The following is a 144179-nucleotide window of genomic DNA, read 5'->3' as shown; positions in this document are numbered from 1 at the left end:
GTTACCTGGTGGCGGTTAAGCTGCAATCAACACGTTTTTTCATCGATTGTGTACGGTACCAACGGCTGCTTTGGTTTCGATTCATCCTAGATCGAAACTAAGCAAGGGAAGTTAACCTCGATTTAGTGAATGAAGACATTGCCACAACTGTTAGGCTTCAGTTTATCCTTAAATCTCCGAAGGCAGTGCCATTTAACCCTTAGAATCAAAGCTGACAACTGCGCGACGACATGGGGCGCGCTATTGAAAAAAGTTATGACGACAGGAAGTACCGTAAACTGGGGTGTAGTTGATCCTACCCCAATTTCAGAAAGCAGCTCTTCAGGTTTTAGGTACAGCAAGTAAATGAGCAGTTCAGTGTTCTACTGAAGTGTTGACCTTAACATTGGTTGTGAAATTTACTAAGAACTCTACACGGGACGGAAGATTCCTCTGGGTACCCGAGTAGAGGAAAAGAGCTCAATAATAGCATATTTTGATACGAAGATCAAAAAGTGATATGGGTTTGATTGACATAAGAGATAAAAGATCTAAAAATAAAATCAAAAATTTACTACTGGTACATCATCATCAAATCATATTTAGATTTTGTAAGATCTAACCAATAGCAGCGAGCTATTCGTATGATCTTGAAATATCAAATTTTGATATTGTTTAGATGTTCCAGGAACATTTTCCAGATATTATTTTCAGATCTTTTATCTCTTATATCAATCAAACCAATATCATGTTTTGATCGTCAGTATTTTACCTCTACCCGGGTAAACGTTTTCCGTGGGTGGCCGATACTCCACTTAGTTATGCGGTCGCTAGTCCCACCTCTACTTCTACTCTATCTAATCTACATGAGGTTCCAAACGCGAATCATAGTTGTCGCAGCATTTGTCGAGTGTGCACCATCCCGAGGATCAAAAACTCCTCTGAAAACGTCATACCATCGAGAAGGTGTACGAACTACAGATCGTCATATACGGCACCGCGAACGCACCGTATCTTGCAACGAAGACACTTCAGCAACTTGCCAATGATCAAGCACAATTGTATCCATCTGCCGTCGAACCAATCATGTCTTCGTCGACGTCTAGCGCACGGACGTCAAATATGTTACAGTTCTCCGACAACATGTCACTTCTATGCTTAGATTCGCTGGGTTCATCCTTACGAAATTGGCATCGAACTGCTAGGTCCAGCTAACCCGAAGGCAAAACTGTTCATGCAACAATGCTGCATCTATGAGCACTGAATCAGGACATCGTTCTCAGCGAGTAAGATTATCCGTTGCTAGGAAATCATCAGCACGAATGGAAACTTCCAAACTACGGTTTTCATTATTTATAAGTTCATGTTCCTAGTTAGCTCCATTTATACGCCAATGCATCCTTCATTGCGTACGGATCCTGTTGCTTTGTTCGCACGGTGTTGGTAAGAGTCAATCATATTGACATCAAAGTCAGAAGTTGCTCCGCAGTTCGCAATCAACACACTATTCCATTATCAAATTAGGACTCTCTATCTCTGGAAAAGTACTTCAAGAAGATAGAATAATCTTTGAAGATCACTTCTACCACCTATTTCTGATCAGATTCCAGTATCGAGAATCCTGCAGATGATATTTCACGCAGACTCAATTCAATATGCATCATCAATTCCTCTCTTTAGTGACAAAGGCTGTCCTTGTATGGTGTAGATTTAGTCAACCGTATCATCAAGCCGCATTACAGACGATACGCTTGATGGTCGTCTGCGTAACGCAGCAGTGTCCATTGCTAACGAACACCCGAACAATCTGTGTGCTGTCTGCTCTGCTGGTAGACAGTTACCATATAATTCGGTTACATGCGGAGTCACTGCTCCTGCTTGCCACTTTCCACTAAGAATTTTGGTTCTTTGGCGGTACCGTAAACCGGGGTCAAATTGATCAGCGGGGTGAAATTGATCATTGGGATACTACATTGTAATTCCATACTAAGAACTCTTAAGCATCATAATTAGCTTAGCTTAGCTTAGACTGACTGCACACATCTATGGTTGCTATTCCGTGATTGACCCGAACCAATGACAGTTGCACAATGAATCAACTGAATAATTGACTGGGAGTGGTCAACATTCTCACTGTGCACGCTTCAGAGACTCTCTTTAACGGTACAATAACGGCGCCGGCCACGTCCTTGCAGTCAGGTTGGAAGAGGGAAGGAATATTAGTAACAACCTTTGTTAAGTGAAGGACCGCGTTTACCGCTGCGACTCCACCAAAGGCTGCAGGAAGGAATGTTTGTTAGTAGGAAAGGTAACGTTGGGTCTGGATTCACTTTGATAAGTAATATGACCTTCGTGCCATGCTGGTTGCCGCGCTATTGTTTGCTTTACACGAAAGCAAACAATCGACCACCCGCATCAGGTGGTCGCTTAATATTTACAGCAAACCACGCGACGAAGTATGCTATCTAACACGCTATTATTCGCTTCACTCGGAAAGCAAACAATCGATCACCCACGTCAGGTGGTCACTTACTATATTTAGTACAATCGAACCGCGGAAGCTAGTCGCCAAATATTTAACTGCAAATGACACGACCGTACATGAAAGCTGACGCACTATTGTTCACTTCATATGAGAAGCAAACAACTGATCACCCACGTCAGGTGATCGTTCAGTGTTGCTACAAAAGACGCAACACAACATAAAAAACTGACTAACTCTTGATCGCTTCACACGGGAAGCAAACAATCGGTCACCCCCGTCGGGTGAATGCTCTCATCAAAAACAACAAAAAAAAACCTACGAGTGACGAACTATTCAAAACTGTTTCAAAAGTAAACAAACACCCATTAAACTAACTAGATGCAAGTTATCACCTGCGCTAAAATATTGAAGTTATACAATAATGAAAACAGAATGCACATAAATGAAAATAAAAAAAGAACGAACTCATCGGATAATCCTATTCAACTGGTTTTCTGTGTGTGCCACTGGCTCTCGAGCTGCTGAGCCACTGAAAATCACTAGATCTCTCGTCCCGCTGTCAAACTATGAATCCGAAGGCGAAAAAAAATCGAAGCACCGAAAGCGAAACGCGCGCGATTCTGGCTCTTGAGCTGCTGCGCCACCGCACAATAAAGAACGCTCGACCTCTCGCTGTCACACTATGTACAAATTCGAGGGCAGAAAAAAAAACCGACTTACCGAAAGCGAAACGCGCGCGATTCTCAAGGAATTTTTAGTAGGGAGGGATAGATAGTTGCATAGATCAGAATTCACTTTGGTAAGCAACATGATTTATGCAACTGTTTCATCACCTGGGCTGGTGTACCCACTTTGGGGCTGTCCATAAACCACGTGGTCATTAGGGGGGGGGGGGGGGGGGGTTCGGCCAATGACCATTTTGTATGGACAAATAAATTTTTTTGTATGGACTAATGACCACGCGGGGGGGGGGGGGGTTGAAAAGTCCCAAAAAAATGACCACGTGGTTTATGGACAGCCCCTTTGGGCACCTGCCGCTATAGCTAAGTCAATTTCATACCTAATAATCTACTTTTTGGCACATAATGAGATACGCACAGTATCTAACCCTTTAAAAAATGAAATCAATTGATATGAAATTGACTTAGTCACCGAGGCAAGCCCCTAAAATAGGCACACCCGCCCAAGTGGTACAAGACCCTATTATAAATTAAACATGAATATGGAACGAACTCACCCATTAGGATCCATCTTTGAGTCTACCGGATAGCATGCAATTACACCAGTCATCATGAAGACCATTCGATGCCACGGAAGTACAGTCGAGTCTCTTACTAAACGAATTCCTATTAAACGGACTCCTATTAAACGAACTAGACAGGGGTGAGCGTTATAGGAGACTAAGAGCTTATGGGATTTCGGCATTCTGGGGGTGTGGTCTATTATCTCGGTTGTGTTAAGAGTTAACGCAATACTTTTTTCGGCAAAGTTTTAGGGCTTGATAAGATCTACCATTTAGAACTTTGGTTCATATGATTAGTTGGCAATTTGGCCGCTAGAGGGACCAGCAACAATTTGATGCTAAATTGCACTACGGGAACCATATCAGGTTGTCAAACAAACGTTACGATATGCGACAGCTCAAGACCCTGATAATTTGGAAGGATAGTGTCTTCGGGAAAGTTGTTGGGTACGCCAATAACTTACTGACGATGAGTTGCGAAGTTCGAAATTCCTCCACTGGGCGGCGCTAGTGAGCAAGTAAAATTTCAAAACCTCATATCTCAGAATCCCGATAACTTAAGAAGATGGTGTCTTCGGCAAAGTTGATCAGTTTGACATGAACTTACATAAAAATAAACACTTGTTTCGCAATTCTGCCACTAGGCGGCGCTAGTGAACATGCAAGTTTTAGAAATCTCATAGCTCAGAATCCTGATAACTTAGAAAGTTGGTGTCTTCGGCAAAGTTGATCAGTATAACATAAACTTACATAAAAATAAACACTTGGTTCGCAATTCTGCCACTAGGCGGCGTTTACCGGATTTTTTCGTCTTTTTTCGATATTTTTGGCTGTTTTTCGGCTTGGCAAAACTAGTGTCGCTCCCCCCGATAACTTAGAAAGTTGATGTCTTCGGAAAAGTTGATCAGAATGACAAGAACTTACATAAAAATAAACACTTGGTTCAAAATTCTGCCACTAGGAGGCGCTAGTGAACTTTCAAATTTTAGAAATCTCATAGCTCAGAATCCTGATAATTTAGGAAGTTGGTGTTTTCGGCAAAGTTGGTCAGTATGACATAAACTTACATAAAAATAAACATTTGTTTCGCAATTCTGCCACTAGGCGGAGTTTACCGGGGTTTTTCGTCTTTTTTCGATTTTTTTGGTGGTTTTTCGGCTCAGCAAAACTAGTGTCGCTCCCCCCCCCGATAACTTAGAAAGATGGTGTCTTTGGCAAAGTTGATCAGGATGACATAAACTTACATAAAAATAAACAATTGTTTCGCAATTCTGCCACTAGGCGGCGCTAGTGAATATACAAATTTTAGAAATCTCATAGCTCAGAATCCTGATAACTTAGAAAGTTGGTGTCTTCGGCAAAGTTGATCAGAATGACATAAACTTACATAAAAATAAACACTAAATTCGCAATTCTGCCACTAGGCGGCGCTAGTGAACATGCAAAGCCGAAAAACCACCAAAAAAGTCGAAAAAAGACGAAAAAACCCGGTAAACGCCGCCTAGTGGCAGAATTGCGAAACAAATGTTTATTTTTATGTAAGTTTATGTCATACTGATCAACTTTGCCGAAAACACCAACTTCCTAAGTTATCGGGATTCTGAGATATGAGGTTTTGAAATTTTACTTGCTCACTAGCGCCGCCCAGTGGAGGAATTTCGAACTTCGCAACTCATCGTCAGTAAGTTATTGGCGTACCCAACAACTTTCCCGAAGACACTATCCTTCCAAATTATCAGGGTCTTGAGCTGTCGCATATCGTAACGTTTGCTTGACAACCTGATATGGCTCCCGTAGTGCAATTTAGCATTAAATTGTTGATGGTCCCCAAATTGCCAACTAATCATATGAACCAAAGTTCTAAATGGTAGATCTTATCAAGCCCTAAAACTTTGCCGAAGAAAGTATTGCGTTAACTCTTAACACACCCGAGATAATAGGCCACACCCCCAAAATGCCGAAATCCCATAAGCTCTTAGTCTCCTATTAAGCGGATTCCTATTGCGCCCCCCGACCAGTGATCTTATAAGAGTCTACACGACCGAGCATCACAAACGGAACTTGATACTTCCACTTAGCAGCACGCACACACAACGTCCGACGACTAAGAAAAAAAAAACATCACACCGGCGAACACGAGTGGAAATGCAACCCACTTGTCCGAGTCTTTCTTCGCACTCCTAAGAACTCTTAAGCATCATAATGATCTAAAACTTTTTACGTCACCTTGTTCATAGATGTCTAGAGTTGAGAGTAGCCTCTTAACTTTTTAAATAAGCGGTTGGGAAGTTATGTAGCTATTCTGAACATGAAATAGTTAAAACAAAGATAATTTTATGACGAAATAGCTATTTATTGTGATAGAAATCACTTATTTCAATTGAAATTGCCTACCTTTAGGCTTTTAGAAGGAAATTTCTAAATTTAATTTTGCATTTTATGTATCAAATTCACTAGTTGTAAGAGTTTAAATGCGTTATTCAGTTTTAGAAGAGCAAAATTAAGCGGAGAAGGAAGTTTACCTTTCTAACCGATGCTTAATTGTATGTTGATCAGTTTCGCCCCAAAGGGGCATTTCCATTTTTTTGACTTTTGAAGTTATTTAACTTAAAGTTTGAATTTGTTGAACAACGTTCTTTCACATGATTCCATGGAGATTCACTGGGTACTGATTTTACAGAAATTATTTTGGCAATATTTGAATTGCCACTAATGTTATCCGCAAAAGTTGTTTTAAAGTGATCAATTTGACCCCGGATTACGGTACATAATCACGTTAAGTCCATCTTCCATCAATGTCATTCTTGTTTCCAGGCTAAACATATTTTACTTTGTGAGGTTTTAGCCACCAGCCATCATCAGATCTTTAAACATTTATTGAGTCAAGTTAATACATTTTTTTCTTTTTGATCTACAATTCGCAATAGGATACGTTCAGTGTAGTACTGGAATAGTAGTAGTTCGCTGAATTTTTGTATGGTGAGTAGGTTAATTATTCTCCATTTCTGCAACGGAATGGTGGAAAAAGCGTATGTATTATGATTCCATGCCTGATTTGAGTAAATATGGGGTAACCGTGTTGTTGTTTTCAACATTTCTTGCAACTTAAACACAGCTAAACGAGCAACACCACATTGAAGAAGGACACAAACAATCTCAGAGGCCTTTTTTACGTGAATTGCTACTACTATTCATTAAAGAAATGTCATCACAGAGCAATTTGTTTTGTGTGCCAAAAGTCCATTTTTCGCCAACCTTGTTATGCTTTATACCAGTGCTATCATGGCATAATCACAGATGGTTACTTAGGGTTTTTAAATTCCAGTGCGCCATATACTAGCTTCTAAGGAAATAAATTTAATTAAGAATCATATGCACATAATTTGAATGATTTTTATTTAAGAAAAGGCCATTATTTATGTTAGAATAAACGTTCTCAACTTTCCGCCCAGAAGAACCAGACGGGCTGACTTTAATGAAGTGTCTGTAAATTTTGATTTTAATGTGACTAAGCATATGTTTAAAAGTAGTATAAGTTCTAGTTCATAGTATTAACTGTCTGTACGATGTATTCGAAGACTAGTAAATAAATAAATAAATAAAAATAAATAATGTAGTCTCTCTAACATATGTCATATTAATTTATGAAATGGCGTACTATCGGTCTAAATTTTTCTAATCATAAGAAAAATAAATCACTAAGGAAAAGTGTACAGGCCGCTTTTTCGGAATTCAGTGTGCGGTGGACGCGTCGTGGCTCGAGTCAGCTCCGAATTTTTCGCTTCCCGTCGGCGCTAGTTCCCAATACACTTTTAGTTGAAAATAAATATTTTCTTTCATTTTTTGCATTTACAAAAAAGAGTGAAAAGTGTTAGTTCGGGCTCGCCGGTGGAGAAAAAAATCCGGGCGCCGACAAGTGAGTCGCGTTCAGTGTATTTCTATGTGGAATAGACTAAAGGTTTCTGCTCCCTAGTGGAGTGGAGACGCGCGATAGAATTTTCTTTTTGGCTAGGTTTTGCGTCGAAAAGTGGTCGGTTGTTAACGGCGGTTTGTGTATATTGATCCATTGTCAAATCATATCACCAACCATAGGTGACTCCCGGACTGACAATGTACCTTACCCTACTAACAAAAAATCCTTCCTGAGACAAACGTGGATATGCAGCGATCCGCGGTCTTTATAACAACGTTTGTCTTACTTACATTCCCTCCCATCCTCGATGACCGTAAGGACGTGGCCGGCGCTGTTATTGACGTTATTGAAGTTGAGAGCTCTCGAATTGTGTACATTGAGAATAGTAAGCTAGTCCCAAGCCCTATTCATTGGTTCCTTGTGCAATTTCGATTGCTCTGGTCAATCACGGAGTAGCAACTACGAATTGTGCGGTCATCTATGCTCATGCTCATGCTCATGCTTATAAGAAAAACAAATCACTAAGTCTTATGAAATGTTAAGTGACAATTTTACCGCTCCTCAAAACAAAATATGATTTTGTAATTTTCATTTTACATTAACGAAAATATCTATCCAAGGCCTACAAAGTTTAAAGATCCAAGGACTTAGAGGTTGGTTCATGATTCCTTCTTAAATTTCTCCAATAATGAAAGTTGGGTATTCTGGGTGAAATATTTTTCACGATTCTTTACTGGAATTATTGCAGGAAAAATATTAAGAAAATCCTTCAGATTTCCTTTAAAAAAATCTTTTCCTAAAGAAATTGCTCAACAGATGAAAAGGAGTTCCTCTAGCGATTCCTTCACAAGTTGTATCGAAGATTCCTTCAGTTATTTTTAAAGTAATTTCTCAATAGATTTTTGTTGGAAATTCTTCACAGGTTCTTCCGGGTATTCATCTCGAAATTACTCTACCGTTTTCTTTAAAAAACGGATTTCTTTTTGCCGAAATCCTTTCTGAAACTTTTGTTAAAATGTCACTTCAGGAATTACTCTAAACATTCCTCCAGCGTTCTTTTTTGAAACTTCTCCGGGATTCTCTCAGGCATTACTTCAGAAATTAAAAAAAATAAAAGAAAAATACGCCAACTGTACATAATTGTAAAAAATCGCCACTTCTATTATTATTAGATCTACACAGGTGTTCTGTAAATGCGGTCGAGAAAAAAATCTTTGTCGTTTCCTCATTAAAGTGGAATATTTATTTCGGCAGCGCCTAAAAATATAAACAGCGGCGCACTGCGTTTGCTAGCAGTGCGGCGACGCACACGTCTACTACCAGGTTCCTTGCTGTAGCTATACTGTTACTATAGCCCTGCAGTCCTTTAGAGAGGCCTGATCGAGGCTCATCTGGCAACGCTGCCTTGAGATTGTGTACGTGTTCTGAAGTGACATCTGGTGATTTCAACTGCTCTAGACTGTACCCCCGAGCAGTTGGGAATATCAAAATAACAACAACGGAATCACAAAATCTGTTTTTATATCTTGATTTGTCTAGTCTAGTCTAGTCTAGTCTACACATACACAGCCATTCATTGATAGATTCCTGGAAAATGATAGAACCGACTAATTCTACCATTTTTCTTGTCATTATTAATGCGTGCAGTGCATCGGAAATGCATTACAAACATTAAAGTGGCCAGGCCTACTGTGCAGCGTTATTGGTTTTACAAGATAGCTATAGAGCGGGGTCATCTCGTACCAACCGTTCAGCCTTTTAGAAAGCAAAAAAACTTGAGAATTGGTGGAGGTGACGATGCTAAGAAGGTTAATGTCACCCCTTGGTACTTGGTTTCCAGGGATAGAACACAGGTATTTACTCTGTATCCTGGCCCTTATGCCTAGGCTTAAGCGCCATTACTCGCTCTCTGTTTTTATATCTTGGTTTGTTATTACTAACTTATTGAGACATAATCGTTCCATACCATGTTTTGTGGACAATCTTGTTTTGTGATGAACGAGCTATGTGTATATTTTATATAAATAACATTTCAATTACATGTATTGTTGTAACACAAATTCAGATATTATTGGGTTATTGAGACTGCACAAATATTTGATCATTAATAACAATAACAAGCTTTGCAATAAAAACTACACCATTCGGAATTTACTTTGTTTACAGAATTCCATGAGGAACTGATGAGAAAATATTATTTTCTCATGAGTTTTTCATCCACTTCTTTCTGACATTACTTTCCAACTGTGACACTGCCAACTTATCAGCCTTTTGTTTTGGTCGTGGTTACTGAATTATGGTTAATTCCTCATACATTCAATCTGGTATGGCCAGGGCGTTACAACTGAAGACCCTAAGGGCCAATTTCTTCACCTCGGCTTAACCGGTAAGCCAGGCTTACCCATATAATTAAGCCTGGCTTGACGCTTAAGCCAAGGTGAAGAAATCGCCCCTAAGTACTCTAAATTAACGTTTTATTTGATGTTGCCTCCTAAGGGGGCGGTCGTGATTTTCGAATGCGTAAGCCATGATTATCTGCTTAGTGAAATGCTTCATTAAATTGGGAATGAAAATTTAAGATCACTTTGGCGATCGCGATGTTTACGCAGGATAATATTAAATCAGCTGTTTAATGAATCACCCTACTGTATGACTTATTATTCACACTTGTTCTGTAACTACTGTAATAGCAGAACCATGCGCGTAACTACTGCCTATTTGGCCCCTTAGCTTCAATTCCGTGCGCGCTTCTTGTGCACTACAACCAGTGTGCACGACTTCGGAACTGGGGTCCATGATGATTATAACTTTTTTTTTTTTGGGAGAGATCTGGCTATTCTACATGAAGTTAGAAATATTGTAGGAAAAGGCATAACTATCTGATGTTCTTTTGGTTGCTTCTGGTAGATGACATGATTACCTTTGAACGTTCACACCGTGGATCCTGTCCAACAATGCATCGAGAATGGACCGAGAAGTATGCGGTTTAGGCTTGTTCACTTTTTCAACAATGTTCTCTGATTCTAGAGTCCACCCCCATATTTTTAATGGCGACTGGTAAAAAATTCAGTCAAATGCATTGAAATTTAAAAGGCCATCAAATCAAATTTGCGTTTTTGACTATTTTCGAACCTCAAAAAATCATAACTACACTAAAACTTGTCGTAAACTAATTCTTAAAGCACAAATTGAAAGATATGTTTGTTTGCTACAGGTTTTCTGAACAACGTATGCCGATAAAACTAAAGGAAACATATGTGATTACCACATTTGTAGTTCAAAAAACCATAAAAAAGTGGATTTTTATAATGGAATTTGTTCTGGAACACACTAATATAGGGCAACTTACGTATTTTCGGCAGTTTTGTTCTCTTCGTCATAGTGGGTTTTGTGAAACCTGTTGAACTCAGAGTTGGCCTCAAACCCTTCTCAATCAGGCTGAGTTATAAGTTCAAATTCCAGGCAATTCGGCCCGCAAAAAGTCGAAGAGAACAAATCATTCTAGAATACATGAACGATTGGAAGACTGTATAGAGCGAATGTGGGAAGTGCTTCAGGTTGCGAACCAAGTATCAATACAGTAAAAGGTTGATTCAGTTTTCTAAAAATTTGCCATTCATAAATAGCAAAAACTGCGACATCTGCTTTCTAATAAAGTACAGTGCATCCGAAAGCAAAACAATTACAATAAAAAGAAGACAGCTTGAAAAAATTCCAGCCTGCAACAGACACTAACCCGGTGAGTAACTGAAAGCCTCTTAGTCGGTACTATTTTTCATACAACAAGCTCGTCCGCACAGTTGGCACATCTTCCCGTCCGGTGCAAAGTGCACTTACTGCGACGCAATCCATCCAAGTTATTGATTACTTTTTTTTACCTCGTTTCTCGTCCTGGTCTCCCGCTATCCCGATCCAAGTGGTTGCAAAGTCAAGTAATCACCTCCTCTGTCTCCCTCCCTTCCGGAAAGCCGAGAAAAATCATTGTACCGCGAGAAAGGCAGAACCTTGAACGTAAATTTTCGATTATATTACGCGAACCGTTCGTTCGTTCCTTCGCTTCCGACGTCGGCGACTGTCTCCGCTCTCTGTGCATTATTGGCACAAGAGTCGCGCTGTCATTTCCGCGTGGTACGGCGTGAAAGCCCCTGTTCGGTCGCACTCTGTGTCGTCGCATTGTAACAAAGTGCCTTATGCCGTTGGAAGATTTAAGATGATTTTCAGCCGTTAGTGGAAAAGAGTGTTCACGAAAAATATACGTTAAATCGAGGTATCGGAGATTAAGCTCTTGACGGCCCAGTTAACCGAAGTGGTAAACACACGAGTATTCAGCAAGACAATGCTGAGGAAGCAGCTGGAAGCTTTGTCCCAGCGCAGTCTGGTGCTGTGATTCATTAACGTTTGCAAAAAATCTCCGCATATCGTTTCGTTCCGTATACTAGTAGCATTCGACTCCTGCCGGTACTCGTTGGTCTATACAGCTTCAGCTAACAAGTGCTAGATATTCAGAAGTATAGTTCGGTTCTCAGTTCAAGAAACTCGTGACGCCAGATATAGCAAAAAAAATATAGTGATCTGAGTCAATATGTGGGCCTTCATAGGACCTCGCAACCACAGAAACAAAGTTTTATTATACCACGTAATTTTAAGCATTCATAGTATGTATCCCATATTGTCGTGAACACTCTTCGCCCAGAAAATGCATCAAAAAACTCCCGACCCGCAGTTTGACTACGTAGATAAAGTTGTGCATAATCTGAAATTTATCAAAGATAATAATGCACAGATTAGCATATTTTATCCCTCATCCCAGGAAAAGTGAAGTCAGCAGCAGCGGTAAAGTACTCTCGGGGTGCATCAGTGCTGTACACACATCGTGTGCACTTATTTCAGCCGATTTCCTGCCCGGAGAAAGTTTCCACTGACTGTGTATAGATGCGTCGAGCCAAGATCTTCCCCACGACGATGACGACAAGCCAGGCCGCCAGCAGAACAGAATGAGTCAGGGCTTTTCGCTGGCGAGAGCTAGCTTGAGAAACGTTCGGCGGCGTGATAAAACACTTGCACATGCAAGGCCCAAGCGCGAACGAGCGAAGGGTTGCACTTTCGAAGATGATCACCCCGTTCGTTCGTTCGTTCGTCCTTTCGAAGCGTGCAACCAGAGATAATCAGATGACGATGCTACAACTGAGCTGGCGACATAATGCATTTACGCTATTATTGCGTTGTAGACACTTCTGTAACCTACCGCCTTGCCTGCCTTTGCTGCTTCGCGTGTGTACGTTAGAGTGGCCTAAAGTTGAAGTCATGCCACGCTTGTGAAGACCAGATGTTATGTAATTCGTTTTGAAATAGCTTTATTACAGATTTCTGGAAAAACCTCATAAGCTGAGCTGACAGAAAACTATTTTTGATCTGTACGATATTTTGGAAAAAAAATCCTAGTTAATCCACCTTGCGCTGATGGTGTTTTCTCGTGCCTTCGAAACCCCATTTCAACAAGCTCAATTCACATGTTGATGAATATCGCACTCTCATCCGTTTTCAAAAATCTATTTCATGGCACAAAAAATCATATCGTTCATCTGGCCTTTGATTTTTGAGTCTTAATCTATATATATAAAAATGAGTTTGAAGTTCCTTTGAGGCAACAAAACTCAAGAACGGATGAACCGATCAGCACGACTCTTGAACGGTTCGGTTCGTATTCGTGGCGGCTGTGTTTATATGTACAAAAAGCTACGAAAATCAACTAGAAAAGTAAGAATATTGATAAAATACTGATTTTGCATGAGATGGGAAGGAAATCAACACGATCGAAATGAAACCAATCTAGAGTGCGGTGCAATTTTGAGCTCAACAGTTGTCAAACCACCACAAGACGGCAAGACAAAGTTTGCCGGGACAGCTAGTTTTCTATAAAACAGCTGCCATCTAAAATATTGAACCGCCATCTTGGATGTTCTGGTCACCATTTTGAACTCCAGATATCTTCCCTATATCAAGTACACTTTAGTGCACGAGAAAGGCAAAACGCTTTATCAGCAGTGCTGTCGTGGTAGAATCAGAGCTGGTTACTCAAGGTTTCCAAATTTCATTACCTCTTTGACTAGTACGCCTCCGTAGGAATGACTTCAATATGGTGCTTAACAAAAAAATATTCCGGAAAACCCCTCTTCTTCAAGGTTTATTCAAGAAATTTCTCAAAATATTCCTTCAAAAATTCTCTTCTGGTTTCCTTCAGTGATTCAAATACTTCTGAAGAAATTGCTCCAGAAGTTTTTCTTTGGAGTTTCTCTAGGAATTGTTCTGGAAATTTCTCAAGTAAATTTTTGATGGTGTATTTCAGAAATTTTCCTGGGGTTTTCTTTTAAAAATCAGACATTTTCTCAGAAGCTTGTTCAGAAATTATTGTTGAAATATCTCCAGAGGTTTCTTCAGGTTTTTCTCCATATAATCAAGGATTCTTTCAGGCGTTTATGAAGAAACGCCTCTAAAAAGCCTTTAAGGTATTCCTCTAGATATTTCGCCAGCGTTTTCTCTCAAAGTTCCTCCAGGGATTGCTTAGGATTTATTGAGACCTTTCATCAGGGTTTCATTCAGATTTTTTTTCGGTGATCCTTCAGGAACTTCTCTTAAGATTCTTTGAGTAATTCCTGCAAAAGTTACTCAATTCTTCCATAAATACCTGCAAATCGTTCTTCCAAGAATTATTTTAACCTTTCAGGACGCGCACCATCAAGCAGCTGAAACTGCACTGCGCTCGCGCTGTATACGACGTGCGAGATTTTTTGGTAGTGTTGTACTTTTTACAACGGCGCGCGCGCTGAAGGGTTAAAACTTCCTTCGAAAATGTTGATTTGTTTGGTTTGGTTCTATTTGAAATTCTGATATGAATTCCTGCAGTATTTCTTAAAAGAAATCCTTCAGAAATTACTCCAGGGATCCCTCAGAACTCCACTAGCATCTGTATCTGCAATTTTCGAAGAGATTTCTGTAGATTTTTTTCAGAAATTGCTTCAGAACACCAATATAGTTTTTTTTTCCAGGAAACTATTCAGAAATATCTCAAGCAATTTTTCCTTGGAACTACTTTTTTCTAGAACTGAAGGATGAAAGAGTTTTTCATGTGTTCTTCCAGGCATTCATCTAAGAATTCTCCAGAGAAAACTTCAGAAATTGTATCAGGAATCCCCACATACATGTTAAAGAATTTCTTCAGGGAATCTTAAAAGGTATAATCAGATGCTTTTTAAGGCATTTCTCCCGATGATCCTCCTGTGATTTTTTTTAGAAATTCCTTCAGATATTCTTTCGAGGATTCCTCCAACTATTTTCAAGAAATTTCTAGAAGATATTTTGAAAAAAATCTTGAGGAATTTCTGAAACAATTCCAGAAGGAATCTGTGAATGAATCCCAGAATATATTTCTGATGGAACCACAGAACCCAGGGAGAAATTTCTCAAGGAATTTTTGGAGATACCATTGGAAGAATAGTTTTTAAGAGAAGTTTCTAATAAACTCCATGAAAAAAACTTTTGAAGGCATTCCTCTGCTGAAATCCTTAGAACTCTGAAGAAGTCTCGATAGATAGTTTTGAAGGAATACCTGAAGGAGTTTCAGAAGGGCAGAAATTACTGAAAGAATCACTGAATGAAGTTCTGAAGAAACATTCGGTGGAATCCCTGTGGTATTTCATGAATTACTCTTTTATGAACCAGTAGAGGATGATCTGAAAAAATCTCAGGCAAATTCTTGAAGGTGTCTCAGAAAGAATTTCTGAAGAACTTCTGGGATAAAAACTGTTCGGGAAGCCGTTGTGGAATTCCTGGAAAAAAAAAACATTGAGGAATATTTAAGAAAATTTTGAAGAAAAACTTGAGTACAATTTTTGGATGATTTTCAAAAAGAAGATATTCCTGAAAGTTTCTTAAGATATGTCTGAAGAATTTTATAGGAAATATGTATTAATGAATCTCTTAAATATTTTTTGGAGAAATTCTAAGAGTTATTCTTGGAGAAAATAGCGGATAAAATTCTTGCGATATACATAGAGCAATATCTTGATAAAATCTTGTAGGAACTCCTGTAGATATCTCTGGAGGATTTATTTTCCAAATCATTAAAAGCAATTATGCAAAATCCTCTGGACGGATTCTTGGAGGAATTGCTGGATTAATCCCTGAAGAAATTCTGTACACATGCCTGTGTGAATTTTCAAAGGAATTCCGAGAACAATATCTGATGGGCTTCTTGAAGAAATACGTGCAAGAGTTTCCAGAGGGATCTCTCGAAGAATTCCTGAACCAGAATAATTTACGAAAAATCCTATGAAATAATTTCTGGAAGGATCTCTGTAGAAATTCCTAAAAAATGTTCTAAACGACTTCCTAGAAAAATTTCCAAAGTAATCCCTGGTAGAGTTTCAAAAAAAAAACACGGAAATTAACCGGAAAGGATTCTTGGACAAAAAATCTGTAGAAATTCTTGAGAAAATATCTGAAGCAAGCACTGAAGAAATTTCCTAAATAATTCCTGAGAATTTTTTGAAAAAAAAAAACACTGGCAGAGTTTCTGAAAGAAACCTTCGTGGATATTCAGACCGAGATCCTGGAGGAATTTCGGATGGAACGCATTGAGCAATTTTGGAAGGAATCCATCTAAGATTTCCTTTAGAAATTCTTGGACAAATTTATGCAGGTATCTTATACATAATTTCTGAAGGAATCTGCATAGAAATCTGTAAAAAAAAGTCCGTGAAGGATTATGTTGGTGGAACTTTTCTAAAAATATTAATTTCTGAAGGGGTCTGAAAGATTTTCTGAAGGTGAAACGTCGTAAGATCGCATTGCAATTTTTCATACAAACTTCAGAAGCACAAATGTGATGAACGAAGCATCAAACCAAGCCGCACTTGTTTAACCTGGCTTTGCTCACTTGTAAAAAGAGGCAGATTTTCCAAATCGAGCGCATTTATTTACGAACTTTAAATATTGGTGCTCTTGAAAGCGTGAGTAGGGGTCCAAGTCGGCCATTGTGGCAGCCATATTAGGATACAAATATGGCCTTTGTTTCACAGTAAATCTGTCCTTTTCCTCGCCAGATTACTGCGTTACTTTTAAGCATAACTGTCCATTACGCCAGCTAGCTAATAATCACTCCACTGTTTGATACTTACTAATTTGAGGGAGATTACGCTGCGCCAATTGTCGTGACCAGAGCTACTAACTCTGTCACTTGCCCACAGCTTTAAATAGCCGCAGTGAGGAAATTCCAAAAATCCTCACTGCCGCTAAACTGTGATATGGCTGCTGTTGCCGACTTTCCAACGCTCCGACTTGCAGAAAGCGGTTCCACCCGCTTGCTTTTTGTCGGAGCGAAGTTATTCCTGTCGAGCCTGTCCGTCGTCGTTTGCTTCAGTCTATCAACTGACTCGCACACTGCTCAGCGCACAGTTTGCATGAGGCTCGCTCACACGTTGCCACGTTTTTTTCTCGATTCTGACAAGCGCTCACATTATCAAGCAATGGGCGATCTCGCTAGTACGTTATAGGGGTGTTTATCTATTTTTATTTCGATGTATTTTTTTCTCTTCCGTATCAGTATTTAATTCTACAATTCTTATACTTTTCAATGCCATTAGTTTTATATTATTCAATACCCAATCTCTTATCCTACACTACCCAAGATGTTTTAGAAGAATTTTCCAAAAAAAAATCCGCCAAAAGCTTCCTTAGAGGAACTTTTGGGGGATTTTCTGAAGGAATATATGGCGCAATTTCAGAAGACATCCAAGGAAGGTTTTTATTGAATTTTCTGAAAAAATGCCTGAAAGAAGTTTTAAGATTATCCATGGATGATTTTCCAAAATAATCATCCGACAAATTTCTGCACGAATCTCGCCAGAATTTCTTAAGAAACTCATAGAGGACTTTTAAAAGTAATTCATGTTAGATTCTCTGAAATAATCCTTTAAGAAATATTAGAGGAGTAGGGTCTTGTACCATTTGGGCAGGTGTACCTATTTTGGGCACTTGCCGCTATAACTAAGTCAATTTCAAACCGATTGATTTGAATTTCTGTGTAGAGTTAGGTACGCATAGTATCTAACTCTGAACAAAATTTCAAATCAATCGGTTGGAAATTGACTTAGTTATAGAGGCAAGTGCCCAAAATAGGTACACCTGCTCAAATGGTACAAGACCCTATTTAGTGAAATGTCTGGATTTTTTTTTATATGAATAGTAGGACGGAAACAATTGCTAATTTCACTGAGACTAAAGTACATATTGTCTTACATATATAAAAGCGCAAAAATGCAAAAAGTGTATAGGTCTTAGGTTCCCAAACTATTTGGATGGCGACCCCTCTAGCTAGCTACCAGAAGAAATTTCACGACTAACCACCAGGCAAAAATCTAAACAGGAATTGAACTATCCGTTAACTCCACCAGAAGTGTAGTGCAAAAAAATTAATTGCTTCGTTAAGTGAAATTAAGAAAAAAAAAACCGCTACGTTTCACTTAATAACCAAATATCCAGTAGTTTTATAGTTCAGACACCGACAGTTAGATGTCACCTCAAACGAAGAGCCAGAATTATCCCCTGAAGAAGACTCTAACACGATTCGAAACGTTGGGAATTCTAAAACATTCGATTTAATTCCCCAAGACTGCATTGCCGAACTTAGTAGCACTATAGGAATTGAAGAACTGTAAGTGTTTACCGACGGAGTGACACACGAAATTGGGCAAAACGAACAACGAGAATAAAAACCGACGAGAAAACTACTGAAAACTAGAATATTCTGGAAATTGAGCAATTTTACAAAAATAGGGTTCTATTCGTTTCGCGTATCTCTTACTCATAATAATACATGACATTTTTCTTAGCGGAAGCCGTCGCCTCCGTCTCGACTCGGCTCACTTGACCATCATTCCCATACATTGTATTTTATTGCAAACGATCATCCATGTTTGGCCAAGTGATCAGCAACGGTAAGGTTGCTTTTTTCTGATTTTATTAGGTTGTACACGATCATAAATACGGACTTCTCTATTTCTCAGCGTTTAAGTCAAATAACACCAATTTCGAAAAAAATATGTACGAAATATTTATGGTTCTTGAAGCTTTGAACGATTTTAATATTAATTTTTCAGGACGCGCGCCATAAAGCAGCTGAAACTGCACCACGCTCGCGCTGTATACGACGAGCAAAGTTTTTTTTGTAGTGTTGTACTTTTTACAACTGTGCGCGTCCAGAAAAGCGACCATTTGCTTAATAATTTATTATTCTTATTCTCATTTCGGGGCCACCCTACTATACACTATCTCCCGAGATGCTGATGCTGATGGTGATGATGAAGTTGTGAAAGAGGTTGCGGTCGTTTTTTTTTTTCTTTTCTCCTCAGCTGCACCACCAAAGAAGGTGCGCGCTGTGCAACCACTCCAGCTCTAGCGAGTAGCTGTTATCTCTCACTTATCTCCTTCCTATCTTCCCCGATACACGGGATCTGCATTATCTGTGCTGCAGTTGCAACTTTCGGTCATGGTTGAGAAGATCGCTTGCTGCTGCTGAAGCACTACTTACTAGTGCGGTGCGCGTGGTGGTCTGGTTGCGCCCATTGTTGGATGCTAGAATGACGTAGAAAAATGACGCTGCTTGGGACTGATGGAACCGGGGAGAAGAGTCTGAGAATCATTAATTTTTCCTTGGTGGGATGTGATGAGCTTTTTTAGACCTTCAGAAAAAGTAAGCATTAGTATTACAAACTTTTCCAAACTCTACGTGTTGGAGATACCACCTTCGAATGGACGATCTACACGTTTTGAAAGCAGAATTTCTGTCATGCAGCTTCAAAAATGTAATAATTGTGTTATTATTTATAAAAACAAACAATATCAATACCATTTTGTAACATAAAGTGTACAATTCCGCAATTTACAAAGGCTAAACCTTCCAACCTTCATAACAGTGTATACGTTTTCTACTGCCTCTAATTCGTTCGTCAGTGTTACCAGTTTCACAAATTTCACCCCAACAGGAATCTTTCAGCAATCAACCAGAGATTTACGTTATTATTGAACTAAAAATTTATATGGGAACTTTGTCAGAAATTGTATCGCCATATTTGTCCACTAACGTTTATTGATGTTTTTTCAGAAGTTTGGAAAAAAAAAATGGATTTTTGAAAGAAATCTTGGAATTGTTCAGAAGCCCAGTCCAGAAATAATGTGATAACTTACGAAATGCTGATGGGTTTCTGAATTCTACTATTGATGCTCAGAGATTCTTTTTGATGAGCTATTGCATGGACTTCGGTCGGTAAAAAAATACCAGTAAATTCGTGTGCTGCAGAGCAGTATTCCGCCAGAAACTCCTTCTATTTTTTTTCCTATTTTCAAATTCTTCTGCCATTCAACCAAGAGTCCCTTCTGAGATCTTTTCATAAATTCCTTTTACTTTCCAGAAGTTTCTTCTGAGATTACTCATACTATTCTTTCTGAGAATCCAATTCTAGATTCCTGCAGGAGAAATTTATACTGGAGTTTCTTCCAGGATTCCTGCAAGAGTTCCTTCAAAGAACTCTCCAGGAGTTCTTTCTGCAATAACTACAGGAGTTTCTCTTGAGATTCTTCCAAGAGTGTGTTTTGGGACTCCTCAAGAAGTTCCATTTATGATTCCATTTTTTGAGAATTCGTGGTTCTGGAGTTCCTTCTGGGATTTCTTAAAAGTGTCCCTTTCGGGATTCTCCCAGGAATTCCATCTAAAACAACTACATGATTAATCCAGGAATTCCTTTAGAATTTCCTCCAAATATTATTTTTTTGGAATTTCTCCATGGATTTCTTCGTGAGTTCCTTCCATTATTTCTCAAGAGTTCCTTGTGGGATTCTTCGAGGCTTTCCTTCTTGGACTCCTCAAGGCGTTCCTTCTGGGTTTCCCTAAAAATTTCTTCCGGAATCCTTTCTGGGATTGATCAAGGAAATTTCTCCAGGAGCCTTTTTCGGAATTTCTTTAATAAATCATTTCGGTATTCCTCCAGGAACTTATCTCGGGTTTCATCAGCAGATCCTTCTGGAATTCCTGCAGAATCATCTGGAATGCTTTCGGAAGTTCAATCTGGAATTCACGCAGATGTTTCTAAGGGAAACCCTGCAGTAGGCTTTTACTAAGTTCCTCTAGGACTTTTTTTGTATATAATTCCATAAATCCAGAACACGTTATGTCCAAGAAGATTTGTTATGACAGATAAATTTGACTATTTTTTTCGCTAGAATCGTGTTTTTGGGCATATTTGTACTTTTCACAATAAATGCGGTTAGAAATATATCATCTTTGGATCTTCAGCACTATATATTTAGTAAGCATTCGCCCTACCATCATTTCAAATGTTTCATATGGTTTTGTTTTTTGCTAGTTGACACCTCTAAAAATTCTAAATCTCAAGCAGCTCCAGACATACGTGCATACTCTGTTATATTTCATAGTCGGGGATTTCTACAAGCGAGCTATTACTTAGGTCGTTTTCAGCGGATATGCACTTATTTGGTCCAAATTTGTAACAGTTTTAAAAATTTAGAACGCTAAAAATAGACCGAACTCCACTCAGTTGTAGGATTTCCTCCGGGAAATTTTCCAGAAGATCCCCTGGAATTTGCGGGATTATCCTTGGATAATGTTACTAGGAGTTCTTTCGAGAGCTCCTTCGGGAGTTCCTCCAGGAGTTCCTTCAAGAATTCATCTAATGGCTCTGCTGCGAATTACGGTGGTATTCTCTGAGCATTTCTCTAGGAGTTCTTCCGTGAATTCCTTTAGGAGTTTCTCTAGAAATTTCTTCAGGATTTCTTCCGATAATTCTTCTAGAAGTTCCTTTGGGAATTTCTTTAGGAGTTTTCTTCGGGAATTCCTCTAGGAGTTCCTCTGAGAATTCATCTACAAGTTCTTTTAGGAAAACTTGGAGTTTTCTCTAAAAGTTCTACCGAAAGTTCCATGAGGAGTTGCTTAGGGATTTTTTTTATCTGTATTAACGAGATTTTTAGCCCTAGGCTAGTTTATCTCGGGACCCACGCTTTACTTCCCTTCCGAAGGAAGAACTCACATTTTGCGAGATTGTCGGGAGTGGGATTCGATCCCAGGTCCTCTGCGTGATAGTCAAGTGTTCTAACCATCACACCAGGTCTGCTCCGCTTAGGGAATTCCTCTTGAAGTTCCTCCGAAAATTCCAGCAAGAGTTTCTCCGTAAATTCTTCATAGAGTTCCTCCAGGAATTTCTCTAGCAAACCCACTGTAAAATCTTCTAGGAGTTCCTCCGGATTTTTTCATGAAGTTCCACGGAAATTCCTCCATGAGCTCTTCCAAGAGTTCGTTCAAGAATGCCTCGAAAAGTTTTTCTGGGAATTCCACGATTGCTCGGGTCTCCAGTTAGCCTAGTGGTTAAGGCTATGGATTGCCAATCCGGAGACTGCGGGTTCGATTCCCGTTCCTGTCGGGAAAATTTTCTCGACTTCCTGGGCATAGTGTATCATTGTATTTGCCTCACAATATACAAATTCATGCAATGGAAGGCATAGAAAGCCCTTCAATTAATAACTGTGGAAGTGCTCAAAGAACAGTTGAAGTTGAAGAGAGGCAGGCCAAGTTCCAGTGAGAACGTCGAGCCATAAAAAAGAAGGATTTTGCTCTAGGAGTTCATTCGGAAATTCCTAAGAGAATTCCTCAAGGAGTTTCACTGGAAATTCCTCTATTGGACACATGAGTTCCTTTAAAAGTTTTTCTGGATTTTTCTTCAGGGAGCTCCTCTAGGAATTTTTCCAGTGGTTCCTCCAAGAATTTCTCGAAAAGATCTGCCGGAAATTCCAGAAGTTCCGGAAATTCCTTTATGATTGGGAATTTATTTGGCGTCACTAAGTGAAATGCCTAGACCCCCCGTATTAATACCAATGGAATTTCTATTAGAGTTTCACTGTGAGCTCCAGTTCAAGTTCCACTAATGTGCTGTGAAATATACTATTAGCAGTTCTGCTAGGAATTTCTGACATTTGGAGTGCAACACCTTCAGTTTCCCTCAGAACAGCCCCACACTGGTAAGCAATTGTTACATACGTCGCACAGGCCATTGCTAACAGGGCATTGCGCCTGTCGGGTGATAGCTTGTACAAGTCCAACAAGTGCAAAGGCATTCCTGTAGCATTTCCAGAAGCATCTACGGAATTTCTCCCACAAGTTTTTTTTTTCTAAAGTTTTCTTAAGAATTCTCCGGGAGATTCCTTCTAGGTTATTCCAGTTATTCCGGGATGATCTACCGTATGTTTTTCTCAGAACTTTCTTAAGAAATTTCAAGAGTTGCCCTTGGAATTTACCAGAAGTTCTTTCCAGAAGGTCCTGTAGGAATATCAAATAAGTTTCTCCAATCATCGCTACGTCAATTCCTCTGGAAAACTTTCAGGGATATCGACCGAAAGTTTCTTCACGAATTTTATATGGAAACTTCTCCCGATTTGTATTTCTTCCGGATATTTTCCCAGAATTTTTTCTTCCTAACTTTTTGTTACAGTTGCTTGGATAAATCTGTCAGAATCTCATTCAAAAACTAGTCCAAAAAATTGAAAAAAACTTGTGTTAAGTTCCTCTGGAAACACTCAAGCTTTGCTTCGCGAAAGTTTCCAAGAATTTCTTTGGGGCTTCTTATAGAAGCTCTAGCGCTACACGTAGTTGGAAATTAACTGAACAGTATTTAACTTGATTTTCTTTTAAGTTGCTGACAGAGTTCTCGGAGAAACTTTTGGTGAAATTCTCGGATAAGCTTTCGGATGAATCGTCAGAGGAACTTCTAGAAGACTTACGGAGCAACTTGTGGAAGTATTCTCAAAAGAGCTTCTGTGGCATTTTTTAGGCAACTCTTGGAATTCCTTAAGGAAGCGTCTGTGGATAACTGGAATAAATTTTAAGCAACATCTTTAAGGAACTTCTAGAAAAATTGCTTGAAGAACTCCTAAAGAAACTTCCTGTAGAAATTCCGAAGGTGCTTCTTGAAAGATAAGATAAGAATTTCTACATAAATTTCGAGAAAAACTTCATAAAGATTTTCTAGGGAAACACTTTAAGGAATTCCTAGTAGAACTCCCAAAGATATTCTGGATTGATCTTCAGTGAAACGCCAAGAGAAATTCGCAATGAAACTCCTATAGAAACAGACGAAACTCCTAGAATTCCTGGAAAATCTAGAATTTCTGGAAGAATTCTCGGAGGAGTTCCTAGGAGAATTTCCGAAAAAAAAAACTACTGGAGAAATTCTCGAAGGAAACTTCTGCAATTTTCAGCAGAATTTCTAGAAGAATTCCCTGATAAAATCCTACAGGAATATTATGAAGAACACTTTAAGGAAGTTCCCAGTGAAACTTCTGGAAGAATTCTTGGAGGGATTCCTATAGGAATTCCTGGAAGAAATATTATAGAAATTCCAGGAGAAATTCTTGGGGAAATTTGCCAAGGAACTTCTAGAAAAATTACCGGTCTAATAGGAATTCCTAGAAAAAGTCCAAAGGAATTTCCTAAGGGCCTGTCCTTAAACTTTGTAGAATCTTACACGGTAGGGAAGAGCTCTGGCCAGAGTCTACGCTCCATGCAAATTTCGAAAACTTGGTATAAACAAAAGTCAACCAAGGGAGGGGGAGGTATGTGGCCTGAGATGTCGGAAACTCCCATAATTTCCAGAGGAATTTCTAGAAAAAAAAAATCAAGAGCAACTTATGGGAGATTTTACGGAGAAACTGCTAGAAGAATTCCTGCAGGAATTTTTAGAACATTTCTTGAAGGAAGCTCCCGAGTTTCCCAGAGTTTTATGATCCATAGAGTCTCCTGAAGGAATTTCCGGAGAAATTCACGGAGGAATTCCGATAGAAGTTCCTGGAGAAACTCCTGGAGAAACTCTTGGAGAAACTCTCGGAGGAACTCCTGAAAGAACTACTAAAGGAATTTCCGCAGAAACTCCCACAGGGATTCGCAGAGGAACTCCTAAAGGAATTTCCGGAAAAAATACTGGAGCGGCTCCCAGAGATACTCCCGGTGGATCTTCTAGAGGAATTCGAAGAGGAACTCTGTGAAGCTTTCAGAAGAAAACTTCTGGAGTCCCTATAGAAAATTCCGAATAAATTTCTGGAGAAAATCCTTAAGGAATTTCCGGAGAAACTCCTACTGAAACTACAAGAGGAATTTACGGAGGAACTCCCACAGGAATTCACGTAGGAACTCCTTGATGAATTTCCGAAGGAACTCCTGGAGCGACTCCTAAAGATATTCTCGGAGAAACTCCTAGAGGAATTCCCGCAGAAACTGTTAGAAGAATTCTCGAAGAAACTCCCAGAAGAATTTCAGAAGGAACTCCCAGAGAAATTTGTAGAGGAATTCCTAGAGGAATTTCGGGAGAAATTCCAGGAGAATCTCCTAGGAAAACTCCTGGAGGACCTCCTGGTGGAACTCCTTAAGGAACTCCTGGAGGAACTTTTGGAGCAATTCTTGGAAGAACTTCTGAAGGAACTCCTGGAGGAACTGTAAGAGAAATTCTCGGAGGAACTGTTCCCGGAGGCACTACCGAAGAAATTTCCGAAGAAACTTCCACAGGGATTCGAGGATGAATTTCCAGAGGCATTTGTGAAGAATCTCCTAGAGGAATTTCAGAAGAAATTGTGGAGAATCTCCTAAAGGAAATTGAGGAGACATTTCCGGAGAAACTCGTGGAGGAACTCCTGGTGGAACTCCTGAAGAAACACCTGGAGGAACTCCTGGTGGAACTCCTGAAGAAACACCTGGAGGAACTCCTGGAAGAACTCCTGAAGGAACTCCTGGAGGAATTCTTGGAGCAACTTCTGAAGGAACTTCTGGAGGAAATACAAAAGAAACCCCCGGAGGAAGTGTTAGCGAAATTCTCGGAAAAACTACTAGAGGAATTTCCGGATAAATTCTCACAGGGGTCCGCGAAGGAACTCCCATAAGAATTGCCGGAGTAATTCCTGTTGTGACTCCACGAGGGATTCCCGGAGGAACTCCTGCAAGAATTTTCGGAAGAACTCCATTCCTCTAAGACGATACTTGATACTTGATACTTGATGGGCTACAACTCGTAGCGGTGAGTCTACGCCGAATGAAGTATCCGCCTCCACTGGCCTCGGTCCTGGGCCAATCGCTTCCAGTCGCCCTGAACGTCCTTAGGTCCTCCTCAACTGCAAAAAGCCAACGTGTGCGCGGCCTCCCACGAAGCCGATGACCCCTTCCTGGTTCTCTGCTGAATATAATTTTAGCTTGTCGTTTCTCTGGCATACGAGCTACGTGCCCAGTCCACCACAGCCTGCTGTGTTGTATTCGCTTCACTATATCCAATCCATCTCTTTATATACCTGGTGCAATTCATAGTTCATGCGACGCCGCCAGATGCCGTCCTCCAGTTTACCGCCGAGTATTGTTCGCAGCACTTTACGTTCGAAGACTCCAAAGGCTCTCCGATCAACTTCTTTTAGCGTCCACGTTTCATTACCGTATAGAGCGACCGGGAGAATCAGAGACTTGTACAACGCGAGTTTTGTCTTCGTTTGCAGCCTGCGGGACCTCAGCTGGTTTCGCAGACCGAAAAAGGCCCGATTTGCAGCCGCACTCCGTTTTTTCACCTCGCGGGTAACATCATTATCGCACGTCACTAGAGTACCAAGATAAACAAATTCATCCACAACTTCAAACTTTTCCCCACCTAGCACCACTTCGTCACCACTACCACGGCCGGACTGACGTTGAACACCAGCAATCATGTACTTAGTCTTTGTGGTGTTGATCGTAAGTCCAATCCTCGCAGTCTCCCTCTTAAACGGTACGAACGCCTCTTCCACGGCCCGACGGTCGATTCCGATGATGTCGACATCGTCCGCGAAGCCCAGGAGCATATGCGACTTCGTGACAATGGTTCCGCTCCTGTGAACACCAGCTCTCCTTATCGCTCCTTCCAGTTCTATGTTGAACAGTAAGTTCGAAAGAGCATCGCCCTGCTTCAGTCCGTCAAAGGTTACGAACGGTGACGAAATTTCATCCGCAACCCGTACACTTGATTTCGATCCGTCAAGCGTCGCACGAATCAGTCTAATCAGCTTCGCCGGAAAACCATGTTCGATCATAATCTGCCATTACTCGTTTCTCTTCACTGAATCGTACGCCGCCTTGAAATCAATAAACAAATGATGGGTCTGCAAGTTGTACTCCCGAAACTTATCGAGAATCTGCCGCAGGGTGAACATCTGGTCCGTCGTTTATCAGCCCTTACGAAATCCTGATATTCGCCGACGAAGGACTCCTCAATCGACCTGAGCCTGTGGAATAGAACTCCGGACAAAATTTTGTACGCTGAATTGAGGAGTGCTATTCTTCTGTAATTCGCGCACTCCGGTCTTGAAAAGAGGGCAAATGAGACCATCCAACCAACTAGCGGGCAGTTCTTCCTCCTCCCATATCTTCAATACAATACGGTGTAAGAGTTGGTACAGCTGCTCACTACCGTGCTTGAGAAGCTCGGCCGGGATTTCGTCCTTCCCAGCAGCCTTGTTGTTCTTCAGTCCCCTAATGGCTGTCTTGACCTCGTCTAGCGTTGGAGGTTTCACAGCTTGCCCGTCGTCGTCGATTCGAATTCTGTCCATCGCTCTTCCGCTCCCACCGTTCAACAATACCTCGAAGTGCTCTCTCCACCTGGCAGCCACCATTGTCTTGTCTGTCAGCAAGTTTCCATTACGGTCGTTGCACATGACGGGAGAAGGCGCCGTTTTTCTCCGCACGCCATTGACAGTTTCGTAATATATCCGCACATCATTCTGTTCCATACTCTCTTGCGCCTGAGCAATCACATTTTCCTCGTACTCTTTTATCTTTTTGCGGTGGATTCGTTTTTCGGCTAGTCTTGCTTCACTATATCGCTCCCTGCTCTGCCGGGTCCCCGACACCAACATCCGGCTTCTGGCAACATTCTTCTCGTCCGTTACCCTCTGGCACTACTCGTCGAACCACCTGTTTCTAGGTCGTCTTTGAGCAGTACCTATCACCTCCCGCGCTGCTGTACTCATCGCTCCGTGGATAGACTCCCACAGAGTGTTGAGATTATCGCTCTCGTTGATCTCACTTATCCGCTCGTCCAGCTTCTGGTGATAGTCAGCTACCGTACCGTCTGCTGAAAACCGCTGGATGTTGAAACGCATCGATCGCCGGTTTCTAGAGTCCGACACGGTTGATAACCGAGCTCGAATCTTACTAACTACGAGATAGTGATCTGAGTCGATGTTGGGACCTCGAAAAGTTCTAACATCAATTACGTCCGAGAAATGTCGGCCATCTACCAGCACATGGTCGATTTGGTTGCAAGTTTCGCCGTTTGGGTGTCTCCAGGTGTGCTTGCGGATGTACTTGCGAGCAAAGTAGGTGCTACTAATGGCCATCCCCCTGGCGGCAGCAAAGTTGACTAATCTCAGGCCGTTGTCATTAGTGACGGAGTGAAGGCTCTCCATACCGATGATTGGACGGAAAAAGTCCTCTCTTCCGACCTGTGCATTGGCGTCACCGATTACAATCTTAACGTCGTGTTTTGGGCATTCTCCATAGGTCTTGTCAAGACATTTATAAGGCGCATCCTTCACATCATCGGTTTTCTCGTTTGTCGGCGCATAGACATTGATCAGGCTGTAGTTAAAGAATTTGCCCTGGATCCTCAATACGCAGATCCGCTCGTTGATCGGCTTCCACCTCATAACTCGCTTCATCTGTTTCCCGATCACTGTGAATCCGACACCATGTTCTGCCTTATCGCTGCCGCTGTGGTACCTGGATGTTAAATTTGAACGATGTGTTGGCGACGGGATCCACCACCCTGAATTCACGTTCAGCAGTTTTGGGCCACCGCACTTCCTGTATAGCAGCCACGCACACACCAACTTTCTGTAATTCACGAGCCAAAAGGCTCACTCGTCCAGGTTCATTTAAGGTCCTGACGTTCCAGGTACCTGTGGAGTTTGGGATTTCTCTGGGAAGGAATCACCCCTCACGTGCAGCACACACAACTTACCAAGGCTGACGTTGGTTCGCAAGTGACAACAGTGAACGCGGTTGGGTGACGCCTGGAGTTGTTGCTACGCAAGCAGGGATGCTAACATTGTCTGCTTGACAGTTCGCATCACATCCAAATGCGCTAATCGCCTGCTGTGATCATTCTCTTTATCACAGCTTTATTCAGTACATCTTATATCTCACAGTACCGAGTTTCCAATCATAGTCCTTATTTCGATGCCGGGTCGGTTTCCGAGAGTATCGTTCGCATGTTTTATTTCTTACTTCATTTTTCGTGGTGTTGAAAGGCTTCGACAGGCTACCTTACCGGGGTCGCGCTGCCTACATCGCGTTGGTGGGGCTGCCACCTTAGGTATAGCTGACGCGATAGAGCGTTTCATATTCAGCCGCTGGATGCCAGAACCAGGGATGGCAAAAATACTTTTTTCTCTTTTCCGTTCATCGATACTGGCAGTAAAATAAAAACAAAACAACGACAGCACCAATACCATCAGACGCCGCGCCGACGGCAGTCAAGCAGACGCTTGATGGTTTTCGCCTCCCCACGAAAATATTTATATATATTGTGCAAACTTTTCCGCACGCATCAACCTACAACAAAGCATTCGATGACATTTCCTATGTTTTGTCAATGTTGAGACCGATGTTGGCCTGCTGGATTATGCGTGCGGAAATTTGCACACTTGACAAAGCGTGTACTGATAGCTTTATTTAGATACGCCACCAGATGCCATTTTCTTCTTTACGTCGAGTACCTACTGTTCGGAGCATTTCATGTTCAAAAACAATCGGGCAATCGTGGATGCCTTGTAAAAGAATAGAGCTCAATAATAGCATATTTTGATTCCGGAATGCTGGCTTTCTCAATCTTGAATAAATCAAAACGGCAAGTTTTGCTTTTCCCGACGTTTCGGCTTTTTATTAAGCCGATCTGATATTGAGATCAAAAAGTTATACCACGGTGTGTTGTGTAGAACAACTTTATAATAAAAAATAAGTAAGTCTGAAATTTTGCCCAATGGTACTTTGGGCCATTCCCTTCAATTTGCTAGGTCGGTGGAAAACATCCATCGGGGGGTCTAGAACAAAATTTTTTTTGAAGGTTTTTCATGCAAAAACTGTTAAAAGCGCATATTGTAAATTATTGCATCTCCTACAAATGGTCACAACTTTTTTGTCTTTGAAGATAGAACCATAAAATTTTCAAGCGTTCCAAAGTAGTATGCGTAGATGACTGTGTGAAAATTTCATTAAAATATGTTGAATGGTTTTCAAATAATAGCAAAACTATCAAACGCATTCTAAAATACTAAGCTTAGTAGCAATAATATAATAATACATGAAAAATATTTAATTCTAAGCACCTTGAGTCATTATGATGGCGGTACTGTGGAAACTTGTTTTTCAAATGATGAACAGATACTTAGTCAAATACATGAAAGGAAAACAAACGCACTCTCATTATGTAGCTTTTCACTAAATTATTAATTATTTATTTCAAGAACGTGGTTTTGCGTATACATGTTAATTTTTTCCATTTTTTTTAAATGATTAAGGTCTTGTCTAAGTATAAAATTGCAAGCGAAAGGCTTAAGCAGAGCGTGGCGCAATAATTTGGATTACAAAAAAAACTGTTTGTTATTTTTTCGAAAGATATAGATTTATGTTGAAAATATTCTAAAGCCTGTATCCGCAATAATCGGGACACAGAAATACACCTGTAACTCTGCAATAGATACATTAAAGTTGCTCAAATTTGGCCTAATAACATCTTGAGATGTGTTCATTTCACCTACAAAATTTCATGTAAATCGTTGCAGTACTTTTTGTTGTAGCAACGAAAGAGTAGAATGTGCGCCATTGAATTTTGTACAGACCCTAGTTTTGCTTGTCAGCGCTGTAACTTTTGAATTTGGCGAAGAAAATGGCTGAAATTTTGAACACAAACCTCTCAATTTACATTTGTAGCATAGACAAAATTTCAAAAAAATCGATGCACTATCAACAATTTTATAGTCGAAACATGTATTGGGACTGAACGAGATTTAAGCCCCTCAGACAGCAATTAGTCAGCACCCCTTATTGTTTCAATTGTACTATTGAAAGTACTATATCAATAACCATCAAATTTTGCAGGCATAATATACACATAATCAACTATCTTCAGTAAAAATTTCATGAAAATTGGCAGAGAAATTCAAAAGTTATGAATAGACAAACATCGCACATGAAAAACACGAAAAAAGTTTACTAACACTCACCCCTATCAACACCAGTAACTTTCAAATCAATTGATCAAAGTTGATGAAATTTTGCAAGAAAGTTTCTTTATAAGTATCAGAACTGCTAACGAAATTTCATTATTATCATCACAGAACTTTGAACTGTAGCGTAAAAGAGCCATCTATCAAGCGAATGAAAATTGGTCATGATTGTACAAAATTCTTAAAACCACGTCTGCTTGTTTTTTATCCACAGTTCAAAGTAATGCATCGATTTTTATGAAATTTGACACACATAACAAACATACACCGAAGAGTTCTCGGTCAATTATTTGGCCAATTTTACCGATTCATTACAGTGCTACAGCCGTACTTCTGTGTCCCGATTATTGCGGATACAGGCTTTACTATTAAACGACGCCCTAACAATGATCAATCACTCTTCCTCATGCTTGGAGGTTTTAAATTACACAGAAAATATTTTTTGAGACATCATATGCAAACCGATAAGACTGTTTAAATCATTGTTATCAAATTGTTTTTCCTAGGCTTTATGCTGAACAGCCTAATTTTCATGCTTAATGTAGAAATTTTTTCAATAAGTACTCCGTTCTTTCAACTATTCATTCAGTAGTTATTATCAGTTATTTGTTAATAAATGGTGGCATAAGCAATAAGCATCATATTGCTGTTAAATTCAAAGAGAAACTTAAGTTTAGGTCCAACTGCTATGTCAAATATCGTGGAATAATCCGGAAACTATGTTTTTAGTACCGTAAAGTTGCCTTTAATGGAATATTGCCCAGCTGAATTCTGTTTTGAATTCAGTTCTCGTTATTGTGTCCTTCAAGACGACTGTAGACTCATACCCACAACTTCAATGATATTATGAGGTCTTTAACAGAGTTAACTTGTTTTTATTCTTTGACTAAGGTGAAATACTATTTAATTTTGTACTTGTGAACATTAATTCCAAAATAATTTAGTTTCTGTACTTTTTCCTCGAAACAGAGATGTTTCCCAATCCTCGAGTGCTTTTCTTGGCTTACCAAAAACATTCAAATATTTGTTTTGGGGAAGACCGACATGCTGAGCAATCATGATAATTCTGTTTATTATAGGATTCGTAATAGAGGCATACTTGTACTTGTGAACATGTATACGCAAAACCATGTTCATGAAATAAATAATTAATACTTTAGTGAAAAGCTACATAATGGCAGTGTGTGTGTTTTCCTTTTATGTATTTGACTATGTATCGTTCATCATTTGAAAAACAAGTTTTCACAATACCGCCATCATAATGACTCAAGGTGCTTAGAATTAAATATTTTTCATGTACATATTATTATATTATTGCTACTAAGCTTAGTATTTTGGAATGCATTTGATAGTTTTGCTATTATTTGAACATATTTCAATGAAATTTTCACACAGTCATCTACGCATACTGCTTTGAAACGCCTGGAAATTTTATGGTTCTATCTTCAAACCAAAAAGTTGTGACCATTTGTAGGAGAAGCAATAATTTGCAATATGCGATTTTAACAGTTTTTGCATGAAAAACCTTCAAAAATTTTTTTGTTCTAGACCCCCCGATGGATGTTTTCCACCGACCCAGCAAATTGAAGAGAATGGCCCAAAGTATCACTGGGCAAAATTTCAGACTTACTTTTTTTTTCTGTAGGGTTTTAGTCACCGTCCAATGGTATATTTATTGGTTGTTGATATTTTTCGGTGATTCGCGAATGTGGAGGTATAGACTCGCGTACAACGGCCCAATGGGTAAGATACGATCGTGTACAACACATAGACGAACGAACAGAAACGAATGACGTAGCAAACCGAACCAACACGAAGATTGTACATGTAGTAAAAGGGGGTTAGTAATAGAGCCACACTAGTGGCGAGTGTATCGATTTAGACAAGTGGGTGATTGAAAATTAATTGGGAAAATTATGTAACATTGTAACTAATAGAAATATATTTTAGATCTGATGATGGCTGAAGAAGAGTAAGCCGAAACGTAATAAATCGAGGCGTTAGTGTGTAGCAATCACCGAAAAATATCAACAACCAATAAATATTACTTATTTTTTGTTTTAAAGTTGCTCTATAAACACACCGTGTATATTGGTTTGATTGATATAAGAAAATAATACCAAAAATAATAGCTAGCAAATATCTCCCGACACATGTTCACCGTACTCTCCACCGTGATTGATTTGCACATCCGGCCACTTGTTGTACACGTCGACCAGGATAAAGAAAAAATAATGGTGTGGGCTCGTGAAATTCACGTGGACCCGGAGGAACGGTATCGTCTTCCAGCAGTTCAGTCTAGTTTTCGCCGATTCCGGCCTAACCGATTGACACTCGGCGCAGTTGGAAACCATGTTCTCAATGCCGTGGTCCATTCCTACCCACTAGTTGTGTCTAATGTGGTAATGACTTCGTCCGGGTTGATCCGAAACCGGTAGAGTGCAGCTCGTCCAGCACTTTTCTACTCATTGCCGGCTATACGTAGACGCGTTTTCCTCGCAAAAGGCAACCTTCCTGGAGTGAAAACTCGGTTAGTTCGACCCCAAAGCGATCTTTGGAATCCATTGACTGGCCATGTTTAACTTCTTGGATGAGATTCCGCACCGACCGGTTGACTCCGCCGCAGTCACTGGCAACGCTTCGATCTGGTTCAGCTCGATGACGTCGGCCTCGTCAATCACGTTCGCCGTGTCTGCTTGAGAAAGAAGTATCCGGGACATTGCATTCGCGTTGGCGTGGTCTCCAGACTTCCTAAAACGGAGCTCGTAGTCAAACGCCTGTGTATAATCAGGTTGCGTAATATCACATTCGAAGAGCTAACATCACTGACAGTTCCTTGTGGTATACAGGAACTGGAAAATGTTCTTGACGCCAAAAATAATCGCGTATGCTTCCTTATCGTTCCTACGCCATAGAGTGGCGCGTCTGTAGCAAGGATAAACGGCAAATCAGGTGAGTAGCGAGCAAGGTATTTTTCCGACTGCATCTGATTTCTCACGCTTTTGAACGATTCCTCACACTGCCTAGTTCACTTAAACGTCACGTCGTTCTTGAGAAGGTTGTTCAAAGTAATTAACGAATAACCTTCCATAATAGTTTATCGGTCCAACAAACGACCGCACTTGATCCTTGTTTTAGGCTGAAGCATTTGCTGGATCTCAGCAACTTTCTTCCGTATCTTAAATATACCATCATTATCGATGGGATAGCCACAGTACCCAAGCTGACCCATAAAAACTCGCATTTGTCCTTATTTACCCGAATACAATGCTGGTCTAGCCGCCACAGAACGTCTTCCAAACGTCGGAGGTGTGTTGCATTATCAGGCCCGTGACTTTGATATCGTCCAGAAATACGCTGACTCCCTCGATCCCCTGAAGAATCACTTCCATCTGGCGTTGCCAGCCGAAACGACGCCGTACATCAATCGATTTGGATGATACAGGCCATGGTGAGTATTCAGTGGAGTAGAGTATCCTCTGGGGCGACTTCCAGTTGCAGATAGGCCTGAACGAAGTCGATTTTGGAAGCTAGAGGGTAGTTCTTCTTCGTCCCACATCTTCAACAGAGTCTAGTGAAGTATTTCGTGCAGCTACTCACTACCGTGTTTGAAAAATTCAGCCAGGTGACCTATTGCAAAGAGCCTTACGGTTTTTCAGTTCGTTGTGAATTTTTACCACACATGACCTAGAAGAGTCCCGGCAGCATAGATTTTGGACACGCAGAAGTCATTGTGATTTACTTCTTGCATTTATTTGTTAGAAGTAAATCACTGTTACTTCTGCGCAACTGAACCTTACGCTGCTGTCACTCTTCTGTGACATATGTGTTGCTTGGGGTCCAGGCACACTATGAAGCCTATCATCACTGATGCTAAATCTATTCGCCGACGCGCCAAAATATTGATGTGCTCTATTCAATTGGCTGGCAGCTACCATAGTATTGTCGATCAACAAGTTCCTTTAATGACCATTGCACATGACGTGGGAGGGCGCATTTTTTTTTTCGCTTGTCCTTAACAGATTCGTAAAGTTTCCGCATATCTTTTCGTTCCATACTGTTTTGCGCCTCAATAATGATACATACATTTATTTATTTAGCATCACATTTAATATTAGATATAATCTTTTATAGTACGCCACAATGCCACAATACTCGGTTTGTGGCTGACACTCTCCATCCTCGGTCACTCCCAGTGTTCGCCAAGTCACGCACCACCTGGCCCACCTATCGTGCTATCTGCGCTCCACGCCTTCTTGTGCCAACCGGATGGGACGCGAACACCAACTTTGCAGGGTTGTTGTTAGGCATTCTTGTAACATGCCCTGCCCACCGTTTCCTTCCGGCTTCCGGCCTCAGTAATGGTACTCTTTCTAGATTTCTTGTACTGATTTCTCTATACGCTATGCCCAAGAAAGTCAAGGAAATTTTCATAACGAAAAGCTCCTGAACCGACCGGGAATCAAATTCGTCCCGCCTCAGCATGGTCAATAGAGTGGGTCAACGTTGTATTGAGAAAACTAAAATTTGATCGCATCAACCCGGAACAAAGCTTTTTCAATCTGTATTAGCATCCAAAACAACTGTGCAAAATTTGGAAGCGATTGGTTGCGTCCCCGTATTTCGAATTGCGATTGAAATTTATATGGAAGTTACTATGGAAAAACGTTTTTTGCTTGTTAGGTTAGGCCAAAAATTGAGATTTTATTATTGATTTTATTCCTTTACATGTTAAATGTTAAGCACCACCGTGCAATCTGTACGTTACAACTTTTTTCACAAGTGTCGCATCACTTTGCGGTCAGTGGCAATATTTTTCGGCATATCCTAGGCCAGGCCCGTGCACAGAAGTGGCGTCAAGGGAGGGGTTTTTGCCAATTTCGGCAAGAGGCGGAGGGGCGCCTAGTGTATGAAGTGTCGGTAATGGGGGGGTTAACACCCAAACACCCCCTCCCCCTTGTTCACGGGCTTGTCCTAGGCTATACTTCAACTTCATTGGTTAAATAGTTTTAGACAAAAAAAAATCAATTTAGGAGAAAAACGCAAAAAAGCACGTTTTCCCATACTAAATTTCATTCGCAATGCGGAATACGGGGACGGAACCAATCGCTCCCAAATTTTGGACAGTTGTTTTGGACGCCAAAAGGAATCGAAAAAGCTTTGTTCCAAAAAATCTACTTTGTTGACCCATGGATCATGCTGAATACTCACGCCTTTACAACTGTAGCTATTTATATGAGCTCACATACATGCCAAATGTGTAAGCATGAAGGAGTAATGAGTTCAGCAAAAAAAAAAACAAATAAAGAAAAAAGTTCAAGAGATGATTGAAAAGCTTTTAAAATTGAAACATTGAATCAAAAACATTATAATCAAACATTACGACGTCTGCATTAAGCCGGTAGTGAGTAATTAAATAAAGGTTACACTAAGATTACAATTATTGATTAACTGAAAACTGAAAAAAAATCATGCTGCTCAACTCAGAAGCCTCCCTTTTTCTCTTATCTTCAACTAATCTTATTCTCTGATGCAGCTGACCTTTCGCAAACTCACAGAAAATCGATGTGGCAGCGGCACGTCCCGGCAGTACCAATTAAATCTAGATTAAAGCATCCCTGCAATCATCAGGTAGCCCAAACTCATTAAATAACCCATCCCGGGTCCGGGTGGTTGCCATGCGAGGACCAAAGGTATTGATTATTATTTGCTTTATGCTTTTTTTTCTCTCTCTTGGGCAGCGAGGGTTTCCACCAAAACTTCCTGACCAACCCCATTCAAGTGTTGAAGCAACGAAGTCGTCTTCAGTCAGAGGATACCTACTCTGGTGAACGGCAGTACATCCTGTGAGAAGATTCATTAATTTAAGTACCGGCTCGATAAAAAAGTCGGCTGTCAAGTACCTGACCATCATCATCCAGTGCAGGAGTTTATGTCTGCTGGGAAACTCTTGGATATTACGACGATACGTAGGTAAGGTCAGGTGACTGCACCAGACAGTGCAGGTCATGAAAGCCTACCGAACGCGATCCGTAATCGAAGATAATCAATGGTTTCGACTTACAGGCGGGTGATTGCGAAAAATGTCAAATATTTTCTACTGCCAATAACTCACTTGTTTTAATAAATAATTTAAATCAATTTGCACAAATAGCTAGAGCACACTCCTAGCTTTGTGATGCATGTAAAGAAGTTTGTCTAGAAGCGGTTTGAAACGCAGAAAAATGCGAAAACGGGAAAGACAGAAATTTTTGTCGTCGTTGTGCTCGAGTACTGGCGCTCTCGCGCTTGGAAACCGTTTCGAGGAAGAAGGCTGCACGAAAAAATAATGTTATGACATTTATTTTTCGAACAGTTTGAGTTTGGCTGGGCCTATGATGTTCGTGTGGAAAAATGTCAAATGTACAGCCGGTAACCGGTTTTTGCAGTACATTTCTCATCCCTGGCCAGAACAGACGCTGTTTGAGCCGCACCTCCTTGATGAACAGACGCTCGGCACGTACCTCCTCAATCTAGCTGAAGTCAGAAGGACAACACTGCCCATGCTGCACTACCAACTAAGCACACAACTCTTAGCTGGCGGTCTTTGTCATCGTTTGACCCGTGGAAGCATGAGGTAGGAACTTGTGAGGACCAGAGCTATGTTGGACGCTCTCCTTATCGACTCACCGTTTTGCAGCCCTCCTCTAAGACGAAACTCCCGCAATTCTCAGGGGAACTTCTAGAAGAGTTCGCGAGGGACTCTTAGAGTAATTCTCAGAGAAATTACCGGTGGATATGAGTTGAAATGAGTTCCTGGAGGAACTCTTAGAAGAACTCCGGGAAGAACTCCTAGAGAAGTTCTCGGATGAGCAGCGCATTGATAAAGAGGAGAAAAAATGAAGGAATGCTTGCAGAAACTCCGAAAACATCGCGGAGTAACCCATGAAGAAATTTGCGGAAGACCTTCTTGAACGAATTCCAGAAGCAACTCATGAAGAAATTACAGTATCAATTCCTGAACAATTTCCCAATGAATAATTTCCTGGTGAGTAAAGTATTGGCCTCAGTTAAGCTTCACGTAAATAAAGAGAAAATAATGAATTTCCAGGGAATTTTCTAATGAAATTCGTTAGAAATCTCCTGAAAAAAATCTCGGAGGAAGTTTCAAAGGAATTCCCGGACAAACTCTTGAAGGAATTCCCTGTTGGATTCCCTAAGGAATTTGCGGAATTTCTAGAGGACTTCTGAAAAAAAAAATCCCGGAGAAACTGAGCAAGGCATCAAGATGAATTTCTCGAAAAACTGAAAACGGAAGACTGAAAGAAATAGCCAAAGAAACCTTTGAAGGCATTGTTGGACAGCTTCCACAATTCTCGAACATACTTTTAAGCTAAATGCCTCTGTAGCCGGTTGAAACTCCTGCCCTGGTAGGAATTTCTTAAGAATTTTGTTTTCGAAAAAAACTCCTCAATTTGGAATCCCCAAAGAAACTTTTTAAACAGGAAAACTTTTAAAAACTTTTTAAAAAGAGCCTTCCTCTAGAAATCTCGGAGAAATCACTAGAACAATTGTAGAATTAGCTTTAGTTAAAATACACAGAAATAAAAACCAAAAAAAAAAAATAGAACAATTCCTGGAGGAATTTTTCAAAATTGTCACTTTTTCAGAACACTCTGAATGAACAAGCGTATAATATACTCCACACAGGATCGTCCAGCATGGAGTCCTGCTTGCTGCCGCTGGAGAGTTGCGCCAATTTTCTCGTAGATTTTCAATGTGACGATATCATTAATTCCCAGTCACATTTCTCGTGAAATCTAGTGTGGGTTTTCCTTTTGCACGCGGATTATTCTCAAAAGTAAGTACAGCTGTGCCAATAATTCAATTTGAATAAGCTTTCATTCTTGTCTTTCTCCAACCGCCAAATGCTGTTGCCAAACAAGATAATCACCGCAAAACTTGCCTGCTCAAACATGGACACCAGTTGTGCAGCGCAAGTTGAAAACCCTTATGATAATTTGCCCACAAGATGTAGTTCTCTAATTTGCAACTTGGTTCCACCAACTTTCGCGCCCAATGGAAGCTCAGCCTCCTTCATCTTGCGACAACGCCAAACAACGTGCTTTTATTTGAGTTTAAACTTTAGAGAACGCTGGTACGCTGCGTTGCCTCTCTGTCTTAATATTGAATTAAATAATATCAACAACCGCCGAGGAGGATAGTCACGAAAAGTGTTCCATCTTGTGAGAGAACATTGACTAACTTTTTGGTCGAATGAATAGGGTTTCTCTCCTTTTGTACGACTGCTTTCTGGAAATTTCTAATCTTACTTAATCATCAACAATTAATGTCCTATAGTTGGTCATTGCCACGTTAATCAAAAGAAGTTTTTAGTTTTTGGTTATACAGAAGACTTGATAAAGCTATGATACATCCTAATCAATCCTTCTTTTACGGTTCATTTTAGACGAAACTGTAAATTATGAAAATAATAGAGCGATGCAACTGATACAGCAAATCACTTCAGGGTCTGTGGATTAAAATTAAATTTTGAAAAATACCGTTTTCTCGGACTTCAAGAACTCAGGAATATATTTAATAAATTCTCATACAACTGTCTGTTACTGAGTAAGCATAACTCTATTTTACACACCGCCTAAAAAGATACATGCATCCAAGCCAATGAGCGCATCGGTTAGGTTTACTTTTTGTGTGGTTCTTTTTCCAGTATGTTAAATAGCAAGAACTACCAGCAGTCTAGTGACGCACCTTCGGGAAAATTGTGGAAAACCAACCATCGCATCCTTTTTGGCGCCCGACGACGACAACGACGACGACGATTTCCTCGAGTCCCTCGCTCTAGTTTGGCTTATTTACATATCTTCTACCTTAACGCTTTCGCGCAAATGAATGGGTTTTGGGTTTCTGTTGAAGCAACTGAAGAAGGTAGGTAACTTACGTCGCCGCCGTGGTTGGGCGCTGGGGAAAGTTTGCTCCGGTAAGAGGATCCTCCACATCGTCTGTGTGGTGCAATCCCTGAGCGCCACTTTTTCCCCCCAGAAGAAGCTTAGTTAGTCACTTGATTCAGATGTATTCAACGGTAGTGCTGCTGATGTGGAAGCTCACGAATAGGTGCCAGGTTCTGTGATTCCTTGTACGGAAGTACCTACCTACCTAGAGTCAACGAAATGCTCGTCCTTTTTTGTGTAAGCGAGGTTGCAAACAAACGGCGCGAATTGAAACCATATGCGGATTGTGGAGGGATGGAGCTATGAGAGAGTTTCCTTTTTTTTTGTCCTAGGATACCAAATGGCAAACAAGCATCATCAGCGCGCGCGCTCCGTGGCGGTTGTGATATATGCTCGCATGATGCACGTAAAATTATTATGCAAAATGGGAACCTGGGATGAAAAAGTACGTGTCAGATAGGTTTGTTTTCGGAATATTCATGTACGATTGCCATTTGTCAAGAGAAAGGAGAAGGATTGATGATGACGATATCGCATAACAAGCGGTATGTGTCCTGTTCGTAAAATTGATTGGAATAAATTTTAATATCTGAAAAAAAAATCCATCATAAATTTATAACTTGACTCAACAGTGAACAGTCGAGTCAGTACTAGACACTGAAAATGGGAAGTTCATTACCCCCCAATACCATGAAAAGTGAATGATGATTGAGATTTGGAAGACCCAAGGGCGTAGCCAGCTTTTCGGTCAGGGGGGGGCAAGCACCCTTAGTAAATATGTACCTGCTAGCTTTTATAACTAAACGCAAACCGATGAAATTGAATATAATAACACTATATTCTAAAAGCTTTGTTTAACCCTTAACCCTGTTGTATTTTGTAAAATACGTTCAAAAAAGCTCGCCTGATCTACACAAATCAACGTGATGCTGGTAGGGGTGACCAATTTCTGAAAGATTAAGGATTTTTATTTACTCGTGCATCATTTTGCTCTGATTTTTTTTTTGTCAATGTCTACAAAACATTCATCAGAAATTATAGCTGAACTCTTTTGGAAATTACGAACTCTTTTGAGGATAAGCCTAAAATGTTCTGGTTCCTGTATGCGTCCATTTAGCTTCCAATACTGTTTGCTGGAGAAATTCCTCCAGAAATTTTTGATTTCCAGTCAATTTCCAGTAGAAATTCCTGTAAGAATTTCAGAAAATAAACCTGTACGAATTCCTGGATAAATTATGGGAGGAATACCTAGTAAAATTTCTGAAGAGATCTCATGAGGAACTTCTAGAAGAAATCCTAGATAATTTTTTGGATGATTCCTTGGAGGAAACTCTGGAGAAATTCCTAGAGGAATTCTGGACGGAATCCCTAGTAAAATTTCATAAGAAATCTCTTTAAAAAATCCTAGAGAAAATCTTAGAAAAAATTGTTTAGGCATCCTTGGAGGAATGCCTGTAGAAACTTCCGAGCAAATTCCTGGCTTAATTCCTGGAGGAATTCTTGGATTAGACCCAGCAGGAATTCCTGGAGAATTTCCTTGAGCAATTTTTTGGGTGAATTCTTGGAAACCCTAGGAGAATTCCGGGAGAAATTCCTGAAGAAATCTCAAGAGGAATTCTGGGAGGAATTGCTGGAGAAATTTCTGAAAAAAAAAACCCTTGAGAAATTCCAGGAAGATTTCCTCAAAAAACCCTTGTAGGAATTTCTGGATGATTCCCTGGTGGAATCTCTGGGAATATCCTTCGAAAAATTCGTGGAGAAATCCCTGAAGTAATTTCTGGAGGAATCCTGGAGAAATTCCTGAAGAAATTTCCTGGGGAAATTCCTAGATAACATCCCGGAGGAATGTAGCTTTGTGGTCGTGTGGCTAGTGTCATCAAGCATTCAGTCGCATCGTGCTAGGAGCGCGGGTTCGATTCCCGCCGCAGCTATCAGGAAAAGTTTTCGGCTGTGCCACTGGGCGTTGCATGCTAGTCCGTTGTCTAGTGTCGCGCTTCCTTCAAAGAGCGAATAGCTCATTGGAAGTATTAAACGTGTCCGTGTCTTTAAATGGAGGAGTTCCTAGTGGAAATTTCTGGAGGAATCTCTAGAGGAATTCTTGAAAGTATTACTGGATGAATATCTAGAGGAATCTCCAGAAGAATTCTGAGAGATTTCCGTTATTATTTTTATTTCTGAAAGAATCCCTGGGGAAGGGATCCCTGGGGTTATCCTTGAATAAATTTGTGAAGAAATCCCTCGAGGAATACCTGGAGGAATCCCTGAAAAAATCCTGAAGGAATTCCTGGAGAATATTCTTGGAGAATTTCTGAAGAAACTACTAGAGGATTTCCTGGAAGAATCCTTGGACAAACTTCTGGAGGACTTCCTGGAGGAATTTTCAAAGAATTTCCTGAAGAAATTTTTCATGGAGAAATCTCTGGAGGAATCCCTTAAGCAATTCCTGATGAATCTCGGGAGAAATTCATGGAGAAATACCTAGAGGAATTGCTGACATAATTTCTGAGAGATGTCCAGGAGCAATTCCTAGAGAAATTCCTGGAGAAATTCCTGGGGGAATTCATGTAGAAAATCCTGGGGTAATTCCTAGAGGTATTCCTTTGGGAATTTCTGGAGGAATCTCTTGAAGAATTCTTGGAAGAATTACAGGATGAATTTCTAGAAGAATTCTGGGAAATTTCTATTTCTATTATATTATTTTTCTATTTCTGAAAAAATAAATCCTTGAGAAAATCCTGGAGGAATCTAGCGAAATTTCTGGATGAATTCTTGCATAAATCCTCGAAGGAATTCCTGAAGAAATCCTTGGAGGAATCCTAGAAGTCTGTTAAGAAGTCCCTGGGGGATCCCTGAAAAAATACTGATGGTATTCCGCCAGGAATTTCCTGGAAGAATTTATGAAGAAATCCCTAGAGGATTTCCAGGAAGAATCTTCAGAGGAACTTCTGTGGGATTTCCTGGAGGAATCTTCGAAGGATTTCCTGGAGGAATCCCTGAAAAATTCCTGAGGGTATTCCTGGAGAATTTCCTGGAAGAATTTCTGAAAAAATCTCCAGAAGAATTTCTTGAAAAATTCCTGGAGAAATTGTTGACATTACTTCTGAAGGATGTCCAGGAGAAATTCCTGGATCAATTCCAAGAGAAATTGCTGGAGCTTCTCCTTTGGGAATTGCTGGTGGAATCCTTGAAGGAATTCTAGGAGGAATCTCAGTAGGCATTTCTTCAACAATTTATGGATAAATTTCTGGGGGAATCTTTAGAGGGGCTCTGAAAAAAATTTCTGAAAAAATCGCCTGAGAAATTCCCGAAGGGATTTCAAGAGAAATCTGTGGAGGAATTCCTGGAAAAATCCTCGAACGAACTTCTGAAGAAATCCCTGGAAAAATTACTAAAAAAGTTTCTGAATGAGTTTTTAGTGCAAGTCCTGGAGGAATGCCTGTAGCATTTCCTGGAGGGGATACTGGAAGATTTCTTGGTGGAATTTCTGGAAAAATTCCAGAAGGTATTCCTAGAAAAAATCCTGGAAGAATTTCTGAAGGAATCCCTAAAAGATTTCCTGGAGTAATTCCTAGAGGAATTCCTGAAGAAATTCGTGGATGAATCTCTTAGGGAATTCGTACAGGAATACCAGAAATAATTCCTTAGGAAATCGCAGATGAAGTTCTTGAACAATTTCGGGAGGAATCCTTAGGAGAGTTTCTGAAGAAACTCCAGAAGGAATCCCGGAAGAAATTTCAAAAGGAATCACTAAGGGAATCCCTAAGCAGTTCCTGGAGGAAGTACTGAATCAATTCCTAGAAAAGTTCCTTAAAAATACAAAGAGGCATTGCTGAAGGAACCCTAAAAAGAGTTCGTGGGAGAATCTTTAGAGCAATGGTTCCCAAACTTGTCGGAGCAATCGCCCCCTTGAAGCTGTTGAAAAATATTTTCGCCCCCCTAAGCTTGCTTTTTTTTTAAATACGATTTGAAATTTTGGAATTGCATTAAAATCTACAAATTCTGTCTATTTTGTAAGCCACTAACAAAACCTGCTTTTTTCACTGTATTTTTTTTTAAATTTTCTTAATGTTTTGACGTGCGCAAAAAAATATTACATTTTCATTTAATTTTCAGCTTTAAATTGAGGGAGTTAGAAGCAAAGGGATGTAAGTGACAAAAACCCACTTTCAAGTAAATGAGGTTTAAAGTTTTTCACCAATTTTTCATAACATACAAAATGTATGGAGTTCCAAAATCAACCAAATTTTCTCCGATTTATTGTATTTTTTTTAATCACCATAAAAATAATCTTAAGACAGTTCATGGAAGAAAGCTTGAAATCGGAAGTAGAGGGCTCCTCAATTTATAATATAAAATCGTGAATAAATAGCATTCAGAATTATATTTTTTTTGCTAGAATTTCAAGGAAATGTAACTTTGAAATAAAATTATTCCCAAATATCGAAGAAGGAAGAATAGATGGTAGGGTTTTAGGATTCAGCTTTATAAGTCGTCTTGGTTTTCTCAAAGAAACTCAAAAAGTTCGACGAAGATTGAAATTTCACCGTAAATTAGATAATTCCGTAATTAATATGCCAAATAATAAAACAAAATACTTTCAAGTAGAGTGGAAAATTTCAGCAATTTTACTAAATATGATATTTGTAAAATCAAAGGAAGAAAATGGCATAAGAATCTTAAATAAAATCTTAAAATCCCAAATTTTGTTTAAAATTCTATCAGAAAATCTCAAAATACGATTCAAAAACTTTGGTAAAATCAAAATACTTTCAGAGCTTCTCTATATCTTGGAATACATGAATGCTTTAAAAAAAACGCGTTTTCAATTTACACCTGAGACAAATCGAGGACACACAAGTTTTGTATTTCTTTAAACATGAAGAATGTATCAAATCATATTGTTGTACACTTGCGATAATCAACGAGTATAATTTCTGTATTTACTTCATTTTTTAAAATACCAGGTAACAACAAATGTACTTCATAAACGTAAAATTTCAAGCATGTATTCGAGTATTAAGTGCATTAAGTAGATTTATTATATTAAATCAGATGTTATTTGATAGTTGGCATTTTAAATTATTCACAACTAAAAAATATAGGTTTTGCCGTGTTTTCAAAAAAAACGAAAACTGTTGTTTCAAAAGAGATCTGTTTTTACTTAATGGTTGATGGCTCAAGAAAAGCACATGATCAAATTCTCCGAAATAGTTGTACTTGAGTTCAGATTAGGTTTTCAAAATAAATCTTTCCGAAAATAATTACAACCCGTTTAAGGGGAACTTATTCTATTGTTTGGTAAGGTATAATAAGCCTGTTAAATCCCAAATTGACATAGAAACTTTTCCAATCGAGCTGATTTGTTCGACCAACTTTCAGACAATGACAAAAGCTCCTCTTGACAAAGAGACCGAAACTGTCAAAAATACCCAAAATCACTTCAAATAGTTTTCGGAAAATCGCCCCCTTGTTGGTTTTTTCGCCCCCCAAATTCCAATTTTAAAATTTTCGCCCCCTTCGATGTCGTTTTCGCCCCCAAGGGGGCGATTTCGCCCACTTTGGGAATCACTGCTTTAGAGGATGTTTGAAATAAGTTACTCCAGAAAGAATCACAGAAGGAAGCCCCGAGTTAGGCCCTGCAGAAATTCTTGGTGGAATCCCTGGAGGATACCCTAGAAGAATACCCGTAGAGATTAATGGAGGAATCCCTAGAAATACTCCTGGAGGAATCTCTAGAAGGAACTCCTGGAGGAATTTCTGGAGAAATCTCTATACGCATTTCTGAATTAATCCTTGGATGAATTTTTAGAGGAATCACTGCAATAATTCCCAGAGGATTCCTGGAATAAATCTTGGAGGAACCTCTGGAGAAATTCATGGAGAAATCCCAGTAAAAATTTCTGAAGAAATTGAAGATGGAATCCTTGGAGAAATCCTGAAGGAATTCAAAGAAGAGTTCGTGGAAGAACTTCTTGGGGAATCCCTGTAGCAGTTCCTGAAGAAACCCCAGGAGAAATCCTGGGGAATTCCTAAACAGTTCCTGGAAGAAACATTGTATTATTTTTTGCAATAGAAAAACTCCTGAAGGAATTCTAATAAGTTTTCCTCGGGAAACCCTTGGAGGTTTTTTTTAATAATTCCTGGAGTTGTTTCAGAAACAAACACAGATGATATTCCCGAGTGAATCCTTGGAGGAATGCTTGAAGGAAAACCTGGAGGAATCCCGGAAGCAATCCCATGAGGAATTCCTTAGGAAATCCCAGGAAAGTTTTCTTAACAAATTCCTGGAAGAATTTCTGTAGGAAAAAAATAAAGGCATCCATGTATGCAATAATTTTTGGACGAATTATTGTTGGTATCTTTGGATGGACTCCCAAAAGAATGTTTTGTACAATGATTTAAGGAACTCCTGGAAATTTCTGTAGTAATCATCGAAAAAAGCACTGGAACAATCACTGAAGGAACTTCTAAAGATATCCCAGGAGAAATTCCCGGACGAATGTCTGGTGAAACCCATACAGGAATTTTATAAAAACTCTCTGAAGCAATCCACTGAAGGAAGCTATGGAAAATTCCTGAAGGAATTCATCGATGTGTCCTTGCAGAAATATCTGTAAACTGAAGGAATTGTGGGAGGAATTCTTGAATCATTTCTTGGAACAAACCCTAAAAAACTATCTGAACCCTGCAAGATGTCCATGGAAGAATTCACGAAAAAGAAACTCCTGGACATGTCCCTTGAGGAATTTCTGAAAGAATCCTTGGAGAAGTTCCTGAATAAATGCCTGAAGGAATTTCTGGAGATGTCCTTGAAAGAATTTGTGAAGAAATCCCAGGTATTATTCTCTTAGCATGACGTTTGTTTGAATTGAATACTAGTGAAAATTCATGTAGCAGTAGAGCATAACTGCGTACTCTATAGCAGCATACAATTGTACAAAGTGCTTCTTTTTCCCTACCAGAAACTTGGCATGCTGTTTTTGTATTCTATAAATAAACATCACAAAATTTAACCAATCAACCAAGCTTGTTATTTGATAAAATTCCATGATAAGATTGAAATAGATCTCTTGGAGAAATACTTGGTGAAATTTCCTGTGATTCTCAAGAAAAAAAAAAGTTTGATAATTGTGGATAAAAACCTCAATTATTAGAAAAGTCTAGAGAATAGTTTTTTTAAGTATTTTTTTTCTGGAACTCTTGAATTATTGATGATCTTTGAGTCGCCTCGAATTAAAAAAAAATCTGTCGGCCAGGGGGGGAGGGGGGGGGGGGTCACGGCCAGAAATTTGTCCAGAAGTTCCTCCATGCATCCTGAGGTTTCTCCAGAAATTGATTCAAATATTCCTTCAGCAATTCCTCCAGGGATTTTTCCATGAATTCTCACAGGAATTCTTCCAAGAATTTCTTCAGAAATTTCTCTAAGCATTCCTCCAGGAATTGCTCAAGAGGTAGCTTCAGAAATTGTTCCAAAGATTCCTCCCGGATTTCCTCTAGGGAATCCTCCAGGAATTGATGCAGAGTTTCCTTCAGGATTTCTTTCAGGGTTTGCTTCAGCAATTCATTCAGGAATTCCTTCAGAGAGTAACTCAGGAATTTCTGCATGGATTCCTCAAGGGTTTCCTTCAGGTATTTTTTTCAGAAATTCCTCCATGATTTCTTTTAGGATTTTCTTAATGAATTAATCCAGAGATTCCTCCAGAGATTTCTCTAGGAATTCATGTAGAGATTGCTCCGGAATTCTACCAGAGGTGCCTCCCAGAATTTCTCTAGAGATTTCACTAGGAATTTATCTAGGAATTTATCCAGGGATTGCTCCAGGCATTCGTCCAGGATTTTCTCTAAGGATGCTTCCAGGAAGTCCTTAAAATATTCTTTCAGAAATTCCTCCAGGGATTCCTCCAAGAATTCCTCTAGCGATTTCTCCAGGAACTCCTCCAGGAATACTTTCAAAAATTCCTCCAGGAATTTCTCCAGGGGTTCCGTCAAGAATTTATCTAGAAAGTCCTCCAGGATTTCCTCCGGGGATTCTTCAAGGAGTTGCTCCAGGAGTTTCTCCAGAAATTCCGCCAGAGGTTTCTCCAATATTTCTTAGCTCTTGGAATTCATCTTCCAGTGATTCCTCCAGAAATTTAGAAACTCCTTTAGGGATTCCTCAAGCGATTTCTCCTGTGAATGTTCCCATAATTGCTCTAGAAATCCTCCTTTCAGAAATTCCTCCAGGGATTTCTTCAGGGTTTGCGCCAGGCATACCTGCAGGAATTTCTCCAGGAATTCCTTAAGAGATTGCTTTGAGATTTCTTTCAGAAATTGCTCCAAGAATTCCTGTAGTGATTCTTCAGAAATCCCTCACGGGATCTTTTCAAAAGTTTATCCAGGGGTTAGGTCAGAAATTCGTCCATTATCTTTTACAGGAATTCACCAATTTATTATTTAAGGATTACTTATTTTAATAACTTGAAGGATTTCTAGAGGATTTCTTCCAGCGATTTGTATTGGAATTCTTTAAGATAAATTTTTAGGGATACTGGAGCCAGGAAACTTTCCAAGAAGTCATTGAAAAATTATTTTATAAATACACTGCTCGACAAAATTTTACAAAATTTGGTGTTATGGGATGAGAAAAAAATAACAGGGTAGAGACGAACCAGCCAAGGGCTGGAAGTCTCTTTAATAAAGACAAATCAATCAATCAATAACAGGGGTTTGGGACCCTAGAAGTTTTCGGTATTTGGATTAGTTTCGTTATTGTCTAACGCCTAAGGGGCTGTCCATAAACCACGTGGTCATTTTTTTGGGACTTTTCAAAGCATACACCCACCCCCCCCCCCCGTTTTCATTAGTCCATACAAAAATTTTTATTTGTCCATACAAAATGGTCATTGGCCGAACAAACCCCCCCCCCCCCATGACCACGTGGTTTATGGACAGCCCCTAAATATATGCACAGCGAGTGCTAATGCACATATCAATTGAACACCCCAAGTTCTCCATACAAACTTCGGTTTTGAACTGTGAAGGCCCGGTCCAATATTTTTCAAAAACTCTATCACTATGACACTTCTAGGGTCCCAAACCCCTGTTATTTTTTTTCTCATCCCATAACAAAATATAGTGTTGAACGGTGTTATCACCGAGAAATTTTTAAGGAGTTCATCCACCGATTTATTCTGGAATCCATCCATGAATGCCTTTAAGAAGACCCTCTGCAGCTCCTGCAAAGTAGTTTCTTCAGAAATCCGTTCTGTGATTCTTTCAGGAATATAACCTGTGATTTTTTCATAGTAACTGTTACCTACTTCAAACAAATAAGTACTTGCATGCTAGAAGCGGTTTCAGACATTTCCCTAGGAAATCCTTCAGGGTTTCACCGAGAGAAGACTCTTTCGGAATTCTCCCAGGATACTTCCCGGAACTTCTCTAGAAAATGCACCACGGATTCGTCTATAGGAATTCCTTCTTAAATTCCTGCAGACATTTTTTTTTGAATACATTCCAGCTATCCGTTCAGGTATTCTTTGAGGCGAATTTCAGGGTTTTTCCCACAATTCCATTATTTGAGAGTTCTCCGGAAATACCTCCAAGAAATTTCAAGAGTTTAAAACTTCCAAAAGAGTTCAGCTATGATTTATATGGTTTTGTTAATAAGATCAATATTACAAGCTCCAGAAGAAAAAATGCGCGAGTAAAGAAAACTCCCTAAACTTCCAGAAATTGGCCAGAAGCACCACGTTGATGTGTGCAGAATAGGTAAGGTTTTTGTAACGAAATGAACAAAATATAACAGCGTGACTTCTCAGTGAATAATGCTTATAGAATATAGTTTTATATTTTCCATTTCATCGTGTTACATTCAGTTATAAAAGGTAGTTGGTAAAATCAGCTAAGGTTGCTCATTACACTCGCGTTTACGCTTCAACAATATGGGCCCTTTCTTGTTATGTGCCATCTATTTTCTCTAGGAGTTCAAAAACTTCTGCTGGAATTCCATTGCAAATTCTTCCAGATTTTTCCACATTATCCTTGAATTCTACAAGGAAGCACTTAACAATATTTTGCAGTATCAGAAGGCAGGCGAGCATTCTACCATTAATAATATCTCACCGGAATGCTGTAAGAAGCTGAAATTTTGACTGATCACTAATCAAAGCTGATAAGACAAGATGTCAAAATTTCAGCCTCATAAATCATATCGTTCCCCAGATATGTTTTTGAGAAGCATCAGAACCCGGCTCTGGATAATCGAGTCCGACCTGTAATGCTGCTAGAAAATTCAGAGAATCTTTGTGATACCCATCAAAGAACATCTTTGAGAACTATCATTTCGATATGAAAAAGAAGTTGTACAAAGTATTGTTACTTATATAATTCGGGTTATATCATATTTCCAAACAAAACTAACAGTCCATTTTGGACAATGATCTTGTAAAATGTGACAAGTTCAGAATAGTCTCCAATAACTAACAAATTTATCACATATTATGCCAAATAAATATCTACTATAGAACTAAGTCAAGAAAATGTTCTGGGGGTGGGTCTGGTGGATTCTGAGGGGGGCTGGCCCCTCATCAGGCCCTACCTGTAGCTACGCCAATGGTTGCTGACGGCGCTCTTCCAAGGATTTCTCCAAAAATCCTATTCGAAACCCTTCAGGAATTCGTGAGGAAACTCCTTCGGAAATCATTACTGAGGTTCCTTCAGGAATTGCTGCATGGGTTGTTCGCAAGGGTTGTTTTACAAAGAACTCCTCTCAGTTTGGATATTCTACGATTTGTTGAATTTTTTAAACATCGTGAAAAAAAAGTTATGTAATTTCCAGCTTTTCTGATTTTTTTTTATATACTCAACTCAAATCCGATCAAAATAGCATTTAAACCTTATGGTTCTGGGCCTTTTGCATTAGCGGGGATTCAAATTTGGCTCACGTGGATTTGTCGCGGTTTTTCTTAACGGTCTTTTCATAACAATCGTGCACGTCCTTTCGGTCATCTGGATTGCTACCCGGCGGGTCGGATGAACCTGCCCTAGCACAAGAGACTCATAGGGTCGGCGTGAGCTCATCAAAGGTTCAAGGAAACGCACTCTTCTTTCTTAAATTGATTTATTTGACTTACGAGGTGTGTGAGTGTGGGAGGTGTGGCGTGTAATTAGTCTCGATGAGGCCGGCCTGCGGAAGTGCAGCACGTGGAGGGGTTCTTGACGTTCTGGTGGGGCTTCGGGCTGTCCACGGGTCCAGGACGTCTTCGTAGGATTCCGGAGGTCTTCAGAGGGCTCCAAACGGTCGTCCGGGAGGCGGGTTGACGGACGAGGCCGATGTTTGCGGTGTACCAGGGTTCTTCAACGTGGCGGACTCTCAAACCGATCGAAGTGCGGGGCACTGAGGCGGACCTTCTAGGCTGCTTTCAGTGGTTCACCACGGAATTTGCGGCTCGTGGGAGACCTTTAGCAGGCCAACGCTAATGGGTCCTAGTAAAGAGGTTAGGAAATCATTTTACGTTCGAGGGGCTACTGGGTGTTGTTGGAACACCGTAAAACGGGTCTCTGCCGGTTAGCATACCTGATTCCAACTTCGGTAATCGCGCACTGTTTACTAAAAAATCTTAGTACTCAAAAAACGTACCACTAACGGTCAACTAAAACTTTGAATTTGGTAATTTTCCGTGTCTCGATCAGAATAGACCTTAGCTCTAGCGCTATTCGACCCAGTAGCCTGCTCCCCCTTTTCCTTCCTTTTCCCTCTTCAACCTTTATTTATTGTCTTTTTGACGTGGCATTCATCTGGCAACTCTCTTATCCCTTTTTTTCAACCCTCCGTGTTTTTAGATTGTTAGGCGTGTTCAAGGTGTTTTCGTGTTTTAACAATTTTTGTCCCTAACTCTATCGGAGTGATTATACAGTACTTACAATTTTTAACAATTATTAACAAACAAATAACAATTTTACTAGCAATTAACAAGAACAACTAACCAATAGTCATATACTTCATTATATTTTTAACTATCATTACTAACATTACTAACATCAAATCTAACTATATTCTAAATAATACAAATAAACAAACGCAGATCATCGCAACGGTAACAGGATAGGGTGGCGCACGAGATGCCCTCTATGCCTATCACGGAAAGATTCTGTTACTAAGAATTTGATTTAATCCTAGACAAAGCAGTGTTGATGACCACTGATCAGCTGAGAATGAAGATAATTGTATTAGCAGCAACTCCCTCATACCCAAATCTGAAAGAAGTATGATAGGGTAAGTCTATAGTTTACGGTAATGAGAAAGCACCCTAATTAGACTCTCAAATTCAAACTGCAGTTGAAGAAATTCTTCGAAACCTTATGGATGCAAGTGCTTGCACTGAGAAAGATTAGTGAGTAAAATTTAATTGCAATAAGTGTATACTAATTAAACATTAGCCTATTTTGTTAAGGCTGGTCAACACAATACAGATAGTCTACTGCATAAAAAACAAAATCGATTGTCTGATTGATTTGTTTTTTTTTTTACAGAGACTTTTAGCCCTTGGCTGGTTCGGCTCTATCCTAAACTCGAAATCGAACATTTTATATCAATGTCGCAAGAAATCGTTATTAATACTGGAACACTTGTTATAAAGATAGTATTAATGAAGATATAAAGCTACTCAATGTTGTTATTGTTTTAATCGCCGCGATTTGATGGGCTTGTAGTTCATCGATTGGTTTTCGGCGAGAAATAATTAAAAACTTATTTGCCAGACTGTCCGGACGTTTCGGTCGATTTTACTGGCCTTCGACCATCTTCTGCGGACTCTAAAACCAACTAATTAAATTCCTTACAATCTTCCAGCCGTCTCTTCACTATCAGACGGCCATAACTTTACAAACATTGAAATACATACAAATTACATACATTCTATCATTCCATACATATCAAGTGTCATTGGTAGTCGTTTTTAATTTCGTTATAATAGAGTCATACGCCGTCTTAAAGTTTGCAGAGTCTATCTGTTTGTTCACAACATTTTCGTCACCTCTTATTTTAATGTAAAAGGTTTCTGTTATTAGTCGTGTGTAGCTGTTTGTAACTTTGTCAAGTATTTTTGTCTTGTCAAAGTCGAAAACATGCCCCTCTTCTATGGCGTGTTGTGACAAACCAGTACCAGATATGTTTTTTGTTCTAACGTTATACTTATGTTGGTTAAGACGTTTGCACAAAAATTGACTTGTTTCACCAATGTACGACTTTTCACATGCACCACATGGAATTTCATATACTACATTTATGTTTTTGTCCTTTGCTATTTTGTCTTTGGTTTTTGTAAATAGAACATCTTTAATTTTGTCAATTGGTTTGTAAGCTACTTTAAAGTCATGTTGTCTCAAATATCTAGATAGTTTTTCTTCTAGTCCTCTAATGTATGGTATAGTTATAAATTTGTTTGTAGCTGTTTCATTGTCTTGCTGTAGTGTGTTGTACATTTTGTGTAGTCTTTCTCTAATCACCTTTTCTACCAGGAAACACGGATAATTGTTGTGTTTGAGAATTTGTTTTACAGTTTTTAGTGTGTTTTCTCGGTATTTAGCGTGTGTTAATTTCAAAGCTCTATCCACTAGAGCAATTATTGTGTTGTTTTTGTGAATGAATTGGCTGATAGAGTCAAAATCTAGATATCTACCGTTTACGTCTTTCGGGAACCACTCCGTTGTGATTGCGTTATTCTCACGTCGTAGGATCATATCCAGAAATTTGAGTTTTCCTTCAACTTCCATTTCGACCGTAAACTGCAACCGTTGGTGGAAACCATTGAAAACGTTCAAGATCGCTGCTACGTCCTGCTCTCTCGCACACAACAGGCAATCATCCACATATCGCCTGAAGAAACGGGGCACAATTCCCCGAGCACGTAGTTCCTCCAGCGCAGTCGTTTCTATTCTCTCCAAAACGATGTTTGCTACCACCGGTGATATTGGTGAGCCCATTGGAATACCAAATTTCTGCTTGTAAAATTTCCCCTGATGCTGGAAGAACGTGGAGTTCAGTACAATCTCCACCATTTCGGTGAAACTTTCTTCATCCAGCGTGGTGTGATCTTTAATTTCATCCCACCTCAGGCGTATCGATTCCAATGCGAAATCGACCGGTACATTAGTGAAGAGTGAAACCACATCCAGTGAGAACAACACATTATCCTCACTTATTTGCTGCTCACGCATCTCCTCTGCAAACTGGAAACTGTTTGCGATGTGGTGTTCCGTCCTACCCGTCACGTGGTGGAGTATTTTAGACAAATACTTTGCCATTTTATAGGTTGCTGTCCCAATTGCGGAGTTTATAATCCTCAATGGCCTACCGTTCTTGTGTGTCTTCGGCAGACCATACACACGGGGTGGGTTACAGTTAAACACCTTCAGTTTCATTCGGTCCGAGCTTTGGATGAAACCTTTCTCATGCCAAATATCAATTAGAGCATTGATTTTTCTCAGTGTCTTCTTGGTAGGATCGCTTGCGATCGGCTCATACGTGTCGCCGTCGTTGACCAACGTTTGCATTTTTTCATCATACTCGTCCCTCTTCATCACCACGATCGTTTTCCCCTTGTCGGCTTTGGTGACGACTAGGTCATCTCTTTCCCTGAGATACTTTTTCGTTTGTTGAACTTGTTTTTGTATACATTCGTGCTCATCGTGGAACGGTTGTTTGGTGTAGTTTACGTGGTTGATGATTGCGTTCGACACGTCGTGACGTATGACGTCAGCGGACGGATGACGGTGTATTGCAGATTCAATCTCTGACAGCACCTTCACATATGGAGCCGAATGTGGATCGGGATTGTTGAATCCACTACCAAGCTGCAGCGATCGTGTAACGAAATCGGGAATAACTTCGTCTGTGCAGTTCAGCACCCAATTGTCGGATGACGCATTGTGTTCGAGCTGGTGTGTTGTCAGTTTCTGCAGTTTCATCTGTTGGCGCGTTCGGTAGCGTTCAAAAGTGTGTTTGTGCTTGCTCGCGACGTAACGCACACACTGGTCGAAATCAGCTGGTTCGACAATTCTCTCCAGCTTATGTTGGTTCGCTTCTGCTGCTCGTTCGGTTCGGCTGATGCTGGTGATGGTGTCCGAAATCAATGTGCTGAGTAGTTGTTGTTTGAACCTGGTTATCAGCTTGTTTACTTTAACAGCTGATCGGTTGTTCTCCACGCAGATGTGAATGGCGAAATTCAGGAACGACGGTAATAGCTTCAGTCGCCTGCAGTTTAGAAGAAACACCTTGGTGTTTTTCAATTTCGCCTGTTTTACCTGCAGTTTTACTAGGGCCCGGTGGGACATCTCCGCTGCCCTGCCATATTTGTTTCGTAATGACCTCGGGAAGATCATTCTCTCAATACTTTATCGAACGTTGTTGATGTTGTTGTTGTTATTGTTTAAATGTCAGAGATTGAATCTGCAATACACCGTCATCCGTCCGCTGACGTCATACGTCACGACGTGTCGAACGCAATCATCAACCACGTAAACTACACCAAACAACCGTTCCACGATGAGCACGAATGTATACGAAAACAAGTTCAACAAACGAAAAAGTATCTCAGGGAAAGAGATGACCAAGTCGTCACCAAAGCCGACAAGGGGAAAACGATCGTGGTGATGAAGAGGGACGAGTATGATGAAAAAATGCAAACGTTGGTCAACGACGGCGACACGTATGAGCCGATCGCAAGCGATCCTACCAAGAAGACACTGAGAAAAATCAATGCTCTAATTGATATTTGGCATGAGAAAGGTTTCATCCAAAGCTCGGACCGAATGAAACTGAAGGTGTTTAACTGTAACCCACCCCGTGTGTATGGTCTGCCAAAGACACACAAGGACGGTAGGCCATTGAGGATTATAAACTCCGCAATTGGGACAGCAACCTATAAAATGGCAAAGTATTTGTCTAAAATACTCCGCCACGTGACGGGTAGGACGGAACACCACATCGCAAACAGTTTCCAGTTTGCAGAGGAGATGCGTGAGCAGCAAATAAGTGAGGATAATGTGTTGTTCTCACTGGATGTGGTTTCACTCTTCACCAATGTACCGGTCGATTTCGCATTGGAATCGATACGCCTGAGGTGGGATGAAATTAAAGATCACACCACGCTGGATGAAGAAAGTTTCACCGAAATGGTGGAGATTGTACTGAACTCCACGTTCTTCCAGCATCAGGGGAAATTTTACAAGCAGAATTTTGGCATTCCAATGGGCTCACCAATATCACCGGTGGTAGCAAACATCGTTTTGGAGAGAATAGAAACGGCTGCGCTGGAGGAACTAGGGTAAAAGCCCCCTTCTTCGGCCTAGTACCTATATTCATCTCATTTTGTCACAAAGACTAGAGATGTGCGCCGTCGAGATTTATTACTTCACGCCGCCGGATGTTTTGGTTTTCTAGCACGCCGCCAGCCTAAAACTCATCACGCCGCCGAACTTAGAATTTCCCCAATAATCTTCAGAAAATAATCGATTTAAGTTTAAACGCTCCCAAAATGAATGCATGTCATTCATTGCCGAATAAACTAAATATTTCGTTCAATGATCCTGTTGAGATTTTAGTTACTTTTTAGTAACTTATATATCATCATATAAAAATCCTAGCAAATATCATATTCTTCACACAAGGTGTATAAAGCATGCAATGACAGCATGCATGCTTTTCTCCGCGTGACGTCATAACGACGTTCGTTTATAATTGAGGGGGTTAGAAGCAAAGGGGTGTAAGTGACAAAAACCCACTTTCGAGCAAATGAGGTTTAAAGTTTTTCGTCAATTTTTCATTACGTACATATAAAATGTGAGGAATTTCAAAATCAACCCAATTTTCTCCGATTTATTATAAGTTTTTTTTAATCATCGTAAAAATAATCTTAAAAATGTTCCTGAAAGCTTGAAATCTGAAGAATTTAGGTCCTAATAATTCAATTCATGCCATAACTTAAGAATTATTTAGTCAGCATCCATTTATTACGTAACGCTAAAATTGATATTTTTGCGACGCTTTTTTGGATGGAAATCCAAAATTTTTTGTATGGGCCGTAACGCTTGGCCATACTACCCCCCTCCCCCGAGAGCGTTACGTAATTTGTGGACTGCGCCTTATGGATTTTTTTTATTTATTATGGAACGTTTAATTGTCTGCCGCGATGCTGGGTCATTAGGCCGAAGGTCATTAGGCCGAAGGCCATTAGGCCGAAGGTCATTAGGCCGAATGGTCATTAGGCCGAATGGTCACTAGGCCGAATGGTCATTAGGCCGAATGGTCATCAGGACGAATTGAAAATCAGCCGTTATGAGCCTGTAAAGAGATCTGTTGTTTTTACTTTTTCCAAAATTTTTTTGCCGAAAACTACTTTAAGAATGAAACTAGAAAGAATAGCCTATGTTTTAAAGAAGGAAAAATTTATGAATTGAATATCAGCAGTTTCTGCGCCAAAAACTATTTTAGCAATGATACTAGAAAGAACAGCCTATGTTTAAAAGAAGGAAAAATTCATGGGTAAAATATCAGTAGATTCAGCATCAATAAAGTATCTTCGTGCCTGTCACACGATATACACATGCAAAATGGTCATTTGCCGAGGAAGCTCTCAGTTAATAACTGTGGAAGTGTTCATAGAACACTAAGCTGAGAAGCAGGCTTTGTCTCAGTGGGGACGTAACGGCAAGAAGAAGACCCAATTCGGCCTGATGACCATTCGGCCTAATGACCATTCGGCCTAATGACCATTCGGCCTAATGACCATTCGGCCTAATGACCTTCGGCCTAATGACCTTCGGCCTAATGACCTTCGGCCTAATGACCTTCGGCCGAATGGCCTGACACCGTCTGCCGCACTATATACGAGTGCGCAATTACAAGTTACTACACTAAAACCTCAATTTATGCACATGGCTGGAGGTGCATAAATTAAAAAAGGCATAAAATGAGGGAAATTTGTGCATAAAAAAAAACTCCTCCATAACGCTTCCGTAACGCCTCTGAATCCCGCCGAAAATGCTCTGAAACTTCCTGAAATGGTTCCAAAATTCCCCTTAAACCGCCTTGGACCCCATGTAACGCACCTGCGACGCTCCAAAACCCCCGAAATCTCCTCCGTAACGCTTCCGTAACGCCTCTGAATCCCAAACCCCAAAATTCCTCTTAATAAGACGCTCCGAAACCCCCGAAAACGCCTCCGTAAGGTCTCTGGATCGCGCCAAAAATGCTCTGAAACTTCCTGAAATGCCTCCAAAATCCCTCTAAAATCCCCTCGGACCCAATGTCACGCATCTGAACCCCCAAAAACGCCTGCCTAACGCCTCCGAATCCATCTAAGACCCACTTGCACCCGTTTAACGCACGTGAGATCCTCGGAAACCCCCGAAAACGTACCAGTAACGCCTCCAAACCCCGTCAAAAATCCTCTGAAACTCTCTGCAATGCTTTCGAAAACCCCCTCAGACCCCTCGAAAACCCCCCGGAGATCTGGTACCTCGCGGAAACCTCCATTTGCTCATCCTTATGAACACCCTTTAGCCGCCGTTGCAATAGTTACCGTCATTATTAAATATTCTTATGCACAATATTGGTTCTGAGTAGCTTTCCCTTAATTTATTCAGGTCATAAAAAAAGTGCACAAATTAAATAAAAAGTGCATAAAAATAACATGCATAAATTGAGGTTTTAGTGTATTTACATTCTCATATGCAAAGTATAGTTTGTTAAAATGTTTCGCTATATGAGATGTAAAAGAGCGAAATATTGAAATCTCATTTTTAACGCCGCCGCCGCCGACGACCAAAAATGATGTTTTAACCGCGGCGCACATCTCTGCCGAAGCACCATAAAGCAAGCATCACAGCGGTGCCAGACATCGAGAAATAAGTAGTTAATTGAATGAGATTTGGTCACTACAAAACGACGATTTTTCAATCAGAATATGGTCGTTTCTTGGTTTAACATCTTGGTAATCGAACTTCTACGCAAATCGATCAATAATTTCATTTTCCAACGCCATTTCTTTCAAAATATTTGGTTTGGTTTTCATCTAAACATGCTGCTACCGCTCAAGCTTTACGAACTATCATCCAGTTCGGCAGCACTGATTTGCCAATCAGCTGTGAATGTATGCGAGTGCAAAACGTGGGGAGCGAGCATAGACGATTCGTCGCGCCGCACATTGTTGTGACTTCTCCTTTGCGAGAGAGAAAAACAATCACAATGAAACTGTCACTTGCTAGGGAAAGGGAGTGCGTTAGTGGGTGAGTGCAGAATGCTCTACGATGAGAAAATGTGAGAGTGGTTGTGGATTTGCTGTAAAAACTGTTGAGATGAATAAGGGGCCACCCGGTGGACCGCGATGAGATGAAAATTTTACGGTGTGCTGAAGATAGGTGCGAGTGGCTCGCGATTTGTGATCGCAATTAAATCAAAAATTGAAGATAAATCCCACTCTAGTGCATCGTAGGACCAACAGTGGAAGTGAGCACGTGTGTTAAAGGTTTGTATAATTAAGTTTGAAGCGTATACATTGCGCTGTGAGTGATTTTTCATGTTGCACATCCTTAATGAGACTAAGATAGGCACAAATACCCTACGTGCTCGGGGAATTGTGCCCCGTTTCTTCAGGCGATATGTGGATGATTGCCTGTTGTGTGCGAGAGAGCAGGACGTAGCAGCGATCTTGAACGTTTTCAATGGTTTCCACCAACGGTTGCAGTTTACGGTCGAAATGGAAGTTGAAGGAAAACTCAAATTTCTGGATATGATCCTACGACGTGAGAATAACGCAATCACAACGGAGTGGTTCCCGAAAGACGTAAACGGTAGATATCTAGATTTTGACTCTATCAGCCCATTCATTCACAAAAACAACACAATAATTGCTCTAGTGGATAGAGCTTTGAAATTAACACACGCTAAATACCGAGAAAACACACTAAAAACTGTAAAACAAATTCTCAAACACAACAATTATCCGTGTTTCCTGGTAGAAAAGTTGATTAGAGAAAGACTACACAAAATGTACAACACACTACAGCAACACAGAAAGAAATCATGAAAATTAAGCAGCACGTAAGTTAAGCACCGAATGAAAATTATAGCAGAAGCTACAAAATTACAGCCATTTATCGAGAGATGATACTGTCCGCTCAGTAATCAGCCAATCATGCGTACTGTTTACATTTTTTGAGACATATTCGCTTGAAATTTACATGCAGTAACGTAAACGAGGACAACTACGCTCAGTCGTCTGCCTCGCTGCGGAGACTGCTCTCTCGCTCTCTGTGGCCAAAGCGGTACAACAGTTTGTTCCTTTATGGTGGAACATGTTTATCTTTGATTGCCTTCTCTTCAGCTTGGTGAGATAGCCTAGATGGGTTAGGCGTAAACTCTCATTCGGAAGATCTGAGTTCGATTCTCATATAAAGATTTTTTTAAGTTTCTCTGAAAAGTCGGTTTTTAATTAACACTTTTCTCTCAGCAATCAGCAGTGTAATTTTAAGATCACACATAAATTTCTATCGAACACGATGGAGGTCAATTTGTTACATTCAGTTCGTCATAAATTTACAGATTTTGTTCGTACTGTGAAGACAATGAAACAGCTATAAACAAATTTATAACTATACCATACATTAGAGGACTAGGAGAAAAACTATCTAGATATTTGAGACAACATGACTTTAAAGTAGCTTACAAACCAATTGACAAAATTAAAGATGTTCTATTTACAAAAACCAAAGACAAAATAGCAAAGGACAAAAACATAAATGTAGTATATGAAATTCCATGTGGTGCATGTGAAAAGTCGTACATTGGTGAAACAAGTCAATTTTTGTGCAAACGTCTTAACCAACATAAGTATAACGTTAGAACAAAAAACATATCTGGTACTGGTTTGTCACAACACGCCATAGAAGAGGGGCATGTTTTCGACTTTGACAAGACAAAAATACTTGACAAAGTTACAAACAGCTACACAAGACTAATAACAGAAACCTTTTACATTAAAATAAGAGGTGACGAAAATGTTGTGAACAAACAGATAGACTCTGCAAACTTTAAGACGGCGTATGACTCTATTATAACGAAATTAAAAACGACTACCAATGACACTTGATATGTATGTAATGATAGAATGTATGTAATTTGTATGTATTTCAATGTTTGTAAAGTTATGGCCGTCTGATAGTGAAGAGACGGCTGGAAGATTGTAAGGAATTTAATTAGTTGGTTTTGTGTGTTTTTTAAATGTTTTAATATATTTTAGAGTCCGCAGAAGATGGTCGAAGGCCAGTAAAATCGACCGAAACGTCCGGACAGTCTGGCAAATAAGTTTTTAATTGTTTCTCGCCGAAAACCAATCGATGAACTACAAGCACAAAGCTACTCAATGAAGTCGAATAATATCATTTTCGACGAATCGCCGTTTAAATACCCATTGTATCAACTATTGACATGTTTAATTATGCTTACCTTGAAGTCCCTCTTGATTAAACCGCAGCCTGTTCAGTTTGGTCACTTTTTTTAGACCCAGCACACAGAAACTCCAAACCAAACCGCAAACCGATTAGACCATCCCACCACAAAGTTCATGCCATCGTCATCGTCAAACTGGGAATTGTCATCGGTAGCAAGCGCAAACACTAACACAAACAGAAAACCGGCGGTTAACCCAACTTTCTGTTCCAAGCAGGTTGTTCTTTTTTCTTCACTCGCCCTAATTGACTTTTTATTCATCAAAATATCCGTCTTGTACGGAAAGAGATACACAGCATCCGGTAACGAGGGCGGGCTGACGGTGAGACTTACAAACTATATCAAGAAGTACAATATTATTGCTAACGAGAGTGTGTGTGTGTGTTTGTGGATACAGAGCAAGTTTCGTCTTTATATGTCCCAAAATTATCGTGCAAACGGGATGGTGCGCATTGTCTTTTGTGCCGACATGAGATTGGGGGAGACAAGATGAAGAGAAACCGCTAAATTGACCGCAGGATCTGTCACATTGATTTTTATTAATTTAGTACGAATCAGTCAAATAATTCTGGATTTTGCCAAGATTTTAGTTATCAGGTATTCCTTGATATCAGTAGTCTAAACAGTTATGCTGAATTTCAGCAAACGTTGAATAATTGTTCAACTAAATATTCTAACTCTGCTCTATTTTACTAATGATTAACCAGAAGCTTAATTTCTTCGAATACTATATATGTATTGACCTAGCAAAATTCAGAAAAAAAATCTTCAAAAAAGGTATGTATGATTTGCTTCTTTGCTTCCACTTAATTGCGCCTTTGAGTAAGTATCATCACAAACGCAGCCATAAGCACACCCAACACCAGTAACGAACCCTCGAAAATGCCCAGGAAGTTTCTCACACCATCCATGAGCAATTTGAGGGGAAGATTCATGGCTTCAGGTGTGCTTGCTGTCGCCGGTATACCAATATCGTTGAGTTTTGTTTCTAAGAATCCATCAGCTAGCGTGTATGCCGGGAAGTAATCGTTGACCCGTTCCCGGGTCCAGAAGGTAGTGCTGTTCCCGTCGAACCAGGACGTGTAGCTGAAGTGGTACAGTGAAGCTCGGATGAACTTTGGAGGTCTCGAAGGAACGTTATCTTCGTCGAGCAGTTTAACCACTGTTGGTTCGTTTTGTAGTAGTCGTTGAACCAACGGATAGAGCCACTTCTGGTTATGTGGTTTGGAAACGGAAGCATCGTAGAACTTGAAATCAAACCGTGGGAAGTAGACCCAAGCGTAAGGCATGGACCCCCCCTGGCTCCAGGGTTTGTACTGGAAACCGTACTCGTGCCACGGCCCGGTCAGTTCGTCGGAGTATTCCAAGATGATCTCCAGCCGTTTCGGACGCATTTTGATCAGGTGTTGACCGTACTGGTTTACCACGAAGAGGTTGTGAAGGCCCTGGTAGGGCTTTGTGAGGATCGACGAGCTTATTGCTGTGGATTGTGTCAGTTGGAGGTGTGGAACGATCGATGTGAATAGAACCGCAAAAGCTGCTACCGTTGGAAGGAAGAGCTGCCAGTTCTCGCTCAGCTTGCGGATGCCGTCGGCCTGAAATTAAAAAAAGCACATTAAAAAATTGAAAATATTTACATGAATCATTACACAGTGAGTCAAAAAGTAAAATCACGAGCTAAAATCTGAATCTGAAAAAGCCAACAGGGACCCAAATAATAAAATATTACCAACATTTTTCATATTTTTCGTTTTAGGACTGAAAACTTGATGGAAAAGGCAAATGGCTTTTTCAGTATATTAAATCACGAACGATACATTTCCGACGTTTCGGCCTGAGGGTTTGGCCTTTTCCAAGGGTCGCAGCGTCAACCGTCTATCGTTCTTGGGATTTTTGCATATGGAATGCTCTTTTGGATGTTTTTTTTTTCATGTATACCATCTGTTATTTTGGATTTTAAAATTTTCTTTAAATTACTGTACACTAGTATCGACTTTTTTAAAAGAACAAGTGCACAGTGAATTACAATTTTACTTTCAACAATTAGGCTGACACAAATTTTGATTTTCTCTTAAGTCACCACCCCCAAAATTTTTGCCGGAATTCGACATTTGACACAAATAAATTGTTTAAGAAATTTAAAATTCTCGAGAAATTTTCTTAACAAATCCGATGAGTTTGACGATTTTGCCTAATTGTTTGGGTTTTTTTAATTAAATACATTTATTATTTATCATCCTCCCCCTTGACGAGTCAACCAGCAAAGTGACAAAAGAAGAAAATGAGATTTGTTCCGGCCTATGTTGAGATTCCTTCTGTAATTCATTTGTATTTTATTTTGTATCAGGCAATTTCTTAGGAAACTGCTTTGACATTTTCTTAGAGATTCCATCTGCATTTGTTTTGCAGATTGTCTTATACAATTTAGTCAGTAATTCTTTTGGAATTACTTCGACAATTTCTTAGCAAAAACCTTTCATAACGTTGTTTATAAGTATTCTTTGAATATTCCTTAGGATAACTTTTTGGCAATTCCCCCTGAAGTTCTTTCAACCATTCCTTTCATAATTTCTCAGGCAATTTTTAATAAAATACCTTCCATAATTCCTGCTTATTTATTTGTAAATACCTTTACTTTTGCATACTTTTGCAAATATGTAACAGTAATTCAACTGAACCCCTTGATCTACTCAACAACTTTACCGAAACAACCATCTTCCTAAACAATCAGGATCCTGAGATAAATTAAATTAAGGTGAAACGTCGACAAATCCCATTGCAACTTTGCATACAAACTTTAGAGGCACAAATCTGACGAACGAGGGCTCGAACCAAGTCGCACTTGTTTATCCTGGCTTTGCTCACTTGCAAAAAGAGGCAGCTTTTCCAAATCGAGCGCATTTGTTTACGAATTTTCAAGATTGGTGCTCTTGAAAACTTGAGTAGGGGTCCAAGTCGGCCATTGTGGCAGCCATATTGGTATTCTCTGAAGTTTCTCCTTAAAACTTTGAATACCCTTCAGTGCCACCTAGTGGTAGTATTTTGAATCATACGGCCCATCTGGGAGAAACATCAAAATTAGAAAACACAGAATGCTGATTAACATTCACGTACGCGACCCACGCCAACTCATTTGCAAAATGCTGGCATTCCGTCAATTTTCTTCCGATTTTTTTTAATCGCCCTTAATTGATCATGAACTAGGGTTCTATGACAAAAGGTCGAAGTTCAAAAGGTCGAAGCTCATAAGGTCGACGGTCAGAAGGTCGAAAGAACAAAAGGTCATAAGGTCGAAGGGTCAAAAGGTCGAAAGGTCAAAAGTTCGAAATAAAAAAAATAAATAGGACAAAAAGTCGAAAATACAAGTGGTCAAAAGGTCGAAGGTCGAAATGAAAATATATCAAGGACAAAAGGTCGAAAGGTCGATGGGTCAAAAGGTCGAAAGGTTGTCATAAAAAATAACTATCACAGAACGTCGAATGGAAGAAGGTTGAAGGACAAAAGCTCAAAGGCTGAAAGGATCAGGATTCGTTGAGTTCGAGAAGCCGATTTCAGATTTATCCAAGTACCGGCAGCGCGATGATGTTCGCCATTAATATATTTTGTCACTCATAATTAATATGAATATTTGGATGGAATTAAAAGAAATTGTCGAAACGAAAAGTATCGAAAAATTCAATGTCTAATAAGTACAATAAATTAGAGGTAGGTAAAAGTAAATAAAACGTAAAGTTGATATCTACATTTTTTTGATATTTTAGAAGATATTGGAGGAAGATCTTTTTGGAAAATCTAAAATCAGATTAAAAATAACTGCTGCGGTAGTATAACTTGAAAGTACGACCTATTTTAAAAGAAGGCAAAATATTATGAACAATTATATTATTAGTAAGTACGCGAAAAATTGCTGAAAGGCATTACTTAAAAGAACAGCCAATTTTTCAAAGAAGGCCAAATTTTATAGGAAACAGTAATTCTCGGATACTTTTTCAAAACGACGTATAATACACGCCAATCCTATGTTGATACGTCGTTTTGAATAAGTATCCGAGAATTGTAATCACGCCTACAGCCGTAAATAGGTTACTCCAAAGAATCGTCATTGTTCAACTAGTACCAGTTGAACTGATATATGACGCCCAAATTAAAGGATAGATTCCCGTTTCGTTCGGGAATTCCTGGGTATAGTGTAACATTGTGCTTATACACGGAGAAAAATTTCTACTCAATCCTTTGTTTTCTTACTCAGCTTACGTTAAAAGTAGGACAACCCATTGCCAATAGGTTGTCCCACTTTTAGCCGAAACTGAGTACGAAAACAAAGGATTTTTTCAATTTCTGAGTAAGGCCAACTCAGTCATTGAGTAGAATTTTTTCTCGGTGTACAATTTAACGAAATGGCAGGCAAAAAAGCCCTTTATTTAATAACTGTGGCAGTGCTAAAAGAACACTAAGTTGAAAAGATGCAGGCCGAGTTACAATGATAATGTAAAGTAAGAAACAAGACGATAAGAGGGATTTAGGATCGTTTTCGGTCAGTTTTTACCCATTCGACCTTTTGACCACTTGTTCTTTCGACCTTTTGTTCTACTTTGTTTTATATTTCGATCTTTTGACCGTCGACCTTTTGACCTTCGACCTTTTGTCCTTCGACCTTTTGTCCTACAACAAAGTTGAATCTATGACAATTCGATAAGGTCGAAGGACAAAAGGTCGAATGGGACAAAAGGTCGAATGGAACAAAAGGTCAAATGGGACAAAAGGTTAAATAAACAAAAGACAATTTGGAAGACAAGAAGAAGTGATCGGAATTTGGTAGAAAAACGACTAAATAATTCAACAACTTAAAAACATTATTGAAAGATAGGAACCTTGTACATAGTAGATTAAACGGTTCTTTTATTACCGCATCGCATTGCAGTTCCGAATAGATGCCCATAAATGATAGAAAATGATTGTTATTAATTTAAGTGGTAGAAAACAATATTCATTGAATGAAGAAGGATGAATTATAGATTGATATTGTCAGTTGAAACTTTAATCATAACAGTCATTTATTAAAGCCATACAGTCTTTGAATTAGAGAAGGACAAATCGCTGGGTATAATATGAGCACACAAAACCTATAGTAATTCGCAAGAACTGCCTATCAATCCAACAAGGAATGATCACAAAGCATAAGTAGTCAATGATTATTTCTGCAGAATAGTTAGGAAGAACAGCTATTGCATAAAAGAAAGCAAAATTTCTGATTGAAAAATAAGTACATAAAGAGTCAATAATGATTTCAGTAGCAAAACTTAAAAGAACAGCCTAAAAATTTAAGAAGGAAAAATTCATGATAAAAAAACAAACTAAATTGCCATAACATTGACGCAACTTGAAAGAACAGTCCATAAACAAAAGAAGGAAAAATTTCCTATAAAAATATTAGTGACAGAAATGCAAATGATTTCTATAACAGCACCACAGACAAACAGACGTAACACTCTTCAAAACGGCTCGGCACATGCATTTAACGATCAATTCAAAATTCATTTGATTTGCGCGATCGTTCCACCAGATGCACTAGTGTTCGATCACTTTGACGTTTGCTAGTGTACACGTTGCTGAATGATGCAAACGAAAATTACAGGCAATTAATGTAGTAGTGAGCGTGTCAGCAAAACGTCAAATCGAAATCCATCATGGCCGGCAGTGTCGCGCGCGGTTCTACCAACAGGTGACAGTGTGTTTATGAAAATGACTCCGGGCAAAAGTTTTCGATGAATTTCCTCTAAGAGTTACGTCTGTTTGTCTGTGACAGCCTAGCTGACAGCACTATAATGTTTCTTTCAATGAGCAACAACAAAGAATAATCAAATATTTTTTAGTATAAATGAGACACACCAGCTGGTAAATTGGTCCACTAGTTTTTGTGTTCATTCGACCTTTTGTCCATTCGACCTTTTTGACTGAAAAAAAAAACAACAATAAAGTTTCATCTCACTTTAGCTGGGGTACAACTTTATTACCAGTCGTCGGAACGCGTTGCGGTTTTTGAAAAAAAAAGTCTCACCATTTCTCGATGAATCATGCAAAAATAAGACGATGATTTTTTTGTATGGAGCTTTCATTTACGCGGCCGCGTAAACCGCGTAAAAAAGACCTGACTGTATATATTCATAATCGGACGACTAGAAAATATTTCATCGGCGAAAATTTTTCCATAGATTTTGTATGGGACGTTTTTTTGGGCTAAAATAGCAATTGATGATTTTTAGTATGGAAAATAGCTAAAAACTCATCTAACTCAAATTTTCCCCGGCAGAATATTTTAAAATTTTGCATTTATAAATAATAGCCAAAATTCTAACATTCTATGAAGAAAAATCCGAGGTACATGAAATTTCGATAATAATCAAAATTTTGACACCGTGGGAGGTAAGACTTGGTATGTTTTCGATTTTTTTTTGTTTTCATATAAGTGCGGACCACCATAGTGCAAAGTCTTCTGCAAAGCTAATCAAGACTTCAAGAACTATCCGCAAGGTGGCGCCAATAAGTCTATGAAGTTTTAAACTGCTGTATCTCGAGAGTCACTTAGAAGAATTCCGTCTTCGGCAAAGCTCTAGCGAATATGAGGTTTTGTCAAGTGAGTTGCGATGGGGATCTCGGTCGCGTTGCATTGTTCGAAGGAAAGAGTGAAAAATGACGCGAGTTTGTTGTAGTTGCGATGAAAATCTCGGTCGCGTTGCATTGTTCGAAGGAAGAAGCGAAAAATGATGCGTGTTTGAAGCAGTTGCGATGGGGATCTCGATCGGGTTGCATTGTTCAGCGGAAAAAACGAGAAGTGACGCGTGTTTGTAGCAGTTTCGATGATATCTCGGTCGCGTTGGATTGTTCGAAGGAAAAAGTGAAAAGTGACACGTGTTTGGGGCAGGTGCACGTTGTCCTTCCTCGTGAAGTGCTAAAAATGGATGCACACTTGGTAACAGTATTGCAAAAATTAAAGGAGTTAATGAGTGGTTGCGGTCAACCGACGACATGAAACTGGGTGAGATCATTCCGAGTTTTTTTTTTCTTTACATATTAGAAGAAGTTGGGGTAATTTCGCCAATGCGTTTTCGTCTGTAATATCTGCAAATTAATCTTGTATTTCTGGTGCAGGCCTTATATTGAAGCGATAAAAATGTTAGAAGAAAGTAATTGCAGCTCACAACAATCATTGAGCAAATTTAAAATAATTGGCTTAATTACCTCAACGGCTGTCGATTACAGGTAACACATGGGACTACTCTTAGTAAAATACATAGTTCGAAAATAGCTATCTAAGCTTGAAGGTTTATTCTCCGTATACTCTAAGTTCAATACTGTGGGAAACGCGCGACTATTTCCGTGAGTCGACTGGCTTTCTCGGTAGGGAGATGGAGACGCGAATATTGAATGCAAAATCAGAAGCGCGCGATAACTTTCGCGGGAAAGTCGGTTTTCACGGTAGTGTAAACGTTCAATGCGGTGACGCGTTTTTTTTTTTTTTATAGAATGAGGAAACCTGTTGGTTAGCAACACCGTAGGAAAACCACATTCTGCACTACCTGACCTTGCTCCGCGGCACGCCCGTTAGGGATTACTTCGTAGAGGAGGGGGGGACTGTGCTTTCGCACTCTCGCTCATCTGTCAGCCATCACACTCGGCATATCTCTAGGGGGCCAACTCGACTAACTGTTGGTCGGCCCGCCATTTCCTCTGGAGGTGGAACACGATTGTGGATACCGTGGTCGACACGGTATTCCACTTGTCCACCCCCGTACACATCCTCTCAATAATGTTATCGGGAGTAGTATCCCTGCCGCATACCTCTAACATGCTCGACCTCTGTTCCGCAAAACGCGGGCACTCGAAGAGTACATGTTCCGCCGTTTCCGCCCTGTTTGCACACTCCGGGCATGAGGGTGAGTTTGCATGCCCGAACCTGTGCAGGTACCACCTAAAGCACCCATGGCCCGACAGGAATTGTGTCAGGTGAAAGTTCACTTCGCCATGGGGTCTACACGTCCACCGGGACACGCTCGGTATGAGCCTGTGTGTCCACCTTCCCTTTGTTGAAGAGTCCCAGACTCTTTGCCATTTCACCATAGACGAAGTTCTGGCGTTTCGTCGCGCACCTCTCGTACCTCTTTCATCGTAGCACTCAACATCCTCGGCCAACACCAGTGCTATCGGCATCATGCCCGCTAGCACGCATACCGCGTCTTTCGAGACAGTCCGGTATGCACTGGCCACCCTGAGGCACATCAGCCTATGTACACTCTCTAGTCGATCAACATTCCTCTGCAGCTTGAGCGCGTTCGACCATGCGGCGGCGCCATACCGTAGTATGGACACCGCGACTGACGCGAGCAGCTTCCGCTTACTCGAGACAACTGCCGAACTGTTTGACATCATCCTAGACAATGCCCTAACCGCTACACTCGCCCTCTTACAAGCATACTCGATGTGACTACTGAAGCTCAACTTGTCGTCGACCATGACTCCAAGGAGCTTCAGTGAGCGACAGGACTCGATCGAGCACCCGCCCGTGGTGACCACTGCCTGCTGTGCAGACTGGCGGTTGTTCACCACCACCACCTCTGTCTTGTGGTGTGCGAGTGTCAGTTGCCTCGACCTCATCCAGCCCTCCACTATGTCAATCGCATGCGCTGCCGTCAATTCCACCTCTTCGAGCGACTCACCGTATACCACCAGGGTAATGTCGTCGGCGAAGCCAACCAACTTTACTCCCGGTGGTAGTGCTAGCCTCAGTACTCCATCATATGCCGCGTTCCACAGTACCGGACCCAAGATGGATCCTTGCGGTACACCTGCAGTGACATTGTACTGTTTTTGGCCTTCCTCGGTATCGTAAATCAGCACCCTGTTCTGGAAGTAACTACCCAGAATACGCCTTAGGCCAGCCGGGACACCTAAGCGAGATATGGCGCTCTCTATGGCGGCCCAGCTTACACTATTGAAGGCGTTTCTAACGTCTAGCGTTACGATCGCGCAGTACCGTATGCCTCTCCTCTTTTTCTGCAGCGCAATTTCGGCCAATCCAGTCACCGACCTAATGGCATCCACTGTCGATCTACCTTTGCGAAACCCGTACTGGCTGTCTGATAGCCCCGCGTTGTCCGACCTCTCGGTATAGACCAATAACCTTGACAGAATGATCCGCTCTAGGAGTTTCCCGGCCGTGTCTAAGAGGCAAATTGGTCTATAAGCCGACGGGTCGCCTGGTGGCTTCCCGTGCTTGGGCAGTAGAACCAATTTTTGCCTTTTCCACCTCTCCGGAAACTCGCCTCTATCCAAGCATCTCTGCATAGCCGATCTGACCATGTCAGGGCTAGCCTCGATGGCCGCTTTAATAGCCACCGTCGGAATGCCATCCGGGCCCGGGGCCTTGTTCAGCTTAAGTGATTTCGCAATTGCGGCTAACTCCTCATTCGTCACTGGGGGAACCTCACTCGGACCAGGATGGTCTTGTGGTGTGGGTGCCCATGGTCTCACCTCGTGGTGCGGGAACAACGTTTCCACAATCCTCTGCAGCATCGCGGGAGAGCGTTCCGGTGGTGCAGATGTGCCTTTCGTTTTGCACATGACTACGCGGTATGCATCTCCCCAGGGGGTTGTGTTGGCCGTCTGACAGAGATCGTTGAAGCACGCCCGCTTACGCGCCTTGATCTCTTTGTTCAGTGCCAACTTTGCCGCCCTGTATGCCACCTCTCGCTCCGCTCTCGACTCATCGGTCCGGGCTCTCTGCATCCTTCTCCTTGCCCTGTGGCAAGATGCACGGAGCTCCGCGATTTCTTGACACCACCAGTACACCGGTCTTCGTCCATTCCTGGGTATGGATCGCCTCGGCATTGCCGCGTCACACGCTCGTCTCAAGGTACCAACTAGACCGTCGCTAGACAAGTAGTCTGTATTCTGCTCCATGAGCATCCGCTCCACAAATGCCGGCTTATCGAAACTCGAGGTTAGCCATCCTCGGTGAGTGTCGCTTATCCTCGACTGCTGCCGTCTACCGCCCTGTTCGACACTGTATCGAATCGCCAGGTGATCACTATGCGTGTACCCGTTATCAACTCTCCAGTCTGAGCTAGGGTTAAGCCCTGGGCTCCAGAAGGTCACATCAATGATGGACTCCGCACCGTTTCTGCTAAAAGTGCTTACACTGCCGACATTCGCGATCTCAACGTTCAATCCCGCCATAGCTTCGAGTAGAGCCCAACCTCTCTCGTTCGTAGAGCGACTGCCCCACTCGACCGCCCACGCGTTAAAGTCCCCACCGATGACCAAGGGGCTCAGTCCAGCTAGAGCGCTTGACAGCGAATCCAGCATGGACGAGAACTGACCTATCGGCCACCTAGGTGGGGCGGGGCATAGCAGCTGCAGTAGTAGACTCCGCCGATCTTCGCGATCACGAAGCCCTCGCACGTCGTGGAGATTATCTCCTGGACCGGGTACCGACCGGTCGTAAAGATCGCCGCTTTCTTGGCCTTATCCGCAACCCAGTTCCCGTTATTGGGGGGGATGCGATATGTGTGTGTGTGTGTATGTGTGTATGTACAATCCATCTCCCACTGACCGGCAGTGCTTTTATGGAAGAAAAATGTCTGCGTCTATTTTTAACTTTTATCCATAGACGCAAACAGTTTTAGTCCTGGATATGGAAGGTGATAGCTCTACTGCACTTCCAACGACCCATTTCAAGTATGACAGGGCTTCCACGTACATCTTGAGGTCGTTTTCTGAAACAGTAAGCCCCGCATTGATGCATCCGGATATCAATTGGATATCTGAAATGCATTAACACTTCCTGAATCAAAAATTTGCATTTTTGTTTCTGGCGCGTATTTAGGTATAGTAAATATCACATGTATGAATAAAATGACGTTTTTTAATTAGAAAGATCTCACCAAGTTCTTCATAGTCTGCCGTGATATAGTTGAACTCTTATTTCTCCAGCGATGCAGCAACGACCGAAATAGGATTGTTTTCATTGCCGCGTACACTTAAAACGACGTGGACCGATCAACCGAGTCAGCGATTACTGGCATTACGCCGAAACTCCCGAATAATGGATACTACGCTGAAGAATTACACTTTCACACGAAGAAAATTGACGGGGTGGCGTAATACCTGCCAAACCACCAGCGCAATCTTCGAATAAAGTTCGTTTTGAGAACGTGCAAAAAAAAAAATAATAACAAGCGGATTTGACACCCGTTCGCGGCAACGCTTACTCGCCACCCACGTTGTTTTTCTTCTCACTGGTAAGTCAAAATTCACTTTGCTTCGATATTTATTCACAGTTCAGCATTCTAAACTAAGCCAAATCAACGCGTCCACACGTGACAAAACTTTCCGGGTGGCGTAGTACCGACCAAACCACCAGCGGAACCGTGAAATTTGCGAACGCGAAGAAAACGTGACAAGCAAAATAAAAACACCCGTTCGCGGCAACGCCTGCTGCGATTTTTTCTTATTGGGGGGGATGCGATATGGGTCCGAAAGAAGCGCGATGTCTATACTCGACTCCGAGGCGGATTGCCACAACAGCTGCTGCGCGGCTTCACAGTGATTCAGGTTCAACTGTGTGACTTGCGTCATTTTCGGCCGTTACGTCCACTTATGCTTGGGCACTTAGGCCCACCCGTCACATGGCCCTTGTTCGTCGTGCAAATCAGACACTTTGGCGCCGATTTACACTCCCTGACGAAGTGGCCTTCTACTCCGCATCTTCTGCAGAGCTTGCTCCTATCCGGGCCTTTGCATGCCCACGACTTGTGGCCTCGTCCGAAACACCTGAAGCACACTTCCGGCGGCTCACATACACTAAGCGGGCACTCCGACCATCCGACTTCAACCATGCCCTTAGCAGTCGCTTTCTTCGCTTCCCCGACTGGAAGCTTGATCGTCGCGATCTGCGTACCTGCTGGGCCTCGCCTCATGTGGATCGATGCGCTTGGCGCGTCCACATTACACTGCTGTTTAAGAACAGCAGAGAGCTCCTCCGCGGTGGTGATCTCATCCAAGTTCTTGCACTGGATGGTCATCTCCGGCGTCAGAGCCCTCACCCGCACCTTTTCACCAAGCACCTCTTGTGCTAGAGCCGTGTAGGAAGAGCCCTTGTTAACGGCATTCTTCTTCAGCTCTAGCATCATCTCTCCAGTCCTAGTGCGCCGGATGCTTTTAACATCCGCACCTAGTCCCGAGAGACGATCCTCGCTCCGCATAGCCCGCAGCACATCTGCGTAGCTATTGCCCTCTGCTTTGAGCACCAGTGCGTCGCCTTTCGTACGCTTACGCGCCGGCTTCGCCTTGGTTTTGCTCAAAACCTTCTCTCTTTCTACGCGCCCTCTCTTGCCAACCGTGATCCAAGGGTTCACCTTCCCTTGGACCGGTTGGTCACTGCTACCGCTCTTAGCAGTCTCGCCTCGGGGTTTCGGCTCTTTGCCCCGAGCCCGTTTCGCGACCGGCTTGGCGTTACTCGCACTACGCGGGCGTTTGCCACTCACCGGCCGCTCCTCATCCATCGATCTCGGCCGTTTGGTTTGGGCCGAGATTTTTCCACTCTCTGCAGCCCCACCTGGCTGCACCTTGCACACACTCTCTGTGGAGGAGCGGTCCGTTTGCGTGGACCTCTCCTCTCTACCCGCACTACGATCGAACAGGAGATCGTACTCCCTCCGGGCCTGGGCGACCGAATCGCGGAGCCTCAGCAGACCTTTTTTAAGGTCTTTGCTGATGTTGTTCCGCCCACTGGTGTATCCGATCAGCTCGTCGAGCTGTTCGGAGCAGGGCCCTACATTTTCAATTTCAATTGAAATTTTCAGGCGAAGTTTGTAAACAATGTTTTCAATCGTCAATGGAAACAAGGCGCCGTCGTCGTCGCTCAGCCCGACTGTCATCGTCACCGATGAACCGACGCTGCCGCGTCGTCGCAGACGCCACTTTGTTTCGCACTCACAAGCTCACGCACGCTCGTTCGACATCGAATGAATTTCTCTGTTATAACTCAATTATTGAGTGTAACAACCGTCAAATCTGTGTAATGTTAATGTATGCTATGCATATTTTACTAAAATAGTTTATTACCCATGAAAATATTAAGCAAACATACATTTTAGACAATTTGAAAATTTCAATTGAATCCCAGTCGCTGTGAAAATTAGCCGCCACCCGTCGTTGCGTCGAAGAAAGTGACAAGAAGGGCGGATGAAGCGAAGCGCATGCGTTTTGTTTTGAATGTTCCCGTCGTCGGCGTCCGTCCGATGCTGATGGGCGCTCGCTTTCAGCGTCATGTTTTGGTTTCGACGATGTAGGCCCCTGGTTCGGAGACCACCAGCAGCTTCGGAAGTCCATCCCTATTGCGAGTCAGCGCACGCGTGAGCTCTGCTCCACTCATCTGCGTGTCCTCTATTGCCGACCCGACCCTCGGAGTGCCGTACTCCGACACTTGCGGGGATTCTACCCTCGACGCCTGCGTTGGTGATCTGACCAGTCCGCTTTTCGCGAACGGGTTGATCACCTCACCCTCTACGTTCTCAGATTCCCTAATTAAATACGTTTCCATCTCTACTGTAAGGGTCCCCCTTAGAGCCGCTATCCCTCACTGCCACTGAAGTAGTCGCCCAAGGATCCCGGTGGTTATCTATGCAAGCAGGGAGGCCACCCACGGGTTGGCACAAGCCCTTATGGGACCTGAGCTCAGAGCCAGGATCAGCGCAAATCAGGATACTTCAACTGAACCTACCTCCTAGTTTCCTAAGCTGGATGCAGTTCGGGAACGTACTCTAAGGCCTTGCCAAGGTTTTATGGGACGGAAGGCGGCTCCGACATTAGCCCATCCGTCGTTTCAGGTCAGTGTCACCCGGCCCTACTAAGAGGATAGAATGCCGTCACCACCAGCACTCCTCTACTCCGCGGTCCTCTTAGAGTGTACCATCTCATTGACCAGTATCGTCGCGCGCCAGTATATCGTAATCAGGAGCTTACTGACATCGCTCCTGATGTGCCCGAGGCACCCCTGACTAGGCTATGGCACTTTGGAAGCGGTGCCGGTTCGCTTGAACAGAGTTGATGCTTCCGGATGTGTGGTATTTCTGAAGAGGCCCAGCAGAGCCCACTGCTGAACCCCCGCCACGCCTAGGCAAACTCCGCTTGAACAGTTCGTGTGCAGCGCACATGATGCTCGGTCACCTTGCGATGCCAAAGGTGGTGAGTCCTCACTGATGTTAGAACATGCTTCGCCTAAGAAACGCCATCTTAAGCTCCCACCGACGCGGTGACGCGTTTAATATAGAACGATCGTTCACGTATGTGCATTACCCTTACTATCGCGACCAAATAAATCATAATCGTGATGAAGAGCACGAAGTGATCCACGCCTAACCCTGCCCTACTAACAAAGACTCCTTCCCGAGACAACTGTGGGGATGCTGTGGATGCCACGGTTAGGGGCTGTTCATAAACCACGTAGACCAAAATTTGGCCATCTCAGACACCCCCCCCCCTCCCCCTTTCGTAGACTTTTGTCCATACAAAATTTTTGACTTTGGCCAGACCCCCCCCCCCTCCCTCCAAAAAGTCTACGTGGTTTATGAACGGCCCCTTACTAGTAGCAACGGTGGTCAAACTAACATTCCTTCCCTTTTCCGATGACCGTAAGGACGTGGCCATCGCCGTTATTGGCTTTCGAATATTGAATTCTCGAATTGTGCACATTGAGAGTGTGTAGCTAGCCCCAAGTACCATTCATTGGTTCTCTTTTTTTTTTTTTTTTTTTTTATAGAAAGAGGAAATCTGCCTTTACAGATACCCGAGAGGTGGGTCCTCAGGTTATGTGGGGTCGACACTAAAACCTCTTTCTCTCTTCTTCCTTACCTTCGCGGTACGCCCGTTAGGGATGACTTCGAGAAGGGGGGATGACTTCGTACAATGAGTACACTCTAATGGTAAGCGTTCCACCTGCTACCGCCTTAAGTTGTTCGCTCTTCCCCGGAGGCTCGGGCCCTGGCTAGTGCATGGACTACCCGTTGGGCTCAAGCTCCTGGATGGGGAGGGGGAGCCAACTCAACTAGCTGTTGTTCGGCTCGCCATTTTCTCTGTAGTTCAAGGACGATTCGAGATACCGAGGAAGAAACGGCATCCCACTTGTCCTCCCCCGTACACATCCTTTCAACAATGTTGTCGGGAGTGATGTCTCTACCGCATATCTCCTGCATACTCGACCTTTGCTCCACGAAGCGTGGGCATTCAAAGAGCACATGCTCCGCGGTCTCGTCGCAATCTGCACACTCCGGACATGAAGGAGAACCAGCGTGTCCGAATCTGTGCAGATACCACCTAAAGCACCCATGGCTTGACAGAAATTGTGTCAAGTGAAAGTTCACCTCGCCATGGGGCCTGCTCGTCCACTTGGACACGCTCGGTATGAGCCTGTGTGTCCATCTACCCTTGTTGGAGTTTGACCAATCTCTCTGCCATTTCAACATCGACGATGTTCTGGCAATCCGTCTCGCGCCTCTTGTGCCTCGTCTCGCGAAGCACTCCTCATCCTCTGACACCACAAGTGCTATGGGCATCATACCCGCCAGCACGCATACCGCGTCCTTTGACACCGTACGGTATGCGCTGATGACCCTAAGGGCCATCAATCTGTGTGTACTTTCGAGCCTCTCTACGTTTCGCTTGGCCACTAGCGCGCTCGACCATGCAGCGGCACCATACCGTAGTATGGAGACCGCTACTGTCGCGAGAAGTCTACGCTTACTCGAGACAATTACCGAGCTATTTGACATTATCTTCGATAATGCCGCAATCGCCATGCTCGCCCTCTTGCAAGCATATTCCACGTGACTACTAAAGTTCAGCTTATCATCGATCATGACTCCGAGTTGCCTCAATGAGCGCTTGGAGTTGATCTCACACCCGCCTGTGGTAACCACCGCCTGTTGTTCCGACTGACGGTTGTTCACCAACACCACTTCCGTCTTGTGGTGTGCGAGTGCCAGCTGACGTGACCTCATCCAGTCCTCTATTACGCCAATTGCATGCTCCGCTGTCAGTTCCACTTCCTCTATCGACTCGCCGCATACCGTGAGGGTAATGTCATCAGCGAAGCCGACCAGCTTAACGCCCGGTGGAAGTGTGAGCCTCAATACACCATCGTACGCCGCGTTCCATAGTACCGGGCCCAGGATTGACCCTTGTGGTACTCCCGCGGTGATGTTGTACCTCTTTTCGCCCTCGTCTGTGTCATAGAGTAGCACCCTATTCTGGAAATAACTCTCCAGTATCCGGCGTAAACTATTCGGGACACCTAGGTGTTGAATGGCACATTCAATAGCCGCCCAACTGACGCTATTGAAAGCATTCTTCACATCCAACGTGACTACCGTGCAGTAACGAATTCCTCTACGGTTATTCTGGAACGCTATCTCGGCCGCTTTAGTTACGGCCTTAATAGCGTCCACCGTCGATCGACCCTTACGGAAGCCAAACTGGTTATCCGAGAGCCCAGAGTCATCTGGTTTCTCGGTGTAGACCAGTAGCCTCGACAGGATGATTCGTTCCAACAGTTTCCCGGAGGTGTCTAGTAGGCAGATAGGTCTGTATGCCGACGGGTCGCCGGGTGGCTTCCAGTGCTTTGGCAACAGAACCACACAGATCGAAAAAAGAATGTAAAATTCTGTGACATATGATGCACATAATTGGAGCGTGGGATATCACAGAAGTTTACATGACATATCATGTAAAAGTCATGAAATATCATGTAAACTTCCATTATATGTCATGTAATTCAGCATGACACTGAGAGTTTACATGACATATAACACAAATTTACATGATATATCATGTAAACCGTCATAACAATAAGTTTACATGACTAAAATGAAGTTTACATGACGTGTAAATATCATTATTTTTATCTGTGCAATCTTTGCCTTTTCCACCTCTCCGGAAATTCGCCTCTATCCAGGCACATCTGCATAGCCATTCTGAACATATCAGGGCATGCCTCGATGGCCGACTTGATGGCTACCGTTGGGATACCGTCCGGACCCGGAGCCTTGTTCAACTTGAGCGACTTCGCAATTACGATGAGCTCATCGTTCGTCACTGGGGCTACCTCCCCCTGGTCTATTCGGCCAGGGGGGATGGCAGCCCATGGTCTTGTATCGTGGCGTGGAAACAGCGTTTCCACGATCCTCTGTAGCATCACGGGTGAACGTTCCGGGGGCGCAGACGCCCCTTTCGTTTTGGCCATGACTACCCTGTAGGCATCGCCCCAAGGTGTCGTGTTGGCTGCCTGGCAGAGATTTTCGAAACACGCTCGTTTTCGTGCCTTAATCTCTTTGCTCAGTGCCAGTTTAGCCGCCCTATAGACCTCGCCTCTTTCCGCTCTACCCTCATCGGTACGAGCTCTTTGCATCCTCCTCCTCGCTCTTAGGCAGGACGCTCTGAGCTCTGCGATTTCAGGACACCACCAGTATACCGGTTTTCGTCCATTCCTGGGTAGCGCGCGTCTAGGCATCGCGGCATCGCATGCACGGCTTAGAGATCCGACTAGATCATCACTGGACAGATCGTCGATGTTAGGCTCCATACGCAACCTTTCGACGAATGACGCCTTATCGAAGCGCGAAGTCAGCCATCCTCGATGGTTGTCTATGACCTTCGGCTGCGTCCTCCTACCACCATGTTCCACCCTATATCGTACCGCTAGATGGTCACTGTGCGTGTACCCATCATCGACCCTCCAATCTGAGCTAGGGTTTAAACCCGGGCTCCAGAAGGTCACGTCAATGATGGACTCTCGACCGTTCCTACTGTAGGTCATATTTTCACCTACGTTCGCGACCTCTACATTCAGTCTAGCCATGGCTTCGAGTAGTGTCCAGCCTCTCGCGTTAGTCGATCGGCTACCCCACTCAATCGCCCAGGCGTTGAAGTCTCCGCCGATGACCAAGGGACTCAACCCTACTAGCGCGTTTGTTAACGCATCCAGCATTGCTGAGAACTGGTCTATCGGCCACCTGGGTGGGGCATAACAACTACAGTAATACACCCCATTTATCTTCGCTATTGCGAAGCCCTCGTGCGACCTAGAAATTACTTCCTGGATCGGGAAACGACCGGTTGTACAGATCGCTGCTAGCTTAGCCTTATCCGCTACCCAGTTCCCGTTGTCGGGTGGGATGCAGTAGGGGTCAGCTAGCAGGGCGATGTCTGTACTAGACTCCGAGACTGACTGCCACATCAGCTGCTGCGCAGCTTCACAGTGATTCAGGTTTAACTGTGTAACCTGCATTATCGCCTAACACTTCGACCTCCTCGCGTGGCTGGGCATTTAGGCCCGCCCGTCATGTGGCCCTTGTTCGCCGTGCAAATCAGGCATTTTGGTGCCGAGTTGCACTCCCTGGCGAAGTGGCCTTCTACTCCGCACCTTCTGCAGAGTTTGCTCCGGTCCGGGCCTTTGCAAGCCCAGGACTTATGTCCTTGCTCGAAGCACTTGAAGCACGCCAGCGGCGGCTCGTGTATGCTGAGCGGACACACTGACCAAGCTAACTTGACGCTGCCGACTGTTACCGCCTTGTTCGCCTCCCCTACGGGGAGTTTGAACGTGGCAATCTGCGTACCAGCCGGACCCTTTCGCATGTGGATCGATGCACTTGGTACATCTAAATCGCACTGCTCATTGGTTCTCTGTGCAACTTCGATTGTTCTAGTCTATCACGGAGTAGCAACTACGATGTGTTTGGTTATCTTTGCTTATTGTTTTGCTTCCGGCAAAGCTCTAGCGAATATGAAGTCGTGAGTTCGAATCCCACCAGAACGCGATTTTTTCACAAATTTCATCTCTCAATTTGTCCATTAGCAACCTTTCATGCCTATTAATTACAAGTTTTTTTTTCAGTGTGTTTAAAACATACCAGCATATCTGGTAAAATGCCAGTATAGGGCAATAGGTATGTATCATTGTAATTCGTAGAAAGTAGATTGAAAAAAAACTTACCACTGTTTTCACACCCGCCTGTTTGTTTACGATCTTCAGGAACTTCTGCACCATCAAACTCAACACCAGCAGCGGTGCAGCTCGCAGCATCATCTGCATCATGTTCAAATACTGCGACCGGTTGAACAGCAACTTGAATGCAAGTTCGCCATTTTTGTACCCCACCCCGAACATCAACCAGGTCCCTATGACCATTGAAATGGAAATCACCTTCACCGTCAGAGCTCCTCTTTTGTCTTCCTTCCGTGGTTCCTTCTTAACTTGCGTCCTAACCAGCTCGCGATCATCCACCAGCGTAAGTAACAATGTCAGCACGATCAAACTCAAGAACCCGTAGTTTCCACTGCCTATAATGTTCAAATGCAGGAACACCTGCCACCACATGGCGAACATTCGGACTTTCTGATTTGGAGCGAAAAACAGCCACGAACATACCAGTTCGCTCAGATACACGTAGATCGTACTCAACCGGTGCAGTCCATCCGGTTGCTGATAGGTGTACCAACTGTACGAAGTGGGCAGCGGCATCGTTTCAAAATGCCTCTTCAGCCCGGTCAAGTCCCACCACAAAGGGCATCCACTCGCCAGCTTCACCGATCCGGAAGCAAACACGAACCTAAACAGAAGCCACTTCATCAACAGGAGGGCCAGATCTTCGATCGGACTTCGGGGATCGCTTAGTTTCGATGGCGCCAGGAGGATACATAGGAAGCCGGCTTCCAGCAGTAGCTCGTCTGATTGCTGTCGAAAGGATTGTGAGATCTGGACCAGTGAGAAGTAAAAAGTCCACATGGCTATGAAACTCTGAAGGCGACAGAGATCGCTGAACACCAGGCCGAGGAAGGCGATCACGCTGCCGGCTAAGCAAAAGAGATCAACCATGGAAAATGAGTCAAGTCCCAGGAGTGGTGCAAGCCGGAGCAGGTTGAATTGTTCCTGTATGGTGCCATTGGCGAGGACACGACTTGCTGGTAGTATACCGGAGTTACTGTAGAGACCTGTGGATGGATAAAAAAAGAAAAGAGATTTGTAGTTCTGCGTTCTGCTGCTCTTTGTCGGTGAATTGTTCACGGGCGTTAAAATTGATTAAAATCGTCCAAGTTAGGTAAAAACATTAAAAAACCTTATTCTAATTGTATCGTCATGGCAAAGTATAAGACTTTAGTATTGACAATTCTTTCCAACTTAATTCATTATTTTCGATAGATACAGTAAATACAGTCTAACCAACGAGCAAATATGGTAGACTTGTATCCATGGGCGTAGCCAGAGGGGGGCAGGCCGCCAGATTTATTTTTTAATATAGAGGCAACTCAAAGATTATCAATAATTCAAAGTTCAGAAAACATATCTAAAAAAATATATATTTTTATAATTTAGGTTATCCACAATTATCAAACCTTTTTTTACTCGAGAACCACAGGAAATTAAGCCAAATATTTCTCCAAGACAACCTCTTCAATCATATCTTAGGTTTTTTACCAAATAACAAGCTTGATTGAATGGCTAAATTTTGTGATGGCAATACAAGAACAGCATACCAAATTTTCCAGATATGCCGGAACCGGTTCCGGTAGGAAAAAGGAAGGACTTTGTAGAACCATATGCTGCTATAGAGTACAGTTATGTGCTACTGCAACACGAATTTTCACTAGTACTCAATTAAAAAAAAAAACGTCGTGTTAAGAGCAACATACCTGGGATTTCTTTACGAATATTTTCAAGGGCACCTTAAAAAATTCCTTTAGGCATTTATTCAATAACTTCTTCAGGAATTCATTCAGAAATTCCACAATGCACTTCTCCAGGATTTTCTCCTTCGTGAATTCTTCCATGGGCATCTTGCAGGGTTCTAATAGTGATTGTTTCAGGGTTTTTTCCAAGAAATCCATCAAATTCCCACGATTCCTTCATATTTTTATAGATACTTCTGTAAGGATTCCTCCAGGATTTTTTTTTTCCATAGCTGCCATATTGCTCCAGAGAAATTTTCAAGAGATCCTCTATGGGTTACACCAGACATTCCTCCGGGAAATTATTCTGGGATATCTATAGAGATTCCCCCCGTGATTGTTCCAGTGTATTTTCGAGGATTCCTCCAGGAATTTCTTCAGTGATTCCCAAAGGAATGTCAATAGAAATTCTTTTAGGTATTTCTATAAGTGTTCCTTCAGCGATTTCTTCAGGAATTTCTCCATATATTCCTTCGAAAATTCCACTAGAGATATAATTCAATGTGGATTAATTTGAAGTATTTCAGTAGGAATATCTTCCAGAAACGCTTACTGTAATTTTTTCAGAGATGCACTAAAAAAATCCAGGAGTTTTTTTAAACATTGTACAAAATATTATTTTATGAGTCCATCCAAAGATTCCAACAATAATTCGACCAAAAATTATTGCAGACATGCATTCCTCCATATTTTATTCGAACATATTTTTTTCCAGTGATTTGATAAAAAAGTTTTCCTGCGATTTCCTAAGAAATTCCTCATGGGATTGCTTCCTGGATTCCTCATGGATTTTTTCAGGAATTCTTCCATGTTTTCTTCAAGAATTCCTCCAGGGATTTACGCGGGAATTTCTTCTGTGTTTCTTTCAGGAACAGCTCAAGGGATTATTTGAAAATTCCTCGAACGATTCCCCCAGGAACACTTTTTAAGGAGTTCCTTTTGAAATTCTTTCAGGAAATAATCCAGTACATACTGCCTCCAGGGACTGTTTAAGGATTCCTTTAGCAATGCCTCTAGAAAGTGCTTCCGGGATTCCTCTTGGGGTAACTTCAGGAGCTCCTGCAGGGATTCCTTCAGGAACTGCTACAGGGATTCCTCACGGAGTTCCTCCAATAATTCTTCTTAGAACTCCTTCAGGATTTCTCCAAGGATTCCATCTAAAATTTCTTCAGGAATTCTTCCTGGGGTGGAGCGGACCTGGTGTGGTGGTTAGAACGCAAGACTATCATGCTGAGGATCTGGGATCGAATCCCACTCCCTACATACTCACAAAATGTGGGTTCTTCCTTCGGAAGGGAAGTAAAGCGTGGGTCCCGAGATGAACTAGCCTAGGGTTAAAAATCTCGTTAATACAGACAAAAAAAATATCTTCCTGGGATTCATACATGAATTTCTCAAGGAATTATTCCCCGAATTTCTTTAGAGATTTCTCCAGGAATTATTCCAGGGATTCCTCTGGGACTTGCTGCAGGGATTCCTCTATACAATCATCCAGGGATTCCTTCACAAATGTCTCTAGAGATTCTTCCAGAAACTTCTCCAGGAATTCTTCTAGAGATTCCGCCGTTAATCCTACAGGCATTTCTCTAGGATATCCTTCAGGAGCTCCTCCATGGATTCCTCCAAGATTTTCTGCAGGGCTTAACTCGGAAATTCCTTCTGTGATTCTTTCTGGAACAACTTATTTTAAAAATTTCCACAAAGATTCTCCCAGGAACTCTTCTTAAGTTTCCTTCATGAAATCCTCCTTGTATTCTTTAAGGAACTTCTCCAGGAAATAATTCAGTATTTCCCCCTGGAACTGTTGGCTTTGCTGAGTATTGGGTTGTTCTTTACAGAGAAGAACATTAATCAGTACGCTGATCATTGTATATAGTTTTGTAAATAGTTTTAGATTTGTAAATAGTTAGAACTAAGCAACTAAACAAAACAACCTACACAACACACAATGAATTTGTACCCGTCACCAAACCTACACACTACACTGTAACCCAAAGAAACCCATCCCATTGAATTGTAAAAAAGCCATACCCAACCAAGCAATAACCAGTACAAAATAGACACCCAAAACGATCGGTCGCGTTCTATTTTTCATCCCATCCACGTCTCGCGCAATAAATCAAGTGCAGTGCAAATCAGATCAACCCAATTTCTTTCACGATCCGAACCTACATCTGCGGTGGTGGCCAACGGTGGCAATAATCAAATTAACCGTCGATTGAACCTATCGTGCGCGGGTGTAAAGTGAGAAATTTGGGAGAAACAGGTGTTGTGACGCACCTGAAAGGCGATCAGTGATTAGCCAGTGAAGAGAACCTAGTGGGATTATCATCGTTCCCGTGATTTGGTGCACCGCTGTTGCTACAGCGGATAAGTAAAACCTCCGGTGGCCGGCAATAGAGCTCTACGCTCGAACAAACATTAATCAAGACAATTAGATGATCGGCATTGAACCACAAAAACCCCACAACAATTGGTGAGATATTTTCAATATTATTTATTTATAAATAATTCTACTTCAGTATATTTACTTTATCACTGCATATAAGTTGAAAATTCGCTATTTTCAACATCCTTTCATCTATTGCAAGATGCTTCAGTTCTGGGCTCTTTCTAAGTTGATAAAAGGATTTATAAATGCTTGCAAGGACTTGGCCAGGTGTGTGGAGCTGAGTGAATCTATGACATTGTAGATAGTAGCGACATCAGCAATGTCAATGGAAATATTCAACTTTGCAACTCCATCCAAGATTTGTGCAAGTATTCATGCTATGCTATGCTATGCTATGCTATGCTATTTCCCCCTGGAACTGTTTAGGAATTTCCTTAAGAATTCCTTTTAAAATTGCTTCCGGGATTCCTTCTGGAGTTTCTTCAGGAACTCTTCTGAGGATTCCTCCAGACTTTCTCCAAGAATTTCTCTGCAATTTCTTCAGGAATTATTCCCGGTATTTCTCTACGAAGTTCTAAAGAGATTCATCTACGAATTCCTTCAGGAATTCCTCTAACAGTTTTATTTCATCTTGAGATTCCTGCAGAAACTCCGCCAAAAATTCCTCTAGAGATTTCTCCAGGAGTTCTTCTGGAGATTTCTTCAGGAATTCCTACTGGCATGCCTCTAGGATATCCTCCAGGGATCCCTCCAAAAATTCCTACAAGATTATGTTTTTCAGAAATTCTTTCAAAAAATCCTCCAGGTTTTCCTCAATGCATTCCTTCAGGACTTCCTCCAGGCATTCCTCCAGAGAAACCTATAATTATTGCTTCCGGGATTCTTCCAAGAATTCCTACAGAAATTTATCCAGGAAATCTTCAAGGCATTCCTCCAAGATTTTTTTTACAGAGACTCCTACAGGAATTTATTCAAAGATTTCTCCAGGAATAACTTCAGAGAATCCTCCATGAATTCCACTAGGAACTCTCCTAGGCATTCTTCCAGGAAATTTTCCAGACATCTTCCAGATATTCATCCTTGAATTCCTGCAGAGATTTTTCCAGAAATGTTTCAGCGATTTCTCCAGAAATTCCACCAGATATTGCTCCAGGAATTCTCCATGAGTTGTTCCAGGAGTTTCTACTGGGATTGTTTCATCCTGGGATTCCTTCGAAAAATCCACGCCGGCTTTCCTTTAGGACTTCATCCAGGAATTGCTCCAGGGTCTTCTCAATTAATTTCTACAGGAATTTCACTAGGGAATAATCAAGGAATTCCATCATAAATAATGTGAGTAATTCATCCAGGAATTTCTCTAGGAAATCCTTCAGGGATCCCTTCAATAATTCTACCAGAGAAAATCTAGAAATACATGGGATAGACAAAATGATAGGGACAGGCAAAATTTTCACTTTTCAAAAAATGTTCGACTAGCTGTAACTTTTTGAAAAGTGCATCAAAGATTCTCAAATTTTTACTGTAAGTTCATCAACTAGTTGTGTATCAGTGGTACAAGTTTGGGAAAGATCGGGCCATTCTCCACGAAGTTATAAAGATTCTTGGAAAAGGTAAAATTATCCGATAGCCAAATTTGAGCTGTTATATCTCCGGATTCAATGAACCGAATGCAATGAAATTTTAGCCATTTATGACTTGTATAATGAGCTATGAAAAACCGGTGACGCAACTTAAAATTCTCAACACGGAAGAAAACTATATCGATTAGAATATTTTTCTTATAAAACACCAAATTATCCAAAATTTCAACATCATTTCAAAATTCAAGATGCAAATTATAGTTCATTTAAATTCCCTCTAATTGACTTATATACAAATGTGTTTTGAAGGAAAGTAGCAATAAATTGAAAAAGTAATGTAATACATATTAAAAATAGACCAATTTGCTAAAAAATCGTGAAAAAAATAAAATCGCTATAACTTTTTCTCTTGATGAAAATTTCAAGTTATGTTAAATGTTTTTCAGAGATCATTATATAAGTCATGAATGGTCAAAATTTCATTGCAATCGGTTCATTGAATCCGGAGATGTAGCAGCTCAAATTACGCTATCGTATAATTTTACCTTTTTCAAGAATCATTATAACTCCGTGGAAAATGGGCCGATCTTTCCCAAATTTGGACCACTGATACACAACTAGTTGGTGAACTCACAGTAAAAATTTGAGAATATTCGATGCACTTTTCGAAAAGTTACAGCTAGTTGAACATTTTTTGAAAAGTGGAAATTTTGCCTGTCCCGATCATTTTGTCTATCCCCTGTACCTTCTAGATTTTTTTCAGGAATTCTTCCGAGAATTCTTGTAGATTTGCTTCTAGGTATGGATTTCTCTAGGAATTTCGCTAAAAATTTCTCCAGGAACTCCTTCAGGGATTTCTTCAAGAATTCCCCCAAGGATTCCTTCAGAAATTCCTTCGAGGATTTCTCCAGGAATTTCTCCAGAAATTTCCCTAAAAATTCCTCCAGGAATTTCTCTTGGGATTTTTTCAGATATTTCTCCCATAGTTCCTCTAGAGATTCCCCCAGAAATTAATCCAGTAATTGTTGCAAGAATTTCTCCAAAGATTCCTTTAGAAATTTCTTCAAGGATCGCTGCAGCAATTCTCAAAGGAAAACCTTCAGAAATTCCTCCGGGTATTTTTCCACGATTCAATCCAGGAATTTCTCCAGGAACTCCTCCAGAAAAGTCTCCAAGAATTACCCCAAGAATTTATTCAGGAATTCATTCAGTAATTACTCGAGGAATCCGGGAATTTCGCCTGGACATTCTTCAGAAATTATGCCAGCAATTTCTCCAGGATTTTTTTTCCAGAAAATCTTATGGGATTTTTTTCAGAAGTTCTTCCAGGAATACCCTCAGAATTTTTCCTGGGATTCCTCCTGGCATTTTTCCAGGAATTTCTCCTAATATTCTTTCATGAATTGCTTCCGGAATTCCTCCAGGGATTTCTGCACGAATTTCTCTTAGAATTTTCCCAAGGATTCCTCCAGGAAATCCTTCGAAGATTTCTCCAGAAGTTCCTCCAAGAATTCTTCCATCAAATCCCCTAGGGGATTCTTCAGAAATTCTTGCAGGAAATTCTCCAAAAATACCTTTAGTAATTTTTCAGTGATTCCTCCTGGTATTCCTCCAGGTATTCCTCCAGGTATTCCTCCAGAAATTTCTCAAGAAATTCCTCCAGGGATTTCCTCACAAATTTCTTCAAGGATTCCCCCAGGAATTCCTTCGAGAATTTCTTCAGAAATTGAAGAGTAATATAGATCTGCCAGAATTCCTCTAGAAACTTATCCAGTAATTCTTTCAAGAATTCCTTTAGAGATTCTTCCAAGAATTTCATCATGGATTCCTCCAGCAATTCCCACAGGAATATCTTTAGGAATTCCTCCAGGCATTCCTTCAGGATTTTATACAGGGATTTCTTCAGGAACTCCTTCAGGAATTACCCCAGGACATCCTTCATAAATTTTGTTAGCATTTCCTCTAGAAATCCCTCCAGGCATTTCGCCAGGAATTTCTCCTGAGATTCCATCAGAAATTGCTTCAGGAATTTCTCCGAGATTTCGGCACGAATTTTTCCTGGGATTTTCTCATGGATTCCTCCAGGAAATCCTTCGAAGATTCCTCCCGGAAATCCTCCAGAAGTTCCCCCCAGGATTCTTCCAGGAATTCCTCTATTTCTTCAGAAATTCTTCCAGCAGGAGAACTTCTTGGAGTACCTTCAGGGATTTTTCAGGGATTCCCCCAGGTATTTCTCCAGGGATTTCTCTCCAAATTTCTTCAAGGATCCCCCAGGGATTCGTTCAGGATATATCTAGAGATTTTCGTAGACATTTTCCGGCAATACAGTCAAAGAAACCTTGCGTTGATTCTTTTAAATCTTCGCCAACGTTTCGGCACTTGTTGGGACCTTCTTCAGGGAAAATGTCTACGAACAACAACACCAGTCGTGCCACCAACATTACATTTATCTGGAGATTTCTCTAGAAATTCATCTAGTAGTTCTTCCAAGAATTCCTCTAGAGATTTCTCCAGCAATTATCACAGGAATACTTCTAGGAATTCCTGCAGGAAATACCTCAGAAATTTCTTCAGGAGCTCCTCCAGGAATTTATGTCAGCAATTCAGGAAATCCTTAAGGGATTTCTTCAGAGATTCTTCCAGGAAGTTCCAGGAATACTTTCAGGAATTTTCAAGGGATTCCTCCAGACATTCCTTCAGGAATTCTTTCAGAAATTTATCCAGGAATTGCTTCAGGGATATTTCCCGAGATTCCTCCTGGTAATCCTCCAGAAATTCCTCCAAGGGTTCTTCCAGGAAATCCTCCTGGAATTTCTCAAGGGATTTTTTCACAAATTTCTACAGCAGTTCCTCCCGGAATTCCTCTGGAGATTTCCCCAGTAATTTTTCCAGGAATTGCTCCAAGAATTCATCCAAAAAATTTCTCCAGGAATTTCTACAGGATTCCCTGTTCGGTCTCATCCAATAATTCTTCCAAGAATTACGTTAGGAATTTGTTTAGAAGTTTCTCGAATTAGTTTCTCTTTTAGAAGTTTCTAGAATTTGTTTAGAGAATCCTGTTCTCTCTAGATGTTTTCCCAGGAATTGCTTCAGGGCTCAGGTGTTCATCCTGAAATTCCTTCAGAGGTTTCTCCAAGAACTGTCCCAAGGATTTTTTTTTTTAATTTCTATAGATTTCCTCTAGGAATTCCACAAGAGATTTATTCTGATTTTTTTTCGAGGGGTTCCTCCCAGAACTCCTCCAGGAATTTCTCCAGAACTTCCTCCAAGGAATCCTCCAGAAATTTATCTAGAATTTCTTCTAGGATTTCCTCATGAGATCTCTTCAGGAATTCCTCCAGGTACACTTTCAAAAATTCTGCCAGGGATTCCTCCGGGAATTTCTACGGGAATTCCTCCGAGAATTCCTTCGGGCATTCCTCTAGGGATTCTATAGGGCTTCCTCCAGGCATTCCTGTGGGAATTGCTCCAGGGGTTTATTCAGGAAGTCTTCCAGGGATTGCTCCGGAAATTCCTCAAATTATTTCTTCAAAAATTCTTCTCAGGTTCAATTCAAAAATTCATTCAGGAGTTCCTTAGGAAATTTTACAAATCCTTCAATCATTTTTTCAGACATGTACCCAAAAACTTCTCCAGGTTTACCTGATGATTTCTGGAGGAATTCCTCCAGCGAATAGTATTGAAAGATTATTTAAAAAGGACTCATACAGGAACCAAGAAATTCTAGTCCTAAAAATCCTTAATCTGCCAGAAATTGCTCACCGCTACTAGCACCACCTTGAATCATCTAGATCAGGCGAGTTTTTAACGTATTGTACAAAATACAGCAACGTGTCTGCTGAAGGGTTAAATAATACTTTTAGAATATGTTATTATATTCAATTTCATCGTATTGCGTATAGATATAGAAGTTAGTAGGCACAAATTTGCTAAGGGTGCTTGCCCCCCCCCACTGACCGAAAAGCTGGCTACGCCCTTGCTTGTATCATACCACAATTCCAACTAAATAAATCAATAATATTTGTACCTTCAAAAGTATCCATGCATCTTCGTCATGATCAAATTGTAATCGGATTTGCTTTACGCAACAGTATGTGATGAACTTGAACTACATTTAAGCTATTTTCTTAACGAAGTCGCAACTCCCACCGGCATACCATGTAGGTGCCATGTGCAAGCTAACGTAATTATCGAAGTGTGCTTCTGTGTACTGTTCTCATCTGGAAACCCAATCCGAGTTTCTGTTCCGGAACATGGAACATTCATATGCTGATCAAGTGGAACGGTCCACCGACCGGTTGCGGAATTTATTTGATATCGCTCAGCACAGCAGTAGTAGTTACATAATCGAAATCTGGCACGTTTATAATGTGACAGCCATCATGGGGAAACACTCCAGTTGGTACCCTTCTCGGATGAATGAAATTTTACGACATGGATTGCGACTTCAGATTTCGATTTACATTTACTTTCCGGCGCAATCCAGCCAGCATGCTTCAAACATCCATCGAACCAAGCAGACGACGATAAAAGTGAAAATATATCATCCTTGCTGTGTCCTTTTCTCATATCATACTGCTCTGACCTGGGCTCGTCCGAGGTTGGATGCCCCTTTTTGGGGTTACAATTTACCACCGTTGTCCATTAATGGTAAAAGCATTTCCGGACGGGAGTAAAAGCAGTTTAATTTTGGAACGATGGATGGTGGCGACGTTCCTGAGTTGGAGTCGTCTGACCACTTGGACTCGTTTCTTTTTCTGAATCGATGTCGATATGATTGTGGACAAGAAGGTAGATATATTTGCTTTCATGTTTTGTGGTCGCAATGATATTGGTTCGTATGTTCTATACTGTTTTGATTTATTATGGGAAAATACCGGAGTGTATTTGATAGGTACATTTAGACAAAGATGTTTCTTTTAAATGCTGTAATTGCAAAAAGTGCATTACTGTCTAGTTTTGGTAGTGACTACGGCTAAGATACCTCTAATCAATTTTCAGCGTAAAAAAAGACTACAGTCTTTACTTTTGCAGATTGATGCAAAATAGTGTAGCGCAAGTGGCTCTCCTTTAAAAACATTCATTTTTGTGGGGTAACTTCTGTAAAGGTTACCTTGTGAACCCAGTTTTGCTTCTTTCATTATACATGAAATGGTAAATTCTTGTGTCGTGCCTTGAGCATGCTATACTTCAGGATAACGTCAACAGTAGGTTGAACCTTTCCTTACGGATGCTTTTAAGCTAGTGGTTACATATTGTTTTTAGCATCTTTCTGCTGATTTTTTGCAGTGTTGCTATGATAATTTCATCATCTGAAGTAACTCAAACATTAGTTTGAGAGGCTTCAGTTGAATGGAATATTTATGTAGTACAGTTCATGGAAAACTTAACATAGAATTGCACACAACCTAATTCTGCTTGTGCAGAATTTGCTATGAGTTGACTGATTGGCATGTGTCAAATTAGAAGTCTCCCTGCTCAATGAACTGGGGAACCTGTACTAATTTGGTTACGATCATATTTCATGGATAACTTGCTTCCATTGGCACTCCAAGAGACTTTCATTATGGTTTTGTTGCTAAAAAGCTCTTCATTGTGGAATACCATAACTATTGCTCTAAAAGAAGCTTGTCTTATGTGGTCTGTGAGGATCGCAAAAGGTACTCCCGAGGAACTAAACGCATTGTCAATTATCGCATCCGTGATGTTCGTTGGGCTATCACGCCTATTCATGTAAACTCACATGCCTTCCAATTTGGGATGTCCACAGCGTCACAAAGTTGTATAAATGTTCAAGAAAGCACTCATTCAAAAGTAGTTTTTGCTTGAGTGTTTTGCCTTTCTCGTACACTAAGTGTACTGGAGAGGCTATATGTTCACTCCAAAAATTACTTTTAGATAGAAGCCCCGGAGGGTCGAGTCATATATACCAATCAACTCAGCTCGACGAATTGAGGTGATGTCTGTGTGTGTGTATGTGTGTGTATGTGTGTGTGTGTGTATGTGTGTGCGTGTGTGTGTGTGTGTGTATGTGTGAGTGTGTACAAACAAACTCACATCACTTTTTGGCAGTAAACCTCAACCGATTTCAATGACCGACGGTTCATTCGACGCGGAATCTGGTCCTATTGTTTCCTATTGAAAATAGTTCGGATCGGTCCAGCCGTTCCGGAGATATGGCCATTTAGGTGTTCCGGAACGGTACCCCAGGAAGGGACCAGATATGAAAATGCATCAAACCTATGCATGCGACACATCAAACCATGGCATTTTCGATGACCTGATGAGTGGTAAGCAGAAAAATAGTCTATGACCATATCTAACCGGTAGTGTTCCGGAACCGGTTCCGGGTGTCCCGCCGGAAGTGGTCAAATATCAAAGTGAACCAAACCCATGCATGAGACACATCAAACCACGGCATTTTCGATAACCTGATGAGCGGTAAGCAGGAAAATAGTCTCAGACCATATCTGAACCGGTAGTGTTCCCGAACCGGTTCTGGGTGTCCCGCTGGAAGTGGCCAAATATACAATTGAACCAAACCCATGCATGCGACACATCAAACCACGGCATTTTCGATGACCTGATGGACAATGAGCAGGAAAATCATCTCAGACCATATCTGAACCGATAGTGAAAATAGTCTCAGACCATATCTGAACTGGTAGTGTTCCGGAACCGGTTCTAGGCGTCCCGCTGGAAGTGGCCAAATATACAATTGAACCAAACCCATACATGCGACACATCAAACCACGGCATTTTCGATGACCTGATGGACAATGAACAGGAAAACCATCTCAGAGCATATCTGAACCGATAGTGTTCCGGAACAGGTGCTAGGCGTCCCGCTGGAAGTGGCCAAATATACAATTGAACCAAACCCATGCATGCGACACATCAAACCACGGCATTTTTGATAACCTGATGGACAATGAGCAGGAAAATCATCTCTGACCATATCTGAACCAGTAGTGTTTGGGAACCGGTTCCGGGGTTCCCGCCGAAGAGGTCAAATCTGAAAGAGAAACAAACCCGTACATGCGTCACATCAAATAGCGGCTTTATAGATTACCTATGAACGGCAAGCAAGTGTTTCGGAATCGGTTTTGAGTGGCCGGAAGAGGCCAAATGTAAAAGTAATCCAAATCCAGGCATGTGACACATCAAATCGTGCGATAACCTGATGAACAATTAGCAAGAAAATAGCCTTAGATCACACTAGAGACAACTGGTAGTGTTCCGGAATTGGTTCCGAGAGTCCCGTCGAAATTGTCAAACCCTGCATGTGACACCTTCAATTTGCAGCGTTTTTGGTTAACCGATGAACAGTTAACAAGACAATAGTGTCAAACCATATTTGGTTCAGCCGGTAATTACCCGGAATCAGATCCGGGTAGTAAAATGTAAAATTTAACCAAACCCATGGATGCGGTACATCAAATCATGAGTCACGACTTATCGACAACTTGATTGTAAAATAGGGTCAGACCACATTAGATTCCCGGTAGTGTTGCGGGTTCAGCTGTGGCTTCGAAAGTAGTTAAAAGTAAAAGTGAATCAAACCCATACATGCGATATATCAAATCGCGGTGATTAGGTAAAGGTGAAGAATTAGCAATAAAATAATCTCAGACCATAATTGGGACAAACGGTAATGTCATGGAATCAGATCCGGGTATCCCACCGGAAATTACCAAATATAAAAATGAACCAAACCCATACATACGACACATCAGATCGCAGATTTTTTGATAATCTAATGAACGGTTAGCAAGAAAATAGCCTTAGATCACATTAGAGACTAGCTGTTGTGTAGCAGAAGCAACGTTCATGTGAAAAATTAAATCGTGGCTTTGTTTAATGGCCTGATAAACGTTAGGTATGAACAACAGTGACAAATATGTCTAAGTTCTCATATATGAAAGAGAACAAAATACAGACAAAACTAAAGCGATCTCATCGAATCGTACCATTCCAGATTCCTAAGGTGTAAATTTATAAGCAGGATGGGTCAACGTTGAATGGAAAAATAAGAATTCGATCACGTCAACAGAAGATGGCGGCTGTTTTAAGGAATTTTGAGCTCTAAAACTATGTAAAACAAGTGTATTTCGTATGGGAAATATGTTCGGAGTCCACCAGAGTATCCAAGATAGCGGTCCAAAGTCCAAGATAATGGCCCAGTATTCAAGTTAGTGCCTATTTTATAGGATTTTTAATTCTTGCATTATGGGCATATTTTGTATGAAAATATGTCCAGAATTCAAAATTTGTAATCAGAAAACCCAAGCTGTGCGCTGTTTCAAAGGTCTGCAATATGACTATAATTTGAATGGGGAAGAATGCCGGTCTTCGTCCAGAAAATCAAACGACATGCCAAAACTCAATACGGCGACTATTTTATGTAATTTTAGGTGCAGAGTCCAAAAATGAATACCAGAACATCCAAGATGGTGTCTCAATGTTCAAGATGGCGGTTTGTTTAGTTGGGGTAGATATCCGGAGTCATAAAATGATGACCGGAAAATCTAAAATGACGTTTCAAAATTTTGCGGCTTCATGACACTTGTTTGGTTTGAGTTTTGGATCGTTGTCTTATATTTTCTGAATATTGGATGTTATGCTAATATAATATGTATCCATATTGAGTAGATTTAGCAAGCAGTTTTCATTTTGTATTTATGTCAATGTCATCAACATGTCGCTCGAGTTTTGTTGAAAGGATATTTTAAAGCACGAGAAAGGCACCATCACCGCTAGGTGGATTTATTAGGGTTTTTTTTTTAGGATGCGTCCGATAACGTGTCTTTCAATGTCGTATTGAAATTCGCATGGTATTGCAAACTACCGCTTATGATCTTTAGGCTCTCTTTCTTTACGCTTATGCGTTGTACAGTGCCCTTTTCAGGGCACTTACCCATTTTGGTGTGGGCTATGAGCCATAGTTAAGGCATAAATTTCCTCTTTTAGCGTACCCCTTCCTATTTCATCACCTTTCCCCATCCTAATCACATCCCATATCCCATTCTCCCTCAGGTAGATAATTAAATATCCTCATATATATGGCGATGACATTAAGATCCCAAATGGAGAATAATGTGCCTCTGGAGCAGGCCTTCTGATACCAGAAACCAGAGTCCACATATCAGGAAGAAAACAACAAGGAACAAACTCACCGCTCACTCTCCGTGTGCACAACCGACTGCAGCGAGCAGAATCATAGGCCTCACGCCATCACGCATGTTCACTCGTTGAAACTACTCGCTAGCTACCCTGCTATCGCATACTACATAACGCGCCACTCGAACTGCTGCTGTGGCCATAGTAGCCGAGTCCAAAAAAAAACAACACTATTTTCCTCCAACTACGATGGCGCACGACCTGAACTCAATGACTCTTAGATGTCATATAAGTCAAATTTTTCAAAAAAAAAAAACATTTCCCTAGGATTTTTTTTTTGTAGATAGCTGACTTCCAGCCTCTAAATTTGTCAAGTACCCCTAGATGGTCAAATTAGTCTAAATATTTGTTTCCTCATTTTTTTACTGATTATGAATAATCAGAGCTCATGCTCATGTTCATTGGCCATGCTTAAGCTTATTTTGAATAAACGAAACCATTTTTGGGATTTTTAATATCAGAAATAGATTCTACGAACAGGTTCGAATCAAAACCCGTGCATGAATTTTGCCCTACATTAAACCATACTATAAATAGCAAATGAAGAAAAACGAATAAAATTTAAACTTTGAACGATCTAAAAAATCACATATCTGAGATAGGGGAAATAACCTATTCTCGGCCGTTTTGTTCTCTTCGTCTTTGGGGGTTTTTGGAACCTATTGAACTCAGAGTTGGTCTCAAATCCTTCCCAACTAACATGAATTAAACGACCAAGTTGTAACGAATAAAATGGAACCTTATAAATGTACATTTTATTTTCCGTATCGGGCCCCACGTCTGGGAACTTAGATACGAAAAACAAAATGTAACGTTACAAATGTACAAAACACAAACATGCAACACATGACATAAATTGTTCCCAGTTATCTAAACAGATAACGAAGTCCAATGCCAGGATGCCGAGGTTTCATAATTATTCTTGGTCCATCAGCCATCCTAGAATTGTATTTTGTTTGGCAGTTCGCCTTTTAGTTCGCAGCATTTGTTGCGGCATTCATAGCTTGTTTTGGTCTAGGAATTTATAATCCTAAGGGTGTATCTAGATTCGGGCAACAACACAAGACCGTCTACAATTTGATGTCCGTGTTAGGGGACGGCTTGTGCGTTTTGTACTGGATCGCTCCTAAAATTTTTGGAGCGCTACAAATGCACATTAAATTTCAGGGACAAATGTCCAAACCTTAGTAAAACATACAAAATAAACAGACAAAATGTTCACAACAATTTACAAACGTAACACACTCCATGCAACAGTCGAAGAACTTTCCATGAATTGCATTCTCCAATTCATGGAAAATTCTTAAAACTACTTTACATACGTTACAACTAATTTACAAACGTAACACAACACCAGCAACAGCAGAAGAATTTTTCAAGAATCGAAATCGCGATTCTTAAAAAAATCTGAAACAGTCCTATTTACCATTCTTTCAAGTGGTCGATTGATGGCAGCGATGATCATTTTATTTGGTGTCACCAGACTAACTAAAATACGTAAGCCAAACGCTTACCAGATAACTCCGCGAGTTAAATTGCCACCAGGCTAACCTTACACTAATTGCCACCAGGCTAACTTAAAACTAATAACGCCAGCGAATCCTGGCAAAGTGTATGATCTAACGCCATTAACCAACGGCCAAAGAACTGACATCAACCAAGCACTTATCCTTTATCTATCTTTACTGTTGCGGACACTCATATCTGATCTACTCTAAGTTTACGTAACCTAAACCAGATGGATCAACAAAGAAACACTAAACTTCAACATGAACGTGGGTTTTTTAGTTGGGCGCCAATGTAACGAATAGCACATTGGAACCTCATAAATGTACATTTTATTTTCCGTATCAGGCCCCACGTTGGGCGCCAATGTAATGAATAAATGGAACCTTATAAATGTACAAGGCCCCACGTTGGGCGCCAAACATGCAACACATAACATAAATTTGTGCCCAGTCATTCATATGGATAACGAAGTCCAAACCCAGGATGACGAGGTTTCATTTTTGTTCTTGGTCCATCAGTCAATCCTGTAATCGTATTTCTTCTGGCGGATTGCCTTTTTGTTTGCAACTTCACTTGCTTACAAAGCTTGTGTTGGTCTAGGAATTTCTAATCCTAAGGGGGCATCCTGATTTGGGCAACAACACAAGACCGTCTACAATTTGATGTCCGTGTTAGGAGACGGCTTGCGTGTTTTGTACTGGATCACTCCTAAAATGTTTGGAGCACTACAAATGCACATTAAAATTCAGGGACAGATGTACAAACCTTAGTGTAACATACAATATAAACTGACAAAATGTTCACAACAATTTACAAACGTAACACACTCCATGCAATATTCGTAGAATTTTCCATGAATTGGAGAATGCAATTCATGAAAAATTCTTAAAACTATTTTACAAACATAACAAAGTTTCAGGCAATTTGCCTGATAAAAACCCTCCATGAAGAAGAGAACAAACCTGCCGATAATACCCATTGTCACCCTATATACAACTGTTGTGCATAATTGATCGGACAAACGCCGATTTTCATACAAAATGGACAAGTTTGAGATGCTGTAACTATGGTTTGCTTTGATGGATTGAGCTCAATTTTTGACACGGAACTACTTATATGCTGAATTTTACGTGTACGAAATGGGGATTTATTTTATTATCGTACAAATTTGGGCGAAGGGTCTCAGATGCCTCATGAAACATTTCCACAGGCAGGGCTCATGGATATATGAACAAAACAAAATTGGGAAAAATACAGGGTCACCTATTTTCTCGGAAAACTTAGGTGGACATTTTTTGTTTTACCCTGACACTACTTACTTTGAAAAATCATAACTCAAGAACGAATCATCGTAGAAACAAAGTTTTTTTTACATGTACGCATTTATTATATGGTCATTTTTCACAAAATTGACCATAACTTAGGTACGAAAAAAAAAAACATTCTAAAAATTCAGCGATCAAAGCTTTTGATTTTGTGGAAAACTTTTTCCACTTCATTTTTTTTTTTGATTCCTAAGAAAATTTGCTTTCATTTTCTTTAAAAAAATGTTTCTACGATGCTTCGTTCTTCAGTTATGATTTTTTAAATAAAACGCTTATATGACACAGTTGGAAATTTTTCAACAAAATTGGCCATAACTCAAAAACAAAAAATAAAGTGCATTCCAAAAATTTCAGCCTAGCCGGGGCCCGTGGCGTAGTCGGTCACACGTTCGCTTCATATGCGGATGGTCATGGGTTTGATTCCCAGCCCCGGGACTTGCAATTTTTCGTCAGTTGCTCTTCACCGAAAGCGGCTGGCACTGACCCTTTTCTGAGCACCATGGCTCAAACGGACCCGGATACCTGGACATCGGCGAACTGCACAGATAAAAATAATGAGATTTACACGTCATGTAAACTTCATTTTAGTCATGTAAACTTAATGTTATGATGGTTTACATGATATATCATGTAAATTTGTGCTATATGTCATGCAAACACTCAGAGTCATGCTGAATTACATGATAATTCATGAACTTTACATGATATGTCATGTAAACTTCTGTGATATCCCACGCTCCAATTACACAAGTTTACAAAATAAAACGAAAGTCATGAACTTCTGTCAACGATCAACATTTTTGAAGCCCAATTTAGTGCTGATTTCGAAACCGCCCTTCAAAAATTTTTAAGTAGAACAGTTTTTGAGTTTTAGCTCAATATCGAGCTTTGCAACTTTTCGAAATATGTAATTTACTAAAATTCAAATATATTGCGTTTTGTTCAACCAATTTTAAATATTTTTCCATAAATAAAAAGCTGAATACAATACCATTCGATCATCTGAATACAGGTTTTGCGTCAGATTGAGGAAATTCAAGATATTGGCGAGTTTTAGGGACGATATCCTTAAATTTTAGCAAAATTCCCAAATTTTTTTGAAGAAATGTATTTTTTTCAATAAGAAAAAAACAACTTAAAAATTCTTTCTCGACGTTTATTTGACATATCATATGTAGGCGAGTTACAGTAAAAATTTCAGCTCAATCGGAGCATTGATTACGGAGAATGAGATGTGTGAAGTGAGCGACTTTGCTTAAAAATAGAACAAAAATCAATTTCAAATCATCAACCTTGTATGGAAAGTCGAAAAAATTTCCGCTCTACTGTATTTTTTTTCCTTCGCGTTTTCGAACTCAGGGCATGATTCTACATCAAAAATAATCATCAGCTTACCGAGTTCAAAAATGCTGTAAACTAGTGTTATGTGCATCATATGTCACAGACCGTTACACTCTTTTTTCGATCAGTGTGCTGCTCATAATGGACCTCCAATTGGACTGGAAAGAAACAACGGCCACCTATCATCCTTGTGCTCATCATTCTACCATGCAGAGTAGAAAAGTGAAAGGAGCAGAAAGGTAACCAGTTCGATAAAGTATAATAGAATACATCTAGGCGCTGTACAATACTGTAGGTATAGCTGTGAATTGAAATCGCTCACGTAGTGCCCTAGTGGACAATAGAGCTGTAAATTAGGTTAAGTGATTAAGAATAAAAAAAATCAGCTTATGAAATTACCTTCTCAAAAATATTTTTTGATAATTTTTCGAAAGTTCGGGCATAATTTTCCGGCTTTTCGTCACAAATTTTCTCAACTGTAGAAAATTTTGTGGAAAACTTTTTCCACTTCATATTTTTTTCGGATTTCTGAGAAAATTTGCTTCATTTTCTTAAAAATATTTTGTTTCTACGATGCTTCGTTCTTGAGTTATGATTTTTTAAAGTAAGTAGTGTCAGGAAAAAACAAAAAATGTTCACCTGAGTTTTCCGGGAAAATAGGCAACCCTGATTTTTTCGCAAATTGTTTCTTGTTTATACATCCATGAGCTCTGCCCATGGAAATGTTTCATGAGAATCTGAGACCCTTCGGCCTAAACCCAAAAAAAAAATCCTCAAGAACAAAATGTTTCTGTTCACAGGCTTGGGCGTGACAAGGCGTTGAAAAATGTGCAAAAGTGTTAGGACAACGGCACGCGTGTAAAGCAATGGGGTACCGCTGTCCGATTACTTTTGTACATTGTTCACCGCCTTGTCACGCCCAGGCCTGTGAACGAAAACATTTTGTTCTTCGTACACGTAACATTCAACATATTTGAAGTTCAGTGCCAAAAATTGAGCTCAATCCATCGAAGCAAACCATAGTTATATCATCTGAAGCATGAAAATCTGCGTTTGTCCGATCAATTATGCACCACAGTGTGTCTGATTCTTTTTTATAGAAACTGTAAAGTAGCGATTTTTCAATTCGCTGTAAGTTAAGTGTTGTTCAATGTAGGAAAAAAAAAAAAAAGTATGCACATACTTGTATAGTAAACCCAGAATCAATTGTCAATTTTTGCTCGTTTTAAAAATCGATATATAACAAAATTTTGAGAAAACATATCCCTTTCGTGACGAACCAGCACAATTGTGTTGTTGAGCGGTAGCAGTTTGGCATTCTTTTTTCATCTGCTTAGACTTTGTTTTATGTGATGTAAACTGTTTCAATAATTCAGCCATTACTTATACTCATTTGTATGTAAACAAACTTTTGTTAACGTTGCCTGTGAGATTTATCACAACAAAGTAAACAAAAAGTGAACTAAAACCGTAAAACTTAATAATAATTTTTATTTCCGATTTGTCTAGATAGTCAAAGCAATAAATCGAAAGATAAAGAGTAGTTATTTCAAATGAGGTAAAATAATTGTTGTTTTGTTGGGAAATCTAAGAGTTCTGGAGAGCCAAAGTTGAGCCATTTGTATGGAGATTTTATTTTTTTGCGCTCCGTCACGAAAGGGATATAGACTGTTTCAGAAATTCTAAATACACTTTGTTTATTGAATAAAATAAACTATTCTCACTGTAATTACGAATCTGCTTGATTTTATCAACTTGTTTTGAACAATTGGAGAAAGGTGCTCGTTTTGACATCATCTACATTGCACTGATCTCAAGGCAGCGTTTGATTCAATTGATCATGATATTCTTCTGGCGAAACTTTCCAGGCTCGGTACTTCGAGTCGGTTAACTAATTGGTTTTCTTCCTACTGAAAAGGAAGAATGCTTCGTGATAAGCTCGATTCTAGTATCTCTTCGTGCTTCACGAGCTCATCAGGTGTTCCTCAAGGAAGCAATTTAGGCCCTATGCTATTTCTTGTGTGCATCAACGATGTGATGGTTATCTTGGGATCCGGCTGTAGGCTTGCTTATGCCGACGACTTGAAATTGTACTTTGTAATACGCTCTATCGAAGATTGCTTGCATTTTCAATCGCTGTTAGACCAGTTCGTCGACAGGTGCCCATAGAAATTAGCTGGCTTTGAGTGTGCATGGTGATGTCCTACTTTCGCAACAAAAGTCCGATCTTGAATGACTACGGCTGTGACCATAGTGGGTAAGGTGAGATGCGATCGGATGCGATAAGTTATGAGATGAGAAGAGGGATGTTTGATAAGCCATAGTGCATGAGTTTTTCAATGAGGGTGCGCATGTTGTTTTCACATCCTTTTTCGCCTATTTTGTGCGCATCAACGACTCGCGTGATTTGATCGATGAAGTCGCTTGTATGTTGAAGCGCTTCTTTGGATGTGGGTAGTGAAGTGATCGTTTCAGCGGAAAGATAAAATGCACCCGCTTTTTGTTTTGCGCGGGCCGTTTTTTTTCTATAACTTAGTCAGTTTTGATCCTGTTGCAATAGCAAAAACCGACTAGTTAAAAAAAATCTGTTGTAACTGTAGTTACTGTACAAGATTGAGATTATTGAATTAATTATTTGAGAAAAGAATGTATAAAATGTAATTATATCCGCGTGAGCGATGTCTTTATGTACACTTATATTCTTACTTTCCGGACTGAGCTTTCTGAGTGTTGATTTCAATTTAAATCAATGTGAGACTATTATACCACTGATTTTCGGCATTAAAACATTACTTGATTGTGCTGACCTCGGCAAAAAGAAACAAAAATTCGGCAAGTATGTATTATTTAAGGGTATAGATTTTTTATCACAAATTTTTCGGCGATATCTACGAGAAAAGATGTCTCTAATAAGTACACAATATTCATCATATATTAGGTAAAAGAGTATCAATCGAAATCGATGATACACTCTTTTCGTTAAGGGATCTAGTTTTGCCTGACAAAGAAAAAAGCAGAACCTTTCAATCAGAATCCTTTTTGCAATTAAGTTGAATACCATAAAACCTCAAACTTTCTAACTTGCACATGAATAACATGCACTGAGCAAACGACCATATCAAACATTGATTTAAATCCCAAACAGATAAAATAAAATGTTTTCTTATACACATATAATAAAAAAATATGCTGTAAAAAAACTTAAACGATTTGATGGAATACCATTTTACATGCAATGAAATATGTTATTTTACATGGCGATCGATAGACAGTACCGTCGTGCAGGGCTTCTTTATATACTTTTTCATGGTTTTTAAACTTTATGACATTATAACTCCCAGAGTAGTGAATGAATTTCCGCAATTTTTACACACAATAATCGTGAGTATGTATGTAGGATGCAGGGTTCCTGATTTCCACTTTTCATCTTCTTCCACACTCGAATACAGTCAGCAGCGAACGGTTGTCGCTTTAGTTTGTGTGTTTGCTTGTCAGCGATGACAGCAAACACCGGCGAACGGTGGGAAGCCATACATGGAATTTAAACATTCGTCCACATTCGCATCGCAAGCGATGGAGAGGTGATGGGATTCGTGAGTAATATTGCGCGTACGAATATTTGAAGTTATCAAAAAATGTTTATTATTTTCTTTGCTAATCTAGCATTTCAACAACAATACACTAAAAACGTATGCATTGCATGCAGAAATTCTCTTCTAGTTATGATAATAGCCGCTTCGATCGCTCACCAGCATTCGTCGCCATTCGCCATTCATTCATTCGCTTGCGATCCAAACTGCGACGATCGGCCAAGAATATCCATGTCAACCAGTTTGCGCATCGCTTCCCACTGGTGATGGGGTTGCGTGTTTGATCACGACTATCCGTTTGCTGCATCTTTCTCGATTCGCTTCAGCAAAGAGGAGTGAATATGAATGGAGTGAGGCGAATTTACCGATCCTTGAGGATGTATGCAAAATTTGAGCTGAATCCATCAATAAACAAAAAACTTGTTCATACACCAATCGGACACATCTCATATAGAACTGGATGGGGGCTACTTTGGACATTTATAACTATAACAAAACTGCATTTAAAATTCCAGGGTTATTTAGAAAACTACATTGTACCAATACTGTTGCATACTATATCGTACATGATTTCAATAAATATATGCGTTTTTAGATAGTTCTGTGCTATCTTTGGTATAATGAGCAGCGTGATATTGTAATATAGATAGCCTTAAAAAAGGGACCACCAATCCTTTATTTAGGTGAAAAGGTCATTTATAATGTATAACTCTGGAGCTCGATTTGAATAGGTCGTATGTGCTTTTGTCGATTAAAAATTCGATCAGTTGGATTCGCTTATTATAGCGAAAACCGTTGAAATTGAGCAAAGTTGATACATACAGCAGAATCCTCACAAAACAGGCTTTCTGTTCCATCATTAAAAGTTTGCAAAATATCTGCCATATTGCTACAATGACCAAAATAAACTGATCGAATTTTATATCGATAAAAGCACATACGACCTATTCAAATCGAGCTCCAGAACTGTTCAATTATTCGATTGTATATGCTATATCGATTGTATGCCTACATTTTGACTGTAGAAACAATGCATACAGAGAAAATGTTCTGATACGTTATACATTTTTTTTTTGGTTTATTCTATGTTTTTTCGTGTCCTGACAAGCAATAAAGGGTCTGTTTGGAAAACAATTTCTACCAAATGTTAGTCCCATAGACATCAAACAGATTTGAACCATATTTTGAATTCAAAAAATCCATATTCAAAAGTGTCCAAAGTAGCCCCGCATTTCAAAAGTAGCCCCGCACGACGATATGATAAATTTTTGTTACGTCTGGTCCATCAAAATGCAAGCCATGTGAAAAAGCTGTGAGTGATGTTTAAAAACAACATATTAACGCATTTTATATTACCTACTAGTATTCCCAACACATTAAATCCACATTGCTTTACATACATAACGAGCGCAATCATAAAATCCATACCCGACAAGCGTTCTCTTGCGTTCACATGCGTCGAAGCAGCTCCATCGCATCTCCGCACTCATCGCAACTCATCTACTATGTACGGTTCATGCGTTCTGCATATAGTTTCCACAGAGTGTGCTTCGACGCTTAGGGGCTGTCCATAAACCACGTGGTCATAAGGGTGGGGGGGGGGTGGTTCGGCCAATGACCATTTTGTATGGACAAATAAAAAATTTTGTATGGACTAATGACCACGCAGGGGGGGGGGGGGGGGGTTGAAAAGTCCCAAAAAAATGACCACGTGGTTTATGGACAGCCCCTTATCCGATCTCTTATCTCTTTGCATCGCACCTCACCCACTATGTGCTCAACGTACGGCATCAATGGCGTCGTTCTACAAAGTACCGATAACTTCAACGATTTGGGCGTGCTACTGGATCAAAAAAAAATTTTTTTATCTGTATTAACGAGATTTTTAGCCCTGGGCTAGTTCAGCTCGGGGGACCAAAAGTTGATCTCTAACTTACACCTAACTAATGCCATCACAGAGGCAAATCGTCAACTGGGGGTTCATCTCAAAGATCTCCTGAGAATTCACCGACGCGTATTGCCTTAAAGCCCTTGACTGTTCGCTCGTACGACCAATTATCGAATGCGCTCGTTTGTGTGGACGGACAGTCCATCAACTGACGTGGAGTTTAAGGATAGCAAACGTGCAACGCAGGTTCATCAGAACGGCGTTAAGGAATCTGCCGTGGCGAGATCCACAGAATTCGCCATCGTACTCAGATCGTTGCAAATTAAAACAAGCTGCTTTCATTGCAAAACTTTTGAACGGAGAGGTTGGCAGATTCTGGCACTTTTGAATATTCGCGTCACTCCTAGGATGTTATGCGATAGTTATCTGCTACAACCCAGATTCTACTGAACTGCTTTCGGCTATTGTGCGATCGGTTCATGATCGCCGCGATGATCCGCACTTTCTCATCCTTCGAACAACTTCACGAGTTTGCCCAAGTAACATTTTAAGTTTTGTTCGGCTCTACAAGAGATCTTCATGACCAATTTTCTAAAACTTGCAATAAAACTTAATCATACATCAAAACCTCTTGATAACCTCTTTAAGAGCATCTTCCGGCTGAGTGGCCCACTCTCGGAGAGGTTTTGCAAACCGCATTAAAAGTAGCAATAAACCCGTTTTAAAACCTCTCGATTGTTGTTGTTTTTTTTTCAACAAAAACTATGACAGCTCAAAATGCAGAGAAGCTTCTTCGATGGCACGTTAAGTTCAGGAGGATACATCATTCGTAAGTAGAAAGCGATTATTTCAAAGTTATATTTTAGTAGTTATTGTGCTGGTAGGCTTATGCGCATTCGAATTTACCGTGAATATTGGGGTTGCAGAATCATAAAATTAATGCGCTTCGGAAATAGTGAATATTATCATCTTGGAATGAAATAAATCAATTTGTGAATTTAGTAAAACCATCTCGAATCACAAGAAAATTCAGCAGAAAGAGTTTATTTATGTGAGCATGTTATGAAAATAGTGGCAAACTATCAATTCATTGCTAATTTAAGCAAAATTAACTATTTTCCATTCACGTAAGATAATTCTTCAATATGGCGACGACCATAATCAGCGAAAATAAAACGAAAGCAAGTTTGCTTTTATGATGACCGCAATAAACCTAGCAGTGTCGTAGTTTCTGCTTTTCCACCAACAGATGTCGTTACTAATCGAACGGATCGCCATCTGTTGAGAGTTTTAACAGTTTTATTGTGGTAATAATGATTGCCAGAAGGTTTACATATCGGAAAGTTTTGTTTACTCTTGAAATTTGTCTTTATGGATATCTTCAAGTATACTATAAAACATATTACCAATGGTTTTCATAAAAGCAGTCATAAAACTGTGAGTTTTAATAATTTCTGTAATAAAACCTTAATAAAAATCAATCAACACCAATCAGCAATGGAATTGTTACTTGGGTGGTGAAATATCTCACCGGTGTGTATCGCGAATAAGGAATGCGTTAGTCTAAGCTTTTTTCATGTACACAAAAGTTCGATAATAGTTATTTATGTAATGAGTTGCAAAAAGTTGATTTTTTCAGCACGAGTCGTACATTTATCCAACGAGGCTTGTCGAGTTGGATGAATACGAAGAGTGCTGAAAAAAATCGAGTTTTGCAACGAGTTCCATACAAAATTTTATGCAATGATTTTTTCATTACACAAATCATTTGAGTTTTTTTACTTAGCATTTATTTATTAGGCTCATGTGCACTAGGCATAACGGAGCCGTATAACTGTATTAATTAATTACATTTTAATTAAGTGTATATCTTTGCTCTATCAGTAATTGGAAGTCGCTTCCCTTCACAATCCATAAAGTGCTTCAGGTGGTACTTTGATGCAATGTTGACTGCTGCTTCTTCAATTTGCATTGTCATATAAATAACATGCCGCACGATGTGGGGTTGGATGCTCTTTACTAGCGTCATATCCAACTCCAACTCACAATCTAAAAACTGTTTTAAATCGGCGATGCTTGGCCGTTACGGAAGAACAGATGTGTCTGGCAACTTTCCACAGCGTGAATATAATTTACATTCACCGCGTGGAGAGTTGCCTTCACAGCTCGCTCACAACTTTGGTATACGTTTGCGACCCCAATGTTATTCGCCAAACTTTCAGATAAAATTACAAGGTTAAATTCATCCATACATTGTTTTTCGATAGCATGCTTCTGAACTGAGATAATAGCAAACGAATGTAAATCTTTGCAAATGAATGGTCGCAACCTTGTCTACAGGACTTCCTCGAAGAATTCCTCCAACAATTTTTTAAGGAGCTCCTCTAGTAGCTTTGTGAAGAATTTCTCATAGTGTTCTTTATAGGTTTCCCCAACAGAAAAAGGATAACATTTTCATAGGAATTCCTACTGGGAATGCATGGAAAAGTTTCTGAAAACATCCCAAAAGAATTTGGAGGAATCTCAAAAGGATTCCCTCAAGAAACTTTCCGAAGAATTTCAGAAGAAGCTCCTGGAGGAATCTTGAAAGGAAATCATAGAGAAATTCCTGGAGCAATTCTAGATGGAAATTTTGGAGAAATCTTGAATAAACTCCTGGAAGAATCTCAGAAGTAGCTTCTAGATAAATCTTGTAGACTTGTAGAGTCTCAGAAGGAACTTTTAGATAAATCCTGGTTCAATTTCTGAAGAAAACACAGAAAAAATATTAAAGGTGTCCCAGAAGGAATTTCTGAAGGAATCCCGAAAATAACTTTTGGGGAAACCCGGAAGACATCCAGAAAGTACTCCTGGTGAAATCTAAGAAAGAAAATCCTGGAGGAATTCCAGAAAGAGTGAATGGAGGGATGCCGGAAAAAGTTCCTGGAGGAGTCCAGGGAAAAAAACCCTGGATAAATCCTAGAAGGAAGTCCTCGAGTAATCCCAGAAGAATCCTGGAAGGAATTCCTGAAGGAATCCGAAAAAGAACTCCTGGAGGAATTCCAGAAGCAACTCCTGGACGGGTTTTGTAAAAATGCCGGAGGGGTTTCCTGCAGAGATCTCGGAGTGAATATTTGAGTAAATTCCTGGAGGAAACCATGAAGGAACTCCTGGAGAAATCCCGCAAGGGACTTCTTTAGGAAACCCAGAAAAAAGTTCTGATGGAATCTTAAAATAAATTCCGTTTAAAATCTCTGAAGGGATGTCCAATGTAACTGCAGGTGGAACAGAAGAGAAGAAAACTTTAGAAAAACCTTAGAAAAAAAACTCCCAGAGACATCTCAGAATCTAAAAAGGAACTCCCGAAGGAGTTCTTGGAGGGATCTCTGAAGCAACCCCTGAAGGCATAGGCGCCAACTTGTGACGTAGTTGGACGTAGGGGGGCAAAGCTCTTCAAAATTGAACATAATGCAACTTTTTTTTGCTTAAATGCACTAGTTTCCACGTGAATATTCCTAATTTGGATGCACAGCATCGATTTTGATGGTGTTTCATTGGTTTTGAAAGGCCTTGCTCCCCCCCAACTACGTCACAAGTTGACGCGTATGCCTGAAGTAAAGGAATACAAAAAGGAGGAAATCTCAAATGGAATCCCAAAGGAAATTCTTGGAGAAATTCTTTCTATATTAACGCGATTTTTAGCCCTAGGTAGTTCATGCCAGGACCCACGCTTTACTTCTCTTCCGAAGGAAGAACTCACATTTTGCGAGTATGTCGGGAGTGATAGTCACGTGCTTTAATTATTATACCAGATCCGTTTCACAGTCGGCAATGTTTTCTTGCTATTGTTGTTTTTTCTTAATATTCGTTAAACATACAAATTAAAATTGAAATCAGAACTAAGTTTCGAGTTTTTTCGTTACTTGCTTTTTAACATGACAATTTTGTTGAGGAGGGGGGGGGGTGTTTTACAAGCTACGTCTTTCATAGGGGGTATCTAAATTTGTGACGAAATGCTACGAGGGGGAAGGGGGGTATAGAAAATCGCTAAAATTATGATATTGAAATGCATAAAATATTTAAATAAACGATTAAACAAATAAATAAACAAATAAATATATATTCTAATGATTATGTACTACCAATTCCTTTCAGAATACAGCATATTGTACTCCACATTTTTACATTTCCTATCAATTGTCATAATATTTTAAGGAACAGTCGAGCATACAGTTTTTAATATTTCTGAACACATTTAATTGAAAATAATTTCTTTTTTTTTCAGATGACAAAGCTTGTACAGGTACTCTTCAATATAACGTGCAAAAACATTTGCTCTTTGTACGTTATATCGAAGCAGAGAAAAAAATAATATTGTTTATGCTAATGTTGATGTATTCGACGTGAAATTGATCCCAAATAATGATTTCGGTGAAATTCACAAAACCAATAATGAAAAACATGAGTTTTCACGAAAAACTTATTTCTTTTTTTTATGTTTCGATATAACGTACATTTTGCTTCGATTACACTAAAATTTTCCCCAAATTGCGCTAATTTTGGGTAACAAGGCTTATGCTGCAACACAGCATTGATTTGAGTGATTTTGTAGAGTATCTGAGGGTTATTCCAGGGAAAAATAAAAATTTTCAATGTTGTACGTTATATCGAAGCAAAATGTACGTTATATCGAATTCGCTATATCGAGGGTACATTATATCGAAGAATACCTGTATATGACATCTAACATAGATACGCGATGAATTTTACTCTAAGTGTATTTTATTCTAAAAGTTCTTCGAAAACCCTCAAACATCTTCGAGGACATCATTTCAATCCAACAAACCGTTTTCAAGTTTTTTTGAAGAAGAAAATTAGGCTTTTTTCATACGTTTTTTCAAAAGTTAAAAAAATGGTTATGGTTATGGATGCAAAAGTAAATCATTCACGAAATCCAGTGCATGATCAAAATCTTAATCAATTTGAAAAATATCGAATCAAAGAGGGCAATTTTTTTCGTGTTTTAGTCTGGAAATTCTCAATAAGAATTTGTTTTTTATTGCAACAGGATGGAAGCTTTCACACCGAATGAATTAAATAGAAATAAGCAACAGCTCCGATCTCTCCAGATTCAAGTGATTTAAAAATAAATTACCATGCACCTCCATCATTTGGTAGATCTTAACCCCCTAGCATAGGCAATGTTTTCGGATGCGTTAGGAGAGCTAAGGAGTGAGTAATATTTTCTCACCGGACCTCACTTCTCACCCGTTAATGTTCTCTCCGCTCTTCTGTCTATTTCTCTCAATTTCAACAAACCAAAACAAAAACATCTGCTGCAGTCGACCCACACAGCCTCAGCTCAGCCTGCACCGAGTCGGTGCCACCGACTGGTGTCTCAAACAACCGGGTGCATTTTAGGTAGATCGATATTCATGTTTTCATAATTTAAAGCCATCACCAAAAAGTGCCATCTCACCTTCCGCTTGGACGTAGAAGCTCAGGAATGCCACCAGATAGACACCGCACATGGCCCGCAATATCAGATTCCGCACCAGTGGGGGATAGTGCACTTCGGCCGGCTCCCCATCGTGACCTTCATCTTTTCTTGCACTACTCCGTTCGGTGTCACTTGCACCGGATACGGGTTTCATTTTCGACAACACTAACACACTACGGTACACAAAGGTTCGTTTTCCGTGCCACAGCTTCGGTTCAGCTTCCCAAAGATCGAACAGTGTCAATTCAACTAGTCCAGGAAAAGGTTACCTAAGAATTCCGTATATTTCCTGAAAGCTGCACGGCACACGTTCACAAACGACGCAAATGAAAACAAAATCGTAGGTAACAAACAAGTCGTTCTCTTCGGCTGATGTGAGTCCAACGCGATTGCTGAGTGAGAGAGATACAGTCAGCCCAAAATTACCGATAACACAGGAGACTGGTTAGTTATCTCACTTCAAAACGTGAATGGAATTCAGTTAATCAAAAACTCCAGCAAAATCAGAACACAAATCGATAAACACGTCCAAGCCGAACCTTCCCAAAACTATGAATGAACCGTACTAATTCAAATGTGGTGATTTGATCGACTTCTGCCGGTTCCGGTACAGTGAACAGAAGTGTTCTTGTCCTAGGTATTTGAATCGGATATACTATTGTCGCTCGCGTACAAATCAGATTAAAGCACTTGTTGGTAATCTGATCTACGTTGAACAGGGGCCTAGTAAACTGTACTACTGTTTACAACTGTCTAATACATGTAATACCAAACTATATTCACAGTAACTTACGGAAGTAGGCATGAGAGGCGTGCTCGTTCATATCGCGATAACTGCCATATGAAGAAAGTTACGAAACAAATCTCAATGGCCACTCAAGAAGCGTGTGGTCGTGTGGTTGTTATCTAATCGAAACCTGATACCAGCCTTAACCGTCATGGTTTGATGGCTCGATAATACTGTCTCTCGCCTGTCCAGCATTGGAGAATGGTTGGACGCACTACCTAAATGTCATTAAGAATGTTCAAAAATGGCAAGTACTGTTAAAGCGTAGAAGACTTAGAAGTTCAGTTTACTTATTTTTGGACAGATAATCAACCGGGATGGCTTCTGGAGTATTATGACGAAGTTAGCTGTACGACCGTACTGAAGAGTTTCGCATGTTTGCCAACATTGAACTTTTATTATACTTCAGTATTTTTTGTAGCTGCATCAACAGGCTTTTCAGTTACTAGAATCCAAAAACTACATGAAAGCTGGAACTCAATATGAGGTGTCCAGGAAAGTTTGAAATCAAGAATAACTCCTATGTACTTTACCTGTTCAGTCACGTCTGTTTCAAAATCAAAGAGACGCAAAAGTCGAACATCATTACGGTTTCGCCTGTCCGTGAAAAGAACAAAAGATGTTTTACTCAGATTATCCAAAAGGCCATATTGGCTAGGTGATGCCTAGCCCTCAACTACCTGAAGAGCGCGTAGCATCAGGTCGAAAAGGGTGCTGATCCAAGAAACATAAGTAGCTGAATAATAGTTTCATAAGCTAACATTTAATTAAGAACCGTTTGTTCAACTCTTGTCCAACAAAAATGTTTGTTGGGGATGCACATACCACCTATAAAGGAAAACCTCAATAGCATATCTGCTACGAGATACCCCAAGAGCGGAGGCAAAACTCCCTCTTGGGGGTATCCACAAACACAGAATTTTCTTATCGCTGCATAACGGAATGTCAACAAGAGAGCAGTTTTTGAGCATTTGGAATTTGCAATCCAATTGGAAATCATTGGACGAATACCATGACTCCGTGCAGCTTCCAATATGGCATCGGAAGGCACGTTGTCAAAGGAAACTTCGATATCTAAGAAATCACCCAAACCAGATTGCTTTCGAGCGCATACCTTCACAGTATCGAAAACAATCTTGACACATTCCACGCACTTCTACACCGCGGTTTTGAACTTCATTGAACGATATTTCCGGGCTCTTGCTGTCGATTTTGATTCTTTTTGCACCAAAATGAAGATAATTACTTATATTCTTCGAATAGTACCTGAAACTTTGAAAATTTCATCTAGAAAGTAGCAAATTTCTTGTCGTTTGGTCAAAATTCGTCATTTTTTGCGATGGTGTCCCGTTACGCTGTATTTCTCGATTTCTTTCGAAATACAAAGGTCCAATTTCCAATTAGAAAGCATAAAATGAATCTCCTATTCAAATCTGATCGTTTGATATACTGGTTAGCAGGTATTTAACAACATAATAATTTTTGGAAGCAAAAGATTGATTCTCACGCAAAACGTAACGCGTGGAATGTGTCTCTTGTGTAAAAGAGTCACAGTGAACTTAACATTGGTAGACAATTATGCGAGTTGGTTCACATGAAGAGGCACGTTGACCAGATGAACATCATGGTTATGATGATCCACAATGCATTCTAAGCATTTCAGAAGAATAGAGGTCATACTGATAGGTCTGAAACTCATTGCTTCTTCATACGACGCACGATCCACTTTCGGAATAAACATTGCAGTAATATCCCGCCAGAATTTGGGAATATACCCTGTAGCAAAACTGCAAACAATCCCATCTGCCCCACGAGATTTGAAAGGAGCAATGCTATTTAGTTCCCATTCAAGCGATTCTATTGTAAGAATACTCCGCGCTGTAGCCAGCGAATCATAACCATAAGAAAAGACATCAGGTTTATCCGAAGATGTAATATCCACACATCCGGGGAAGTGTGTGATGAATAAGCATTCCAGAACTTCCTCATTAGATGAAGTGGATTCGCCATTTGATAAACAAAGTTTGTTAACTCAGAAATTATTAGATTTTGCAAGAATTTTGTTTAACTGGCTGACTTTACTCAAACAGGAAACATTTGAACAAAAGTTTTTCCAGCCGGATCGTTCAGCTGACCAAAGAGCCTAGGAATCAACCAAACGTCGTCTGTCAACTCTTTCTACATTGTTTCCTGAGCTTGGCCAGATCAGAGTTCCACCAAGGGTTTCCTCTTGTGGATTTCACAGACCGCAGAGGGCATGCGTCTTCAAAAGCTTCCACGGCCGTTGTAGTATCAACGGTATCATCTAAATCACTTGGAGTGTCAATGGATGGTGAGTATCCATGAAATTTTGCCGCAACCAAATCAGTAAAGAAATCCCAGTTGGTTGACCCTGGATTCCTGAAACGCAAAATTTACGAAGTAACATTCACATATTCATAAAAGATGTAGCGATGGTCAGATAAAGATTCTTCATCTGATGCATGCCAATTGATCTACTCGTAACTAATTCTGGTAGAGCTAAAGCTAAGCGTTATGTCTAAACACTTCCTCACTTGCAGATACCATGAAGATTAGGCGGTTGCCTTTGTTAGGTAATCCAAGGTATGTACTATTTAAGTATTCCATCAAACTGAAGCATCTCAAGATAATGTCTGGATGCCCCAGATGATATGGTGAGCATTAGCATATGATATTACTGCCTGCTATTTGCGGAATGTATTTTAAAGTGTAGTATGCAATGACTTGCTTGCAAGCATCCGTAGGGGATGATTCATCATGCGGTAGATAAACCGAACAATAGACGTATTTCCTGTTAAGGTTTCCAACAACGATTGTGATAGTTGCGTTATTGACAAGCACACATGCTCGAGGCCCGACACGCGAATATGCCATTTCATGTTTACTGAAAGTATCAAACACCGGGTTCGCATGATTGTCTAGATAGAAATTCCCCTTACGAAAGTAAGGTCCTTCGATTAAAGCCACTTGGGTTGTACATACCATATGTCTTCAAAGATTCACCGTTGCTGTTCTTTTATGCTGAAGATTGTTCTGAGCTATCGTAACCGTAGCCACTACCAAAACTAGGCAAGGTTGAACTCTTTACAATCAAAGCACATTTTTTTATACCACTTCGATCAGTATCTAGATCTATAGTGGCATTACCCGTATCCTCAGTGTTTAGAGGATTTTGTACTACTCCATTGCCATTGGGATGCAATGAAGCATCTATTTCTATAATGTTCTTGTTTTGTTACCTCTGAGGTTCAAGAAATCGAATGTGATGAAGTTTTCATAAAGATTTAAATCCCAGTGAAAGTACACCCCTAATCAATGCAAACAATATGATTTCTGAGGAAAACAAAAAGGTGGTACTGATATTTATCTATGCATCGGAACTCTAGCCCCATCCATGTCTTGCTTCTAGTTTAGTCCCAGGACAACGAAGAAAACCCCGGGGCTTTAGGATAGTTGCAAAATTCTGCCAAATCAAAGCATGTGTTTGGCAATAAGAATTCACGTGAGTCCTTGAATTACCAGAACTTTACAGTCCTTAATAGGTTACTTGATAGGTATTTCTCGGCTCTGGCAGTCTGAGTGGGTAGCAAAAGGCTGTTTTGCTCCTACACCCGACGTTTCGGTTATATGTATTTAACCTTCTTCAGGGAATAGGAGTTAGATTTTTTGTTAAGTGGTGTGAATCTCTACATTTGTTTGTCCTGTAAATATCATGGCGGCCACTTTTGCTATGGTGCATAGGTGTCAAGTAGTTTGAGCGGCACTGTAGTTTGCTGGTGCTTTTATAGCAGCAGTTTTTTTTGAAAGCTCGTTTTAGTTGCTTTTGAAGCTAATCGAGCTACCAGTGTTTTATCGACACCCTCGATCTTGGATCGGGAACTTATACTACAGCAAACTACAGTGCCGCTCAAGCTACTTGACACCGATGCACCATAGCAAAAGTGGCCGCCATGATATCTAGAGCTTCACACCACTTAACAAAAAAGCTAACTCCTATTCCCTGAAGGAGGTTAAAGAGATATAACCGAATCGTCGGATGCAGGAGCAAAACAGCCACTCAGACTGCCAGAGCCGAGAAATTCATAACAAGTGTAGAATCCACAGTCGTAAAACCACACCTTAATAGGTTGGTACGCAATTAGATACGTAAAGCATGTTTGTTCCCCTAATATCAAGTATAATCTCGGGTAGGCAAAGTCCGAGTCTTTAACTATCATCAAGGCAGAATAAATGCTGAATTAAAAACTGTCACCAGTAACAAGGACTTTGTACCATGAAACCCTATTACCAAAACACATAAAAACAGCATCAACAAAACCAGATCAGTATCGATTAGCAAACGCCAAAGGCGAGGAAACACAGAATACACTGTGTAAATTGCATAATGCGAAAGCATATAGGTTAAAAATTTAACTAATCAATGACATCTTCACAATCCCGCCCTTATTCAGCCTCAAGTTTGAGACTAAAGAAGGACAGCGGATTGTCTCGGAGAAACACAAGGTCCACCGCCCCAAGTAACACAGAAAACATCTTTGAAAATTTCAGTTTCAAAAGATGGTTTATAAAAGCCTTCGGGGCCCGTGGCGTAGTTGGTCACACGTTCGCTCCATATGCGGATGGTCATGGGTTTGATTCCCAGCCCCGGCACTTGCAATTTTTCGTCAGTTACTTTTCCCCCGAGAGCAACTGACACTGACCCTCTTCTGAGCCCCATGGCTCAAACGGACCCGGATACCTGGACATCGGCGAACTGCTACTCATAATGGACCCCCAATCGGACTGGAAAGGAACAACGGCCATCCATCATCATCCTTGTGCTCATCATTCTACTAGGTATAAAGTAGAAAAAGTGAAAGCAGCAGAAAGGCAACCAGTTCGATAAAGTACAATAGAGCGCTGTATATAATGTAAGTGCAGCTGTCAATTGAAATTGCTCACGTAGTGCCCCAGTGGACAATAGAGCTGTAAATTAGGTTAAGTGATTAAGAATAAAAAAAAAAAAGCCTTATAAGCGTATCAGACAACATATTATGTAATAATTGAGTTATATTTGTGTTGGCTGATAAACACAATTCAACAGAGTGCAATCGGCTTTATCATATTTGAAATGCAATGATTCTACAAATATAAAACATTTATAGAGCATCCACAACTAATAACCATCTCGTCAAAACGACATCCAATGTTTACCTTTTTGCTTTATTATATTTTGTGATTATCATGGCATCTTTGCGGCAAATGATTTGTGGTTTTCTTCTGCGATGTCTACCACAATGGTTCCCTCAAAATGTCATCACTAAAGCTAACCAACGCTCACTACCAACTAATCACGGGTAGGATCGAGCTCCGGTAGAATTAAAACGAGACTGTTCGCATGATTCTAAGCTGAGCGCCCAGAAAATATCTGCTGAGACCTATTGCAAGCAGTGGTCTAGCAGTCGAGTCAGACGGTTTCACTCGCCAATTTCCCGGTATGGCGTTTACCGAGCAGCCTCCGTTTTTCATTTTAACGTCCAGTCCAAAACAGAGTAAACACTTCCCGGCAAGGATCTGGTGCGCTTATTCCGAACTCTGATAAAATTAAACAGACGATTTACGCTGTGTGCTCAGAATCCCGCGAGAACTGCAAAACAATGACAAACCTCTGCCTATTATTTGTGTTTACTATTGAGAGTATTTGACATTTTGACAGACGTAAACAAGGCAAGCAACAAGTTGTAATTCAGTTATTTTGGCGCTTGGATAACTATCATAAAACTAAATTATGAGTAACAAATGAGTTTGTTGAATAAACGTTATCTAGATGTATTCAAAACGTTAAAATAAGTTGTTATAAAATATGTTGTATCTGTTGCTCGATAAATGTAATTAAATGGTGATTTCAACAGTCTGCTGAATCTATTAAAAGGTCACAAAAATGTATCCTATTTTTCATTAGAAAAAATAATGTTTACAGTTCCGAAGAAAAATATTAGTACACAAATAATTAATTAAAAGCATTCCCATATACTTTGTTTTCTTATTACAATACAAAAACTAGCAGTTGTGATTAGTTAACAATTCCATTGATTTGATTGCGCAATAATCAGACAATAATTAATCATGCACGCAGTTATGGTATTTATTGAAATTGTTAATGGTTCAATATTTTTGTGCGGCACTCTGGGCTTCATGGATTGTCTACCATATTGCTTTTTTGTGTAAATATATGAAACAAATCTCACAAAACTGCATTACTTGACTGGTTTATGCTACATTTTTAGCTTATTTCAGAGGCGCATAAGTTATGGATGAGTAAAAGTGGATGTTTCACGATAAATCATGAAGCGCAGATCAAACAGCATAGCACCCCACTGAGCAAAATCCATTATAAAGTTTGTTATTCGAATATATAAAAATAATGGACTTCATCATTAGAAGCAATTCTTATGCTGATGAAGCTTGCTGTATCTAGTAAAATAAATATTTTTGTTGACGCTTTTCTTCTTGTCAGTATAAACAGTGTTTAGTCGAGTATCTGAAGAGCTTGTTATATAAATGAATTTTCCAAGCTATTTAACGTCCAAAAATCTTCTTCATAAAAATTGAGATAGTCATGTACCATAAATGTTTTATGCAGGTTATATTACCAGAACAAAGCTTAACTTCAACCAATGAGTGTGATTGCAGTATATTCATATTCTGCATGATCTTATAATTGATAAACAACTTGATTACAACTAATACATTTTCAAGAGAAGGTGGGAGCGTACCATTTTAGTTCAAAATGTGTATTGGAATACATCTTATATAACCTACAAGATGTTTTATAAGCCGCCATTTTTTGCGCTGTTTTGATTATATAAGTGTTTGATATTAAGTTGATAATACACGAAAAAATCATGCGACTTTGTATGAATAGTGAATTTTAAACACATATACAACAAGTTGTGTTACTTGGGGCACAGTAAGGGCAAAATACTGTGAAGGGTGCCCTAGTATTCCACAGGCTTCGTTTGCGTTTAGAATTTTATTAGACACGCACTCATTCATTAGTTCCTAGGCACGGTAAGCATAAAGCCGAATAACACCATGAATAAGTGGTCACCTGGTTAGTGGAGTCAGGCCTGGAACAGGCTACACTGGAACCACTACCGACACCACACAGCCATCTAGGCTGACCGGGAAAAGAAGTTATTATTGATGATCAATTTCATACGGGCCTGGAAAGCCGACACTTCCGGTCCTTCTATAGTAGGTTTGTTCGTATTAGGAATTTCCATGAATTCCTTGAATATAGTCATTGTCAAAATGAGTGTAAGTTGATGATAGTAGAAGAACCGAAAGAGTATTACACTTTCAAGTTATATTGCCACCACTCACATATCAGTACCATTGCATTGGACTTTTCAGCATTTTTGAGTTAACGCTATGAATAGTCATCATTTTTAACGTACTTTTACAACCCATAATAAAAATTACAGATTTTTAAGTCAATGTGCAAAAAAGTACCAAATCTCGAGCGTCCCATATTGAAAGTACGCACATAACAGTTGCACCATTCGGCCAGGTGGCATTCGGCCAAACGACATTCGGCAAAACGGCATTCGGCCAAATGGCCGGACACCGGAGTTGTGTACCCTGTAACACAAAACTGAACAAATTTGTAGTAAACGCAATGTTTTCCACAGTTATATTTTGAGGTGCAATGCAATCTGGGAAAGTTTTGAGATGATCGAAACTTCAAATAATGACGATTTTTCAAAAGGATTGTTTTCTGAGGATAACCTTGAGTTTCAGTTGGGACCGCTTCAGGAGTTCCTTCTTGAATTTCTCCAGGGGTCCTTTAGTCAGTATTCAAACAATTGTTTGCTTAAGCCCCCCTCCCCCTTTCATTATAAAGTTTTTTTTTTGTAAGGAAATCATAAAAATTGTGAACGGGCCATAACGCTTGGCCATACTCCTCGATACGTTATTAGTGGACGCCGCCTTACGGATTCCTCTAATATTTTCTTCGGGGTTTCCTCCAGGGTATTTATTATTTATTATTGGCCGATTTCCGGTGCACAGTTTCTTCTACGTAAAGAAATTTTCTTCCATTGCCCACCAGCAAGAAAATTTTCTTCTCTACGAAGAAAAATCGCACCGGAATTCGCCTACAGAAGCTCCTTCTGATTCAATTCAGGAAATTCAACTGTAACATCTAATGTTTCTTCCGAAGCAGTTACTTCTGAAATTCACTCTTGTATTCATTCCGAGATTCGTTCAGGAATTCCTATCGGAATTCTTCCAGGTACTTCATGCAAATCCATCTCCTGGAGTCTTTTCCAGATTTTTTTTTTCTGGGATTCATTCTAAGAATATTCCAGAGGCTCCTTTTGAGTCAGCGATTCGTACAGAATTTCTTTTTTTATGCTTCCAGGAATTTATTGCTAGGTTCCTCCAGGAGCATATTCTGAGATCCTTCAAGAAGTTCCTGCTGGGAATCCTCCGGAATGTTTTTCTGAGATTCATTCAGAACATCCAGAAACTCCCTCTAGTATTCCTCCAGGACTTTCTTCCCGGATTCCGCTTTTAGTTCCTTCTAGGGAGATTACATCACAAGTTTTCTGGGATCACCCTAGAAATTTCACCTGGGATTTCCCAGAAGTTCCTTCCAGATTTCCTCCAGAGAAGTTCTCCCAGTGATTCCTCCAGAAGTTCCTGCCGAAATTCCTGGTACAGGCTTTTCCCAGTGACTCCGTCCTGGATTCTTACCTGAACTTCTCGAACTTCTCTTGGAAATCCATCCGGGATTGTTCCAAAAAATATTTTCGAGATTCATTTGAGAATTCTTTCCGGGATTCCTCTAGGAACTCCCATAGGGATTTCTTCGGGAACTTCTTCCAAGATTTGTTCAAAAACTCCTCCCGGAACTCCTCTGGGAACTTCTTCCGGGATTCCTCCTTGAGTTCCTTTTGGAATTCCTTCGGGAGGTCATTTTGGAATTCTCTGAGATGTTTTCAATTGAAAGACTCCAGGAATTTATTTCGGTAATTTTTGTTTTGTAATTCCCTATGGAATAACTCCAGGAGTACTGTATGGAACTTTTCCGTCCTTATTTAAATTCATACAGGAGTTCCGTGAGAAATTTTCCTAATGAAGTTCTTCAAGAACTCTTGCTAAACCCCAAAAGTTCTTTCTGTGAATACATTTCTTCAGGGAATTTTTCTTAGAATCCTAGAAGAAAAAAAACTCGAGGAGTCGTAGAAGAAACTCCGAGAGGAACCTTGGAAAAAACTTCTAGAGGAATCTCAGAATAAATTCTTGAAAGTATTTCGAACAAAAAAAACCTTGAAGGAGTCTCTTGAAGAATCCCTGATAGCGTTCCTGGAGTAATTTCAGAAAGAGCTCCTGGAGGAATCTCACCAGAGACCTTCAGGAATTTTAAGGAAAAAACTTTAGGAAGAATCCTAGAGGGAACTTCTGAAGCAATCTTGAACACCACTTGTAAAATCTCAGAAGAATCACTCTGATGAAATCCAGAAGTATCCCTTAGAGAAAACCCAAGAAGAATGAAGAAATGTCCGAAAGAATTCTTGGTAGAATATCAAAAGGAATTCCTGGACAAGTCCCTGAAGAAATTTATATCTTAAACACAGACAAACAAACGTAACACCAAGAACAATTTTCATGAAAATCCATCGCCCAGTTCACACTACCATCACCTGGTGGAAAAGTTTTACGAAACACTGCGTTGTGCAATATCGTCAACAGAAAGTGCTAGTGTGAAACGTCAAACGCAACAAAAACGATGCGCTCGCCTCTGGTTCTGGAAGTCACAACTTTGAAGATTTTAAATGATCGTTAAAAGCGTGGTCGATGGAAATTTTGTCAGTGTTACGTCTTAATTTTAATCCTTGAAGATTCTCATGAGAATCTCCTTGAGGAATCCAAAAAGAACCGTCTGAAGGAATCTCAGGAAGAATACCCGGGGAATTATAGGAATCTCGGATGGAGCTCCAGGAAGAAGTTCACTATCAAGTCACAAATCAGTACACTTGTCAACGCGCGCGATCCCATATTTTGAATTCAATCTGTAGCAGGAAACTAGGAAACTTGTAGGCCCGACTTCCGCTGATGATGCGCCTTCGCATTGCACGACTCACGTTGTTGTCAGCCGTCAGTAAGAATCCGAGGTATTCGAATTCCTCGAAGGTATCCCCGTCTATCGTAACATTACTATCCAGATGGATCCGGTCGTGTTCGGTTCCGCCTACCAGCATGTAGGGTAGGTAATCAAAATTTGAACCAAATTGCGGCTTTCTGAAGCAGTGCAAATTTTAAGTGATTTTTTCTCCCACATGGAAATAATTTACTACGGCAAAATCGTATGTACATGAAAGCCACGGGTATAAGCTTTCTGTTAAATGGTAAATAGTTTGTATTTGCATCGAATTTCATTGGAATATTTGATTTTTCATCAACAATGATTTTAATCTTAATTTGAACCATCGTAATCATAATTTGAACCAATTTTAATCTTAATTTGAACTACTGGCGGCAGCAGCTCGAGCAACTCACAAAACAGCCAATTCCATGCTAAACAATGGAAAATCACATGAATCTGCTAATTCTCATACCTATTTTTCATTAGGCAGTGGAATCTCAACTCAGAATGTTCGAAATTCTTTAGGAATTTGGAAACTAAATTTGGATTTTTTCATTCCCCAAGAGTAAACAAAGCCACCACTAGCGCAATCTACAGGCCAACACTAGAAGCTCACCCCCGTTTACTAGTTCAAATTTAGATTACAAATGATTCAACTTAAGATAACATTCTCCAAGTAAGAATCACTTAAATTTGATAATTTTATGACAAATAATGCGGAATTTTATTCGGTTGGTCGATTCTACGATAAATAAGCTTTCATTTGACGTGTTCACATATTGCATGTGATAAAATGCATGAGCTGTACGAGTGCACCGAAAATGTGCTTTCTCTTGGGGGAAATGGGTGAAATGACAGTGATTTTTCAATTGCCTGTTTTCCATGACAAAAACGCTTTTTTCAATGCTTTTAAAGTCCATGTTATCAGGTTATATTACGGAAATCTGTGTAAGATCTTTTTCGGGACAATATTTGCCTGAAAAGTACGTCGTTTTAATGAATTTTGAAATGGTTCAAATTTAGATTACAATTTGACTAGTTCAAAGTTTGATTTCTTACCCTACTTTGTTTTTGAGGCATTCACCAGTCCGACATATTAACATATCTGCTTCGCGTTTCAGGCGAGTGTACAGCTCTGCCACCGTTTTAAATGTTCTGACGATAATATCCATGTCGTTCGCAAAGCACACAAATTCACCGGATTTTGTGAAAATCGTTCCCCGGCTGTTGAGCTCGGCTCGTCGCATCACACCTTCCAGAGCGATGTTAAAGAGTAGGCATGAGAGTCCATCACCTTGTCGCAGTCCCCGGCGAGATTCGAATGAACTCGATAGTTCACCCCAAACCCTTACGCAGTTTTGCACACCGTCCATCGTTGTTTTAATCAGTCTAGTCAGCTTCCTAGGAAAGCCGTTTTCGTCCATGATTTTCCATAGCTCTGCGCGGTCGATACTGTCGTATGCCGCCTTGAAGTCGATGAATAGGTGATGCGTTGGGACCTGGTATTCACGGCATTTCTGGAGGATTTGCCGTACGGTGAAGATCTGGTCCGTTGTCGACCGGCCGTCGATGAAGCCGGCTTGATAACGTCTCACGAACTCATTCGTTTAAGGTGACAAAAGTTCAGCCTATTGGACGCAGTGGCTTAATTTCCCTGAAGTTCTAACATTCCAATAATGGTCGTCTTTCTTGTGAATGGGGCAGATTACCCCTTCCTTGCACTCCTCCGGTAGCTGTTCGGCCAAATGAAAACTTTGAATCCGGGGTGAAGTTGATCAACCAATGACATAACATCTTAAGATTAAAAAATTATTGAACAAACTAAATTTGATGATGCTGAATTTGAATAAGTTTTCAAAATTGTTATAACTAGTGTATTTTTATGGTAAAAATAAAATAAAATTAAGTTAGTTACAGAATGACCCACATTAAACGCCTAAATGTAGGCAATTTCCAATTGGCCTACGCCTCATCGATTTCGCCGCCTCCAAGAACATGGCCATTCGTAGCACCTTCTTCCAGCACAGCCTCCCGTATCGTTACACCTGGAGATCACCACAACAAACGGAATCGCAAATCGACCACGTTCTGATTGATGGACGGCACTTCTCCGACATTATCGACGTCAGGACCTATCGTGGCGCTAATATCGACTCCGATCACTACCTGGTGATGGTTAAACTGCGCCCAAAACTCTCCGTTATTAACAACGTACATTACCGGCGGCCGCCCCGGTACGATCTAGAGCGACTGAAGCAACCGGATGTCGCCACCGCATACGCGCAGAATCTCGAGGCAGCGTTGCCGGACGAGGGTGTGCTCGATGTGGCCCCTCTAGAGGACTGCTGGAGTACAGTGAAAGCAGCCATCAACAACGCAGCCGAGAGCACTATCGGGTACGTAGAACGGAGTCGACGAAACGATTGGTTCGACGAGGAGTGCAGAGCGGTTCTGGAGGAGAAGGATGCAGCGCGGGCGGTAACGCTGCAGCATGGAACCCGACAGAATGTGGAGCGATACAGACAGAAGCGGAAGCAGCAGACCCGTCTCTTCCGGGAGAAAAAGCGCCGCCTGGAAGAAGCGGAGTGCGAGGAAATGGAACTGCTGTGCCGTTCACAGGAAACACGCAAGTTCTACCAGAAGCTCAACGCATCCCGCAAAGGCTACGTGCCGCAAGCCGAAATATGCAGGGATAAGGAAGGGAGCCTCCTGACGGACAAACGTGAGGTGATCGAAAGGTGGAAGCAGCACTTCGACGAGCACCTGAATGGCGAAGAGAATGTAGGCACGGAGGACCAAGGCAGCGGAGGAAATGACTATGTTGGTGCAGCAGAGGACGGGAACGAACCAACTCCCACGCTGAGGGAAGTTAAGGATGCCATCCACCAGCCCAAAAACAACAAAGCGGCTGGTAAGGACGGTATCGCAGCAGAACTCATCAAGATGGGCCCGGAAAAGTTGGCCACCTGTCTGCACCAGTTAGTAGTAAAGATCTGGGAAACCGAACAGCTACCGGAGGAGTGGAAGGAAGGGATAATCTGTCCCATCCACAAGAAAGGCGACAAGTTAATGTGTGAGAACTTTCGAGCGATCACCGTTTTGAATGCCGCCTACAAAGTGCTATCCCAGATCATCTTCCGTCGTCTTTCACCTAAAGTAAATGAGTTCGTGGGAAGTTACCAAGCCGGTTTCATCGACGGCCGGTCGACAACGGACCAGATCTTCACCGTACGGCAAATCCTCCAGAAATGCCGTGAATACCAGGTCCCAACGCATCACCTGTTCATCGACTTCAAAGCGGCATACGATAGTATCGACCGCACAGAGCTATGGAAAATTATGGACGAGAACAGCTTTCCCGGGAAGCTGACTAGACTGATAAGAGCAACGATGGACGGTGTGCAGAACAGCGTAAGGATTTCGGGTGAACTATCCAGTTCATTTGAATCTCGACGAGGACTACGACAAGGTGATGGACTTTCCTGCCTACTATTCAACATCGCCCTGGAAGGTGTTATGCGACGAGCCGGGCTAAACAGCCGGGGTACCATCTTCACGAAATCCAGCCAATTTGTCTGTTTTGCGGATGACATGGATATTATTGCCAGAACATTTGGAACGGTGGCAGAACAGTACACCCGCCTGAAACGTGAAGCAGCAAAGGTCGGACTGGTGGTGAATGCAGCTAAGACAAAGTACATGCTGGTAGGTGGGACTGAGCGAGACAGGACAAGCCTTGGCAGCAATGTTACGATAGACGGGAATACTTTCGAGGTGGTAGAGGAATTCGTCTACCTCGGTTCCTTTCTAACGGCTGACAATAACGTGAGCCGTGAAATACGAAGGCGCATCATCAGTGGAAGTCGTGCCTACTATGGGCTCCAGAAGAAACTGCGGTCAAAAAAGATTCACCCTCGCACCAAATGTACCATGTACAAGACGTTAATAAGACCGGTGGTTCTCTACGGACACGAGACATGGACGATGCTCGAGGAGGACCTGCAAGCACTCGGAGTTTTCGAGCGACGGGTGCTAAGGACGATCTTCGGCGGTGTGCAGGAGAACGGTGTGTGGCGGAGAAGGATGAACCACGAGCTCGCTGCACTTTACGGCGAACACAGTATCCAGAAAGTGGCCAAAGCTGGAAGGATACGGTGGGCAGGGCATGTTGCAAGGATGCCGGACAACAACCCTGCAAAGTTGGTGTTTGCTAACCATCCGGTTGGTACAAGAAGGCGTGGAGCGCAGAGAGCACGATGGGCGGACCAGGTGGAGCGTGATCTGGCGAGTGTTGGGCGTGACCGAGGATGGAGAGCTGCAGCTGCAAATCGAGTATTATGGCGGCAAATTGTTGATTCAGTATTATCATGAATTTGATGTGAACTAAATAAATGAAATGTAGGCGATTTCCTAAAAAATTGTGTGACTTTCGCAAAAATATGCTATTTCCAAATACAATTTATATGTAAACATCAATTTAAACTCAAAATTATATTCAATATGCCCACCATGAATGAATAAAGGTGTTTTGTGAGTCATTTGATATACAAGGCGTAGATGGGAGGTGAATTTTTCAAGATAGGCTTCTACCGAGTGTTATTACACACCCAAAAAAGTCAATAATTTTATATAAAATCTTACTCAATTAGCATAAAACCTTCTAAAATCCTTCAAATATATTCACACATTTGATTTACGTCAAAAGTTCTTCCACTGAAACAAAATTGCAGCATCCTCAGTGGTTTAAGGACGTGGATCCCATAATGATCAACTTCACCCCGCTGATCAACTACCCCTCATATTACGGTATTTGTTTTCCATTGATAGTAATATAATGCAACCCTGTTCAAAGCTTGAACGCGTTCCCAGTTGAAGATTACTGAAAAGATCATGAGAATAAATCAAATAAACATACAAAAAAGTACATAGAGAAAATAAAAACTATGAAGAGTTGCTTCTTGTATAAACAAACAAACATTGTATGGATTGCAACAAGCAAAAGGTGCCCACCCACTCTAGCGTTATGATATTTGTGAATGAGCCCCATGTATAATAGTGCTTGGTAGTTTTGTCGACGTAAATATAGCTTGTTTTGCTGTTTGCACGAGGCAACCAAAAACTACGCGCATCTCATTGTACTGCGAAAAGGCTCAACTCGATGCTTTTTATTTTTCTGATGATATTTTTAAACACAGAAATGTATGGTAAAAGCGTGATGAAATAAATCAACAGATTCAGATTTCTTTGCTAGAGGTTGTGGACTTCAAGTTTTGGAACACAAATCAGCGACTGAAATATCAATGTCAAATATATCTTCCCCTTTGAGGAAATAATAAACGCAAACACTGAATGGACAGATGTGATATATGACTAAGTAGACTAATGCAACGCTTTATATTCAAACCATTTATTGAAACCAATCATTCTATCTATCTCAAATCAACTCATTCTCTTACGCTAAATTTTTTCCCAGAATCTGGGAGTGACTCCGAAACGGGCTCCGTCAGCATTTTTCAACGCCGTTGCGCAGCTCGCCTCAAAAGCCGGGGGGTTGCAGAGGGGAACCATTTAGTAGAGCCGGCCATCACATCGGTACGCGTCCACGTCCCCATGATGTCGTCCAGCTCCGTAAAGATACCAACCACTGTAATTTCTATTAAATTTGTTGCCAAAAACCAGCGCTTAGAGCGCACGTTCAGGGCAACAAATCTGGTCGGTACGGTGGAGCATCAGGCCTTGCTTGGAGAGCTGCATGGTAATCTGAAATGAGATATGGATAGGGTAAAGATTAGATAAATGGCGATTGGCATGGAAAAAGATAAAACGAAATCCTGTTTAAATTGAAAAACTAGTAATTTTCTTCGCATTTCTTACATATTTTATAATGTCAAACAAAGTTCCATTATCAAAAAATTAAAACCAATTGCCATAAATATCTAGATTGTATTTGAATGTTTTCTTGAAAGTCAACAAATGCACGCTTGTACTGCAATTGCAAATTTCGCTCAATAAACACGTGTTCCAAAGATGATTATCTGTTTGAAGCTGCTGAATTGAAATGGAAAGTGTCCCAATAAAGTCGCATTAAAGATGACTTCAATTTGGCTTTATTGGAGCCCTTGTCCACGTTAATTCAACTTCAAATATACATTCAAAATAATGCTTGCCTTGGTGACACATATTACTGCTTGAACAGCGTGGTCACTTGGATAATTCAAATTTAAGATACTCAAAAAAATCAATCAATATTGTCTTAGTTCAATCATGTTGTAAACATAAACCAAATGAAAACAAATCGGTTAGAATGATAAAATTCTTCGTGAAAAAACATGTAAATTATTTTCTGAATTGCGTCACATTATTTCAAATGACTAAACCTGACGCCATTTTGAAATGTGAAAAAAAATCAAATTCGATCCATCTTGAACTTTAGGCACATTATCAAACACTCACTTTTATGCATCGAAACTGCAATTGAAATGCATACTATTATGTTAACAATCCTCAAAAAAAAACTTCAAACAAAACTAAGATATGCACTATTAATTTAATTACTTACCAGATAATCGATGCCAACCACAGAAGGCTTTCTTGATAGTCCGGGCGCTTGTCGCTGTCGCTGCTGATCACAACCGGTCGGTAGACGAATGAGAAATGAGAGAGCGAGCACTCCGGCCTGTTAGTTTTATATCGTTCTAGGCGAACGGTTTACCCACTGTTACACATACACGTAGGCATACCGGCAAATGTCTACACACTGAGAACAGAAGAGAGAAAACTTCATGGTGAAAATAAACGCACATAAATATCGGAAACCGTTAATAGGATTCTAGAGATTTTTTGTTGCATTTTTTTCACACTTGGGTGTTTTAACAATAAAATGGACAAAATCACATCACACAAGGTGAAATCATTTTAATTTGATATGTTAATTTCTAAATAGTGTCCTTTGAAATAGATTCATTCATCATATATCCGAAATTTATCAGATATTTTCATAACTGTAGTTTCCTTTACTTCCGTCATGCTTGTCATCTGATAAGCTAACGCAAAATTGTCATTTGGTAGAGAAAGCTCTCGATTAGTGGCTTAGGTTATGTTCCAGTTGACATGCTATGCTGAGAATAATGAGTCGCATTATTATCAGCGTCGTTAAAATTTACCAACGAAGATTTTTTTTATTTGTGGCCATATTCAAAACCCGAATGCTCACTGTTCCTTTGAAACGCATCTCGCTGATTTGCATCTTCACCAGCCGGTTTTTCGATGAAGTAGATAGAGGTACAATTCGCAGCATAAAGGATATTGATTGCAAACAGGATACGACAGGATTAACGAACAGGGTTTACCCCTTTTTGCTGACAGACTGTCTATACATATACAATACAAATAATTCGAAGATTAATCTATCCACTGCAAGCTTATTGTAGAGAGGTAATGGTATCACGTAATCACACTAAAACGAGATAAAAATTTGTTTATTTTATCTTTTTTCTATAGAATTGATTAGCGAATCCATTTTCGAATTTGCTGTCATAACGACAATATGACAAACAAGTGACTAAAAAATGCATATTTATTAAGTAAGATCGTAATCATAAAAACATTATCGACGAACACCATGAAGAATCTCTGATGAAATTCCTCAACCCTTAAAAGCCCTAGACGAACCACTTTTTTTCAATCGGCTACTACTCAAAGACCATACAATCAAAAAATTTAAAACCAATTTTAAACTTAATGCGGTAAGTTGGTTTTCCAATATCTGGGCATCCCCTCTGACCCCTCCCCCCTTTCTGGGTATTGCGAAATACTTTGCCGCGAGAGTATTTTTCAGCAATTTTATTGAATCTCACACATATTTTCGTTCTGAAATTTGTATTGAAAAATGTATTTGATCATAAAATGATCGCTCCGTGCTATGGGAATGCCGCCGCTACGGAACCAGTTCCGGACGCTCGGATTTACGGACATAATCTCCGGTGGAACCTGCTACATACTGAATACTGGGGTTCGCATTCATAATCCTTTTTTTTGTCGCTTCAAATATTGAATTTAGAGGTATGATGTCTTAGAAGAGTTTTTTCTATAAACTTAACTCTTTATTTTAGAATTTTCACCTTGATGATTAATCCACCTAAAAGTGCCATAGGAATTCACTTTTCTCAAAAATGAACATAGAGTATTGGTATCTTCTACAAAGTTGCAGAAAAAGGTATTATTAGGAAGTTTGCCGAACAAACTATAACCTTATTTGCTCAACTTTAAGAGTTATGTGTCATCGTTTGTGGACGACCCCTTGTAATACGTTTTAGGGGTCATGCACAAATTACGTCACGCCTTCAGGGGGATGGGGGAGTTACACAGAACGTGACAACCTATACAAAAAATAATGCGGTCCCATACAAAAAGTGTGACATAGGGGGGGGGGGGGTTGAAAAAGGTCGATTTTTGCGTGACATAATTTGTGTATCACCCCTTATGATATAACTTTTTCTATGAATTTTTAGGATTTTTGGAGTGTTCTACAAAGTTGTTAACAGTCAGACAGAACTTCTGGCAAAATCCATAGAGATCTTGTAGCGAAATTTTTTTGAACCAAAGTCTTGTGAACTTCTAAATAAATGTTATAGATGAATTCCTCTAAGATATTCTGGACATATTCATGCAGAACTTTCCCGACATGTACTTAGAGGTATTCTCGGTGAAATCAACAACGCTCTTGAACGGAAAACCTAATTTTAAGCATTCAAAGAAAACCATCCTGAGAATATGTTCAGAGGAATAGAAAACGTATAAAATTCACAATAAAATTCCAGTAAAATTTCTAGCTTAAATCCTGTAATACAACAGAACCACTGCACTACTGGAAGTAATCAAAGAGTCCGTCGTTTCTTTTATCTGAGATTACAAAAGTGAAATTCTTGGCCGAATCATTGGCACACATCTAAAAGAAAACATGTAGAACTTTTAAATTCAGAATTATTGAAATAACACATCTTTTTTTTGGCGGCAAGACATTTCTGTTGCTCAAAGAAAATGTCCAAATGAAGACAGATGGATTTATCATCGGAATTTAATGCTGCATCAGTGTTGACGTTTTCAGCCGACCTTATGCATGTATGCATACTGCCATGCTTAGACAGATGTACTCATTGAACGAGTAATTTTCAGGCAGCGATTGAAAACCGTTGTGCGTCTTTGACTCAATGTATGAGTTCGAGTAGATCAACGAGATCAACACTTATGTCGAATTCGTTTTTGAACCTGGGTTGGAACTGGATTGGCGGAAAATGTGTAAACAAGCAAACGTCAAACAAACTCAAACAAACTTTAGTACAAGCGAAACCGGAGTCGGGTTGAGGTTGAAACTGTGATCTCATCCAGTTCCAACCCAGGTTGGAACTGAATCAAAAACGAATTCGACATTAAAATGTACTGTCGCAGTCGTACTCAAAACCGAGTGATAAAACAAAGAATTCTTCGGAAGCTGCGGGAAATAATGCTGATGCAATGTGTACATTCATTTATGGGTGTGGAGTTTGCGCGTTAGGTAGAGTTTCTCTATAGAGACATATATGTCTCTCACAATTGAGCGATATGATGAAAAAGTAACATTGAGAGCTCAACGAAAAGTGAAACGGAGCGGAGTCAATAATAGGGGAATTGTGGGTAAAATTAACAGGGGGTAAAATGAACAGGGTGTTCTTTTACAGCAATTAGCGTATTTCTGCAAGTTTGAACGATTGGATTCTGCTTGATAACGTAAAACATTATAATTCAGCTGATCTTGAACTTAAAAATTGAATAAACCACTTGATTCTGACCAAAATATTAAAAACCACACAAAAAATATGCTCTGATGTAAAATTTAACTTATCAGAATTAAGGTCAATTCGTATATTTTTCGCAAGTTATGACATGTGTGATCCCATATTCCAATAATGTACTCCCAAAAGATAATATTCAGTTGAAAAAAATTAAATAGGTTACGCTTTCAATACAATTTTTAGAACAACTTTAAAACCAGAACGACTTGGGGGTAAAATGAACAGCTGGTTCAAACTTTACCCATTTTTTATAAAATTTTGTGCAAACTCGGTATATTGAAATCTATAGCACATATTTGACACAACTAGTGCAAAAAGTTAAGAAAAAGTATTATGCGCACATAAAATAAGATTTTTACTCGAAAAATCGCTTGTTTTAGTACATATTTTACAAATAATTATCCCAGCACATTCCAAATTATATATCAAAAGTTTTAAAAGTGTAGCGTATGAAGTTTGTATTAAATTTATTGGCCTACACTTGAATATATCAAAATTATACATTTTAACTTGTTTTTGAAGACATGTTCATTTTACCCCCATCGAATGTTCATTTTACCCACACTATTTTTCATGACTCCGTTTTCTTGCATGTTTTGTAATCGAAAATAAAGCAAGAAAACTGTATTTTTCACTAATATTTTCTTCCAGAACTCTTAGAATATGTTGCCATCTACGATATTACAGGATGAAAAATAAAGATTTTGTCATATTTCTATTGGAAACGACCACAAACGCTTAGGGTGTTCATATTACCCCCAATTCCCCTACGTATGATTGAAACGTTAGTTATCGCTGACATCACTGCATGCACGCTAGTGGAGAGATTTTAAACGGAAGAAATGAATGGAAAATGAAATACGATTCTAAACTTTGGTACGTATGCAGTGAACTTCTGTGTGAGTGTAATTTTTTATGACCAGGGGTAAGCGGAGCGTAGGTACCATTTTGAGCATTTCGTCACATAAAATAATTTGTACTTTCTATGAGTTATGCTAATTTCATCTTCAACCGACAACTACCGACTGAAGAAACTACTAGAAGTATTCTCAGAGGAACTCCTGCAGGAATTCCTGGAGGAGCTCCTAGAGAAGCTCGACGAGGAATTTCCGGATTTTTACCCGGAGCAACTCCAGTGGAAGTTCTTGGAAGACTTCCTAGATTAATTTTCAGAAGAACTCCTACAGGAAACTCTTCTATCTTCTGGAGATTTCCAACGCATATATTTTTTGGAATCACTAGCAATTTCATCAACCTTGTGAATACTCTCATACAGCTGGAACTACTAGTTCTTTTTTTTCGAAACCCCTCGATATTCCTCCAAAGATTTTTTCATAGAACATGCAGTATCTAATTATGACGTAACGATGGAATTCGCATTTTTGATACTGCTTCTGCGGTTCCTTCAAAAACATTTCCCAGGATTCCTTCAGAGATTCGCCCAGGATTTTATTTCAAATATTTCTTGACGAATTTTATAGTGGCACTTCATTAAATTACACAATAAAATACTGGAGAAATTGTCAAGGATGCCCTGAAATAATTTCCGAATGGATTCGGGGACAAAATTATCTGCAGTAGTTCCTGAAGTAATCTGTTGAGGAGTTTTTGCAGGAATCTGTGGGAAATGTCAGAAAGAAACTCATTGAGATGGCTTTGGAGGGATCCCTAGAAGAATTTTATGACCAGAAAAACAATCAGAAAACAATTCTATACACACTCAGATTCAAATTCGCTGTTCGGTAATTATTTTACAGGAAAAAATCGGTAAAGTGAAAAAACAACCGTTTTCCGGTAATTATCGTTCATTTTACAAGAGTTCGGTACTTTTCTTACCGATAGATTTGTGATTCAGTCAGCATCTGTCAAATAATTTACAGAACGAACTGTGAAATGGCAAGGGCGTAGCCAGAGGGGGCAGGGGGGTGGGCGTGGCCCCCTTTGGCCGACAGATTTTTTTTAAATTGAAGCCAACTCAAAGATTGTCAATAATTCAAGTGTTCCAGAAAAAATATAAAAAAAACTATTCTCTAGACTATTCTAATAATTGAGGTTTTTATCCACAATTATCCAACCTTTTTTTTTCTTGAGAATCACAGGAAATTTCGCCAAGTATTTCTCCAAGAGATCTACTTCAATCTTATCATAGAATTTAACCAAATAACAAGCTTGGATGAATGGTTAAATTTTGTGATGTTTATTCATGGAACACAAAAACAGCATGGCAAGTTTCCGGTAGGGAAAAACAAGGGCTTTGTAGAATTATATGCTGCTATAGAGTGCAGTTATATGTTATTGCTACACGAATTTTCACTTGTATTCAATTCAAACAAACGTCATGCTACGATAATAATACCTGGGATTTCTTTACAAATTCTTTCAAGGACATCTCCAGAAATTCCTTTAGGCAGTGATTCAGGAACTTTTCCAAGGATTATTTAAGAAATTCCTCAAGGAACATATCCAGAATTTGCTCTTTCGTGAATTCTTCCATGGATATCTTGCAGGGTTCAGATAGTTTTTTTGAGGGTTTGTTCCAAGGAATGCTTTAAGAATTCCCCCAAGTTTTTTACAAATACTTCTGCAAGGATACATCGATGAATTCTTTCTGGAATTTTCCATAGCTTCCTTCAGTGTTTCTAGCATGGATTGCTCCAGAGAGTTTTCCAAGAATTCCTGTATGGGTTTCACCAGGCATTTCTCCAGGAATTTCTCCTGGGATATCTTTAGAAGTTTCTTCAGTGATTGTTCCAGTGCTTTTTTCGATAATTCCTCCAGAAATTTCCCGGAGTTCCTTAAATCATTGTACAAAACATTCTCCATCCAAAAATTCCAACATTAATTCGTCCAAAAAATATTGCAGACATGGATGCCTTCATTTTTTTCCTACAGAAATTCTTCCAGGAATTTGTTAAGAAAGCTTTTCTTTACAAATTTCTTTACAAACTGCTTCTAGGATTCCTCCAAGGATTTCTTCACGAATTCCTTCGAGGATTTATCCAAGAATTCCTCCAGAAATTCCGCTAGAAATTCCTCCGGGGTTTTCTCAAGGGATTTTTTTCAGAAATAGAAAAATAATAGAATAAAAATAGAAATTTCCCAGAATTCCCCTAGAATTTCATCCAGCAATTCTTCCAAAAATTCTTCTAGAGATTCCTCCAGAAATTCCCAAAGGAATACCTCTAGGAATTTCTCCAGGAATTTCTCCAGGAACTCATCTAGGAATAATCCTAGGAATTTCTCCAGGAATTGCTCCTGGACATCTTGCAGAAATTATGTCAACAATTCCTCTAGGAATTTCTCCGGGAATTTCTCATGAGATTCCAACAGGAATTGCTTAAGGGATTCCTCCAGAGATTTCTCCATAGAATCTCTTCAGGAAATTCTTTGAAGATTCCTCCAGGAAATCCTGCAGAAGTTTCTCCAAGGATTCTTCCAGGAAATCCCTTAGGGATTTCTGCAGAAATTCTTCAAGAATATTCTCCAGGAATACTTTCAAGAATTTTTCAGGGATTCCTCCAGGAATTACACCAGGAATTAATCAAGGAACACCATCATAAATTAGGGATTGCTTCAGAAATTCTTCCAGGGTTTTTTTCTAGGAATACCTTCTGGAATTTTTCCAGAAATTCCACCAAGAAATCTTCCAGTTTTCCCTCCAGGAATCTCTATAGATATTTCTCTAGGAATTCCGCTAAAACTCGTCCAGGAACTTTTTCAGGGATTTTTACAGAGATTTCTCCAGGAATTCCTCCAGAGATTTCTCTTGAAATCCCTCCGTGAATTTCTCAGGGGATTTTTTTCAGAAATTTCTCCCAGAGCTTCTCCATAGATTCCCCCAGAAATTCATCCAGAAGTTGTTGAAAGAATTCCTCCAGAGGTTCCCTCACGGATTCCGCAATTCCCAAAGGAGAACCTCCAGCAATCCCTCCAAGTTTTTATCCAGGAATATCTCCAAGAACTATTCCAGGAAATTCTTCAGGAATTACCCCAAGAATTTCATCAGGAATTCCTCCAGAACTTTCTCTAGGAATTGAACCAGGAATTGCTCCTCGACATCCTTCAGAAATTATGTCAACAATTTCTCTAGGTATTTTTCCAGAAATTCTTCTGGAGATTTTCTCTGAAATTCTTTCAGGAAATTCTCCAGGAATACCCTCAGGAATATTTCAGGGTCTCCTTCAGGAAATCCTCCAGAGGATTCTGCCTGGAAATCCTCTAGGGATTTCTTCATAAATTCTTTGAGGAAATTCCTGGAGGAATACCATCAGTAATTTTTCAGGGATTCCCCCAGGGACTTCTTTATAAACTACTTCTAGGATTCCTCCAGAGATTCCTTCAGGCATTCTTTCAAGGATTTATCCAAGAATTCCTCCAGAAATTCCGCTAGAAATTCCTCCAGGATTTCAGAAACAGAAAAATAATTGAATAGAAATAGAATTCTCCCGGAATTTCTCTAGAAATTCATCCAGTATTTCTTCCGAGAATTTCTCTTAGAGATTCCTCCTTAGAGTTTCTCCAAAGATTCTTCCAGGAAATCCTCTAGAGATTTCTTCAGAAATTCTTCAAGAATATTCTCCAGGAATTCCTTCAGGAATTTTTCAGGGATTCCTCCAGGTATTCCACCAGGGATTCCTCCAGATAAAATCCTCCAGGGATTTCTCCACAAATTGCTTCAAGGAAACCCCTTGGGATACCTTCAGGAATTCCTTCGAGAATTTCTCCAGGAACTCCACTTGCAATTCCACTAGAAATTCCTCCAGGAATCTCTCAAGGGGTTCTTTCAAAAATAGAAAAATAACAGAAATAGAAACATAAATCTCTCAGAATTCTTTTGGAGATTCCTCTAGATATTCATTCAGTAATTCTTTCAAGAATTCCTCTAAAGATTCCTCCAGAAATTTCCACAGCAATACCACTAGAAACTCCTCCATTTATTCCTCCGGGATGTTATCTAGGAATTTCCCCAGGAAATTTCTTCCGGAATACCTCCAGGAAATACCCCAGGAATTTCTCCTGGAAATCCACTTGGGATTTCTTCAGAGATTCTTTCAGGAAATTCTTCAGGAATACTTTGAGGAAATTTTCAGGGATCCCTCCAGATATTCCTCCAGAGATTTCTCCAGCAATTACTTCAGGGATTTCTCCACGAATTTTTCGAGGGATATTTTCAGAGATTCCAATAGGGAATCCTCCAGAAATTCCTCCAAGGGTTCTTTCAGGAAATCCTCCTGGAATTTCTCAAGGGATTTTTTTCAGAAATTTCTCCAGCAATTCCTCCCAGAGTTCCTCTGGAGATATCTTCAGGAATTTCTCCCAGAATTCTCCTAGGGATTCCTAGAATTCACCCGAGAAATTGCTCAAGGAAATTCTCCAGGAATTCTTCCAGGAATTACGCCAGGAATTCGCTCAGAAGTTTCTACAGGCATTCCTCCAAGGATTCCTGCACAAATTTCTCTAAGATTTCAAATAGGAATTTCTAAAGACATTTCTTATGAAATTTTACTAGGGATTCCGTCCAGAATTCCTCCAGGAATTTCTCCAGAATTTCCTCCAAGGAATCCTCCAGAAATTTATCTAGGATTTCCTCATGAGATCTCTTCAGAAATTTCACTAGGTATCCCTCCCATAATTTATACAGGTATTCGTACAGGTTTATTTTTTGAAATTCTTACAGGAATTCCTTCTGGAATTCAAAAATTTTAAAAATTCTGGAGGAATTTCTCCAGCAAATAGTATTGGAAGATAAATGGAAGCATACAGGAACCAGGAAATTCTAGGTTTATCCTCAAAAGAGTTCGTAATTTCCAAAAAAGTTCAGCTATAATTTCTGATGAATGTTTTGTAGACATCGACAAAAAAATCAGAGCAAAATATTGCACGAGTAAATAAAAATCCTTAAGCTTCCAGAAATTGGCCATCGCTACCAGCACCACGTTGCGTTGATTTGTGTAGATTAGGTGAGCTTTTTTTTAACGTATTGTACAAAATACAACAGGGTTAAGGGTTAAATAAAGCTTTTAGAATATAATGTTATTATATTCAAATTCATCGTGTTGCGTTTAGTTATAAAAGCTAGTAGGTAAATTTTTACTAAGGGTGCTTGACTCCCCCCCCCCCCTGACCGAAAAGCTGGCTACGCCCTTGTCTTCAGCTGTGTCCAAATGCTTTGACATTTGCACGTTGTAGCCAAGAGAAAGGCTTGGTTAGAAATCGATTGAAATCACTAGGATTTTCTACAGGGAAAAGGGAGATGCGATTAAGATTTTGTCTTAGTAAACGATTTGTTGAATTCAACCGGCCATTTCTTGTTTTGTTTCACGATGCCGAAAAGCCATATTCTGATATTGGGAGTTATTCAGCCACTTCATTTTTTAATTTTAGTTATGCTCCCAAAAAGGTTCATCCATTAGCAGTTCCAAACTATCACGCTCGATGAGTTCAGGGTTGGTTACCATACTCCAGGTAATGTTTTTTTCCCACGACCTCCCATAAATATGTGCATAATCTGTCAGTCCCAGTCCTGAATGTATAAAAGTTGTTCATTTCAAACGTACACTACATTTTGTCCAGAATTATTTATTCAATTTTTAATTCGAAGTAAATGGCATCCTAACAAACTGCTTCAACGAAGCTCAGCTTCGGAAATGTATGCACAATGTTTGACCATATCGTTCTGGTGGTGGTAGCATACCCGCTTAATGGAGAAGTGCTGACCATGACCAACTGTTGAAATGGGATCGCATTTCATTCAAATATGTGTCCGCTGTTTACGGCCGGGAAAGCAAGTGGAATATCAACCCAGCAAGATCAAACAGCTATGTTGATATTCAAATTATGAAATTGTGACATAATGACTTATAAAACGAATTCTGGCAATGGCTGTTGAGGGATTTGAGAAGCACAAAGAACACTCAGACCAGTTGTAACAGCTTCTACACATCTGAAACCAGGGAAATAGAATTTGTCAATCCCTCCGGAGAGAGGACACGTCAGGCGATAAAATTATGCAAACTGTTCCGCGTTTCCGCCAGCGAAAATTGTCTATTATTCGCATCACCAGCAGCAGCCAGATCCTGCTGTGAGTAGCAGTGGCATGGTTGTCTCACATGTACATGTACTTACCAACCCATAGCACACAAAAAAAACGGAATACTATAAGTATATACAATCCGCCCATGGCGGGGACCTGGTGCGATATGATACGCGAAAGAACTTAATAAAAATTTATCGTGATGAGACACGGTCGGGCGAGCGACCTGCAAAAGGATGCGGGAGAAAGGATACTTTTGAGCTTTGCGTACGTACTTCAGATAGCGGCAGCAGCCCCCATCACACGATGATATTTCGCATAAATATGTGCATTATAAGGTTATCTGCATAATCGAGTTGAGTGGGCGGGTGTGCGTTTTCATGGGGGAACAGCTTTTGCCTCGTTCATAGGTACCCGTTCGTCGTGGGATCTATTTAGTGATTATTATCTAGGCGAAAAAAAAAGAAATTACGTGCCCAAATTGGTTGTTATGAAGGCAATTCTTTCAGATAATGGTGATATGAGATTTTACAGATAATAACAATAATGTGATTTGATCCCGTAACACCTACCATCGTTCAATGTACCAACCAACGTGGTGCGACTCCATGGTCGTGCGGCTAGTGTCACCCAGCTCTTAGTCGCATCGTGATGAAGAGCATGGGTTCGATTCCCACCGCAGCTGTCGCAGCTGTCAGGAAAAGTTTTCGGCTGTGCCACTGGGCGTTGCATGCTAGTCCGTTATCTAGTGTCGTGCTTCCTTCAAAGAGCGAAAAAGCTCACTAGAAGCATGGAACGTATCCGTTTAAAAAAAATAATGAAACGCTTCCTGTTCAACAGACAGAGGAGTCCTTCCTCGGCGAAAATGAGGCTGGTTTTGTTCGGTCCTTATAATGATGGCCCAGATGTTTATCGTATTCCCAAAAACCCTAATTAATCCACCTAACGATTAGGGCGCCTTTCTCGTGCCTTCGAAACCCCATTAAACAAAACTCAAGTGAAATGTTGACGAATATCGCACTTTCATAGGTTTAACTAAAATCCATTTCATGGCACCAGAAATCATACCTATCGTTATTTGACTTTTGATGTTTGGGCCATAAACCTTTTAAAAAACCGCAATCATGAATTTTGGATTTAAGTTCGCCTTAAGGAAATTCTGTTCGCTATTTTCGAACTCCAGACTTCTTCTGCATTCCAGATATACCCATACTGCATGGATTTAGAGCCTAAAACTCCATTAAACAGCCGCCATTTTGGATATTGGACCGCCATCTTAGTTATTCTGGTTGTTATTTTTAGACTCCGGACATCTTCCCCATACAAAATATACCCATACTACACGGTGTTGGGCCCAAAACTCCATTAAACAGCCACCATCTTGAATTTTTTGCTGCCATCTTGGATTTTACACCGCCCTCTTGGATGTTCTGGTCGCCATTTTTGGAGTCCTGATATCTTCCTAATACCAAATGAACCCCATATTGCATAGTTTTAGAGCCTAATGCTCTATCAAACAGCCACCATCTTGAATGTTAGACTGCCATCTTTAATATTGGGCTGACATCGTGGAATTTCTGATCCCCAGTGTGATTTTCTCACAAAATTCGTCAACCATGCTAAAGGTTACAAAAATCGTCGCAGTTTGATATATTTGATGGGGCTTGGTTCAATTTTATATACAACCAGTTCTACCCCTGCTGATCCGGCTCACTCAGATGGCCATTATTTCGGAATGCCTTGACCGGTCTGGTCCATTTTCAATAGGAAACAATGCAGTAAAACTCCGGTTCGATTCAAGCTATAACCCGAAAAAGGAAAACCGGAAAAATTCTTAGAAAAATATTTTTGGAAGGGAATTTCATAAGCATGAAATTTTCAAGATGTGTTTTTTTTTCGTTCCTGAGAAATGACCAATTTTGTGGAAATTTTTCAGGTGTTGGTTGATTTTTGACCGTCCGTTTCTTTATTTGCACAGAAATGGCCATTACTTAAGAACGATAAAAAACACATCTTGAAAATTTCACAGAATATAGCATATAAAAATTCTATCAACAAATATTTTTTTCGGAATTTTTCCAAATTTCCTAAATAGTTTTTCCGACTTTTCCAACCGATTTTCATCAATAGTGGAAACTTTTGTGAAAAACAATTTTCATTTTGTGTTTTTTTATGGCTGAGAAAATTTATTTACGATTTCACAAAAAAAAACCCTAATTAATCCACTTAGCGGTGATGGTGCCTTTCTCGTGCTTTAAAATATCCTTTCAACAAAACTCAAGCGACATGTTGACGACATTGCCATAAATACAACATGAAAACTGCTTGCTAAATCTACTCAATATGGATACATTTTATATTAGCATAACATCCAATATTCAGAAATTATAAAACAAAATTCAATCCATATAAGTGTCATGAAGCCGCAAAATTTTGAAACGTCATTTTAGATTTTCCGGTCATCATTTTATGACTCCGGATATCTACCCCAACTAAACTAACCGCCATCTTGAACATTGAGACACCATTTTGGATGTCCTGGTATTCATTTTTGGACCTAAAATTACATAAAATAGTCGCCGTATTGAATTTTGGCATGTCGTTTATGATTTTCTGGTTACCAGTTTTGGACGAAGACCTGCATTCTTCCCTATTCAAACTATAGTCATATTGCAGACCTTGTGAAACAGCGGACAGCTTGGGGTTTCTGATTACAAATTTTGAATTCTGAACATATTTTCATACAAAATATGCCCATAATGCAAGAATTAAAAATCCTATGAAATAGGCACTTAAAGCCTGTATCCGCAATATTCGGGACACAGAAACACAGCTGTAACTCTGCAATAGATACATTCAATTTGCTCAAATTTTGTCTAATAACATCTTAAGATGTGTTCATTTCACCTACAAAATTTCATGTGAATCGGTGCAGTACTTTTCGTTGTAGCAACGAAAGAGTAAAATGTGCGCCATTGAATTTTGTACAGCCCCAAGTTTTGCTTGTCAGCGCCGTAACTTTTGAATTTGGCAAAGGAAATGGCTGAAATTTTGAACACAAACCTCTCAATCAACGTTTGTTGCATGGGCAAAATTTCAAAAAAATCGATGCACTATCAACAATTTTATAGTCAAAACATGTTTTAGGACTGAACGTGATTTTAGCCTCTCAGACAGTAATTAGTCAGCACTCTTTATTGTTTCGATTGTACTATTGAAAGTACTATACCAATAATCATGAAATTTTGCAGGCATAATATACACATAATAAACTAGCTTCTGTGAAAATTTCATGAATATTGGCAGAGAAATTCAAAAGTTATGAATAGGCAAAAATCGCACATGAAAAACGCGAAAAATTTTCTCTAACACTCACCCCTATCAACACCAGTAGCTTTCAAACCAAGTGGTCAAAGTTGATGAAATTTTTCAAGAAAGTGTCTCTATAAGTATCATAACTGTTAATGAAATTTCATAATTATCATCACAGAACTTTGAACTGCAGCGTAAAAGCACCATCTACTATGCGAATGAAAATTGGTCATGATTGTACAAAATGCTTAAAACCACGTCTGTTTGTTTTTCATCCACAGTTAAAAGTAATGCATCGATTTTTATGAAATTTGGCACAAATAATAAACATACACCAAAGAGTTCTCAGTCAATTATTTGGCCAATTTTACTGATTCATTACAGAGCTACTGACGTACTTCTGTGTCCCGATTATTGCGGATACAGGCTTTACTTGAATACTGGGCCATTATCTTGGATTTTGGACCGCTATCTTGGATACTCTGGTGTACTCCGAACATATTTTCCATACCAAACACACTTATTTTACATAGTTTTAGAGCTCAAAATTCCTAAAAACAGCCGCCATCTTCTGTTGACGCGATCAAATTCTTATTTTTCCATTCAACGTTGACCCATCCTGCTATAAATTTACGCCTTAGGAATCTGAAATGGTACGATTTGGTGAGATCGCTTTAGTTTTGTCTATATTTTGTTTTCTTTCATATATGTGAACTTAGACCGATTCGTCACTGTTGTTCATACCTAACGTATGTCAGGCCATTAAACAAAGCCACGATTTAATTTTTCACATGAACGTTGGTTCTGCTACACAAAAGCTAGTCTCTAACGTGATCTAAGGCTATTTTCTTGCTAACTGTTCATTAGATTATCAAAAAATCTGCGATCTGATGTGTCGTATAAGGAGTGTATCGTAAAGTAGTTGAAAATGTTTAAACTAGCCTCAAAAATAGTTTAATACAACTTTTGAGTAATTTTATTTTTGGAGATACTGTATAAATCCTTGAAAAAAGAAATGGCTTTTATGATTTTTTAAAAATGTTCTTTTAACTGGGTTTCTAACCTAGATTACTGAACGCATGTTTTTGAATTTTTGCACACCTTCTAAAAAATTGAAATTGCGAAAAAAGTTCGATAATGTTCGAAAATTGTTAATATTTTTGTGCAAATAGATTAAGCTCCAGAATCCTCATGATATAGGCAAATTATTTTTTTCAAGAAAAATCTCCACTGCATTTAAACGCAATTCTTAAAAATGAAAAAAGGCCATTTTTGAGGAACCTCTTTTTTCTATGCTCCTCCAAATCATGTTTACGCAAATAAAAAATAGATAAAATAAAAAATTCGCATTTTTTTAAATAGGGTATGTTTTTTAATTTATGGACGAGTAAGTTAGAGCAAAAAATAGAATTTTATAACCTTTTAAGATATTAAAAGTAGAACTTCAAAGTTTGATTGAAAAATAGACGTTTTTTGGAGTGGACCATTTTGTAGATATAGGAGATTTTTCTATCGAAAATATGAATTTTGAAAGTCGGTGTTGAATGATATGTTATGTGTACATAACTGTTAACAAACACCAATATTTTTCAGATTTTTTATCGTACAAATTTTACTCGCTACAGATTTTTGAAATGTTGAAAAAGCTTAACAAAATTGCATTTTGTGCAGATTTTTATTTTGTGAGGTGTATTCATTTAACCATATTTTCAATAAAACAAAACATTTTCCAAATGTTTCCAAAGTATTCTAAACTTAACTATATTGTGAAGATTTCATAGAAGAACCGAAATGAAAAGACCAACCCAGCTTCGAGATAGAGCATTCTGAACATTTTCAACTACTTTCCGATACACTCCTTATTTGGTTTGGTTTGATTTGGTTCATTTTTATATTTGGTAATATCCGGTGGGATAGCCGAATCTGATTCCATGAGTCATGGAGCATGACACTACCGGTTGTCCCAATTATGGTCTGAGACTAGGAGACTAGGTCTGAGATTATTTTATTGCTTATTTTTCACCTTTACCTAATCACCGCGGTTTCGAAGCCACAGCTGAACCCGCAACACTACCGGGTCTGACCCTATTTTTCCATCGGGATGTCGATAAGTCGTGATCAGTCTTGTTAGAGATCACAGTCATTTGAACCTTTTCGTCGATATTCGGCCTCCTTTGTCTCCGGTATTCGCAACACAATCAATCAAACTACTGTTCGAAACAAAAATGTCAAACGAATGCACTTCGCCACGATAGCGGCTTCGGAAGACGGTTCGGCTTTTGTTATTCCTGTCTTCTTCCATAACAAGAGCTATGTTGCCCATCTGTGTGCCGTATTTAATGCAACATGCAAGAATAAACTCATATTAACATTGATAATCGGAATTGGCTGAGAATCTATGCGTAATGCTAGAATTACACACGTCTCATCGTGTCAGATGACATTGATTTGACTCTTTCTTATGTTTATTGATCTTCGTTCTACTGCTCGTGTTGTGTGTAGGTAAGAGGTAACGGTAGCGCACGAATGTAACAAAGCAAGCTGACACCCGACTGTGGCAACGAAATGAAGGTAGTGAAAAGTGTCGAA

The 144179-nt window shown here is 40.3% G+C and overlaps 1 protein-coding gene across 3 annotated transcripts; it reads right to left on the bottom strand.

The window, feature by feature from the left end:
- Positions 1-61631: 61631 nt before the first annotated feature.
- On the bottom strand, positions 61632-128159 carry LOC109399664 (lipase maturation factor 2). Of its 3 annotated transcripts, none has more exons than XM_029875385.2 (3): positions 127975-128081; positions 80459-81456; positions 61632-63008 (listed from the first exon to the last, which is right to left on the bottom strand). In XM_029875385.2, the coding sequence occupies exons 2-3, from the start codon at positions 81338-81340 to the stop codon at positions 62220-62222; spliced, it is 1671 nt and encodes a 556-aa protein (XP_029731245.2). In that variant the 5' UTR covers positions 81341-81456; positions 127975-128081; the 3' UTR covers positions 61632-62219. The 3 variants fall into 3 exon arrangements, 2 of the variants coding, with proteins under 2 accessions (XP_029731245.2, XP_019548612.3); XM_019693067.3 differs by lacking the exon at positions 127975-128081 and adding an exon at positions 110455-111163; XR_002132195.3 differs by lacking the exons at positions 61632-63008; positions 80459-81456 and adding an exon at positions 126891-127175 and having other exon boundaries at positions 127975-128159.
- Between the last annotated feature and the right edge of the window lie 16020 nt (positions 128160-144179).

Source organism: Aedes albopictus, chromosome 3 (assembly GCF_035046485.1).
Source record: "Aedes albopictus strain Foshan chromosome 3, AalbF5, whole genome shotgun sequence".
Lineage (NCBI taxonomy): Eukaryota > Metazoa > Arthropoda > Insecta > Diptera > Culicidae > Aedes > Aedes albopictus.
Note: the sequence above shows the minus strand (reverse complement) of the source record. Positions and strands in the feature narration are given on the sequence as shown.

Coding starts and splice junctions, on each gene's coding strand:
- LOC109399664 (XM_019693067.3), bottom strand. CDS start 110,629: ATGAAACCCGTATCCGGTGCAAGTGACACCGAACGGAGTAGTGCAAGA. Junction 81,457..110,454: donor CTTCTACGTCCAAGCGGAAG/GTGAGATGGCAC, acceptor ATCCATCCACAG/GTCTCTACAGTAACTCCGGT. Junction 63,009..80,458: donor AGGCGGGTGTGAAAACAGTG/GTAAGTTTTTTT, acceptor TTTTAATTTCAG/GCCGACGGCATCCGCAAGCT.